The sequence below is a fragment of the Neolamprologus multifasciatus genome, chromosome 1 (genome assembly GCF_963576455.1).
Source record: "Neolamprologus multifasciatus chromosome 1, fNeoMul1.2, whole genome shotgun sequence".
NCBI lineage: Eukaryota > Metazoa > Chordata > Actinopteri > Cichliformes > Cichlidae > Neolamprologus > Neolamprologus multifasciatus.
The window spans coordinates 9822178-9934392 of record NC_140439.1 but is presented as its reverse complement, the minus strand read 5'-3'; the positions used below and the strand labels follow the sequence as shown (position 1 = coordinate 9934392).

Genomic DNA, 112215 nt, shown 5'->3' with positions numbered 1-112215 from the left:
GCTGGAATCAAAACTGTTTGCATCATCAGCCCAATGCAATTTAATTAAAGCTTAGTTATTAAAGCTCAGAGCAGCAGGATCACAGCACTTTGGCTAAACTGTAGATAAACATGTCAAAATGATGCAGTTTAGTGCATGTAATGTTCAATATGGGTATTTGAACTTATTAGTATAATTGTGTTTTATCAGTTCGCACCAACCACAAATAACAGACAACGGGAATGTCTACATCTTTGCAAGTAAATTGCTCATATTAAACCTATCAGCTGCAGAGACTTTAGATTTGTTAATCCAGATGAGCTCCATGAAGAGCAAGAAGTTTAAACTAGTATGCAGAAGTCTTCATGAGTAACTCTAATTATTGACTTTTACATTAATTACTGACATCAGTAACCTCGAGTGATGCAGTGCACCAGGGCCTGAGTTTGGACAACAATCAAGAACAGGAGATAAAGATGTGAAGAGTACTAAAGCAAAGTTTATTAGAATTAACAAAGAAAACATCACAAAGACAAAATATCTATAAATCTATCTTATTTTCTTTGTCATACAGCAAGTTTACTCCAGACTTGACGAATAAACTTGGGAACTGTAAAGCAGTCACATTTAAAAGGTGGGGTGTAGACAATCAGCTAACCTTAAACTGTCACAAACATCCCAGAGAACAGCTTCTGTGTGAGGAAAATCTCTGGATTTTTCCTGTTTATATTCCACACACACACGCACTCGCACACACTCAAACAAACGCACGCACTCAGACCAGTGTTTTCACTTTGGTCTTTCTGTTGTTCAGACAGGATGCTACGCACTTTGCCTGGAGACTCTCGTCTAAATGAAGAGTGCTACAGTCATCGTGTAGCACCTTCAGGGTCTCAACAGGTGACAAATTATTGAAGTCTGGCAGATGACCATGCGCACATTGTTTATTTATAATTATTTACATATCTGCAAAAAACCAAACCGTTCCCTTCGTCAGCGTCTTCACTACGCCTCGGGACCGTCCCCTCGCTCGGCGGGGCTCTCGATGCCGCTGGAAACTAGTGGATCCTTGTCAGCTCCTCTACTATCTTAATCACCTCGTCCACTGTGGCTTCACGCTTCATGCCGCTGCCGTCATCGATCTGAAATTGAATGACACCGAGCTATGAGGCTCCAATACTGAGACAAACCCCCCCAGTGCCACTTTCACATCAGATGAAAAATGAACACACACAGGCTTTTTACTCAGCCTCACTCCTTCACCTGCATTTATTATTTCACTTGAGTGGACATGAAATGATCTTAAAAGCTTCTGAAATAAATTACTCAACGCTTAGTTTCTGCCAATTTTTTTATTTATCTATTATTATTATTTTTTTTTATATGATGGCACTTAATCTCTGTCATTTTTTTCATCACTTTCTGCTGCATGTAGAGGCTCTTGGGTTTTCCTGCTGTGAACCGAAACTTCTTTCCGAAACTTCTTTTCATTTAAATCTACTGGGATTTAAATGATGGGCTTTCAATGAAAGTGCAAGCAAACAACACAAAAGAACTGATTACATTTTTTCTCGGACTATGTTTTTCTTTTGTCTGAATATGACTAAAATGGATAAGGCTGGATTCCAGAGCCTTCTTTGGACAGAGTAAATGTGATGGCATCACTTGAGCTTCATAAAGCTGAGATTTTAATGGGCTTTTTTTTTTTTTAGCGTATTAAGATGCTAGGCTGCTGAAAAACAAAACAAGAAACTGTTAGTTGCAGGCTTAATTTTTTATATCAAATATGCGATTAGTTTTTAGTGCACCTATTTTTAGTTGCACAGAGACACCAGTGAGCAGCTAACATATTTTATTTTTATAGCAGTGATCCAACTTTAGCAGAACCCTGGCTTTAAACAGGCGTCTCCTGGCAAACAAACCATCCAGATACTTTGGACTGTCTTTATTGGCTGCTCTCGGGAGGCAAACAGGGAACAGCCTTTGTTTATCAGCTAAAAGTGTAATGTTTTTTTTAAATGCAGTAAGGCTAAGAAGACACACAAAGCAGTATATTGTTATTTGTTTACCTGCCAAAATTTATTTTTCCACCTGTTCTGCTATGAATGTTATTTCCAGTTCCCAGTCAGCTAATAAAAACTGTCCAAAGAGTCATTCAAAGTTCAGCGTCGCTTTAAGCCAAAAAACACAAATACAAACTGCATCCTTCTTCACCAGCTGCTCCGGTTGGACCTGTTGGCTTCTGTGAACCTCAGTTATTACACCAGCTTTCATATTTGTTTGTTCACTTTAAATTTAATAATAACAATATGCAACTATACTACAGGGAACAACACTGAATTTACTTCAGTGATATAGATGCAAGTCCATCTCTGCACTCGAGCTGAGTACACATGTCATAGAGAAGAGAACTGACTCACAAACCTAACACAAAGTATTTCTTTACACCAAAATGGCACTGCCTGCAAGATTTCCAAAGCAATTCAAGTTCCTGCTTTAAAAGTTATGATACAGCCGCACACCCGGGAACAAAGTGTAAAATTTCCAGAAGGAGCCTCAGACTTTCAAAACAACTGTGGAGAAAGAGCCTCCATATTACTGGCAGGTATGTGCTGGAGAAAGTGATGGAGGCAGGAACAGACAGGCTGTAAGCTAAACACTAAACAAGCACGGACCTCTTGCCTCGCTGCTCTTGTGAACATAATACAACTTAAATATGAAAAGAGACGTGAAGACAGAGGTTTGGGAGACAATTTAAGATTGGACTAGAGCTGCTATAAGACTGACGAGGCCAATCTGACAAGCTGCAAGCGCTGGCAATGTTTGTCGTGAGGAACTGATGCTCTCTTGGTAATCACTGAATGTTCCAGGAAGACGGGGATCCTGAGCATACTGACTATCTCAGTTAGCAGACTTGAATCCAAGCGAAAAGATTTGGTGGGATAAAAACAATGAGCTTTTACAAATGAGGCAGATGGAAAACAAAGGCAATCTGACTAAAGTCATAAGGTTCAGAAAGTTTAATGTCTTTCTTAAATATTCTGGCTGATCATTTGCAGAGACTAGGGATGCACCAATACCGATACCGGTATCGGGTATCGGTCTCGATACCACATTTTCTAAAGTACTCGTACTCGTTAAAAGTACCCCGATACAGAGGTCTGAGACCTGTCTATGTTTGAGCGGCATGTAAGGGGTTAATCACAGGCCCCGAGTGCCCGCCCCCAGGCCCCGAGTGCCCGCCCCCAGGCCCCGGCTGCAGCTCAGAGCGGGAAGAAGGCGAGGCGAGACATATCAGCCGCGTGGAACTATTTCAAATCGAACGAAGACGCAAAAACAAAGGCGGACTGCAAATTGTGCTCAGCGAAATTGTCCAGAGGAGGCTCAAAAGGTAGCGCATTTAACACAAGTAATTTAATCAAGCACCAAATCCCAACACAACAACGAGTACAAAGAGTTTACCCACGCTTATTAGCACAGAGGAGCATAGCTGATGCTATAGCAGTGGGACGGAAAATAGTTGGGCCTTAGCCTACTCCCGCCTCGAGGACATTCAGGGACAGCTCAACCAGCCAATAAAGAGACTGCAGCAGGACGTACAGACGCGCTGGAACAGCACGTATTACATGCTCCAGTCCCTCATTGAGCAAAAGCGAGTGTTGGGCGTGTCCGAGCATGAACTCCCTGACTATCTCACCGCTCACCAATGGGCTCTTATGGAGACGACTGTTGCCATCCTCGTCCCCTTTGAGGAACTAACTAAAAAAGTGAGCAGCTACGACGCACTAGCCTCTGATGTCATCCCAGCTGTGACTGTGCTAGTGAGACTTCTAAACAGAGAAACAGACGAACAAATTTAAAATTAAATTTTTTTATAATTATTTATTCTGTAATATGTTGCATACAACATGCTTTTCATTTTAAATAAATGTTCTTAATTCCAAACTAGTCCCTTGTTTGTTTGTTTTTTGTTAAATTATAGGACTAAAGCTGTTACCTGCAAATTTAAATCATGTTTTTATTAAGTACTCGGTATCGGTAAGTACTGAAATGCAAGTACTCCTACTCGTACTCGTTTCCAGCCCACACTTTATGTGTAATCAGTGATGACAGTACCGAGGGATGTACAACTTTTTCTTGTACTCAACTAGAGGTCATAAAGGGAAAAGTGATCAACAAACTGTTGGCTTGGGATGAATAACGACTTCTATTTTGTTTTCCAACACGTTATCACTAAACTAAAAACACCAAGCAGACTCTAAAAAGACCTCTGTTGGTATGTTATTGTAACAATGTTTACTCATCACTTGACAACCATCCTGGTTAAATGTAGATCCGAACGGACATGAGCTCCTACCTGCAGAGTGCTGACAACCTCCTGCATCTTTGCCCGGCCGAGATCCAGGAAGCTTTCAATGAGGTCCCCGTCAATGAATCCCGTGGCCTGCTCCGTCTTTCGCTCCGTGTGGAAGGACCTCCAGGTGCAGCGCAGTCAAGGAAAATCAATAAAAGGCAGCTGCTACGCCTGAGGACAGCACCTTCGGTACAATAACGCACATTTTACCTCAGGCCGAGTCAACAGATATTCACTATAGTGAGAAAGCAGTCTAATAAAAGCAGCACTGCTCAGAAGACCAGAGTGAAAAGGTTGGTTGAGTCACCATGTTACTGCTCAATCCATAACAACTGTGCAATGCTTAATAATACTTTGGGGAATGTATTATCTAGACTAACATGCCTGGACAAATCAATGAAATCTAAAAAACAGAAAAATGCCCTTCACAATTTTCTAAAAGCAGAGGTGATTTTCTTAAGCTTAGTTTTGTCTGACCAGCGCTCTAAAACCTAAAAACAAGCCGTCGCAGTACGTCAGTAGAAGATCAATGCAACCAGTAAAACTTCACATTAGAGAAATCAGAAGTGGCTCAAGTTTTGCTTAAAAATGATTAAAAATAAGTCACAAATGACTTCTTTTGCCAACTGCTAAATTGCTTTAGTTTACGCTGTACATACAAATCAAATGATGAAACCAAAAGCCTGTGGAGCTGAATACAAATTTTTGCACACTTGAAATATCTATCAAACAAATCAAAGCTAATTCAAAGAAAACAGTATTACTCCTCTCACTTCTCAAACCACAGCTGCCAGTGCAGTTCACCTCCATCTCTCTGACAGATGGCAAGCGTACTATAAAAGTAAAAAGGATATAAGCTGTGCTCGATTTTTCCCACGCTCTTGATGACTTTGTTGAGGCGGTTCTGCAGGTCCAACAGGAGGCTGTACCAGCCCTCGGACAGGGATGTCACCAGACCTAAACACACAAGCACACACACGTTAGTCAAAAACACAATGGAGGCGTTACAGATTTTCACCTCGGCCGTCTTCTGCAGCAGATGGGAAATACTTCTGGGTTCACATCAGCGAGAAGAATTTTAAGGACTAGATTCATAATAAACTCATAACAGCTGTATAATTAATAAATCAAAAGATCATTAGTGTGACTGCAATCTCCCTAATACAAATTTCATGCTTGTATACTGGGACTATGTTTGGTGTAAAGAAGCATGATTTCAATAGTTCAATAATTTAAAAGATTTCCAAACGGTCTCATTTTGAGACCGACTGTGCTGGAAATATTGTAGTCGCACGGTTTTGGGGGAGTGGTGCGCTCTTCTCTGTGCTACAAATTAAAGTTCTGGCACACAGAGTGGGCTACTCTAACGCTCTGGGGAAGTAATGTGCACTCACACTGACTGCCACAAAAAACAAAACAAAACAAAAGCAACTTGTGAACAAAGAGTTGCACTGATGTGCAATGCAGAACTTATTTCTGTGTCTGTAAAGTCATGAAAGTGCTTTGGGACATGAGCCTGCAGGATAGCAGGGCAACAACTAACTACTATAATCATCTATTAATCTGATTAGCTTTGACTGAGAAATGTCAGAAATAAAAATGTAAAACAAAACTTGGTGCAACAACTTAACTCTTTTATGTTTAATAAAAAATGCTAAAGTGAAACGCTGTATGGCAATGTGATGGAAGCCTGTGCCGTATGTGTCAATAAACAGTAAATTCTATTTAATATGCTTTGTGTTGCTGTGACTCATGTGGAGCAACAGAGAGACTATAAAAGTGTTCCAAATAAAAGCTGCAGAAAAGAAATGCGGGATTATTTTTGTTCATCAGAGGGTTAATGAAAGGTCTTTGATCATCAGTCTACCCTCTCCTTCTCCCTTTTCCACTGGAGGATTAGTCCCAGCAACTCAGTGCACCCAAATACCACATTCTGCATCAACAGTTCTGGATGAAAAAACAAATGAATATGCATTTTCTCCTGCTGATCTTCTAGGAACTTGTACGTAAATTTGACTCATGGCTCATCATTTGCATGTTGTCTTGTTTTGTTTAACAAACAGTTAGAAACTTTTAGATAGAATACATATATGAAGTTGGGGAAAAATTAAATCGAGTGGAATAAATAGATAAAAACTACAATTTATTCATTTCGGCCTCATGCTAGAACAAAACATATTTTGGAGGTTTAGCTAAAAGTTAATCAAAAAAACTAAAATTAACAAACATTTAAAACTTCATCACACTGATTAAGCTCCGCAATTCCTTAGAAAATACTAACATCCAGTATTCTCTATTTGACTAATAACACAAGTAAAAGATTTAGAATTTACATTTAGCATTGAAAGACTGTTCCTAAAGCTCTGCCTTTCCCAAATAATGGACTCTCCCGCGCTACTTCAATTGATCACAATAATCTTCCCATCTAAGATGACCTACTATCCATTTTCAACAAGTTTATTGCAAGTTTATCCGCTTGTTTGTTGCTATCTGGCTGGAATAATCTTGTGGCCTTGCAGCTTCTTTCCAGTAATGTCTAATAAATCAAAACATCTCAGAGCAATAACCCTGGCAGAGGTATTTATCTTCATTACACACTGAAGCTCATTTTAGTTTACTGTGGAAACCTTTAACTGGAGCGTACAATGGAAATTCTCGTATCCTGTTAAACTTTCTTCTGACACTTTTTCAGGAGTCACAGAGAGAGTGCTGAGGGGAAATTATGTGTTGGTGCTCTGGGAGACCAAGAGGTGAAATACTGCTGTGTCTGAATGTTGTGTGCTCCACGTTTTTCATCACTGCCTTCATTACTGCCAGGATGAAAGTTACTAGTTTTAATCTGAGTAATGAGGTGTAAACTGTGATTTCTTTTCCTTTCCTATTCCTTTCTCAAATGGAAACATTAGTTTTAAAGAAATGGCTTTGGAGACGTTTGTGCACTGTCTAATTAGCCTGAGGAATATGAAAACACTGACAGTGACTATAGCAGGGGTGGCCAACCCGCGGCTCTCGAGCCGCATGCGGCTCTTTGCCTGGTTTCATGCGGCTCTTACGTTCATATCAAAGTTTGTGTTTGTGTTTTGGTTTTTTTTTTATGTTGTTGTTTTAAAATGTGCGCGTTCGCTTCGCTTGAGTTCAATACGGTATTTTCATCAAATGCGCATGTGTGTGAGATGAAAATACCGCAAAGTTTCACAGTAGGAGCAAGTTCGCCCTTAAAATGGCAGGAAAAAAATGCACAGCAAAAAGAAAATATGAAGATGAACACAGGACGTTTTTAACAGAGTGGGAGAGTTTATATTTTTTTGTTGAACGCAATGGCAAGCCATTCTGCCTTATATGTCAGACGTCATTAGCGCATTTCAAAGCTTCAAATCTTCAGCGCCACTTCAGCTCACTCCATGCTAACATCGACCAGGAATTTCCAAAAGGGACTGAACTTCGCAAGCACGAGTTGGCCACTTTGAAAAGTCAGGCAGAAAAGGAGATACAGTTTTTCCAAAAATTTACGAAGCGGTCAGAGACCATAACGCTCGCATCCTATCAGCTGGCTTGGAACATTGCACGGGCTAAAAGGCCATACAATGAAGGGGAGTTTGTTAAAAAATGCCTCAGTGACGTTGTTGAAATCTTGTCTCCTGAAAACGACAAATTAAAACGCATGGTATCAGACGTCCAACTGTCCCGCCACACTGTTGAACACAGAATATCGGACATTAACACGGCTATTGAATCACAGTTGCACTCTGACCTTCAAGCATGTGAGTATTTTAGTGTCGCATTGGATGAGAGTTGTGATATACAAGACAAGCCTCAGTTGGCAATATTTGCACGGTCTGTGTCAAACGATTGTGTGATCTGTTCTGACTGACACTCATGTGAAAGAATTGCTCCGAGTAGCAACAACGGAATACAAGCCGGATTTGAAGAGGATTGTTCAAGGCAAGGAATGCCAGAAGTCCCACTAAACAACATGCATTGTAAAAGTAAATGCTATTGTAGATTATTATATTTTTGTTTGTGGACTTGGTTGAACTGAGAGTTTGTGTGTGTGAGACAGTGCACACAATGTTCATTGTTGAAAATGACTGGCCTGTGGTTTTAGTACTGTAGGAGTCCATTTCTGTCATTATCGTGTTGGTGTGTGACATTTACAATAAATCTGGCTGAGCAGAGATGTGTGTGTGTGTGTGTGTGTGTGAGAGAGAGAGAGAGAGAGGAAAGGATGGGTGATGTCCATGTGTACCTATGCGTATGATGTGGCTCTTTACGGTAACACAGTAAAAAAAAGTGGCTCTTGGTCTCTGACTGGTTGGCCACCCCTGGACTATAGCATTGCAGAGCAGTCATTTGCTAAAGGACTGTGATTGTGAGATTTTTCTTTTTAAATTTCCTACCAAAATCTGTTAGAAAACTGTTCACAGAGATACCTGTGGTTTATCCCGAGCAATGGAGGCAGCGTTTCGAAGCTTTTGATTAACAAAAAATATGCAGCTCTGTAAAATATAAAAACCACCTGGCTGTAATAATCTGCTATTGTCTTAAACATCACATTTCAAAACATTAGAAAGAGGTAAGAAAGAGAAACCAGATTTTTTAAATTAAAACTCTAAATACTTGTATAATTCTTCTCATTATTCATCTACATATGCTGATCAGCGAAAACACAGAAAATACAGAGGTGAAAAGATCAACATTGAGAATCTCACTAGAACTGGTTAAAAACAAAAAGAGAGAAAAAAAAATGCTGCCTCTTAGACCGTGTCCTTTCCTGGCATATTTCATGATGCACGTCTTACTGCTTGAAAAGAAAAGAGCCCGGGTGCTATAAACTGGCCTGTCCAGACCAGTCACCTGAGCCAGTAAGAGAGAAGATTTCTCTCTTGAACCTACAGCAACTCCTCAGTTCATCAATAAAGAGCGTAGCAAGAAGAAGAAGAGAGAGATTCAATAAAGTGCTCAACATCTAACCTTTGACAGCATTAAATTTAAAATGAACTGTATTTCCAAAAACAGTTTCATTTTATTATCTTTTAAAATTAAACGCAGGGTTAAAATTAGCTTGTTCTATTTACATCTTACACCACAGAATAACTCCTGCTATCAATCCTCTATTGAATAACGATGGAAACTCTCAGCAGTGGCTACCACAAATAAATCCATGTTAATCTATAAAACTGGACATTACTAATGAGTGGGAAAATGTTCATATTTTCCCATTTAGGTGAAGTAATGATAAAAGAGAAATTTCAGAAGTTAAAAATCAGATTTAGCCAACAGTTAGATGACTGGAGCCCCTAACTTCTCAGTGCATCTTTGCACAAAGGCTGAAAAACAAGGAGGGCGGGGATAAATCTTGCCTGGCTCTGAAAACTATCTACCTCCCATCACTTCCACTAATTAACAAATTATCTCTCATTTGTCTGACCAGGACAAAAGCCAAGGTGAAAGTAAAGTTTTGGAGTGCTACATGCTGAAAAGTTACTTGGCTGGGAGCCTCCACTCAGTTCAAGGAAACCAGTGGACAGCAGGAAGTTCCTACTGCCAGCCAAGAAACAGTGCACCGTTTGTCTTTGTGTAGGCTGAGAGGCAGTGGGAACTAAATATTGTTACGTTTGTCACTTGGCATGTAGTTTCCACCTCTTCTCAGTCTTGGGAAGCTAAGCTAACTAATACTGGCTGTAGGCTTACAGCAATTTGTCATTTGTCATCTGTGCACTTACCAATCATGCCATTAACCGTGCCAAAGAGCACTGAGCCCTGGGTGGGTGTGGAGCTCTCGCCGAGGTTCTGCAGCACCAGCGAACCATGGCAGAAGACATTTACAAACTCCCCAAGGTGAAACAGCCCCACTTCCTGCAGGTGCTGACGCTCCTCGTCTGTGGTGGCCGCACTGACCAGAGAAAGGACGGTGGGAGAGAAATGCAAAAGGTGGAGAGTGAGGGATTATAAACAATAAAGAATAAAACATGTGAGAAAAAGAGTTGATGTATGAGCAAACAGGAGAGAAAAAATAAAGTGCAAAAACAAAGAGAAAATTATGTCAAGGGAAAAATGTAAAAAAAAAAAAAAAGGAATTATTGGGGGACAGACTTGATCGATTAAACAAAACAAAAAACAAGGGGGGCAGAGATATTAGAAGCGTTAGAAAAGGTCAGAGAATGATAGAGAAGTAATGGATAAAAGGGTGAGAAACGGGGGAGAGCAACAGGAAGAGAGATGTGACACAAAAATAAAGGTCAAAAGCATTGAGAGGTCCAGCTTGATGTAGAAGGCGGATAATAAGCTGGGGCATAAATGTAGCACACTCACTTCCAGACCACATCTTTCTTACTTTTCCTTAAAGTCAACACCTGTTTTATAGCAGAATTACTAAAGAGAGAAAGGCAGCAGAGTGACTAAAAGCTCACCGCTGAGATGCAAGGACAATTGCTGCTGCATCACATTCACTCCAGTGATGGTGCTCTACAAAGTACCGTGCAACTCACGGTAAAAAACACCCTCCTAATAAGATGATACTGCTTTCAGTGAATAAATGTTGGAGTTGACACAAACTTTTTAATGGTTGACTTCAATGGAAAATGTAATGGGGCCGTAATGCTTACAGGAATCATTCACGTTAATGTGCAAAACTACTCACGGCACCGTTTATACTGCTCCTCCTCACCTGTCCTTTTGGCAGACAAACAGATTGAAGGCGTTCTCCGCCCCCAGGAAGTTGTCGTCATCCAGAATTTCCACTGCACTCATCCAGTTAGGATTGAAGTCACGGGCAATCTAAAGCAAATAAAAAAAAAAAAACCCAAACAAACATAAGATAGAGAAAACAGTAAACACCAGAGAGGTCCTGGGCAAAACAAAGGTGGTACTTGTCTCCAAGCAGATACTGCATTATCTATGAGCTAAGAAGTGCTGACTCCAAACATACCGCTTTTATGTTTCAAGCCCTGAGCAACATGAAATGTCCTTGAATACAAAGGCATGAAAAATGCTTTTCAAATCTGTTCTATTCATGCTGATTATGCGCATAGAGCTCACTATAAGGATCCTGAACTGGGTCTGTGATGGACACTATATATGACTCAAAAGTATTTGCACTGTGAGCTCACTGGCTTATTTTAAATGAAGGATGCTAGATCATCTACAACTCCAGCAATAAGCCAAACATGCCCTAAACAATGCCCTGCTTTATCATCTATTTTACTGTTAATAGGAGTCTAATTGGCAAAGCAGATCACTGTGCTGTATTAAAGATGACTGAAAATTAGTGTTTGAGATGATAAACACATTAAGATGACCCCTATTGATCATTACAAAGAATACAGGTTCACACGACTACAGATGAATATAAGTAGGGCTGGGTATCGTCACTGATTTCTAGAATCGATTCAATTCCGATTCACAAGGTCCAGAATCGATTCGATCCACGATTCGATTTAATTCGATTCGATTCGATTCACTTCGATTTGAATATGGGAAATTTTGACAGTCAGAAATATTATAATTCAGATTAGTACATTTACATATTTTTGTATCTATAAAAAGGAAGCTGACACACGCAAGACTTTATCAAAGGTGTGAGCGTCACAGCAGATGCCTTTGTGTCAAAGTAGCTGAAGATAAAACACAGAAACACATGAAGGTGATTTTTCCTGGCCTGGGATTTTATAAAAATATTCTGCAGTACATCAAAAACGAAAGAAAACCATTAATCAACATATGAACATTACCTCTGAAGTTACAGCGGTTTTATTAGAGACAAGGCTTAGCGTTTTGCATTTTGCATAATTTTAAAAAGTTTAAATTTGTTCAGCATTGAACGGCAGAAATTAGGTTTTCTTTTCGGAAGTATATAAAACGGAAAGAAAAAAAAAGTCGGCCGACAGCGCTGTAAACAAAGGTAGACTTGTGCGTAACAAGCAAGCGAATAATGCAGAAAACCATACAGACAGAGAGAGAGAGAGAGAGAGAGAGAGAGAGAGAGAGAGAGAGAGAGAGCTGTGCCTCATGGTAGAAGCAAAACAGTAAAAGTAAGAGTGAATACATGACTATGTTTATGTGAAGCGTAGTTTGGATCTTCTTTTGCTGCTGGTTCGGTCAATATTGTTTGGAGAGACATCAAACTAACGGCTTTACAATCAGCGCATAAAGGGCGTGAACACAAAGCGCGGACCCGCCGACAGATCAGAATCAGCGGGCTGTCGGCTTTCAGCCCCGACTGTGAGAAATTCGACATCTAACTGATTCTGATCCGCGGGCTGCGCTGTGTGTTTAAGTCTTTGTGCAGAATCCATGTTCCTGCTCTCATTTACTGTTTTAGCTGTTTGGTGGTTGTTGAAATTTTGTGAGATTTCACCAGAGATTCTGGCATTTCGGGCAAAATAAATTTGTATTAAAAAATCGATTCAGGATTTTAATGAATCGATTTTACGTAATCCAAGCCAGAATCGATTTTAATCGATAAATCGATTATAAAAACCCACCCCTAAATATAAGGCCAATATTTACTTTTAATCTTGTTTATCTTCTAAGGTAAATATCTAGCTGTTTATCTGTTGAATGTGTCATTACATTCAAAAGCTAGTTGCAAACTATCTCTGCTTTCTGTTTGGTGTTGAGCAGTAGGGGTTATACTGTAATTAGGGATGCACCGATACCGATACTGGTATCGGGCCGATACTGTAAAATGTGTGTGTACTCATACTCGTAAAAGTTAACCGATACCATGAACCGATACTAACTTATTTCATTAATCAGAGGGTGGATTGTCATTTTGTTGTAGTTTTTTAGATTGGCCACTAGGGGGACATCCCGTGCTAAACAGGCACAGGGTTAGGCGAGTGAGACTGGCGGCTCCAGATAAAAAAAGAGAAACTGGAGGCTGCTGTAGCTAGGCTAAACAAAATGTCAGCAGTGTGGACCGGAACAGCCAACTTTAACTCAGGTTTTGGAAAAGCGATGAAAAATGTCAAGAGAAAATCCACGGGCAGTTAAAATAACAGAGGCTCTGACTCATTTTATCGCTCTGGATGACCAGCCAATGCCGGTCGTGGAAAACATAGGATAGCACCGTCTTCTCAGCATACTCGAGCTGCGATATGAAATTCCCAACCACCCATACATCAGGGAGATAATGGTGCCAAAACTGTCTGAAGAGGTAAAGACAAGCAGTGTGTCAGTCCTTGGTTTAACGGCACAGTGGACTGATGAGGAGTTTGTTCGTCAATGCCAAATACTTTCGTTATTTTGTTTGTTTGTTTACAATATGGACACTCTGCAATAATTTAAAAGTTTATTTTATTCTCAAACTAATTTGTATTTTAGGTTTGAGAATAATTTGTATTTTATTCCAAACAGAAGTGTTTATTTATTATTCTGAAAGCTCAAGACAGTGTCAATAGTTCAATAATATTTTGTAAAATTACAATGTGGAGACTCTGCAATAATTTAACAGAAGTGCTTATTTTTCACTTGGAATTTTTTGTGGTCATTTTTATTAAGATTTTATTTTTTATTGGCAGGGAATATAATAAAATCTGTCTTCCAATTAATTGTATTTGTGTGTGTGGTAGAAGTATCGGTTTTTGTACTCTGTATCGGCAAGTACTCAGATCCAAGTATCGGTATCGTATTGGTTTGAAAAAATTGGTATCGTTGCATCCCTAACTGTAATATCTATCTTGAAATATTTCAAGATAGGTGTGATAATGATATTTCTGGCAATGTAGAAAAAAAAAAATACTGAACTGAAGCAGCACTTATGCATTTTCCAGCCTCTTCTAATGAGCTACTGTCCCTGATGACACACTTTCTAATTTGAAGTGTGAATCTAATGAAACAAGGTGCTAGCAGCAGGAACAATATAGTGCAACAGTAGTGACACAACATAAATCAGGTGTAGCATAAAAGTAGTTTGAGTAGCTAGTTTTCCCAGGAAATCTTTGAAAATAAAGTAAATGCTTAACACTAAGTAATTTAACATGGTAGCAGATAGGGCTGTTCGATATGACGATATAAAAACGTCTATCGTTTCATTTTACGCTATCGTTTGTTTCGTGGTGTAGCAAAATAAACTGTTTATAATATTTATAATAATATTTTTTCATCATTCTGATGGTCACTGTAGTGGCTATATTAATTTCTCTCTTAAGTTCTCTTATATGTAATACAACCACACTACTGACGGAAGAGCGCCTGTTTTTATGCGTTGTCGTTAGCAACAGCGATGGTAACACCTTCGCGTGTCCGCTTGTTTATGTTCCACATAAACCTTTCACAATAAAGCTCAAGATCCTGTTGAGACTTTTCAAAATAAATGGAATCACGTGAAAAAGTATGCAGATTATTTACGGATGAGAAGTAAAAAAGAGCCGTCAGGTGCTAAAAAATAAACCTTAGACTCAAACGTTAAAACAGGCTTTTCCCCGCAGCACGCTGTGTAATAAATACAAAGAAAACGGCAGCCGTTACAACTTATGTCTAAAAATGTATAGTTTCATTAAAACACTCGACTCCGGGTAAAGGACGCGCAGCTGGAAACACTTCCCGCAAGTCAAGCTGCCCGAGATTCACAGAATTTACAGAAAATGTTAAATTTTTGTGATTTATATCATTATCAGGACGATAGAATTCTTATAATGGGATATGAGATTTTGGTCATATCGCACAGCCTTAGTAGCAGATGGTGTTGGGCAGCTCCTGATAAGTTACAATGTTAAATTGCTTAACTTATCAGGAGCGGCCCAACACCATCACATAAAAACATCCCACATCACCAACTGCGAGCATCTCCTTCTTTGTAGCCAGCTTTGACCTAAAGTGTTGAAACACATTTGTTGTTTCCTCGTTTTGCATGAATGGTTTTCTTGCATGTTGTTGCGCTGGGTTGTATAAGTAGCTCCTGTTTTACGTACTAAATCATCATTGTAGGCTGACATGTGTCGCTGTTGCTCTCACACACGCCTTGGCTTGTCTCGTTAGTCCATGCACTAGAGTATAAATGCATGCCACTGCTATAGCAATAATATCACAATACGACATTTTAATATCACATATCAAATTGATTGTGTTATTGTGAATGATGTTAGAGTCCTGATGGCCAGATAGAGAAATATACAGCACTGTACACTAAAACAAACAGCCTGTTGCACCGAACCAAAGCTGCTGGCAGAGAAAATTAAAGATTTTCTATCTCCCAACAGCAAACTACAGAGTTGAGTACTTTTTTTTTTTTTTTTTTTTTTTTTTAGGTGCAACACTTTATCTATTGTTGATGCAAAATATTGATTATACTTGCTTTGGTATGTAAGTAGATAATATTTTCCATCTAAAATTTTGAGGCACTTGAAGGTATATTTTGTTTCTAAATAAATTCAAGCCCTTTTGGTCTCCAGGACTTATTACACTGAGCACAACAACACAACACGCACACAATAGGATGCGTGACTCATCATCAAATCTCTGTATCTTTCTTCCACAAATCAATTTGAACACTTTGCTCATCAGAAGGCTGGGAGGTATGAGGCTATGCGTGGTAGACATTAAAAAACAACAACAACAACAACAACATTTATACCCTGAAGAGAAGAGTTACAACATGCAAATGTGGGTAAACAGACACTAAACCAAAGTCTTTAAAAATAAAATCAAATTCTTTCAAAACCAGCAGCCTTGAATGAAACTCAAGGTTAATTTGTGTTTTCACAGCTGTTTTCAGTACAGACAAACCAACTTGTTTGATATATTAAACCTTCTCTTTTTACCTCTTCAAAGTTGCCCTCCATGGATTTGTATGCCAGCAGCAGGACGGACCTCATCAAGTCTCCCACCAGAATGAAATCTCCTTTGGTCTTCAGGTAAAGGGCCATGATATTGTTGTAGTGGTTACACTCGGTCCTCAGCTCCTTCTCGGCCGTCCACTCGTACAGACGGACCTTAAACAAACAAGAAGCGTGTATAATTGTTGGTTGTCAAGCTGCCAAAGATAAAAGCAGCAGTGATTAGCTTTAGCCATGTTTGATGAAGTGTATGACATTTTACTTCCACAATGCTATCACTCCAGATTGTGTGTGTGAGCATGAAGGCGAGGTGCTGATTGAGTACGTGAATTATAAGCTGCAACATTAATGAACATTAAACGGCTAATTACACTCAGTTTCATGCTGTCTGCACCAGCTAACAACTTTTTTTTTTTTTATTAATTTGAGTCAAGCAATTGACAAAACAAAAAAATCAAGGTAGATTTCTGTAACCTAATTTCTACTCATGACGGTAAACTCAATAGAACAAAGACTAGCCGGTTTTATTTGGAATGATTATTATTATCATTATAGTCATCATCTATTGTTATTATTATTTCAAAGAATGTAACTACATGTAAAACGTTTACATTACAACAACAACAAAGAAAACCAACAAAAACAAAACAACTTCATCCTTTATTCATTTAATGACGTTTTTTTTGTTTTACCTTTGGATCTATTTTTTCTTTGTTTTTTTATAGTTGAGTATAATTTAAAAATGTAATAAACATTTTAAAACTTTATTTACTCAGCTGTACTAGAGTTACTAAGAGGGAGAAAACAAACAAACAAACAAAAGAAAAAAGACGGGAAAAAAAAGAACCAAAAAAAGATGGTTGCCCAGTGATTACATTAAATTTTTGTTGTTGTTGGAGACATTTTCAAGTAGCTGCAATCACCATGCAATATCGTCAACCTCTGGGTCACCAATTTTGATTACAAGGTGATTGCACAGGTCACTCGTCTCTAAACAATCACGGTCTCACGTCGATCTATTTTGTATTCCTACGTTGCAATCAATCTGAATCAGTAATGACTCTTGACTGTTTGTCTTTGCAGTAGGGGACTCCACTCAGCTTGTAGTCCAATATAAGAACAAGATTTCTACTTCAGTCAGGAATTTCTTAAATTTCCAGAAAAAATTTTAATTATTTGTTTGTCCATATCAAGTTTGAGCATAAATAAAGAGTGTAGTGCTTAAAAGACACTAAGGTGCAGAAAGAAAGATCCAAGTGTAAAAATCTGTAGTTTAAAAACAAAACAAACAAACAAAAAAGATAAGAAAAAATAAGAAAAACTGTCCAGTAAAAAATCCCAAACATTGTGTATAATGCTCTACTGAGGTTGTCACCATAAAGAAAAATTAATACTGCTTCCAGGATTGATTACCCTTTAATCACTGTTTATCTTTGGGAGCTAGAAGGTAAGTTTGATGTGGAAAGTTAGCTGCAGTGAGTGATGAGTTTCAGATATCTGAAACCCATCACTAAATCTTTGGATAAACATGACTTTCTAGCTTTTAATCTCTTTAATCTATCTATATCTTAGTGTGAATGAGTGTGGTATTACAAAAGAGTGGGGGGTGAGGCTGTTTCTTTCCCACTGTATGTCAAGCAATCCTCATATTCATCCATGTGGGATCAAATGATTTAGATATTGAAGAAAAACTGCTAAGGAGGTAGTTTTTGTCACTTCCTGTCACAATCAAAGAAAGTCAAAACATGCACATCACTTGAAGGTGGACTAAATGAAGCACACTGAGCAGTCTGACTGAAAAAGTATTTGTTTTGTATATTTGTCACACTTAAATTTTTCAAATCATCAAACAAATTAAATATAAGAAAAAGATAATAAAAACAAAATGCCATTTCTTAATGAAGGTCTTTATTAAGGGCCAAAAAATTCACACCTACACGGCCCTGTGCAAAAAAGTTAACCCCCCTGTTTTAACATAAATCAACTCCAGCCACACCCAGGCCTGATTACTGCCACACCAGTTCTCAATCAAGAAATCACTTAAATTAGGACCTGCCTGACACAGTGGAGTAAAACAAAATTCTCAAAAGTGTGACAAATATTAAAAAGGAACTCAGGAAGGGGGCGAACACTTTTTCACACCACTGTATAACCTCTGCAAATTTAAAATGTTCACCACTAGGGGACAGCATTATATCCGTGGTTGTGTTGTGCTGGTTTTGTTTTAATTGTTTATTTTTAGGTCTATTCTCATTTCCTCATTCCAACGTCGGACATGAGAATGTGTTATTTTGTTCGCCTGCATAAATGTTATATTAATTCAATGCTCCATCTTGTGCTACAAATTGATATTATATGAAAGTACAGCCTGGTCCCAGGTCACCTTCAGTTGATGTCTCTCCAGCACAATATAAAGAAGTTTTACAAAAGTACGCTTAACCCTTTAAAGCCGGTCGGAGCTGCACGCTCCGTTTTGAGTAACTATTTTTTAAATCCAGGTAGCACTGCAACCACATAAGCTAGTGCAATAATTTTTTTTGCATATGAAACCGGAGGAGTTGTACTTACATCTTATGTCATCAGCTTGCCCCTAGGTCCCGGTTTCCTTCCACATATAGCTTTGCAAAAACTGCATAAAAAGCACTTGCAGCAACAAAAACACAATATTCCAGAAACACGCTTTGCCGGACCGATCAGCTGTTCGTAAGACTTACTACGTCCATCAGCACGAACTTTCGCATTTCTGCCATTACCTGCCCGAAACCGTAAGTGACGTCATTTTGCGGAAATGTAGTTTTTTTTTACCATCAGAGTCTTATGAGCCTATACTGGTGTTTTTAAAAGTTATGTTTGACTTTATGACTTTCTGTGTCGTTTCTGGGATGCTTAGGACTCATATTGCACTGCTGGAAATATATTTATTTTGATGCACATGCTGTTTTTTTTGCAAATTTGCATTATATTATTTATTTTCATTTTTCCTGCTGTATATAAAAATTGATGTATTTCAAAAATAAAAATATGAAGACACTAAAAATTTATTTCCTGTGGTGGGAAACTATTTTGTGCAACTTTTTTGTATTTACAGTTTTGAGGGATAAGCCTCTTAAATTTCTCTAATTAGAAATATATGTTAAAAAAACAAAAACGATTTTCAACTTTTTGGTAGTTTATTGCACTTTTTTGCAATTTATGTAATTACTATGCACTTAATGCAGACATATTATTAAAATTTGGGCTATAATGGTTGTATTGATGTATATCAACTTGAAATGCTCCCAAAAATGGCACTACAGCATGTAAAAATATAATATAAGCTCTGGCGGACTTGGTTCTATGGTAGGTCTTAAAGGGTTAAGGAATAAACAGTTTAGAGTGTAAATGTTATATAGTCACATACTATTTGGAAGAGAATATGCAGCCATTCTTCACGTTAAGGTGAAATGAAGGATCTAAGTGAAAGTTTCTGTAGTTGGAAGCTGAAATTGAGCATCTGCAGAGCCAGGTCAGTTATACAAGTAAACACAGTTTTTTCATAACTCGACACATGGTGAGAAAACTGAAGCAAAATAGAGAGGTGCTGCTTTTAATCTCTGGACCACATGGTAAATTGTGACGTGGGCAGTGAAAAGCAATTGTGATGGAGGTGCACTTGACTCAGGCACCTTCCCAAGGGCCGAAAGTAAAGATTTAATTGTGCAAACAAGTTTTTTCAGTAAAAGAAAAAAATAGAATCTGACAAATTAAAACAATTTAACCTTCAAGCTGCACTTTTCTTAAGGTCTTCAAGCATGACTATAAGAAAAAGTCAAGATTTTTCAAAGACCAGCTAAAAATACTAATGACCACTTACTGTGCTATTTATGCTGGCCAGCAATTTGCCATTGAACTCTACCATAGAGTAGACAGCTCCTTTCACCTCCTTTTCAGCAACGGTTTGGAGCTTACCTGGAGGAAAAAGCAGAGTGTCTCCCAGTCAGTCTTGTGTTAACTTTCAAAGCATTAGACATGAAAGGTTGAGTTAAACTAGCTCCTACAAAAAAAGTGACTACTGCTCAATTACTGAGAGATGTGGGAAAAAGTGAAGAAAGGAAGACGGATGCATTCAGAATGAGGATAGGCAAAATGAAGAGTTGCAGAAGGATAAACGAAAGGCACGCAATGCACCTTGAGAGGGGCGCAGTGTGAAAGGAAATGAGAAGAATCAGTAGTGTCGAGAGGAGGAACGTCTGATAAGAAGTGATAAGAAAATGATTAAGTGAGGAGGGAAACAGGAGCGTGGCAGGACAAAGTGTTCGTGCGTGAAATACAGGACAGAGGGTGGAGAGGAGAAAATGAAAACAGGTGAAGGATGAAGAGAGCAAGGCAAAATGAGCCAGGCTGAGAAGGCAAATGGCATAAAGGTTGAAGAACAAGACAGAAAAGTAATTTTAGGTTTATTTGCTGCAAATGGAGAAACCTGAAGAACGTTTGGCTACTGACCGTCGGTGTAGTGGAAGACAATGATGCGTCCTTGCTTGGGCTCAGCCTCCTCTGGGTACACCATGGCGGTGCCGACGATAAAATACACAGACGGGTCTTTTCCCAGGCGACAAGACACCAGGCTGAGGGCATACTCACTGGGGAGGAACTGATGGGCATGCAGAACTGACAAATACACAAAATACGAATGACTTTGTTAGAAATGTAAAACAAGGAGAATGTTACTTGAATTTAAAGTTTTTGTTAATAGTTGAAGAATGAATCTCTTCACAAATGGAAACACTGTAACATTGCAATAAAAATCAGACAAGGCAAGCATGAGTGGCCAAGCAGGTTTTTAACTACACTATAGAGGAAAAACTACTGCAATCGCTGCTATAATGTCATTTCACAACACACAATGTCCACTTGAACAGTTAAGAAATATTATTTAAAAAGTATTTAAGATGGTATTAGTATTGTTAGTATATAAAAACCTACAGACAATATCCATGATGCGAACCTTTTTTCAGTTCACAATCTAATTGAAAAGCAGTGCCGCTGGATACAGAAAATTAACACACACCACACCTGCCCAGATCTCCTCACCATCCTCTCACGTTGCTTCTTTTGAATCAGATTTATCTCGTTGAGGTGAGAGCTCAGGTTTATCTGAATATTGCAATCTCAGCAGCACATTACACCGGACTCAATGTCGTGCAGTAATTGTATAACACTGCACAATACATTCATTAATAGATGTATATATTTTAATCACATGTCCCACACATCCTCTGGTAATTGTTCGCTCAGTTCAGCTCTCCATTCGTTGTTAATGGATGGCTTCATAATTAGCCAGCATGCTTTTGTCTTCTCATCCAAATATCTTATAGCCAAGATGGAGGATCGCCTACAGCTTGTATACAGGTCTGTTTGATTGTTCTTGGCCCATTTGTGTTTGATGCCAATTTCGATGTGGGACGCTGAACAAGATTTTCAGAATAATGTAGCAAACCGGGCTGAACCCCTGCATCTGTATACTATGAAGACAGGCATAATTTCTAATCTCCCTCGCTCTCTTTTTAGTTTTATTGCACCTGTCTAGAGAGGAAATTTTTCAATTTTATTGCTGCTTTTGCTCATTAACCTAGGCAATGTAGGTGGAGGTAATTAATAAAATATAACTGCATACAAATCAGGATCTGCACCCTAATGCATCAAAATGTGTCTCCATATCTGATGGAAAACTCACAACATCTAAATAAGCAGTTATCTGATTGCACATTAATAAAGCAGAATGGGATGTGGACACAGTGTGCTGAACCAGTCCCTTATTTACATATTATTAACATATAACATACACTAATTTATGTGGGGATGGTCATGCCTGGGTATTTAAAAAAAGGCTTGGTGCAGTAAAATCTGCAATGCAAAACAGACTGAAGGAAATCCTGCCTGGGATTCAGCTTGAACACTGTTTGCATGACTCCCAAAAATCATTCAGTTATTTAATAAAGAGCCAGAGGTTTGCTTTAGATACAGAATGCCAAAACATTTATGTTTTATGAACCTTTTTACAATCATAGAACACAAAAAACCCACCATAAAAACACAAATATTTAAGCAGAAAACAAGATTAAATAAAAGAAAACAGCAACTTGTATTAGCAAATGATAACCATGCACCATATTGCCAACAATTTTACATTACTTTACTATTAGGGATGCACCGATACCGTAAAATGTGTGTGTACTCATACTCGTAAAAGTTAACCGATACCATGAACCGATACCAACTTATTTCATTAATCAGAGGGTGGCTTGTCATTTCTGTTGTAGTTTTTTAGATTGGCCACTAGGGGGCCAATTATTATTTTATTTATTATTTATTTTATAATTTTTTATATTTTATTATTTATTTAATAATAATAATTTTGTTTGTTTGTTTGCAATATGGACACTCTGCAGTAATTTAAAAGTTCATTTTATTCGCAAACCTAATTTGTATTTATTTTATTCCAAACAGAAGTGTTTATTTATTATTCTGAAAGCTCGAGACAGTGTCAATAGTTCAGTGATATTTTGTAAAATTACAATGTGGAGACTCTGCAATAATTTAACAGAAGTGCTTATTTTTCACTTGAAATTTTTTTGTGGTCATTTTTATTAAGATTTTATTTTTTATCGGCAGGGAATATAATAAAACCTGTCTTCCAATTAATTGTATTTGTGTGTGTGTGTGTGTGTGTGTGGTAGAAGTATCGTTTTTTGTACTCTGTATCGGCAAGTACTCAGATCCAAGTATCGGTATCGTATCGGTTTGAAAAAATTGGTATCGTTGCATCCCTATTTACTATCATATGCTCCTAGTTCAAATGGAAATATATATTCTGCTGTCTCACCTTCAAAGGTGTGTTGATCCACAACCAGCAGATTGTGAACCTCCACCTCTTCCCCGAAAGAAGTCTCGTGGGGAGAAGTGCTGCTGGGGAAGAGCTTGCTGGAGCTCACACTGCTAGAGAGAGCCTAGAAGGATGCAGATTTATGAGATGGAACAAGCAAGAGAAGGGCAGACAAAACCAAACACAGGTTTATAAAACAATTCAAATCCCCATTTCAACATGAGCTGTGTGAACAGCGCAGTCGGCACCATCTGTGGCAGCAGATGTGCAGCATTTTAAAATCAGGTAAACATCATTCTGGTCATCACATGTGAGAGGCGCTCTGGCAGTAAACGCAAACACAAATAAAAGTATACACCTGTCCCCTTGGAGAAGATAAAGAGCCATGCTGAGCGGGCATAACACATACTGCCAGTGTGGACGTTTCTGATTAGCTCTCCATGTGAGAATCCCTTTGAAAGTCTCATTCTACTATTTTTTTTCTTTCTTGTCAGCTAAAAAGTCGTCATCTGCATTTCGTATCAACAAATTAAACAAAAGCTGACTATGTTCCCTGTTGTTAAAATTTGATGTGAACTCTAAACTCTAACCAGATAAATTGAGCTTGACTGTGAGCAATAGTAAGAGATGACAATGGAATAAAGCAAATGCCCTAATCCTTCCTCATTCATTCACTCTGCTGCTTTCTAAATGGCTTTACAGGACAAATGTTCTAATAATAATTGTAATCCTTCAGGGTTCCTGCACCACTTGGAAATAAAAATTAATGTTTTTATATTAGACTAGAAAATAACCTATTAATCATTATTTAGACATCATACATTTACTCTTATTGCTACTATATTATTTTTGTCACCTTTATTTTTATGACATGCGTAGTTAAATGCATGCCCTAGCGCCTATATGGTCACTGCCACTACATACAGGTAGTTTTATTTTAATGGGGTGAGACAGAATATCAATCAAAAATGAAAAACAAAAAACAAATTTTAAATTGATCTGATTGAATGAAGTGCTGTGGAAAGCTTGCACTCTAAACTAAACACCTGCTGTTTCTTTTTACTCATGTGAACCACCACCTCCGCCAAAACAAATTACTGACAAGTTTATTTCTTGTCAAGGCAAATGTTATGGCATCATACCATTTTACCATCACATTTGAACATAGATACCATGGTTTGCTGTTCTCTAGCCAGTACAACATGCTTTCTCTTCACACTGAAAGCCAGAAACTCCCTGTTGTTATCTAATTTGTATATTTAAAATGCTAAAGTTTTCTATGACAAACCTGACAATGGCTCAGTAGTTGATTACTTCAATTATGTTGTTAGGTTAGTGTTTACTTAACAGCTCCCATTAATGCATTCTAAAATAAATAGATGTGATCAAAACATGAGAAGAAAAAAAACACATTTACTTTCTGACTTCTCTAAACTCAACATTTCGAACCTTTTAAAGCTTGCATGCAGTATTGTTAATCTCTGAACAGGAAACCCTTTACTGTAACAGCTTCAGTTACGCTCAGATTACAATTATCAGGTTGTGATTAAGCAAAGTGTAACACTGAATACCATAGGAGTCAGATTTTAGACTCCTAGCTGAGAAATTTGGGGTACAGTGGTCCTCGCAGGTAACAAACAAGACAAAACATTTGGCATCTTGACAGCTCACAGATTCATTTTATGAACAATATTCTCAGTCAGTGTGCCTGGCTAGATAAGAGTGCAGAACAAACAAGCCCTGTGGTGTTTATCATCCAAACAACAGGGAGGTACGGCACCTGAGTGCTCGCGCTGGGTCGTACAGCAGATGTGGTGCCGCTCACATCCTGAATCTCCACTCTGCTGGACAGAACTCCGAAACACTGGGAAACCTCCTGGTAACAGATCCGTCTGAGTGAGAAAAGACAGTGATAGAAACACGTTAGTGAATATGAAAAGAGCAAATGGGTAAACAGGATGAAAAAAAAAGCACCTAGGGGAGCCTGCTTTGTGTTTTCTGACTTGATAACATAACCTTATCAATAACCTAACCTGATAGCCTTTATCAAATGATATTAAGCCATGGCTATCACTTAAAAGATTGGAGAGAAAAAAAGAATGACAAAAAATGATCCAGCGTATGTAACAAAACCAGTGTGAGAAAGTGGTTAGAACAAATGGGCACTGCAAATATGAAGAACAAACAGCATTATTTGTACAGATGATGGATGTGAAATGCTCATTTCAAATTCAGTTCTAACTCAATATTTGACTGACCTTGGAGATTCATACAGGGGAACAGTGCGAATGTGGAGTTTCTGAATCTCATCAATGGTTCCAATAGTCAGAGTGCTGTTGTTGGCCAGAGCCAAACTGTGATGAAAAACGCAGCATTAGTAAGGGGCGAGAAAAGAGGCAATATACACCCACTATCTGCAAATCAAAAAGTGGGATTGTATGCATCTTTAATCAAAAGAGACTACATCTGAGTCAGCTCTGTCAGCTAGAGGATCAAAACAAAAGACGTTAAGGGCTTACGGCTACCAACTCTTCAGAGCACAGAAAAGAAAACAGATGAATTTCCCATAAAACCACACACTGATAAAATATGAAGGGAAGAAAAGTTCTGCTGCTGACCTGTCGGGGTAGCCCTCAGAGTTGAGTGGGCACATATAATTGACCTCCTTGAGGTTGACATTGGAGAACACCAGCTTGTGGTTGGAGGAATAGATAACAGTGGGTCGGTCAGAGCAGGCAAAGACATTGGAAGTGGACAGGGATCTGAAGGTCCTCAGCACAGTGGGCTGTGTACCAAGAGTGACCTTCTTACGCTCACTTAGGGCACCTAGGAAAAGGAAATGAGATCAAACCACAGACTTGAAACGCTTGAGAAATGGGTCTACATCCGTATTTGGGTCAAAAGAGCCTTTTGCCAAGTTCCTTTAAGCCACCCAGAAAGATGCACTGAGAGCGCATCCTCTGCCAAAGCAAATGCTCTATCAGGGGGTTCACGAAATTCAACTTGGTAGTTTTTGTTGATCTCGCTGGCATTAAGTATTAATGCTTTGCCCTTGTGTTCTCCTTGTGTACGTTGCTTTTAATGCTCACCAAACCATTCAGTGGCCCCATGAGGTCTGAATAAAAGCATCTGCCTTAATTACGTTTCACCACTCCATTCAGTTTTTTCTTTATCTTTTGTACAGCCAGTAGTTATAACAGCAGTATACAGAGAATAACCTGCACAGGCGTTGGCCTTTAATTTGACTGAATTACTGAACCATATTTATATGAACACACATATATTATTTATTTATTTGCGTAAAGATAAAATCTGAAAAATCCTGTCTTAAAGTAAGGCTGAAAAGCTAGTTTACACATTGATTAGCTCCAGACTGTTGTAAATCATTATTATCTGGTCACTCTAAAAGCTTGAAAAGCCATCAGCTGATTCAGAACGTTACAGTGATTGTACTAACTGGGACTAGAGAGAGAGAGAGAGCGTATTTTTCTCCCATTTTAGCTTCTCTGCATTGGCTCCCTGTTAAATTAAGAATATAAAATCTTCCTCAAATGCAAAATCTTGAATAATCGGACCCCATCATATCTTAAAGACCTCATAGTACCTTATTATCCTAACGAAGTACTTCGCTTTCAAACTACTGGCTTATTTGTAGTTCAAATTTCATAAGACTATAATGGAGGGTAGAGCCTTTATCTTTTACACCCCTCCTCTGTGGAAGCAGATCCCAGATTGGATCTGGGAGACAGGCACCCTCTACTTTTAAGATTAGGCTTAAAACTGTCCTTTTTAACAAAGCTTAAAATTAGGCCTGGATCAGGTGACCCAGGGGAATCTTTGTGATGTGTTTGTAAATGAAATATGGCATCTTTGAACTGCTGGTCTGACAAAATGAGCAATTAGAAAATGTATCTTTGCACTTTAATGGACCTCATAATTTCCACAATCAGTAATGAACACGTTAACAAACTTCCTCCCCATTGGACTACATCTCAGCACATGCTTACATTTCACTGTAGAGGCAGAACAGATTAAGTCTTGATTAAGAGGCATTAATGGATTTAAATGTTCTGATTGGTTGTGACTTACATAACATTCATTATTCTAATACAGTAATAAAGAATAAGAATCAAAAACTTACAAAGATCGCTGTAAAACACTGCCAGATGTGTTTGGGTAAATCAGACAGTGATAATGCATGCAGCTATTTAAAATTCAAAAACAGACACCTGAAAATCAGTTTTACTTTCGTCTGGCAGCAGTTCAGGACTATTCAACTACATTTGACATCAAATGACTGCACCGCCTGTGATAACAGTTGTATAATGTCTTCTGGGGCTTTTAAATTTACTTTTTTTTTTTTTTTTACTTCTGAAATGACCTCAACTGGGTATCTTGACTGCATGATATCATTTCAGTGACACCATCCAGTCGTATTCTGGGCTCAGAGATTATGCACTAGAAAGAGCTGAGCATTTAGCAGGCAGGGAATGTTTATTAGAAGGAAATACTAACATGTTGAAAGTGCAGGATGATGAAGTGGTCATGAAGCCTGAGACCTAAAATTCAGAGGTTACCAGCCTAAGCAGCTTTTATTTTAACTAGCAATATCAGAAATACTACATTAATGTTATGCAAGCTACCAGAGGGACCTTTCTCTATAACATGGTCAAATTTGTTTGATCTGATGTGAATGACGCAGCATACTAAATGAAAACCGAGGTAATTAGTGGAAAGTCTTTGCTAGTCCTCAGTGCGTAACATTAGCTAATGCACATATAAACAGTCATTGGACTTTACTGAATTGCACAGCATCTTTTCAGGACCAAAAAGCAGACGGTTAAACACAGAAAAGCATTTATTGTCTCATTCTCAAGTCCTCCTTTTACGATTATGTGTTATAACTAAATTATAACTTTTTAAATAAACAACACCAACTCATATCAACTCAAACTATATAATTTATATAATAATACATTTAAATATATCCATCTCATGTCAGAGGCCCTTTAATATTTCTATTCCTCTGGCCACACTTGGCCTTGATGTAGGCTGCCTTGGTCCTGTCTGTGAAACTGCTGCTTTTTTCTGCCTTTACCACGTTGAAAATCTTTAACAGTTCAATGACAGCCTTTCAATCAAACTTATAACACAGCTTTCTTCAGGCAGTAGAGTTTCTGAACCAACACATCCAAATATAGTGCTGGCAGTTACGCAAGTCGACAAGAAATGATCAACTAAAAATGAAAATGCTCACAGACGGCTGCCTGTGGCCCAGCCTGAAGGTCCTTATCAGTCTGGAGAAGTCTGAGAAGCTCTCGTCTAAAGATTGTAGCGGTAACAGTGAGAAGAACGTACCAGTCTGCAGATCCAGACCAAAGTAAAAGAGTGCTCCATCTCCCAGGGCACACAGCAGGTAGTAGCTCCCCTCAAAGGTGGTCATTAGGATGGAGCGGGGAATGATTTCTGAGGACACACACAAACAAGTGGTTTATTTTTGCTGTACTCTGGAGTCACTGGTTCTATACTAAAGTGATAAATGTCTGTAAAAATACCTCCGTCAGAAAAATCAATCAGGTTTATTCAGACTCTGTGGTAACTTTAAAATAAACAACATTTGAATGCTTCAGGATAAATATAAAGAGTTCAGTTTTGTTCAGTTTCCCAAACACCGGTTTCTTTGACTGCAGGCCAGTTACATCAAAACAACTTTGGCTCTGATTAAGTGCTTATTGGCTGACTCACCAAAAAGGACCACTGTTCAGATAGGAGTGTACAAAATGAAAAGGGGGACATATTTAGATGTTGGCTTCCTTTTGTTCTGTTCTCTGTCAAGACACAGCCATCCTGGGCCCAGCGCTGTATGAATGCGCTGGATGAATAGCTGCAGGGCAGGATGGATGTGTCTGGATCAGCTTACTTCTCACCCCTAACCCACCCCTGTTGCTTGTCATGTGCTTCATGATGTTGTACTGTGGATATTTATGTGCTCTTTGTGCAGAGGAGTTTTTTTTTTTGTTTTCTGTTCTCATGCTGTCCCCCCATAGGCGCCCAGCATGAGTAGAGTTCTCTTTTTATTCCCCCTCCTCGTCTTGCCCATTGTATTTTACATTTCAGTGTTTTTCCATAATACTACCGGTCTCCGACCTGTCTTCCCATGTGATGTCTGTGTTGTGTATGTAAGGTTGGGGGGTCCCATTTCGCTGCAGGGCAACTTGCATGTGACAAATAAAGGCTTTCTTGAGATGATTCCACACTGCTTCAATGAAGTTGTGGTCTGGGCTCTGGGGAGGCCAGTCCATGACTCACACTGTTCCACTGTGTGTTTTTCTTTTTAGACATACTTTTACTTTTCAGAATGGCCCTTTATTGTCATTGTACACATACAATAAAGCACCTTTCTACCATCAGTTCCATTAATATTAATAAAATCTCCAACATCACTGGCTGAAAGGTAGCTCCTAACCATTGCTGCAGATACTGTTGCACCTCTCTCCTGACCTGCTCATATTAATGAAAATGATTTAAACCAACATTTCAAATTGGGATTCGTCACTCCATAAGGCCTTTGTCACAGATTTTCAATTCTTGTGTTCTTGTCAGCATTTTCTCTTTGTTTGCCTTCCATAAGAATAGTTTCTTCACACCAGCCCTGAGACCATTCCTGATGAAGCTGCAGTGAACAGCAGATGGATCAACTGATTGTAGATTTTAGGCCTGGAACAACTTCTTGACTACATTTCCAGAATTTTATGAGGACACGCTGCAAACCATGCTGAGATAAGCAAAGTTTTCAGTTAATAGTTCTTTAGAATCTGATTATCTAACTCTGCTATCGTTGGCATTTTTCATAAGTTCAACTAAAAAAAGAAAAAAAGAAAAGGGAACAAATTAAGAGTCTTTGCAACAGGATGCTAGTAACAAAGTGGCTAAAGATACAATATCTAATTGAATCTAATTCTGTCAAATTGTCCGTTACGTCTAGACACAACACTGGATCTTTAAAGAACACCAATAATGAGGGGTGGCTCAAGACTTTTGCACAGTATTGTATATTAGCTACGAGTTTAAACTCTGCAGTCAGACTGTAGTTTGTATGGCAGTAGGCAAAAAAAGTGTAAAAAGTTTGTTCACTGAGCATCTGTCAATCAAACACAGTTGGAAAATAAAGTGTGACACTGTGGGAAAGACTGTGGAGTTGTTCTTTGTGGAAAGTAAGAGGCCTGCCAGTGCCAGTTCACTGTTATAAATTTTTTTTTTTCCAGTAACTGCTGACTTTTTCAAAAGTTCAACCCAAAAAGTATTCAAGTCCTCTCTTCCATACTTTAAACATTCCAAGTTTAAATTCTTCTCAAGTGTATAAGTGGTGCAGTAAATGCATTTAGATTAGCAGCATATTTAATGGTTAAGTACTCATCAAGTACTTGCTAAAATGAGCTGCTTCATGTGAGATGCCATTTACATCTATTAAACTGGAAACTGGAGATATAATCCATTTCACTGAAGCCATTACTGCACTATTATGGACCCATGCCTTGGAGTGATTTATTAAAATTCTTAAAGCAATAGTTTCACTATTTGTTTTGTTTTGTCCAGTTCTGTCCGGTCACAAATCAACATGTTTCAGCCTGCTTATTTTTGAGCACAAAAACCAACAACTAGCTGTTTCAGACGTCAATTTCTGTAGGAGTATTTCTTAGCTGGGAGCAGTTGAAGGCAACAAGAGAAGAGTTACTGCTCTCATATAAAAAAAAAAACTTAATATAAAAAGTTCATTCCTGAACTTTTAAAAGGTGCTAGTAGGCATATTTTTTTTTACCATTTGACGAAGCCAGGCTATCATTTTCTCCCATGTTAAGCTTAGTATCTAACTCAACTGTTTGTTGGATTTGACTTTTTTCCCCCCAACCATCACAGACCTAAATTGAAGAAATGTAAGATTTTTTTAGAGAGATCCACATCTCTTCAAATAAACCATGCGCATAAAAAATGGAACCAGTTCAGTAGATCAATGTGAACCAAAGTATTTTATATTGTTTGACTTTTCTGTGGCAGGTACATTTGAGAAATTCTGTAAAAACAGCTTCCTCAAATGAAGTTTGTTCCTGTTTCAGTATTCTTAATATTATTTTTGCTATTAAATCTTATTGGGATTAGGCTTTTGCTTAATAATTTTACAACACTCATGTTAGTAAATTACTGTGGTCACAGTGATATTGAGACCTCAAAGTTCACATTATTCATACTTTCTGAGAACGGTTCAGGAATTGCTGCTTCTGTACAATTGTGCGGACCATGTATGCAACACAAATATACTTGAATGACATTATTTCCATCGACATCTCTCTCCACAAGCCACTAACAGCTTTCCACTGCTCCAGTCTAGGTAATCTGCTTCTCATTTCTCTCACCTCCACCGAGCATTTCCTTGTGCAGGGCTGTGAAACAGGGTAGTTTGAGCACACGGGCTGAGATGTCGGTCCAGAGTCCCACAGCACAGAGCGGTGACTCACCGCCACCCTCCCCAAGAGGTGTGATGTCCAAGCAGGCGACCTCATGCTCCATTTCTGTGGTACTGAGAAAGGTGAGGAGGATTTGAGAAAACAGTAGCAAGCTACCCTGCAAATTGTGAAAAGAAGTGTGACCAAATTTGGCATGCACAGACAAACACACACACACACACAAACACCTGCCTAAAACAGCTAATGGGATAATTGTGTTACTTACACGGAGAAGAAGTTCTAATCAATTTTTTCTCAATGTGAGATACAAACTGAGAAATGTTACACTGATAAGTATGAGTCAGTTTAACACCAGCTAAAATTGCCAGACAACCAAACAACCAACCTTATTCAATTCAAAGTAATGGTTGGTGTTGTACAGGAAGAGGCAGTGTACATTTTGACCAGGTCAATCACAGGTCAATCACACTAGTCCAGGGGTCTGCAACCTTTAACACCCAAAGAGCCATTTGGACCCGGTTTCCACGCAAAAGAAAACACTGGGAGCCGCAAATACTTTGCCATCTAAAACGAAGATAACACTGTATATATTGTTTTTTACCTTTATGCTTTGTGTGAACAACTAAGGTGTGTTGCTTATGAAATCCATGAAGTGCTACAGAGAAAATTACATTTTATTTATGTAATTAACACATTGAACTCTTAAAGAAATATAACAAAAGGAAAGACACCCAGCTGAACGAAAATGACCCAGCAAACAAAAACTGCTGTGAGCCGCCACCCTTATATCGCCTTTGGGCTTTTGGAGCCTTGACCTGACTTTTAAAAAAATAATTGGAAAAAAAGCACTATGCTGCTAAAAGATGAAAAATAGATATTTGCAAAATTCTGCCTAAATATGTATTTTACCTGGTTAATGTGTGTGGCGGGGCGTGGTCTGCGGCGCCGCTGCAGGGGAGGCGGAAGCACCTGAGCGGGACCCGCAATCACGCCTCGCTGCCTTTACGTCTGTGCCATCTATGCTGTTGTGTTGGTGTGTGTCAGGCTGTGAGCTGAAAAGCTACAGCCGGCTGTATGCATACAGCAACCGTGTGTGAAAAGTGGTCAATAAAGACATGCTGAAAAGCTTGTTCATGCAAACATCGTCGGGTCTGCCGTGATATGTTTACAATGGGACTTCTGCTCCTGAACCTCTGCGCACAGTGTCTGCAGATCGGGGCTGTACGAAGTCACTTTCATCTTTACACAGGACTGTAAGCTGTCATCTATGAGGCGTGAGCGGTGTTTGTTTTTAACATCGTTCACGGTGGAGAACAGCTGCTGGCATAATGTGGATCCGAAGAGCCATATTTGGCCTACCTGGGGTTGAAAGTCTCGATAAATGCACGGCGTTTCGGCGGGTATACTGGCTTTCGCCAGTGTGACGCTTATTTTGAGCGATGAAAAAAATAATAGAATATAATTTTATTTTTATATTTCAATATCAAAATCATCTTCCAATTTAGAACTACAAGTTAAAAAAGAACTAACATAAATAAAATACACTTCAGCTAAATACTTCTAATTTATTTTCCCAAACCACGCGGAGCCGCACTATAAGGACTAAAGAGCCGCAGGTTGCCGACCCCTGCACTAGTCAATCACAGGGCTAACAGAGAGAGAGAGAGAGAGAAACAACCATTCACTCTCACATTCACACCTATGGCCAATCTAGAATCACAAATTAACCTAACATGCATGCCTTTGGACTGGAGGAGAAAGTTGGAATACCCAACTTTGCAGACATGGGGTGAACTCCAACAACAAAACTTCCTTCTCAAAGATGAGTGTCAGTCATACAGTTTACCTTCCTTGTTTATGCTCTGCTGAAAATATATATCTTTAACGACAAACCCCATTAGTGTGGGTGTATATGCTTGCTGAGGAAAAGCACAACATCAGGACATACAGCATCAATGTGGAAATATAAAATTACAGATGCCACAAGAGGCCTTGTCTTTAAATCATTTTAAAATGTCTAATGCTAAACTTGATAAGCAGATCTAAACATACCAACAATTTTGAAGATGGAAAATATTCTAAGCTTTGAATTATAAAGGACATCAAGTTAAATGCCCTAGTATAAAATCTGTAATTCACTGTCATTAAAATGATTTTAAAAAAACAGCCTTTTAGTATCACACATCAATCTGTACAACGAAGGTCAAACATCTAAATTTGTCATTAATACAAAGAAAGCTTTGAATAAAATGACAAGAAAAGAACCTTTTCACTTTTTAATTAAAATGGCCAATGAACTGCGTTGTAATGGAACAAGGCTACTCAACAATGCAAATATAATGGATAATCACTGTCCAAGGTGAGTACTCGCACTTTAATTATATTAGAGGAGAGCATTAGAGTCCTGTACACACCTTTAAGCCAACAGTGACTTTCTGGTTTACACAGATTTTTGTGACGCACACAGCAAACCAGCTGCTTATTGATGCAGCCCAAACATTATTTCAAAGCCTCTGTTTAAGACTCTTCCCTCTGTCTCCGTTTCATCATTTACGAACACCCACTGCAAACAAACACAGTGTTCCTCAAGCAGCCCTGGTGGCAAGCTTTACAACTGTGCATCCTTCTCTTCTAAACTACTGTGAAATAGTACATACATTACCTAAAGGGCCGAAAGACAGTCATACCAGGAAACCAGAGCAGCAACGTGAAAGAACAACAATAAAAAGTAACTCCACTATCCTCCTGCAACGTATATTAAATAATTAAAAAAAAAAAAACATAACTGTGAGACTAATGAACTACTGGAGATAGAGTTAATTAACCTTTGTTAATAAGCTTCCATACCTCTGTTCTGTTGGGCATTGCATATGCAGTCAAATGTATCATATTGAATATTCAAATAACCTGAAAGTAGTCTAATAGTTATATAGAAATTTCTTTACGAAACATTTGAGCCCAACACCCTGAATTAAGAGTTCACTTTTTATTAATAGGACAAGATTTAAGTCTCTGCACTCAGATAACTGAATAGCATTAACTGCAGTATATAGCTTTATTGCTCAATTGAATCTGTATTGAGGTCCCAGTGAAAATGGTGAGATTGGACATTGGACATGCTTGTGAACTCGCAAGCTGCTCATATTTGCTCACTAAGGCTTTCCATGATAATTATGCAGCTAAGTGAGCAGCCAGTTGGCTTTGTGGAAAGACTGGAAGTGGGTTTTAACAGTAAATAAAAAATGTTAATAAGTCCCCATTTATGTCCTACCTGATCTGTTTGAGCTCTCCAGCTAGGATCTGCAGGTAGTAGAGGGCTCGCCCCACAGCAAGCACCACTTGGGTGTGGTTGCACGCAGCCACACTGATGTTTCTGCCCTGTGGCTCCTTCCATTCACTCACCAACGTCTTGCTGTCCTGAAGCACCAGGCGCACAGAGCCTGATGTGATCTGGAGAAACATTATTTGTTATTTGGTGTTTCCACAGATGACAAAGAAACTGTGAGCTAGAAAGTATTTTAAAGAATATCTTATTGCTTACATTAAGATATTATGTGCACAAAATATCTTAATCTATGAAAAACCAAAGAGGTTTCATCCTTCTTCTAATTTTTTACATAAAATTTCCCATCTAATGAATTCCACTGATTTAGCACCGTTAACATATCAGATGGTAAGACTGCTTTAAAACACTTCCATTCATACTTATAGAGCCGACGCTAGACTTAAAGCTTAAAGATAAAAGCAAGATAAAAACAAATGAAGACAAAGCAAAGGCTTCAGTAACATGCTTATTACAAAATATAACAAAATCATTTTGTAGAAAATAAAGCAGTTTAACTACAATACAAATGTCAAGAAATGTGGTATGATTAAAAGAAACATGAAGGATGAATGGCTGCCATTTGTTTGCTCCCAGAAATCACTTTTGTGAAACAACAAAACCAAATGTCATTGTAACATATAGTAATGATATTACTATTGTTGTAACGGTTCATTTCATTGCATTTGTATTTCACGTCCCACAAAAGACCCTGAGGTTAGGTAGCAAGACAAATGCAATGTTTAAAATATAATGGTGTATTGTAAAAGGGGAGCGCTACTATACAGCAGTGAAAAAGCAAGACAGGACAAAGGAGCTGAAGAAGCCCTAAATATAGACTGCAGCAGGTATATACATTAAGAAGTGAAGGTAGTGCACTGTTTAGACAATGCAAAACCTCATGCTGCAGCACAAATACAGTTTGATAAGAAAAAGAGAAGAAAAAAAAATCATGCACGGCAGTAAAATGCAACACTGTTGTAAATACAACGGCAAATTAATGCTGCAGAAAATAATGTTGGGATTTAGTGCACGGAACAGTATATAAGTTAATTATTTTATGCTCATTTTATGCCAAGTGTGCTCAGTGCTGCTGTATATTACTAATGTGATGGTTGCACATTAGAGAGCTGTGTATTCTGTGTTATAGCAGCTGCACTTCCAAGTGGAACTTTTGGAATTGCAGTAGATTAGCATCAAGTATAACAACATTTAGACTTTGTTTAAAATCACCTAATGAACTAAAAGGACATTCCAGTAAGAGAATAATGCAAAGTTTGCACTGTTGTAACTTCACGGTTGAGCTTCATGTGATGTTAGTAATGTACAGCTCAACAACTTACACAAATAAAATGAAGATCATCTTTACTGACCTTAAAACATGCTGCAAATAATCTACGAAAGCGTGAGACAAAGCTATCCAACCAAATTATGAATTAGGCATAAGTTACAACGGTGGTTCATCCACATATAAAGAGAGCCACTTTTGACTCTCTTTATATGAGACCCACTCTTGCTTTGTAGTGCACCCCTTTGGAAACTACCTATGATATGATGGTTAATCATACAAGTGTTTGCAATGGCAAATAGACAACATAAGCATCCCTCTGAAACTGTGTTTGTTGCCATTTGTAGGTGTTTATGTGGTGTTTTACTGCTTCTGAGAGAAATATCAGCATTGTTTACCAGCTCCTTTTTCAGACTTTTTGCAGTTTTGTGTAAGTATGGTAGTGCATAGTTGGCTTGTCTGAGCTTGTTTACTGGAATCAGCTGCCTAGAGCTTTTATTGTGACATTAATTAGAGCAGCAAAGCACATGGCCTATGTGCAGGATGTTGAACCAAAACTAATGAGCTAAAATAAGGCTAAAAGCTGCAAATAGGTACCAAGTCAGCCATTCATTCTGAGTTTAGTGCTATGAGCATGTTCATGGCACACCGAGTAATTAGGTAAATAATAATCCTATGTTGACAATTTCCTGTTACAGCAATATTTAATGTGAATTTTACAAACTTTCAAATTTGGACACTACCACTAAAAATTAACACAGTCTTTAGTGTTCTCATGTCTCATGTCACCAGTGCCATCTAATATTATGCTGTAGTGTCCTTTCGGGACAACCCCTCTACCACTGGTGGCTTTAATGCAAACTTAAGGAAAACTCAACTTAAGGGCCAAAAAGATGAGTGGCGTAGCAACACTCAGTCAGATAATAACATCAAAATGTATTCAATATAAACACATGAAGTGTACGAGTTAGTAAAAAAAAACCCAGCACTGAAATATGAGCAGAGTTTTCATAACCTAAAGATTAATGGTTGAGGGTGTAACATTTGGCAGAATTCCCAGCAGGATTCATCCACATTTCCAAAAGGGAGGATGAAACTTGAGATTAAATGAAGTAAAATATTTATATTAAGTATAAAATACATGAAGTCTTTTTGAACTCTTCACATTCAGAACTGGCCCTTTTAATCATGCATGATTCAGCTCCGCCAAAGGATATGTTATTAAATGGCACAAGGCCACAGCTGAATAATTAATTTAGAATTTGTGAAACGAATTCTTACTTTCCAAAGCATGAACAGACCCCGTACTTTATATATCACAGATATGTGCATACAAACCTGAATAAGTTGTTGGTGTGCCACATTTCCACAGTAAAATGTCTGCTGGTTGTCAACAAAGCCTGGAAGCTCAGTCTCCTCAACTTCCTCACCACTCAGCATCAACACTCTGGGGGAAAACATACTCTTGAGATAAGATACGCATTTTCAAAATTGACCCTGTCCTTATCTGGCATTCTGCACAAACGCTCACCGTGTCTGACCCACAAAAGACAGCACCAGCATGTCATCTGTCTCTCTGCCTGCCTCAGAGCGGAGAGGCCACAGACCTTGAAGGGAATTTGAGAGTGTTAGACTGAAAAAGTTACTTTCAGCACCAATTTGCAAAGAAATAAAATAAATGCAATATCAAGACAGTGCCCAATGTTAAACTATTCCATTTGTCAAATGTTAACATGTTGGAGGATGTACAGGTTGCAAATCACTCTCGAGGAGCCATTGATTACCTAAGTAAATAATTGCTTCTCATAAAAGAGGCCAGGGGCAAGAGCCAGCAGCTAACTCTTTTAGGGCATAGATGGTCGATAAAGAGCTATAAACTAACAAGTGTGAGCAGACCTTAACTGGCCTGTGTGTCTCATTCAAGCACCGGAGAAGAGTCCTTTGAGAGAAACCTAATTTTCTGGGATTAAGAGGTGTCTGCTGTCGTTAAAACCTGACGAGCTTCCTAAAATTGTCTGCTTACCATAGCAGACACTGCAGAGCACTTTGATTTTCTAAATTAAAACAAATGCCTCCAAACCAAACCTTGGCAATGTTCCTGTTATTTAGAAAGTGCAGAGGGAAGACCTATGACATCGGAGCCATCTGTTCCTGTTCACGTGCCAAACCTGAACGAGCAACAGCTGGCATCTTGGCCAGCAGAGGCAAACAGATGTGTGGGGTGAAGTGGCTCTACTCTGAAGTCAGTAGAATATTAAGGTCCAAATAAAGTCAAGGCTCGAGAGGGAGATGGCTGATGAGACACAGACTTACACAAACAAAACACACAAACCTTTGATTCCTGGCAGGTCAATGCTGGCATGCTCATGAATTCCAATGCCATTGCGGATTATCCGAAGAGAACCCTCTTTAAATGCACCAGAGCATGTCACCAGCTGAAAGCACCAAATAGAGACATTAAGACAAAGATTGAGATATGGAGCTGTCGCTTTCCTCCCCCCTTTTGTCAATTAAACAACACCTTATTTCTGCTTCCAACCAACTATTATGTTTTGCAAAGAATAAATCCTTTCACACAATCTATAACTTTTTATATATTCTAACACATCATTCACACCTGTAACAAAACTGTCCATTACAGTCACTAATCACAAGGGAGTGAGCAAAAACTGCAAAGATCTGAACTCAAGGACATGACTAATGGGACAAGAAACATGAGCAGTCAGTCATACCATTTTACTCCCAAATGAAGTCATTTAAATAATATGGCTATGTTGTAGCGATGTCTTCATGTTTCAAAGACCCCAGCAATTAACTCGCTCACTGCATTGTTGTTATAACTATTCAGTTAATCAGCGATTAATTTTCTCCATTAATTTCCTAACTGTAAAATGTGATAACATTAGGGATGCACAGATATATCAGCCTTAAGTTGGTATTGGCTAATACTGGGTGTGCTGAATGTTATAAGCCAATCAGTAGTCAGTAAAAGATATCCATCTGCTGCCGTGGCAGCTAAAGGTTCAAATTGTAATGAAGACATAAAAGACTCTGAAATAGTTAAATACTTTTGTTCTTTGTGAATAAGGTATTAATGGGCAGAAACACAAAAAATAACAATTTCATAGCTTAAAGATTTTGTACTAAATGAGTGCTTCAGTGCCAAGAGAAAACAGTTTAAAACAAACAAAAAAACACAAACCCAAATGTTAGTATTTTGGTTAAAATTCAGTCAGACACATTATTATCATTAATACTAAAATACCTAGTTTAAGTACTTGTCATAAAAGGTCATAAAAGTGCAGAAATCCTTCTTCTACGGTTTCGACAGTAAAGCAGACATCAATACAACTAAAATGTAGTTTGTAGAAATTGTGAACTGGCTCACAGTAGAGCGTCTCTGAGACTGCCATTATAAACATCACGCTGTTGAGATCCAGCAGCCTGAAGGTAAATAACTGCCTGTACAGTATGACTGGAGAGCACCAGAACGTTATTTATGCATCCAGTCATGGTACACTAACAGGATTAATACCAGAGCCTGCATAATCTCAGCGTCTACCACCTGCCACCCAACAGTTTCCTCCCAATAGCAACAGTCATGATGATCTTGGCAACCCACCTCGCTCCCTTGAGCATGTTTTCGAATGCCCTCACACACTCAGCCACACTCTCATGGGGCCGACTGCATTTTCCTGTTGCACATCCATGAGCACAACCCCTATTATGATTTATCTGAGAGAGGTCGTGTTATATTTTCTCCTGCGCCATGTGCGTCAATCCTCTGCCATCTTAACTGCGTTGCAATGTGTTTGCATTAATTAACCGGGTCAAATGCTTTCCAGATTTGCAGCTAATGGCAAATTAAAACAATTGTGACTGGATTTATTTCTGGCCCTTGAATTAGAGAGAATGGATGAATGCAGGCAGTGGCTGATGCTGCGCTCGTCTGTACCCAGTAGAGTGGCTCAGTGCTCTAGTGGACCGCTGCCTTTGGAACCACATCAAATACCCTGAGGCCTGGTGTCAAACTCTGCCAACAAAACCTTCTGTACTGCATCTCCCTGTGCCCCAGTGATTCAACACAAAGGAGGACAAATGTTCAAATTAGAAATTGTTGTTTTTTGGGGGGGGGTTTTTGTAGTAGATACCTGCAGTTATGTGTTGAAGAACATGCCAAAAGCTGGTGGCATTTTAACATAAGCATTATATTTTGAGAAATAAGACAACATTTTCTGGATTTGTGGCTCCATTTTAAATGTGGCATTACCATGCAGTACAAGCTAGATCACATTGTATCCCGAATACAAATGGTTTGATATCTGCTCAGGGTAAACAGAACTAAGCACACACAAGTGCTGAAGATGATGGATTGTTGGGATACAGGGTCTTCACCGTCAGTTTGAAAGGGTGTAAATATTATTAGAGGAAATTACATTCAAAGCAATCTGGCTTTGTGCAATGGAATAAGAAAACCAATTTAGGTTTGTGTAGCAGAGGTGCATTTTAACATCCAGTGTAACTGCAGACCAGATAACCAACATCTAGACTCGGCTAGGTGAAAAAAGGCACCATACATAAGAAGAACAACCACATTACATACAAAACTCACAGGAATCTCCTGAGTGCACTGTACGCAGATTTTCTGGCTTTTGCAAGTTTGTGCTCTGAGGCATTACAAGCTCAATTCTGCTGAGAAGAACACTGTTAACATGGCCCTCGAAATCGCTGCATTGGTGGTATAAGCCGTGACTCCCTGAAGGCTGTGACAAAGATGATAATAAGGAGGAAAACTCAGAGGGAGACTCAACATAAGGCAAGTGTATCCAGTGTCTGCTTGAAGGGTTTTCAGTAATCACAATGTCACATATAAACTCTCTAGCAAACACACCCACCCAAAAAAATTAATTTGATTTTGTTACTGAATATGTAAATGTGATGTAGCCTTTATTTGCTCTGAAGCTCTGTTTGTTCTAGAAATAAAAGATTAAGCTTGTGGATTTTACCTGGCCTTGGCCTTGCCTCTCAAGGTCAACCACACACATATCCACAATAGGGCCCAGATTGGTGAATGTCTCCATCACAGCCACGTATGAGCCTTGCTCATTGCTGTCCACGTTGAGCTGCAAATAAACAAAATTGTCTGTACAATTTCTCTGAAAATCACATATGTCAAATTACGGTGATCTTGAAGGTTATTAATTCACTATTTACTATACTTGCTTATATTTAAATTTAGTAAACCAAAATGCAAACATAAAAATAATAGAGCAGAATAATGAAGTCCCGAGGGAAAAAAATTAATTTTCAAAATTAATTTCTGAATCAGTTCATTAAGTATTTCCATTGTTTAAAACAAGGTATGAAAAACACTGCAGGATTTATCACACATTTCTACACACATCTACTAAAAGTTTAACTTCTTTTAACTTAGTTTACCTTTTATTTTTTTTAAATTTAATTAAATTTAAATTAAAGTTATTTTCAATAACAAAAAACGAAAAAAACAAACAAAAAACAAGACTCTTTCTGCTTACCTTTACTAACTGGGAGTCGCCTAATCTAGAGCCCACAAACACAACACCGTTGTCCAAGTAGGTCAGACATTCAGCAATAGATGTCTGTCAGTGAAAGGACACACAAACATTTCAGCCTCTTGATCATAGCACAGTGGGGCCTGCAATTTACAATCAGTTACATTTTAATCAATATGGAAATGACTTTGCTGATTAATCCTCTACCAACAATTGTCAGAACTTAGTTTGAAAAAAGAAAAAAGAAAAGTCACAAATATAATGATATTTTTTTCCATCTGAAATTAAAGATTGACCTTTTATACATTAAACCATTAATAAAAAAGAATTTGCCTGATGATAAAAAAAACCCATTTTTTTCAAGTATAATCCTCTAACAGAAGAATCAGAAAGATCACTTAAAGCACCACTGTTCAGCTAGAAAGTTAAAATAACTTTACATTAATAACTTTTGTCTGCCAAAGTGTAAAAAGAAAAGATTTTAAAAATTGAATTATTGTGTTTCATAATTCAATTTCAGTAAATCTAAGTAATGTAAAAACAAACAATGTTTGTTATTAAATTTACCCATCACTGTGAACATGGTTTTAGACATATTGACTTGCAATTAATAAAACATAGAGCTGTTCCTACGTGTTTATTGAACAGACTTGTCCTAATTAGGGATGGGTACCGGTATCCGGTGACATAAACGGTAGTAACCAGACCGAAAAGCAGCGCACATTTCGGTGCTTTATTTCGGTGCTTTTTTTTCCTGAGATGTCATACACTTTGGATTCCAGCCAATCATTTAACCTTTGCAAGCGTAGTAGGCGGGTCCAGGTACGTACATTCTTTTAGAGAAGAGCTACAGATTAAAAATGCCCAAGGGGAGGCGGTCAAAAGTCTGGCTGTACTTCACAGCAAAATATGCAAACTCAGCAGCCTGCAACAAGTGCTTTAAGCTGATGCTGTGACACTGTCAAAGGAGGTAACACCTCAAATCTGATGAAACACCTGGCGACGCATAGCGTTTTTTTAAAAGCAGAGAAATGCATCGTATTTGATAGCTTGCTGCGAGACCTCACACCGGGCACATCTACTGCGGGTGTGGTGCCTGTTATCGGTCCCGGAGTTAGCAACATGAACCCGAAGAGGAGAGTCCTGGCCCCTAGCCCTGCCAGTGTAGCAGAAATGATGACGGATGATGATGGTAGCAGCAGCCGTTCTTCTCTGCGTGAGTAGCTTAATGTTGTTCGTGTGTAATTTACGTTGAGTACGCTAACCACGTTAATAAATTAATGCAGGTGAACTAGCAAACACCGTCATAGTTACATGCGGCTGTCTTCTTGTTTGATGGCAGATACTCCCTTCACCCTGGCCAAAAAGGCTAAAATGACCAAAGAAAAAGTGGGAAACAGCTAAACATGAGAGGTTTTTGGACAAAGTTGGTGTTTTTTTCCCCCATTGTTTAAGCACTGCTTCCAGCCAAGAGTGATACCATAAATCCCCTATAGCTGCAGAAAAGGCTAACATTGTTATCTTTTTACAAAAAAACAGCTGAACATGAGGGGTTTTAGGACAAAGTGTGTGTCTCCATTCTTTAAGCACCAGTTTGAGCACCGTTTAAGCACCGGCACCGTTTCAAAAGTACCGGTTTGGTACTGGTATCGGATAAAACCTAAACGATACCCATCCCTAGTCCTAATAGCAGTAGACTTTATAATAATCTAAAAAGCAAACAGCTCCCAACTCAAAAGCACTACTAGAGTAAAACTAGAAGACTAGCAGGGAAGCCTTTTACATCTCTAAACTCCTCAGAAAGTAATTAAAGAAAAGGTGCTACAAACCAAATGTCGTCTGCCTTGAACATGAGCCTTAGCTTCAAGCACAGTATTGAAATACAATCATTACCTAAATCAACTTTAAAGGGATAAGTGACAGCCTGGCAAGCAAGCAACAAAGAGGTGAGATAATTTGTTCTTATCTTCTGTGCAAGTGTAGACAGATCTATTAGCTCAGGGGCATAAACCACTAAAAAGTCAATTGTAACAAAAGACAGCTCAGAGATGATGAGAACAAAAAGCAGCGGTAAGAAAATCAGAAAGAAACAGAGAGGGTCGTTGAGCCAGGTAGTGGGAAAGTGATGGGAGAAATGCCTGAGGAAAGGCAGGTGGATAAACAGATGGAAGACAGCCAGCAATACCTCGGCCTAAAGAAAAAGAGAAATGAAAGACCTCTCCAAGCAGCTCCACATGCAGGTCTTTGAGCACCACTGTGCCGTCCATTAGCTCCTCCTTCTCCAACAGCAGCATAAAGAGACGTCCCTCCATGTCACCGAGCAGGTACCGTGAGCCATTGGGGTCCACTCGGTTGTGGCAGACAATGGTGCTTTGCTGTAAGCGAGAGAAAGACACAAACACAATATAACCAACAGTGGTCAGCCAACACGTATAAAAGCTTGATTCTAATAGGGTCCACGCTTTAGCAAATAAACCATTAGTCAACTATTTATATTTGTGTGTGCAGGGAAGTAACAGTGCCCCACCACCAAAGCACTTACTAGTATTAAAGAATTCAGTATCATGTGTACACCATTTTAGGTACATTGCAAAAACCTTTCATGTTACTTTAAAAGATCTTTTAAATTGCATGTTGGTGCACAGCAATATATGTGCAGAGAAGGAAGCTGGAAAACTAAGTTGTCAGTGCTCTCTGTTGGACAAACTTTGCAATAGCAACAGTATTTCTAAACACATATTTTATATGCTTGTAGAGAAATATCATGTCACCGATGTATTTTTGATATGCTAATATTCCCCAGGAGTAATCTGAAGCTGACTGATTTATCAGCCATTCGTACAATAATGTAATGCCACACTTATATTGTCTTATCAGTGTTTGCTGTCATAATGTATCATGCTGTTTAAAATATGCTTTCTAAACTTTGAAAATGTATAAGAAAGGACTATCAACTGAGGCTGTTGTAAAATATTTTACAGTACCTTCATTTTGAGGCTCGCTTTCAGCTTTCAGCTTTGAGCTTTTCAAAAATTCTTACTCTAAACAAAACTGAGCAGCACCAAAACATGTTAGGAGATTCAAATAATACTACAGATTAAAGCTGGCATTTAACTCTCGTAGTGTGACCGAGTTTCTGTTACTTTCTTTCAAAAGGAGATATTATTATTGTCAACGACTGCTGTATATGCCGAGTCAATTTCTCACTTGATCAAACCTTTACAAAACTCGTTTTCACAATCACCCAGCCTGTAGCATTACTTAAAACTTTTGTCAAAAACTTATTTTCACAGCTTTGCAAACTTGTGGACTCCTCTTGACTGAATGGCAGCTAATTAGCTTGTTAGCTATGACACGTGAAACCAGTCTACTTTCTCACCAGCTACTGTAATGCCCTAGATGAGCTGAGACATTTTCAGCAGACCTCCGTGTTGGCAGAAGCTTTGGTGTTCCACATTCATTTTTCACTTTGGTGCTCCAGAGTGACAATTTATTAATTAGCTGCCAAAACAGTTCTGTTATACATCAAAGGATAAGCCTCTGTGTTTTCTTGATACTTTTGAAAGGAGTGTGTTTGAACTGAATACAAATAACATATTAGGTGGAAAAAAAAAACAAATTAAAAAAAATGTGGCATCAATGATCACTTAACAACTTTCCTATTACCTGTTCCTATTCAAACACTGGAAAAGCTGGACAATGCTACCGTGCAGTTGTAGTAATGAAGACACGAGAGCTTGAATTAGAGAGGGAAAAAAACCCTGACAGATCAGTAGGTCTGGAGGATGTTTTCAGCTATTGATAAGACATCAGAGGAATCTGTGTTTGAAGCCACCATTGTGTTGCATTTTCATTTGAGGTGTTAACTTTATTTTCATATGGTTCCAAAGTCCTTTTATAGGCAGATTTTGCAACAAGGAATCCATCCTGAAACAAACCCACGGACTTATTTGAGCAGTTATTTTGAAGAATGCATTACATGAACTTTGACTCCTCTATAACATGAAAAACTGATTTAAATGTTTCCTGGCCTGTGTTAAAAATATTGCTTTAAAAAACCCTTTTCTTCTAGATGTTATCATTTTCACCAAAGGATTATATGACTAAAATTTCTCTCTTAAAATGTCTGTGGTGGTACTGATACAGTTACCACTTCTTTTTCCATTTTTGCTTCTATTATAATCCGACATCAACTAAATAATCAAGGGAAAGAAAGCTAAAGGGACAGCATACTTTGAACAATGTTGGTTAGTTATGAATATGATAGTGAAGTGTATCCCAGTGATAGCGCTGCAGCTAATAAGTGCCAAGCAATCCAATTAAAAAAAAGAAAATCTGGTATGCAGCACAGGCATTGGAAAATTTCAGGAAAAGGGGAGAGGTAGAGGACAATACCAGAAATGAGGCTCATGCCATCATGGGTGAGATGACACACCAGGGCCAGGAACACCAAGAAAGTATCCAGAGAAAGCTCCAGGATTTCTGCTGTACAGCGGGACCTTTTCTCAGGGAGAATTGGAAGTACAGTGGTCCCTTGTTCATCGCGGGAGTTACGTTCTAAAAATAACCCGCGATAGGTGAAATCCGCGAAGTAGCCAGCTTTATTTTTTACAATTATTATAGATGTTTTAAGGCTGTAAAACCCCTCACTACACACTTTATACACCTTTCTCAGACAGGCGTGAACATTTTCCCCCAATTTCTCTTGTTTAAGCTCTCTCAAAGTTCAAACCTTCGTAGAAAAATAAGTCCAGAAATAGAATGAAACCAAAGATCAAACCCTGTTTTCAGGTCCAGAACATGGGAATAGAGCAGCTGCCAGAGAATTCAACATTAATGAATCAATGGTACGCAAGGCTCGCAAAATCGCTAGCCCGACGTTCCGGGGCTAGCGCTTTTTCCAGTCGGGCTACCAAAATCTATCTCTGCCCTGCCCGTCGGGCTATCATAGAAAGGAAAAATATATGTCAATGCTTTTGCATTCTTTCGGAAATGTAGCTGGGTAATTATGTCATTGGCATCGGTGAGCCAGAATTTGCGCTTGTTTTTTGCTTTCACTTTGCAATCGCGCGAACTGTGTATAGAGAGCGACAGTACTGATTGGTGAGTGATGATAATTTGCGCATCATCTTATCAATCGTTAGCTTACTATGCAAACATGACAAGTGAAATCTCCTTCACTTAACAACTTATCAAGCTTAAACATGTGAGAGGTTGATCGCGCAGAGAATCGCTGAGCGTTATGTGAGTGCGTGTGTAAAAGCAGCAGGATATATATTTGAGTTCTGCTGAGCCAAATAAGACAGGTCAGCGTGAAGAAGTGACAGCCAAAGAAAAGCTTACCACAAAACGGAAAAGTTATGACAAATCAGACTATAAGGCAAAAATAAAGTGCAGCTTTATGGTTTCATGGACAAAGGAATTTCTGTGGCTGCAATATGACAAGCTAAATAACCAGGGGTGCACGTAAGTTGTCCGCAGGTGCGCATTCGCTGTCAAAATAAAAAGAGCGCACAAGATAAGAAGCTGCAACGCGTGTTTGCGTACATAAGATTTTCTGGAGGAGGACAGACATTTGTTTAGAACTCTTAAAGATGTCGAAGAAGCAAGCTCCTTTAAGCAATTACTTTGGTGTGCGCGTCGCAACTTCTTATCTGGTGCGCGTCTTTTATTTTGACAGCGAATGCGCACATGCGGACCACTTATGTGCACCCGTGTAAATAACATAATGTTCTGCCGGGTGTGTTGTTGGTTTTCCCTCGATTTCTGAGTCGACAAGCACCTTTGTTACTGGGACCAGTAATTTTAAGAAAGGCCCCCATTAGAACCCATGAGAAATGCAAGAAATGCATTATTGCTCAGTCTGCAATATCTTTCCCGGAACAAACACCAATTGCAAATAACATACTAAAAATAAACCTGAAAAATCTGTTTAGAACAGCGTACTATGTTGCAAAGAGTGAACTACCACTTGCACAATTTAGCAGTCTTGGCAAACTTAAAAAAAAAAAGCAAATGGCCTGGATCTTGGTTCCACTTGCCTCTTACCCGTGACTTCAGTGGAAATTTCAAATTCAGGATCTGACACAGACTGATTCATGTCCTACACAGTTCTTACAAGTTCATAGAAATTTCTGTTCAATTAGAACCAAGTATTTGAGTTGATGATTGTAATTTTATACAATGTTGTAATTTGTGTTTCAACAATTTTTTGATTAATGTTTTGTTTCCATTACAATATTATACTTTAATGTATAATATTGTACAGGAAACAAAACATCAATCAAAAAACTGCTCTCTTTTTTATTCGGGCTACTTAAATTTATTTTGGGCTACCAAAAACTGAAGAGTCCCTGCCCGAAGGGCTACCAGGGATTTTGAAATTTTGCAAGCCCTGGTACAGAAGCAGAGGACGCAAAAAGAATGAGTTGAGTAAAGTTGGACTTATCTGACCGTTTTGTTTTACTAATGCGCCTTATAATCTGGTGCGCCTTATGGTCCGAAAAATACAGTAAGTTCTACCTCATCTTCCTCTGCCTTTTGGGTGCTACTGCACGTGCCTTAGATGGTGCAAAACGTTTCGTCGACATTGTTGTGTTTGTTGGGGAGAAAACTTAAGCATACAGTACAGCACTTCAGAGTCACACTGCTAGCGATCGAAGATTTATGTAAATTTGACAAGCTGAACGCATTCTGTACTGTACAGGAGACACAGCACGGAGGAGATTGATTGACAATGGTCCTCAGCCAATCAGGACGCAGAACACAATGCACTGTTAAACCCCCCCGAAAAAAAAATCATGCAAAATTGCACAAAAAAATCCGCAAAACAGCAAACCGCAAAAGGTAAACCGTGTTATAGCGAGGAACCACTGTAGTTTTTTTTTTCCTCCTTCACTTTGATTCTATACCTTTAAAACGTTGTGTTATTATACAAATAGATGTTAACAGACTACAAAATCCAGTAAAAACAGTAAACTTGGTAAAAAAAAAAAGAAAAAAAGAAAAAAAAAGAAAAACATGTTTTGAAATAAAACAAACTTCCAAGCGGAGTGGCAATGCTCAGTTGTAGAAGAAGGGTAGAAACAACCCATCATTATGGAAACAGGCCATAATATCAGTGATCAAAGAAGGGGAAACAGAGTAGGTCATACAGACCCATTTCTAGATCACATATTATAGAATATTTACTTGAATAATTCCAAAAAGACCAGAAAATATTATCCCTGATTTGACAGATTCTGGAAACAAAAAACAAAAACAGGTTTTAATGATAAGAGGAACACGCAAGACAATGTAAGGCGAGCACTGCAACTTATTGATATCATGAGCAATAGTGATTCAAAGTCATTGGCCAGCAGTCATAATCTACAAAGGGCCCATGACTCTGTACAATAGGGAGTTTTTGTACCTGGTGTTAAGATGGTCTGGATTTAAACATGGAGTTAATAATAATAATAATAATGGATTGGAATTATATAGCGCTTTTCAAGGCACCCAAAGCACTTTACAATGCCACTATTCATTCACTCTCACATTCACACACTGGTGGAGGCAGCTACAGTTGTAACCACAGCTGCCCTGGGGCAGACTGACAGAAGCGAGGCTGCCATATCGCGCCATCGGCCCCTCTGGCCAACACCAGTAGGCGATAGGGTAAAGTGTCTTGCCCAAGGACACAACGACCAGGACAGAGAGCCCGGGGATCGAACCGGCGACCTTCCGGTTACAGATACGCTTCCCAACCCCCTGAGCCACGGTCACCCCAGGATAGGGGTGACCGTGGCTATAGGTCATCTTTAGTCATTATACCAGTCACCAAGTGCCCAGGTGAATGTATAGTCACTGTGAAACAAGGATACCACCAAGGATGTCCCTTAAGCCCCACATTATTTGCATTATTTATAGAGCCTGTAGTTCAAGTCTCTAGAGAAAACAGTGAAATTAAAGGAATTTTGGTTAAAGGGATACAACACCAAATATGTGTAAACGCAAATGGCAAACTTAACTCCAACCTGACAATCTCACATCAAGCTTGGAACAATTCGGTTTTTACTTATGATACTAAACCAGATCCAAAGCCTATCTTAATCCAATTAAAATTGTAAATAAAAATACTATTTATAATGGAATACCAATAATATGATGTACCTGGGGGCTAATATCCCAAATAATCTAAAAAACTCTTTAAATTATGGCCACATCAAAAAAAAAGAAATAAAACTAAAATTTGACTTAATAGTGACGTAATTTAATATGATTTAATAAATGTAAAAGTTCTATACCGAAAATGAATATCTAAGTAATTAGATGGGTAAAATGTGATGAAAACTTCAAACTTTCTTGGGGACTTTGTTGGAACATCTCAGTGAAAACTACAATTTAGACATACATGATTTGTTTAGATACTTACAGGTGAAGCAACACTTTGATAGAAATACTAAAACTATTGGGGAATCTGATAAGAGCACTGTTATTATTTGGGGCACTATCCACAAGAAACAAGTATCTACAATTTATACATGAATACAATCTCTCATGAAATATTCCACCTTATACATCAAAATCAAATGGGAGAAGAAGGCAAATGTCACGCCAACAGTTGAGGATCGATTAAATATGTGAATTAAATGCCAGCTAGTGGAGAGAATATTCATGAAAGAATTTTATGTTTTATTGCTACAAAAAGAAAATTCCTACAAACTAGCAGATATGACAAACAGTAACACAACCATATCAGGTTTTGAGATTGACAATAGTTTTGTTATTGTATATTTAAGTAATATACTCCCTGATTATTACATTCAAAACAAATATTTTCCGAAAGTATTACTTATTGACAGTAAAAAGGTAATAATAGGGAAGTGGCTGGATAAGGAGCCACCGACTAAAGGCAAGTTGTTGGAGAGCGTAAAAGAAATGTATGAAATGGAAAAACTTCTTTCCCCTAAGACTGTATTGTTTGGCTGTTATATATAAACAGTGTATGCTAGTTTTATATAGGTAACTATTGTTTTGGACATTGGGCACTATTTGTAATCTATGTTTATGGGTACGGGTCAGATGTTTCCAAAATGGTACTGAGGACTCATCTAGGAACTGGGTGGAATTGATGGACTAGTCTGGAATTTCATTGAGTTTTCTTTGGTGATGGGTGCAGGTGTCTAGGGAGACCTCTGGGACTAATATCTTGCTCCCATCATCCCTTACCAGTCGGGAAAGTTTGCCTGCCCTAAGCCTGGTTCTGCCAGAGGTTTTATCCAGTTAAAAGGGGAGTTTTCCCCTTCCCACTGTCACAAAGTGCTTGCTCATAGGGAGTTGTCTGATTGTTTGTGGGGCTTTCTCTGTTTTATTGTAGGGTCTTTCCCTTACAATATAAAGTCCCTTGGGAAGCCTGTTGTTGTGGTTTGGCGCTATATAAATGAAGTCAAATTGAACTGAGATAATGTTAAAAAATAACCACTGTCATGGTCAACTACTGACTACGTGTGCCTTATTGTATTACTCCTGGTGACCCCTTGTTAGGGTTTTTTTAAAAAAGGGCCCACACATGAGCCCACTGTGAAATTCCTAACCTATAATGAGATAAATATATGTTAAGACTTCGATAGCTGGTACATCTTCCTTATTAATGTATCACAAATTCCCTGACTATCTACAGCAGATATGATCAAGTGATTACCTATATACTTTTAAGACAAATAAGCTTTCCTGTTTCCAAATGGGTGAATTCATCAAAAGTTTGAATCATAAATGAACCCTGAAAAGTCAATAATCAATCATCCTTAAATTGGGGAGATAAGTTAATTATTAGGATAGTCAACAGGTCTAGCAAAGATATTTGTTTTAAAATGAAGATAATAAAAGCAGTGTAATTAGACGATTCCTAATTTGAATGATTTCAAATTTTCGTTTCGTAATTTATGAAAAATGTTCTTCTAAAGAGCAGCGAGGGAGGAAAGAACAACCTCTAATTATAGAAACCAGAAACCGTTGAGGGGCTCTTGGGCCTTGAGCTCTTTTAAATGCCAGTAGAAAGACTACAACTTAATCTTGATAATACTAAAACCCTGGGGTATTGGAAGCTTAGCACTGATAAGAGTCATAACAAAAGAAAGCACATATACACCTTGGGGTTTAAAAAATATAACAAAACAATCATGCTCACAAAGTGTGATTCTGAAGACAGCTTTACAATCACACTCTTGATTTCACACTGTTTTATACACAAGCTTCAGATTTGGGCTCATGTTCCCAGACAAGCTCAATTTAATTAGTTTGCTTCCATCAGCCCAATACTAACAGCTATTTTGATGCATCACTGAATTAGATATAGGATACTTACTTGTGATAGGGCACTACTACCCGCTCTGCAAGTGACTTCACCAACTAACTCTATTTTGACTGCCCCTGGTACAGAAATAGTCTATTTGCTGAGACTTACAGTGCTTAGGCTTCTAACAGCCACAGTCTAACTCAATTCTACATTATTGCAACTTAAATGTTTACCTAGCTTCTTTTGAACAGCTGAACGATCAAAATATCTAAACCAGAAGTGTGCTATCTGTTATGATTACCTTGATAGTGGGTGGTGCAATGGCCAAGTATTTGTCTCCATTGTGGTAGGTGATAGACTCTTGTCCTATGATTATAGCTCCACCAAATGGCTCAGGGACTAAAATACAAGCACACAGGCAAGAGAGTGATTATTCTGGGAAGTTTCTGCTATTTTGGAGATGTTTACAGCACAGAAGCTAATATCCTCTGCATTACCAGTTATCAGTCGTGCTGTGGGTTAAATGTATTCAACAATTGAAATTATTCACGACTTGTAAACTAAACTTACATTATGAACTAGCAATTCATAGCTCACATCCTTGTGTTTTCACACAGTAGTTAAATAGTTGAAGTACCTGGGATCACCATTGAAGCCTCAGCCTCCACATTCTCCTGTTTCCAGGGGCCTTTGTTAAACTCCTTCTCCCTCAGAGAAACCTCATAGGTCTTCACATGGCGTCCCTGAGGGTCCTATCAAACACAACACATGGAATAAAACTGGTCACTAATTGCACTTTGCTACTGTGCATTGCTTAGTTACCATAAGCTTGAAACCATTCTCACGGAATAAATAAATTAAATAGAAATGTCCCGGATATATGAATTTGTCAACATATTCTTTTTTTCCATTTCATTAAAGGCACATTCCCACATTCTGTACTGCTCGTGTACCTGGTAGATGAAACAAACAGTTGGAGCCTGGCAGCCATACAGAAAGTGAACGTCGATGACCTGGAGCTCCTCCAGTCTGATGTTGAAAGCTTTGAGCTCACGGTTGTCCCTGTCCAATGGGATCACCTTAAACAAGCCGTCATACAGCCGCAGGCCAATCATGCGGCATTCTGGGTCTACAATTCCGATGATACCCGTCTCTGACGGACGCCCAATACGATCCTGCAAAACAGCATTGGGTTAGGAACTGTTTAGCACTGGGAGTGTATGAGAAAGCATCACATTATGTAGCACATAGCTAGTTACATTTTCCAGCTTTTATAGTCTAAGAAGTCCAAAATGTCACTGATTAAACCACATAAAAGAATACAAGAATTCTGAAATGTTACCTAACGGTGTTTACCAATTTAAATGGCAAATGGATCATTTAAACAGTCTAAATTAATATGAATGTAGTGGAGAAAAGAGTGAACTGCTACATTCAACCAAGAAGAACAAAATACATACTGGCCTTCATATGAACACACATAGCAAAATAGATTAATGTCCTTACAATTTGGCTCATGTCTATAATAATATTAGTGGTGTTGTCTCACCTGGACATTGCCATGGGCTCGGGTGATGATGTCAATGCTCTCCCCGGTCTGTTTGTATTCTAGGATGCAGGCGTTGTACTTAGATGTAAGAATGAACAGCAGGTCTTTGCTCTCACCCTGAAGAATGAGGAGGAAAAAGGCACCAGAGTTACATGTTATACACCGATTAGAAGACAGTGTCTGCATGTGTCATATCCTATTTGTACTTTGTGCTGACTATCACTATTTTTGAGAGGCAAAATTTGCACTCTCCAACCAATTTTGTAGATGATTGAGAAACACACCACAGCACAAATCATTTATGGTGCAGTTAAATATATATTAAATAACCAGACCACTAACTAGTCGAGCAGGAAAAATAATTCAAAGTGTTACCGACTGCACACAAAACTCCTTACCTTGGGCCTGAAGAGCTCCATAACAGCAATTCTGCCATACATGCCCACTTCTTTGACGGGCCTCAGGCCCTCTGCTGTGACCACATAGATCTCCAAACGTGTGTTTTTAGCTATGAGCAAATTGAGGTCTTCAGCAGAGGTGAAGTGACCTGCAGAAAACCAATGTTTACATTATGTTCAATACACTGGTTTTAATGTGAGAGTAGTGGGCACAGAGAGAAATGAAAAATGTCCACAACTATCAGTAAATTGGGGCATAAATATTCTGGTGCTTCTCAAATACATTTACATATCAGCTTAGCTGCTGATTTTTAATGTCTTCTTTAGTCTTTAGCCAAATTACTAAGTCTATTAGCAGCTTAAAAATAACTTACAAGGAAATTATTCAACTTGCTCAAGTGTTCTAATTTATCACAATGGGGAAAATCGTTAACGATTACTTGTGTTCAAAATGGTCTAAAATAATATATCTTGGCCAAACTGGTTCATTCCATTATCTACTCCAACAAAGGTAACTGTGTCAGAGTCAGTGCTGCAATCAACGTCCTACCATGAAAAATAGTAATTTCGTAAGTTCTTTAAACATCTTTACACTCTGATTGCACTTGGCACTATCAATTATCCGATTGCTTAACAATGAAAGTAACTTGTAAGTAGATTTCACGTCTAGACTATTACACGTGAGCATTCATCTCAATTCGTCACCTCATGTCATCTCGAGGTCTCTACTATCGCCATGAAAAATAAAAAGAGCGTGAACATGAAGAGATGATGCATCCTACGCAGCCATTTCATGAGTGCATGTCAAACTGTAACTTTAATGTGACAGAATTCATATTGGTCTAGCCTGAAATACAAAAAGACAGCAGCATAAACGTCTTTATGAGCTTTAATGCATCACGGTTTTTGTGAGTCAAATGAACGAAAACTTAATCTAGCTTAACTCGTTTTAAGTGGGGCACGAAGTCTGTGTGATATGCTAATGTGTGTGAGCAGAGGAAGCGCATTTTGATCGCTGCAACTGACGTGCAGGACACAGCTAACGTTACATCAAAAAGAAGAAGCAAGAAAAAAAACGTCTGCCGTGTGTATGTTAAAGCAGACGTGACAAGAGATGTGTGTGTGTTGAGACACGCATACAAACGAGCAGAACCTATGTGACAAGTAAACCGTTGACATAGCAAAACAAGAGCTAGCGGCTACTACAGGCCCGTTTGGAGCACTTTAGTTGTAGCGCGGGAGCAAAGCTAACATGCAGGTGGCAAATGTTTCCTTACTGCACAACGGCGAAAAACAGCGCGGATTTACCTGTGATGCAGGCGTTAACCGCCGTAGGTTTCTGGGCTGTTACAACGTAATTGTAGGACATTTTTGACAAAAACAAAAGACAAACACCAGAATAGTGTTTAATCTCTCTCAAGTGACAAAATCATTGATAATAAAGCTTCCGGAAGTAGAAAGCTGAGCTCTGTAGAGGTCTGAGATTGAGCGCCGCGAGCGACGCGGAGGACTACCAGCAAGGCAATGATTTTATTTATTTATGCGTTACATAAAACGGGAAAAGCATTAGTCAATCGCTAAAAGAAAATATATTTATATGAAATGTACAAATAAATAAATAAAATGAAAGTACAACTCTGACCACTTAGGTGACCAGTAATTTAGCTTATATAAAGAGCTCTAACGCTGCAACAAAATGGTGTTAATATTTTTTTAATGTTGCAAAAACTATATAAAACGGTCTCTTTAGATACAACCTGCTCGAGATATTAAATTTTTGCAGTTTTATGGGAAGAACACAGAAAAAGCGAATTGAACTCCCAATCCCAATATAAAATATGTTCTCGCCCTCAGAAAATGGCTAAGAGTCCTTGAAGGCAGTCAAGGTATTTCACACACAACAGCTTAAAAACGAGTGCGCCACCAGGATGTTTCCCCTGTAGTGAGCAGTGACCCCTGCTGTCTCACCAGTACTATTACAGAACAAAATGTTTCCTAAAATGTTTCCTCAATAAAAGCGAGTACAAAATCGATTCTCTCACATATGTAATGCACCGAGGGTGAAAAGCAGTATTTGCCTGTAATACGAAAGATATTTCTTTAATATTTGTTGTTTTTGAATATGTCTTTGCAGAAGAATAAGATATCTGCGTTGAATAACGCTGCATTCATGTAATGACTCCATAATAGGAAGAAAAAGTAAACGCTTTTCATTCGGCGTTTATGTGTTATTCGCTGGCGGCTGCCACAGTTCCTGTAGGCAATGCAATTGTTGATTTTTTTTTTTTTTTTTTGCCTAACTCTTTCTTTTGTTGTCTAATTTAGGCTATTCGTGTACTATAATTTTATAATATTAGCTGAACCTCTCACAAAAAAGCACTTTGAAGACAGGTACAGTGAAACAGGGCACTACTTTTATGCGTTGATTGAGTACATGTATCCATGTATCATGCTGTGCTTTGTTGTGTGTTGTGGTATATATGAGCACATTAGGACAGATTCCTATCAACCGCGTCGCTGAACTGGTAACAGTAAACTTGAATTTGAAGTTAATTTTGCTCTTATCGTTGTATATTGTTCAGCATTTTCGAGTTCACGTTGAACCCACCATATCAGAGCCGCCGCCTGAGAGCGACGAGAGGTATCGTTGCCATGGAAACGCGTCCCCGTGCGGCAAACTGACCTTTAATGGAGGCTCCAGGAAACACGAAAAGGCACAGCATGAGTATAAAAATACATATAAACCGTGGAAATGACCTGGTAAGTCAATTTGCCGTTACTTAGAAATGATCCCCATAAACCTGTGAAATTTGCTAACACTGCGGCATAACAGTCTAACGGAAGTCTAAGTACGTGGTGTGTATGAAGTTTTTTTTTTTTACCTTAAAATTCACGAAGCAGCAAATTACCTTGATAACCCAACATTACCGTCCAGCAGTTCCGAAAGAAACTTTGACGTGTTCACTTCTAAGCTGTTATTGTTTTACAGTAAAAGATTATAGCTCACCTTAAGAGAGCTGTAATATTCCTTTATTCATAGAACCTGGAGTGCAGTATAGGAATATAGCACGCTATATATGTAGCTATAATTTTGTTGCAGTAGATTTCATTATCCTTATGTTCATGCGATTCAGTACAGTACACATATATGTAGAGATGAAATATATAGAGAATGTAATTTATAGAGAAGAGGAAGTCATCTATAATGGACAACAGTAGAAACCCTCTCCACATTCTGATGGCTGGCAGGTACCCTCTGTCCTTTCACCCCCCCACCCATTTATTAGTTATCAGTCCATTAAAACAGTGAGCAAGTAATCTAGTACTTGGAATGTTGGTAGTTCAATTCCTGGATGTTCCAGTCTGCATGACAAAGTGTTCTTGGGAAAGGCATTGAAGCCAAAGTCCATCATCCATCAGTGTGTGCATGTTAGTTTGAGGAAAAAGTATTTGCTTGTATGAATGAGGCACGTGGCAAGTAGAGATGACATGTGCTATATAAGAACCAGTCCATTTGCAATCTTTTATTGTATTGGATTGTGTATCCCTCTTTTGAACTTTATTTATTTATGACTGGAGGAATGTTTGCTTTTTAAATGGAGCTGCTGGATATCTATATCTGGATATCTGTTTAATTGTTTTAAGACTTCTCAATAAGCTTTTTAGAGCTTCCCAATGAACTTATTATCTTTAATTGGTTCGGTTTTTTATCACTACATGAAATTAGAATTGTGTTTGTTAAAAAAAGAAAATTGCAAATGCTTTAGGTGGCTATTCTTTTTCTTTCTCCTTGTATTGTTACATAGCTTTTACCACCACTTACCACCAAATATATATATAAAAATACTCAAGTATTTTTATATATATGGGCAAATATCAAAGTAAAATATAACACAAGTAGCACTTGGTTCAAGATTATTTCACTCAAGATTGTATGCAGTTATGTAAAGCACTGAAGTTAAAATTCTATTTGCAATAATGTCATAGTAAAATGTCAGTCAGTTTTCATTCTCATCATTGACCTAATTAGAAAACTCAAAGTTAGCTTATGTGTATTTGGGCAGGTCAGCTCTCTCTATATTTTCAGTCCCTCATTTTAAATCTCATAAACAGTTGTTTTCTTATCAGCAAAACTGCTTTTAGCACACAGTCTTCTTTTCTAGTTTTAATTCACATTGACTTATCCAAAGAGAGACATAAAAGCAAACAACTTCCCCACAGAGTTATAGATCTTAGAAGGCTTTGGTAGCATGCGGTACTAATAGCTCACATGGAGACTGGTGGAATATACTTTTGATGTTATGCTAACTACATTTTACTTCTTCAACAAGTATCTAAGTGAATTTAATGTAATTAAAGCTTTATTTTAAAATGTGATATAATCTTAAGTAAATGTTTACCGCTTGCTATGTATTTCTTTTCTTTTCTTTTTAGCAATCAAAAAAAGGAGACAGCTTTCAGAGTTTGGTGCGGGTTGAGTTTGATGGAACATTGCTGGGAGAGTCAGATGAGAAGCAGAGTAACCCCATGCAGGACTGTATTGACTATAAATTTACCTGCATCTTCCGCTGTCCAAACGACGCTCAGGCTCTCAGTGACATTGCCCAAAAACCCATTGTATGTAAGTCGAGATTTGAAATATTCTCCTGTCTCTGATAATATGATGAAACTGAAAATGAAAAATAACCAGCAGCTGAAACATTTCATTTCATTCTATTTTCTTTCAGTTTGATCAACACTTGTTTTTGTTGCTTTTTTTTTTTTTTTTTTTTTACAATTTTGTTGTGCTAAAAATGTCCACTGTTGTGTTTAATGTATATGGTTTTGTGGTGGTCAGTGACAGTGATAGAAGTTCTGGCTGAGGAGAAGAATGATGAACCAAGACAAGTGCCTCTGGGCCAGGCTGTTGTTGACCTCCTACCACTGTTACAAGGTACAGCTATAGCTTTCTGATAAATGTAGCTTATTTATTGCTCATGCAAAAATTTAAATTCATACTATGAAAAGTTTCTGAATTAAAGGCCCTGGAAGGTGGGTTGAAATTTGGTGCATTTTTGAGCCCCTAACTTCATAACTGTTGGAGCTAGCTATATGAAACCTTCAAAGCTGCAAAAACAAATTTAAGCTCTATTATAAACTGAAAACAAATAATTTTATTTTCCCTCACTTAGAGTATAACACTCCAAATGCAAAATCTAGTTTTAATTTGGCAGTTTTTTTTCTCTAACCAACCTTTAGCATCAGTGTACCTACAGTATCTACATTTACTTAATTTCTGATACCGGGCTCATGTTCTAGCACTGATCCCTTTTCAAAATTGGTTTCTAATATAGTCAGCATATCGTCCCAGCTAACAGCTGCTTTGTATGGAGGTCAGAAAAGCAAAAACTAATTTTAGAGAGCTTTTCTTAGCAGAGCAGAACTTTCATTTGTTGGAGTGATTTTCTCTTTGTCTTCAGGTCAGTGCAGTTTCTCATCGACAGTCTCTGTCAATTCGGTGGCCAACCCCCGGGCCAAATCCGCCCAGGACACTGGCCTCAAGGTCAGTTGAGGACTCTGCAGTCATTCTCTTGGAGAGTGAATGACTACACTCTCTGCTATTTTTACATAGCAAAGTAACCCAAATAAATTACAAGTGTTTTCGTGTATTTTTAATATTGACAAAAGATTGAACATCTTTAAATGCACTTAAAAACAGCACTGATCAGACATACTTGCATATAGTTCTGACTGAAAAATTGAATTAACAATTAAACAATTATTTCTTATTATACTGTATTTTGTCTAGATTACCAACACAGACTCTACAATTATTTAGCATCTATTGCCTTTTTTCGATGGTTACAGCTAAAGTACAATTTTAAACCAAAACAAATGCTACAATTTGAGACTATTTATTGTCTGGTCAAAAAGAAGGCTCCCAAGCTCAAGTGGTATCTGGTAAAAAAAAATTAAAAAAAGTTTAGTATTTTTAACCCACTGACAGGTTGGGTTGAGTACATAAAAAGAGATTCCAAATATTAGTTTTGCAGACATTTTAAAATAATGCATTCAACACATTTGGCAAAGCCTAAGAAGCACACAGTGTGTTTTGTTAAATTAATACTAATTCCAGACACGTAGACACTTTAGTTATATATGAAATGTGTAAAATAACAACTAGAAACAATAGAAAGATAGTGGACAGTTGAAAAATAGAATTCACAATTTAACTTTTTTTGTACATTGTTTTAAGAGTGTATCCATAATGCCCACAGTTCCCCAACAAAGATAGGAGTGCAACCAGAATGAAGCAAGGATCCAGCCTTAAATGGAAAATGAAGGTAATCCCATTACTCTACAGGGACAGTTATAGTAAGCATAAATAAAATATCCCTAACATGCAGCCTCAGATGAGCCTTCAGGGGTTCAGGTCTATCTAAAAGTCCCTGCGCCCCCTTAGTTGAATTCTACAGATTTATGAGTAGAAGTCCAAATTAATCATAGAGTTTGGTAAAGAAAAAGTAAAATACCAACATCACAGGTAAGTTGCTGCTCAAAATCAGTTTAATAATTCAACTAACAGTAGCTTCATCCATACAGCAACGAGCATGACATTGGAAGGTATTAACTCTGGTGCCCATGCAAGTTGGACTTTGAGAAATACCCCTCACTTTAAATGTGGTATTGCGGTGTTATAAATTAACCAACAGCTTTTCTAATTAACACATTCATGGTGAGAAAGCCAAAGACCGGCACTTCATTTCATTTATCATGTGAAATGCTATGCTAGAAGGTTCAACTCCTAATACTAAACAACCTTGTTGTTAGATTACAAATAAAATGTGGTATGCATCAAATAAAATACAGATAGAAATACAACAGATAAAAAGTGCAACAGGCCAGAAAAAAACAAACTAAGCTGTATAAACTGTTAGTGAGTCCTCTTATCCTTTTCAGTGGCAATATGTTTTTGTTGGTTTATTTTCAGGCATAGATTGTTACATATACTTGTTATTTAGGAACATGTTCGTTTTAAGGTGTTGTTATAAGTGGTTTTTTGCTGGGTTATGATAAAGAGAAAAAAACAGCCACTTACATGTATTATATGTTAAATATGTGAATTTACATGTGAATTTACATATAATGATAAAATGAGCTTTCATTGCACTCAGGCATTCGTTTAGTGTTGTGTATTATGGTTTGAAAAGCACTTAGAACCTAAGGATTTGTATTCAGTATGGTTAAAGCAGTATATCAATGAAAAATATAAACTGCTCTCCTTTTTTAGCTGCCTACCCTCGATGTGAGTGTCAGTGTGTTGGATCCAATACTGTCCGATGCTGACCTCTCAGCCTCTAATCTACTAAAGGTAACTTTGGAGACAGCCTACTCTGTCCCAGACTCATGGATGCTGCCATCTGGCCCTGCTCCCACTACCTTCACATACACTGCTGCCCTAGAGATCCCTCTTACTGCAGACGTGAGTGTTATACTGTGCTTTTTATGTGGCCTCTTAAGGCATACTGCTCTATTCACACTAGCTTAAAATGTCAATCTTTCCAAGGGTGACGCGTTTTTGACAAATGTAGCTTTACTACTGCTTTGCTCCCAGCAAGACCAAGTGCTAGTGTTCCCTGAAGGGCAGCTGAAGGCAGGGGGGCAGAGAGAAGAAAAGGAACGTCAGAAGAAGAGGCCCCATAGGGACACACTAGCTCCAGAGAACCACTTCCTGCCTGGAGTCTTTTTCAAGCCAGAGGAAATTGATCAGGAGGATGGCGAGCTGACTGCTCGAGAGGTAAATACAAATGCAGCTTGCAAATACTACCAATAATGGTAGCTGGAATGTTGCAAAAAAAGAAAGAAAGTTAAAAACACTCTTAAAGTGACCTTGAGATTTGAAAATCAGTTTTGTTCATCAGTTTCTTACCTGTTGAAGTTCAGGGTGTGCCTGCTGAGCTGGTATCAACATTCACTCAGCTTTAACATCGCCCTGGGTTCTTGGCCAGCTTAGCATTACCATTCTGTCTGTACAGATGCTTGCAAAGCAGCATAATGCTAACACAAGTTCCTGGATGCGGTTTGCACTTTACGATTGTGCTCTCGTCCTTATGTGCAATAAAAATAAATGTAATGTCCATATCCGTACTACAGACCGTGCCATTTATTTCCCTTTTAAAAAGAAGGAAATAAAGTATTAATTTGCACATATGAGACACATGGAATTTTAGATTTGGATTTTATCGTATTTGCTACATCCACTAGATCACACTGATGTAGAATTCTGAAAAACAGACAAATTTTCATCCATCAAATGTGATATACGTGGCATTACAGGGTTAGACAGAGACAAAAACTAACAAAGATGGGTAATAAGGATCAGACGAACTGGATCAGATTCTAACTATCCCTGTCCCTAACAGGGACACCAACCCTTAGCATGTCCTTCTTCACTATATCCATGAACCTCCTCTGAGGTCTTACTCTTTTCCTCCTGCTTGACAGCTCCCTCTTTATATATTTGTCCACTCAACAAATCAAGAACTGAGGAAAATAATAAAACCCAAGAATCAATGTTGATAAACTCAAAGGAAGACAAAAACTCAGAAATCTCAGAAAACCACAGATAATCCAAAAACCACATTTCCATTGAAGATAACAGCATGTGAAAGCTTATTTACAGGCTTGTGGTGTAAATGTCCCCACAGGACCGGGCATTTCGTGATGAGGCAGAGACCACGAAGAACAGAGTGAGCTGGGACACAGAGATGTACTGCTTTCTGGACGCAGGGGGAACTACAAGGTTGGAGGCTGAGCATGCACATCACTCCTTTATTTCTCTGTGTATCGGACCACCATGCTACCTGCTGGCTACAATTTTACGAATTTAATCTAGAAAGGGAAAGTCAGTCACCAGTTTCTTTGTTACAGAACACATGTTATAGCAGAGTCTAAGAGCAGGATTTCCTTATTCAGAACATTTCAGGCATGCAAGGAAATCAGAAAGTAATGAAAAAGGAATTTGATCTTATCACTGATTTTAGGCACACAGTGAGCATGTGATCTGTGCAAGTATAATAAGTAAATAGGCTTAATGCTTAGAGTAAAGGTCAAATCTATGAAAGAAAAAACAATTAGTGCAGTGGTTTTCACAAAGGCCCACGTGAGAAATTGGGACTGTTGTGAAGGACTGCACCAATAAGCTGAACTCAGTTATTATGCTCAATATTAACTGTATCACTATAAAATGCTACTGGTAAGAGTAGATGTTACAGCTAGACAATGTGAAATATCCATAGTAAAAATTGAATTTTTTTTTATCACAGTTTAATCAACATTCTCCAAAATGACACTTTTTTTCCTCAGTGAAAGAAATCTAGTCTGTTTTACCAACCCTTTGCTTGCTTGGCAGTAACACTGAAGTTGAAACTCTCTCAAACAAATACATGAATCCACTCCTTGTTTCTCTAAGTATCGCCAAGACAACAATAGTTCTTAACTGGAAATCAAAGAAATAGTTACATATTAACATCCAGACAAACCTTCTCATTGAAGACACACATTTAGAAACCATCACATTCTTGCAAAAAGACAATAGAGCTGTGTTGATCAACATTTTAAACCCATTTTCTGAATTAATCATGGTGATGATGATGATGATTATTATCATTGTTTAATGGTAAATGGCCTGTATTTGTATAGTGCTTTACTAGTCCCTAAGGACCCCAAAGCGCTTTACAAATCCAGTCATCCACCCATTCACACACTGGTGATGGCAAGCTACATTGTAGCCACAGCCACCCTGGGGTATACTGACAGAGGCGAGGCTGCCGGACACTGGCGCCACCGGGCCCTCTGACCACCACCAGTAGGCAGCGGGTGAAGTGTCTTGCCCAAGGACACAACGACCGAGACTGTTCAAGTCGGGGCTTGAACCGGCAACCTTCTGATTACAAGGCGAACTCCCAACTCTTGAGCCACGATCGCCCCAATTGTTGTTGTTGTTTATTTTGCCAGAACAATTTAACATGTGACCTTGGGACTGGTGGGTTCTGGAGTTGCTCACTAGCTGGGTTTGGGCTGTGGTGGTACCTCGGGGTGGTCCTGGACCTCCATCCACTGTGCCCCATCTCTCATGTTGTCGGCCAACTAATGACATTGTCTTTGCAACACATTAGGAAACAAAAATAAAACAAAGGAATAAAGAAAGGAAAAAAATAATAATATAAAACAGCTGTAATACACATGAAAGGGTAGGTTAAACATGATTAAAGTGGGATTCGTATCTCACAGTGTTTTTTTATTACATCACACAAGATTAGGGTTACCAAAAATATAGCAAGCTTTTAATATAACAAAAAAAGATCAAGGCAGTCATGTCAGTGTAAGCCGATATAGGTTGAATGGGTGCTTCTGGGTTGGGAGGTGTGAATGGGATGTCCCCTGGGCTGCACCCTCCATGCCTTTAGTGAACTGCTCTAGGATGATGGAAAACACAAAGAGAGAATATAAAAATGTGTGTATCAGTACTGATTGTAATTTCAGGCTGAAGCAAAGGATAACTAAGAGCAGATTGTGGCCAGTGGAGATCATGAGGTCATTGGCTCCATTATCAAAGGTTAGTATTCATTTTTATTCTCTCTTCTTTGGTGTTTGGATTTCCAGTATTTAGGATATCATATGCAATAAGCTTAGAAAAAACAACATGTGATTTTAAGTCTAACTGAGATGGAGACCAGACCAGACCTGTGTGTGTTTGTGTGTAGTTAGGTGCTGAGGACTCAGAAATCCCCCACCATGGTTTGGCATTTATAGACTTTGGGCAGCTGCTGTATCCTGGAGTCCAGCGAATCCAAGGAGCATACAGCGTTCAGCCTTTCTCTGAGGAAGATTTGCTGAATAAGGTTCTAGTAACACACACACATCAGTCATTTGCTTTAAATTTGGTTTCCTTGTAAAATATAAATAAAAACAGAATGGAGTACTTAGTTAATCTCACAAACCAATATTTTATTCACAGTAAAAATCAGAAAACAAATCAAATATTAAAACTGAGAATGTATATTTATGCGTAAAATATGGGTTTATGAATTTTGGAAATAATTTTACTCTCTTTATAAATACAATTTACACAGTGTTCCAACTCTGAGGTTGCAGTTGATATTACCTTTATTTAAATAGGGCTGTTAAATTGCTATGTGCACTGTTTAACCTCTCTTGCACTCAAAGGCCAAGCGAAGCATCAGTGTTTTAAAGGAAAAAGCTAAGGAAGATGCCAGCCAGGCCAAAGATATTGTCAGCTCTAACAAAGCAGGAAAGAACATGAATGGAAGCAACAAGGGACCCACAGATTCCAATGAGCAAGGCAAAAAGGTCAGAAAAGTTTTGATGGTCACAAGTCAATAATTCTTTAGAGTTTTTATAAGTTTTCCAGCATAAGCAAAGTCCAGCGGTTCCTTTTCCCCCTCAAACAATTAAACCGGACTTCACTTATAAGAATTATTTTTTAGACCATAACATAAAGTTTTTTAAAATTATATCAGCAACATGCAAATCACAGTGAAGGAGCTGTGCCATTAACTGCAGCTGGCCTGCAGTGATTTATATGAACCTGAGTCACAAGTCAATGCCGAGGGAACCCTAAGCTCCATGTAAACATCAACATAACTCTGCACAGCATTAGCGAAGAAATCAATAAAATTATCAATGTTCCCTCTAAGCTGCGCGTGTGCGCAATTGCGCACTGCTGGCACGGTCTCTACGCATGCAGAACAGCTGATTGTTCTGTAAATAATTTGAAATGTTTATTTAAAAAATGCCCTGGCTGCATTTTTAGGTAAACAGCTGCAAAAAACTTTGTTGTTTGCATAACTCAGTTACTTTTTTGAAGAAGTAACTATATAATTCATTGCCCAACACTGGTATATACTGTATTTTGCAGACAGAGAGTTACAGGACTCTCTCCCAGACCACAGACTCATACTCGTAATACAAGTCAGAGCTTTATAAACAAACAAAAAAGCAAAACAACACAACAACAAAAAAAAGTTGTGTTTTCAAAATTGGGGTTTAAGTTATTTTTACTTCCAATAGTGTTAACAAACTACACAGGACATGAACAAGATTTGTTTTTAATTTTCATTGTAAGTGGGCTAAAGCAGTTAATCAAAAGTAGTCTAACATAAATGTAAATGCTGTAATTTGATTATTTTAATAAACCATGTAACTTGGAATGATTCGATGCCAGCATGACCACAGTGCACATGTTTAATGTTGCTCACAGTGGTCCAAGGGATCGCTCAGGGAGTTTGTGCGTTCGCTCAGAAACATGAAAAATTAGAGCGAACATTGATTAGGATAATTTACTGGAGACTCTGGTACCAGTTGCAATTTAGTACAGCTGAGCAGAGATCAGCAGCAGTAGATGCTCAAACTTACTGCACATCCTTATTACTGCAATATATTATAAAGTCGTATTTAGCTGGTGTGTTTTCTGTTTAAGCAGAAATTTGGAAAACTTTAATTCTTCACTTGTGTTAATGGCAGATGTATGTGGAGGCCAGAACTTATATTATCATTGAGATAGCCTTGGAGAAACCGCTGGTACCAAAACCATCACCAGAAGAGCTAGCCCAAAGGTAATGTGCTAATTAAACCATGTGGTGACTGAGTCTGACCTGCTTCTGTCAAGGTCCTGGGTCCCCTGACCCAGCATGTTTAGTTCTTTGTGCTTTTTGTATTATTGTACTTGTGTGAGTTATTCTATGGTTTCTATTTTCGATCCCTTGTCCTTCATGTTTCTCTGTGTACCCTCTGTTCTGTGTAAGTCTGTGTCTGCATGTTTGAGTTTACCTCTGTGTCTTTCGGTTCTTAGAGTCCTCTACGTTATGGTTTGTCTCTGTGTTTCTTAGTTGCTGTCTCCACCGTGTCAAGTTCGCGTCTCTATGTCATACTTCCTGTTTTACTTTGAAGGTCCGTGTCTTATGTGAATGCGTCCTGCTTTCCTTGTCTCGTCAGTCCTGATTTCTCCCAGCTGTGCCCTCCTGTGTCTCATTCCCCTCGTTACTTCCCAGTGTATTTAAACCCTGTGTTTCTCTGAGTCAGTGTTGCGTCGTCCCTCATGCTGTGTGGATCTCCCTGTGAATTTAGTTTGAGTTTCCAGTTTAGTTTAGTTTGCTTTGTATTACTTCTCCTGCCAGTAAATAAAGCTGAGTTCTTTGTGTTTAAACCTCGTGCCTGAGTGCCTGCATTTTGAGTCCAACTCCTGCCTGCCGCACAGCGATTCATGACAGCTTCTTTTGGCTCCATTATTAGATTGTAGCACCGAGATAGAGTTATACATTTATCAACACTTTCACACACACTTAAGTGTTAAATTTAGTAGTTGCCCCCTCTGTTTCTGACTGACTGTGAAACACAAATGAGTGAGTGTATTGAGATGTTTTTCTGTTTCTTGCAGGGTGGCGGCATTGATCCCTCCCAAACCTAAACGTCCAGCTGGTCCTAGTAGAGCAGAAAGAGTAAAACACACACACACACACACTCAATTGCCCAATCGAGGAGATTTGCATGCTTGATGTATTCTCTCCACTGGTGTGTACTCCTGCAGGCTGTGCTGGACTTCCACAGGCAGGTAGCAAACACGGTGTCCCATGTTTCAGAACAGTGTGAGGAACTATTTGGAACAAGTTGTGAAATTCCCCAAGACGACAGCTTAGAGAAAATGAAGATTCAGTTGATAGGAGCGCTCAATGACTCTGGGAGATACTTTGTCTTCAAGGAACAAATGAAGGTCAGACCAACTGCCCACATCTATGATGGATTAATGAAAGTTACAAGGACACTGAAACTATTTTTAGGGATCAATCTAATGGTTCTGGTCATATTATTCCTCTACATTAGTGTCATTATTTCTCCACAACGGCTTGTGTATATTTCTGGTTTGTAGCATGCGGTCGTGAGGATCGTACGTGACAAGATGAGGCGGACAGAGCCGTTCACGGATGATCAACAGCTGAAGGAATTTGCCAGCAAACTCTATGTCTACCTGGTTGATGAGATGCACGTTGCTATGAGCAAGGTACCAAACACACACTTTCACATACAGTCTGTGAGGACATCTTTTGACTTTTTTGTTTTATCCTTACTTCCTTAATAGATTTATTCTCCAGATGCTGTTGAGGGCTACCCAGATAACATCCAGTTACACTGTTCTCAGCTCTCACATTTTGCCAGAGAGGCACAGCTTACTGGGAATTATGAGCAGGCTGCATATTACTGGAAAGAGGTATAATAACAATGCTCTAAAGCTCATTGCTAAAAAAAATTGAAATAATCAGGAAGATTTGTGTAAAAAAAAAACAGAACAAGGTTGACAGACAACTATGTTATGTTATGTTTGTCTGTTATTCTCAAGAATATTTATAATAATGTTATGTTTGAATGTTTTTCTTTTGTTTCGTCAAGTGGACACAAGTCACATTGCAGCACTGAATAATGATAATGGTTGTTAAAATAGATGAAGTGGTTTCTGATATTTTTTTATTAACCTGCAGCTAGTGGTCAGGCACCCAAATGAGCCCACCTATATGTTTGAGTGGGGAGGCCTGTACATGTTGACCGGAGACTACCTGAAGGCAAAAGAGTGTTATCATGATGCTGTGTCTATCGACCAAGTGCACCAATCCAGGTTAGAAATGCACTCCTTACAATATTGATCTTCACTTTAAGCAAATCATTAATTTAATTAGATTAATTATTGAATAATTATTTTGGCCTGTATATTATATATATATCTAAATATTATAGACTGTATAAGTATAGTCTAGCAATCAGCTCAATTCTAAATCATGATGGTATATTATTTGTATATTATTATTTGACAGAGGAAGAGATATATTTAGAGTTACTTCCTGTCACAGTATTCTTCATCTCCACTGTATTTTCTGATGTCACAAGCAATGAACCTACCTGCTCGTGTTTTATCTTTTATTGGAACATGGTTCAGTGGTTACTTACAATACAACTTTATTTGTATAGCACGTTTAAAAGACCAGCGGTACACCAAAGTGCTTTACGATAAAAACACGAAAATGACATGATTAAATAATAGACTATTAACAAAGTAGGGATTATAAGAACAATGTAACAAAGTTACTAAGAACAGATATAGCTAAAAGATAAAGTACATAAATAAAAAATTGAACCAAATATAAAATAGGGACACTACTAGATGGAAAAGCTATGTTGAATAAGTGAGTTTTTAAATGGGATTTAAAAGATAAAATGGAGTATGATGCACGGATAGCGATAGGAAGGTTGTTCCACAGATTAGGTGCAACCAGGGCAAAAGCACGGTCACCCCTAGATTTAAGTCTAGATCTAGGCTGAGCAAAGAGTAATTGGGCTGAAGACCTGAGGGCTCGCCCAGGGACATATATATTGAGAAGATCGACAAGATAACGAGGGGCTAAATTATTTATAATTTTAAAGGTGAGCAACAATATTTTAAATTCAATGCGATACTTTATGGGTAACCAATGCAAATCAATAAGAACAGGGGTGATAGAGGCATGCTTTCTAATGCCAGTCAGGAGGCGAGCCGCAGCATAAAAAACAGGTCGTCAAACAGTTTTACGAGTTCAAGACCCATGTTTCTTTATCCTCTTCTTGCTCCAGCCTGATGATGTGTGGGGTATTGGCAGTGATGTTTGAGCATTACAGTGAGGCCCAGACTTTCCTTGAGCGAGCCACCAGCCTAGACCGTCTCAGCGTGGTGGCCTGGACGCTGCTGGGTGAGATGAGGATCTGTTTTGCTTCCTGCTGCTATTGTATCAGTGAACAGCAAAATGATACTACCAAACGTCATTTGTCAGTAGCTATTACTGTTTGTTGTCTACCCCCAGTGTAATGGAGGCCCCGCAGGTTACTTAAGACAGTTTGACTGTTGTGTGTGACTTTCATAGATTTAGGTTGGTTTGTAAATCTGTCTTTAAAATATCCATCCATCATCTTCAATTTAGGGTTGGGTGGAGCCCAGTTTGTCATAGGGTGAGAGACAGGGTAGACCCTGGACTGGTCTCTTTAAGAGTTGACACAGACTGAACAGACAAAATGATGAACAAACAAAAAAACATGAATATAAAACAATCTGTAACCTAAACACCCACAACAATAGTGGAAGAGGGATGCATGCTGGGGAACGTGGAGTGACTTTGTTGGGTGTTTGCTGCAGGTTTGTTCCATGTGGGTCAGAACGACTCCATCCAGGCTGAGAGGGCTTTTATGGAGGCCACAAAGCTGTTGAATGCAGAAGAGGCAAAAAAGGAAGAGCAGAGCGAGGAGAAGGGGGAGAAAGACAAGGAGAAGAAACACGAAGAGGAAGAGAACAAGCAGGAGGCAGATGAAAAAACCAACTCTCCCAGAGTTATGCAAGGTGAGGAAAACAAAAAAACAGAAATACAGACAAGACAGTGTCAAGTGCAATAATGCCAGTCTATGCATGAGTTCAACCCATTCTGTTCCCCTGAGCCCCATCTCCCTGTCAAGGAACTACTTTCGTTACTATGCTGGGGCTCTCATGCACTTCAGTCCAAAGGGCACAGGGCAGAAGAAAATAAACCCTTGGAGTAACTGATGTTACCTGACCGTGTAGCTTTATTTTTCTCCTTTACCCAGAACTTGTTGACCAGGATTCAGAGATGCACAAAGAAGAGCCTCCAGCACCGAGTGTCAGCTTGAAATCAGCTCCTGCTACTATTTACACACAGACCATCCAATTCCTGCTGCAGAGCAATGCACTGCAGGTAAAACATACCCAGCGTGTTGGTTTGTACAGCACTGTGTTAACGTGACCATCGGTTTATTCTGTTACCGCACAAAAAGGGGCATATTACATATGGCAATCTGCAATTTCAAAAGACACTTGGTTTTAGAAACATGTGTTAGTGATATGTGTTTTATGAAAGTATGATAGCATCAGTTGCAGTTTATCATTTTGAAAAAATATTTGATTTTTTTATGTATTTATATTTTTGCAAATTTTTTTAAAAAGTCTTATGTAATATTGGGAACAATAAATGTCTAATTTTAAAAGCTCTGAGCAGTAACGTTTGAACAAAGATAAAACAAATGAAAAAAGCAATAGCAGAAATCGTTCAGAGATGACTGTTTTCTGTTGTCAGATGGCAGAAGTCGCTCTATCCGAGGAGCTCCTATGTTCAGATGGCGGTCGCAGTGCTTCCTACTTCATTCATCTGGCCCAGTTGCAGCTGCTCAAAGCAGACTACTGCAGTGCTGCTGCCAACCTCAAAGAGGCACTGTCCAGCATAGATCAGGTACTTCCACACTACCTCTGGCTACAACACGAGTATTGACTGGGTGAGGAATATTACATGAGTGTTCAACTGCATGTAGGGCATTACTTGTCCAGAAAGCATTTGGTGCTCTGTTTGTAAAGTGTGAAACCTGCAATTTATTGTCTAATTTATCATGCTATTCTTTTTTTTTATCTTCACTAAACACCAAACAAATGAATAATAAATAAATATATTTGTTATTTTTATATTTTCAAGGTGCGTATTTATTGTATATGACAAAGTAATCAGTTACAGCCACTGTTACTTTTTGATGCTCACCTTCTATAGATATGCATGACAACATATTCCAGTGTAGGATCAATTACTACACATAATATACATAATTTGTAAGGAGCTGAGTGTTATAAAAATAATTCCCAAAATCTAAGTGAATTGAAATCAGACCTAGTTTTATTCTTGAGATCATTCTCCTTCTGCTGGTCTAACAGCACAGATATACACCGAAGCTAACATCTAGTCTTCTCCAGCATCATTGCTCTAGTTCAGGGGTCGGAAACCTGCGGCTCTTTCGCCCTTATACTGCGGCTCCGCGTGGTTTCGGAAAATAAATTCAATTTATTTAACTGAAGTGTATTTTATTTATGTTAGTTATTTTTTAACTTGTAGTTCTAAATTGGAAGATTATTGTGATCTTGAAATATAAAAATAAAGTTATATTTCATTATTTTTTGTCGCTCAAAATAAGCGCCACACTAGCGGATACTGGTATACCTGCTGAAACGGCGTGCATTTATTGAGACGTTCAACCCCGGGTAGGCCAAGTATGGAGAAATGTAAGAAAAGAAAAATATCTTAAGAAAATAGAACATTTAATGATGCCTGCGCAGATTAATTTGAATTTACTTCTGATGAGAGTGGCCTACCAGTATGCCTAATTTGTGGATTGTTGATCTTCGGATCCACATACATATGTGAGCAGCTATTCTCCACCGTGAACTATGTTAAAAACAAATATCCCTCATACCTCATAGACAACAGCTTACAGTCCTGCGTAAAGATCAAAGTTACTTCATACAGCCCGGATTTGCAGACGCTGTGTGCAGAGGTTCAGGAGCAGAAGTCCTATTGTAAAGATATCACAGCAGAACCAATGATGTTTGCATGAACATGTTTTTCAGCATCTCTTTATTGACAACTTTTCACACATGGTTGCTGTACACACACAGCCGGCTGTAGCTTTCCAGCACATAGCCTGACACATACCAGTACAACAGCTGAGAGAGCACAGACTTTAAAGTTGGAAAAGAGAAAGATCACACAGAAACAATCTCCAGCATTGCTTCGTTGACCCCGGACAAAAGTGACAAAAACACAAGCAGGGATCGGAAAAGGCCATTAACAGCAAATTACACTGCAAGAATTAATTAAGCTGCTCTTATATCACTTTGGCTTTTTTTTTTTGTTTGTTTTAATTTTCACTCCCCCCACCCCAACCAGTCACAGTAGATGGCTGTCCCTTCCTGAGCCTGGTTGTGTCGGAGGGTTCTTCCTCTTTGAAGGGAGATTTCCTCCCCACTGTCGCTAATTGCTTGCTTATAGGGAATCATCTGATTGTTGGGGTGGTCAAAACTCCAGCGGAACTAGCAATTCTTGTGGATTTTTTTTTTAAAAGCCTAAAAAAATAAAAACAACCTATGAATATTGTCTTGAACTTGGCCACAATTTTGCTTAAAATCCCTAAAGTAATCCCTGTGTCAAGTTCTTACCAATATTCAAAGCGGAGCAGCAGACAACTTACCATCACATCAGTCCTTCAATCAGACCCAATTCGATACAAATTGGAAAAAAAATTGGATGTATATTAAATAAACCAGCTTTAAGCATCAGCTAATTTTTGTTTGTAATTCTTTTTAAATATAGTGCTACCCTTTAGCCTCCTAGTAGACATACGTGTTATAAATGTGAAAATCCTCTTAGTTATTTTTTTATTTTTATTTTTTAGAAAAGTTGAGCTCTGACCTTGAAGTCAAGATTCCTGAGATTTAAACCTTAAAGAGATTTTCAGCAGATGCAACCATGGTATTGATTTGAAAATTCTACGTTGCCTCGTACTTGAGTTATTGCATTTACAAACTTGGGTGTCCACTGCGCCCCGCCATATACCAAACTCAAAAGATTAAGTGCTGTTTTTTTTAGTTCTTTCATAAAATTTACAACACACAAATAAGAAAAATAGGAACGCTATTGTCGTTTTTGACAACGCTATTTTCTTTTGTCTTTTGTGTGCACACAGTCTGCGTCAACACACAGGGGAACACTGACACTTCATAAGATTTTCACTGTGTTTGTCTAATTCAGCCGCAACTTTTGGATTTTTCACATAACAAGCAGCATGGATTTTTTCCCTCATCATTTCAGCTGGAAGCACTTTATAAAGTGGTCTTTCACGTGAACATTGATGTTTCTAATCCTGGAACCCTGGGCAGTTTATATAATAAGTTTCATCCAGACTGAGAAATGTGTCTAGAAGAAGCATTCATCAAGCAACTCTGCTGACTATTGACCCAAAGAGTCTTGCCCACTTTCTCACCAGGATCCTGATGCATGGGCTTTGAATGGTCACTGTCACTATCTACGAGGGGAGTTCCATGAGGCTGAGGAGAGCTACGAGTGGAGCTTCAAATTCCAGCAGAAGCCATCAGACTCTCACATTGTCTTGCTCCGCCTGGGATCCAGCTACTTTATGCAGGAGAAGGTCAGATATTGAGACAGGCATCACTGTCTGATCAGTCAGACAGTTACTCATGTGTACTGGGTCTGCTAGCATCTATTCACTGTGTGAGAGTTTACCTCATGCATTTTTCAAGAAAGAAACAAAATGGACCAGCCATGTGTCTTGGAAAATAACAGCAAAACTCAAATGTGACTTAAAACATCTCATGTGAAACCACAAAGTTATACAGTGTAACTCTGTCTTATTTTTTTTTAACTCTCAGTTTCAGGAAGCCAAGGTTGTGTACCTGCAGGCCTGTGAACAGTCTCCATCCTGCCTGACCTGGCTAGGCCTGGGCAGTGCATGTTACCGGGTAAAACTCTTACCTTCAGAATATTGATGGGAATGATCGTATTAAACTCAAAAAAAGCTTCTATGTTGTGGCTTCAGAATTATTTTTGTTATATGGAAAATAAAATAAAATTGTAAAACCTGTAATTTCACTCAGTGTATGGTTCAAGGTTTTAAGTACACTCCTGTTTCTATTGTTAAAAGAAATACTTTCGAAATACTAGCTTAAAAGAATAGTTGGTTTGTTTTGAAAGGAAGTCACCCTTTGTTGTTTCAATGGGCATTTCTGTGTCTGTTTAGTTGGAGGACTTTTGTACAGCTGAGGAAGCTTTGACTGAGGCCAACCATTTGGACAACCAGAATGCAGAGGTCTGGGCTTACCTGTCTCTCATTTGCCTCAAGGTGAGTGATGATAAAACACTAGTAATGTCATTATTAATGTCCTCCGTTGTCTGTATTTCAAGATAATCTCACGCACAGTGGCCTGACACATCCCCTTTTATGAAGACTACAGAACAGCGTGTCTTTGTTAGAAATTAAAAAACAATCTACAGGAGTCAGAAGAGCTGACTGGTTGGGGTTATGGTAAGAATTGAGTCAGTTTAAGCTTTGGAATAAATGACTTCAGGATGAGGGATGGGTTCAGAGTAAAAAGCCCTAACCTCCATAGAATCTAACACCAACATCCATCCTTTTGCTCTTTGGTAAAGCCAATGCTTTAGTCACTGACCACACTTTAATGAGACACCAATTAATTTGGGAAAATGCTTGTGCAAGTAGACGCTGCATGTCGATCAATATGATAAATGGCTAAAATCAATTCAGGAATGCAGACTTTGAAGTAGGACATTTTGATTAGTATCAATTAATATTAGTGACTAACTGTATTTTAATTGAGCTCTCTTTTAACCTTGACACCTTGTCTTCTGCACATGTGAAGTACTCACAACATATTACTGACTCTGTGATACAAAAATCTGTAGAAATTAGTAGTCTGATTGTGACTAATGACATGGAACTGAGTTCTGCTTTCTTCGATTCCCGGTGTTTAAAGATACTGGACAAAGTGGCACCTTCTAAAATTAGAAAAGACAGCATCGTTAAATCATCTCCTTGGATCACTAAATCTATTTGCAGTTTTTTTGGCTTTGCCTTAAGACTGAGTACCTGTGGGAAAACCACAAAATGTCCTATTTACAATAGGAAAAGGGAATGCCAAGGTTCTATTTGACACTGAGAATAACATTGTTTCTCCTCCAACACCAAGTACACCAGGTTTTTCAGAAGAGGACTACAATGAATGTAAAAAACTTTTCCAAGGTAAGATCAGTGGTCAAAGAGAAAATACAACTCCCATAGATCGCCCTTTCGATCATAAACTCTCACACATCCCAAAATTGTAGAATCTTTTCACCCACTTTCTTTAGCTTATGTATGTCAAACACTCCAAATTAAACCCTCAGCAAGCTCAGCCAATGTCTTAAGTTTTTGACTCCATTTGTCCCTCTGTGGTCAGGCTGTGTCCTAGAGTTCTTTAAACAGGTGGTTATCCAACCAGGTTTGAAAAAGCCTTTGAAATGTCAAATCTCCATCAAATCTTAGTCCAACAGTTAAACTACATGGTAGGGATCTCTGGCTCTTTCTTAGAGTGGGTCACTTCATTTCTTGCTTATAGAACACTTTTGTCCTCATTGGGAAATTTTGGGTTTGAAACAGCTGCATTTCCATGTGGCATTCTGCAAGGATCTGGTTTAAGTCCCTTGTTATGGGGCAGCGATAGTTCAGTAGGTAGAGTGTTCGCCCCATGATTGGAGGCGGTCAGGGGTTCAAATCCACCGAATGGCTACCCTGAGGTACCCTTGGGCAAGGTACTGTCTCTACACACTGCTTCCCGGGTGCTGGATTGGTAGCTGCCCACTACTGAAGATGCTCGTTGATGCCTTTATCTCCACCTGCCTAGACTATTGCAATGCTTCGTTTTTGTGTCCGTTTAAAGCATCTATTAATTGCTTCCAATCTGTCCATAATGCTGCTTCAACACTTTTAACTCAAACTCACAAGTTCACTCATTGTTAGATAGTTCAAAATCTTGATTCTTACTTCTGTGACCTTACAAGATGAGGCCCCTAGTTATATCATCAATCTTTTCAATCTTGTCTGCAGATCAAGGTCTCCTTGTGATTCCACATGCCCGTATGAAAACTAAGAAGGATTTTGCTTTCCAGACTTTAGTGCCAAAACTGTGGAACAGCTTATTGCTTTTGCTGCACACCACTGACTCTGTGGCATCCTTTAAAAAAATGCCTAAATGCATCTTATCAGACCAGCAATTTGGTAAAAATTTTTGTTTTGTGTTGTTTTTCTTGATTCAGGTGTGTTCGTTTGACTGTATTTTTAATATTTGTGTAAAGCACTTGTCTTGAAAAGGAGTATACAAACAAACTTTACTTACTTACATAACTAAACACATGGTCTGCAACTCAATTAACACTGATGAACCTTTTGTTTTCAGTCTGGCAAAAAGGAGGAAGCAGAGAAGTTTTATAAATATGCAATACGGGTGAGTTTGGTTGTTTTGTCAGTCACTGTAATTTAACATATCAGTGGGCCGTTAGTGATTTACTATTAATTATCCATGTTTTAAATTCTATATTAAGTAGTGATTGCATTAAGTAGACATGCAACATTAATACTGAATATAAAACAACAAAAACAGCTTCTCTGTGAGTTCTCTGTAGCATTTGATTACTAAGGATATAGATTTCCTGCTGTCCTTGATTTTCTCATAAATTACGTTAGAGCCCTGTAATCCTTTATTTTGTCACAGTGAATCAGTTTTACTAAATATTGCATCCTCTTATCCAAGGTGAATTTTACATTAAGATGCTGGTTTCTTGAAAAAAAAAAAAACATTTTCTGTTTTCTCGGTATCCACAGTTCAACCTACAGATGGAGTCACTCCACAAAGAGTTTAAAAAGTTGAACAATCAGCTCCGCTTCCATCATCTGGAGTCATGCTTTGAAAGAAGCACTGAAGCAAAAGAATAAATCATATGTCCAAGTATGTACACATTATATCTCAATGACCAGTATTTGAAACAACATTTTATTGGGTTTTCAGCATGTGTAGTGTATGAAAATGAAATACAGAGAGTTCAGATGTACATGATGACTTAGATTTCACAGACAGTGAGGATAAGTAACCACTTGAGCCATAAAAGTTAAGCTCTGATCAATATCAACATAACAAACACAGTTAAAGCAACACCATAATCTCAAATCTATATAAAACAATTGCAATATACTGTTTTTTTTTGTTTAAATACAAAAACAAAGAAAAGAAAGGAGGCTATATGGTGACTGGTACCAGCAGGATATAAAACATTTACTATTTCACATTTGATGTCAGGAGAACAAGCCCTCATGACACTTTGTGGTGTTTTTGTTCTAAGACACCTTTCTAAATTTTGGCACAATCCTCTCTGCGTTGAAAGGAAATGTTGTGAAATATTGTTTTGAGCTTGTCAAATAGTTCACGAAGGATGTGTGAGAATGGGCCCTGAATAAATTTCCTTTAAAACCAAATGGATTACAGTGACCAGTACTTTCTTTTGCATGGGTTTTCTTTGTAACATACTGTATTTTGATATTCTTTTAATGCCGTTTTTAAACTCGGCATCTGGGTGTTGGTGTGATCTATTGCAGAGAAATCATTGTCTGACCCGTGAAAACATATCTCTCAGCCACGGTGAATCCTCATAAAGGCGAGGGTCACCCAGATACTCTGAGGTCCTCTTGTAGAAGTAGTAGTACAGCACAGAAGCTGCAAACAGGAAATTATGTTAGGAGCCTTCAACATATACGGATATTTAATTTACAAATGTCTGTAAATTAGAAACATGACTGATGTGAATGTAGATTTTCATATCAGTGACTCTTTTGTAATGAGTTTGCACAGTGATCAAGGTTATTCAAGAGATTTATGTGATTGCAAAATAAACAGGGAGAAAACTTGAAAATTCCCACCAGTGTTTAAAACTGAGTGAGGTAATGGCAGTGCTTACACACCAAGTAACTGTCTGGACAGGTCTTAAGTGGCAGACAAAGCAAAGACAACAAATAGCACATGACTCTTCTCATACGCAGATCACCTACAGAGAGTAATGCCAGCTAGACAATGCAAGCTTTTATCCACTTATGAGCTTATACATGTATAAAAGTGGCACCCACATGGTGATGAGATGTGATGTCACTGCCTGGAAGAGTAACCAGTAACAACAGGTGACAGGTAAAGGAAAAATAAAAAGGTGGGTGAAATGATCATACAGTTTACTAGGGCATTAATGGGTTGTTGATTTTTTTTAGCTTAAATCTGTACTGCTGTTTTGGACTGCTTTCCCTGCTTGTACTGTAAATATTTCTCCCTTGAGGTGAAAATTCTCCGTGTATTTTCTCCTGTCTCATTTGTAAAATCTAAATTTAATTATTCAGTCAAAATGTAAACTTTTTTTAAATGTTAATATGTACAATCAGATTATAGAGTGGAAAATTCCTAACCTTTTGTATTGTATACTCTTCAGTGTTTACATGAAAACATTCTAAATGAAAAGAGGTACATTTGGTTGCATGAACTTGTTATCTTACCAGCTCTTTGGAACACAAAAAGCACCTGAAGACCGTCGGTCCAAATAAATCTGTTTGTATTTAACCAGCGCAGATTCTGAAAGGAATAGAAGGATGACAAAAAGGCCACTTTGTGTTAAATTCGGAGATGTAAAGAGTTTGTACATTATAGATAATTTAACAATTACAACCAGAATGATGAGAAATGCAAATGTTATTTTCTCAGTCTCATATAATGACACATTTTAACCAAGTTTTATCTTCTTCTTTTTTTTTCCCTTTCTTATGATGTTTTTCTCTTGGCAGTTATTAAAATCCAAATGAAAGCATTTTAAATGTCTGTAAGCTTGTTGTACAGTATCTCCCCAAAAAAGTGGCATAAAAATGAGAATTTTCCAATCCGGCATTTTCGCCTTTGTTTTTAACGACGTACCATAAGCCAAGAATGGAGAATGATGCTGAAGGTCAAGTAAAGAGCAGATAGCATTAGCATGGTTCTAAACCGCTCCAGCAATATGGCAACCAGTCCAACCTGGAACACATAGGTGTTGAACAGCATCAACAGAATGATGATCAGGTTAAACAGGGTGGCAATGTCCTGGATTCTGTTGAAGAAAAGGAAACAGTATGAGCAGCAGAAAAAACAATGATGAAAACAGGAAGAGCTTGTCGGCAGGATTATTGTCTTGTCTAAAATACATTTTACTTCAGCATTCCAAAAGATTCAGTGCAGATAACTTGAGAATTATTTCTCCCCCTTGAGCTAGAGGCTGCGTTAGGCTGAAACAGTGAAAACGTTTGACGTACATGAAAAGTACCAGCTGCACAGCTGGCTCAGTCCTCAGCAGCTCACTGAAGGAGTTGACAAACAGGTCAAAGGAGAGCAGGCTGAGCTGGATCAGTAACACCAGAGAGTAGTTGCTGGTATGGAGCGTCTCCGGCCCGAAGGCTGGGCGCCCGGGCGGACTGTGGTTCCACTGCGGATCCAAGGCTGCACTGCACCCTCACACACACACATACAAACATCAATCGAGTTCTTTTTTTTTGTTACAGTTTTGGGGTCTCAGTAAGGCATTCAAATGTCTCCACTCTCGATTCCCCAAATGTAATTAAAACATGACTGATGGCAAATGAAGCATATGTTGTTCAAATCAGTCCTGTTCACTGGGTAAAAATGTATGTCCTTTCAAAAGAGGGAGCAGAGTCCGTATTAGGGGTGAGCTGCCAGGAAGTCGACATGTCAGAAGTGCTGATTTTTATAGCTCCAACACCAGCAGGTGTGGTAGCACGGTACCGTATGTGTTGTGGCTGAAACAGCAAGGACTCTGTTGGGCCTCCATATCAAAACCGATGAGACATCAGCACCGCAGTGAATGCAGCAGAGATCCTGTGGAAGGAGACAGATTAGTATTCTGCGACAACCCTTCAGGGTACACGCACACAAAAAAAGGCCAGTCTCATTTTATAGAAAAGCACCCAAACATTGTGCAAATTGCCATTTAACTGCCTTACACTCCTTCAGCTGCTTTGTACTACAAAACATCTCCTGCCCCAGGTAAGTTACACTTTTATACCCTGAGGGGAACCTTGTTCAGAAGTGACAGTTTTATTGGGAACCCACACTGCTCTAAGGCAGTCCCAGGCTTCTGATGCCAGGAAAATATAGAATAACTGCTAAGTCAATTCACATAAATGGGAAATGTGCTACATTTCTAGTGGTTTCTAGCTAAATTTGAAATGCAGTTTAGACTTCTGCCACCTGCTTGTTGTCATTAGTTTTTATTGAGTGGACAGTGTCCAAAGCGCTAATCAAAGCATGAGAAAAAATAAAACAAAAAACAGATCAGAACTAACTGACTAATTGTTTGTCTTTAAGCAGCTTCTCTCTCAAAAGAGCCCCATTTTCTGATGACAGAAAAACAGATTCTGATTTATTCCTTCCCAGCACATTTTATCCATCACATTAGGAAAAAAAGAAAACAAAAACAAAACGTCTTTACTCGATTGTTATAGAGAAACAGGTCCTTTCACTACTGTTGTCACCCCTCTGTGTATTTCTTAAGTAGGTACTTTAAAATATTTGCCTGTGCCAGGATCACTATCCAGCAGGATCCTTCACACCGACACCAGGTTGATCCTCTTATGATCCCCGTATTTATGGCTTGGCACGGCCCTGACAGGTGTGAGGAAGATTAGGACTATTTCTAAACCCTGAACCATCAACTACGAGGCTACTTCTTCTTGAAAGCTGTCCCACTAAGTTTCTAGGTTAGCAGCCCTACCTACTCCTTGGCAAAAACTGCTTTAGCAGTATGAACTAGAAAATAACAACATGTATTGAATGCAAAAAATTTTTAAGTGCAGTGGACAACAACATATATGGACTGTGAGCAACTTCTACTATTTTGTTAATTGATCAAAACGATCAAAAAAGTATATACGTCTAAGACATAATGTTTTCCCTGTGTAAAGAAACGTGCTGTAAGTTAAAAAAAAAAGTCTCTGTTGTTGCTAGTGTTCTACCAGCTTGTAATTCTTAGTACTGCAACACTTAATCTTCTTAGAAACATCAACAGCTTGTTGCTTTAGACAGAAACAACAGAAACAATGACATTCTTCAAGTTTCACAACATAAGCTACTGAAACTGGATCACAAACCAGCACAAACCTGCAAATGAAGGTGGGTTTCAGGGGCTGAAGAAGCATGCAACTCTCCAAACGACGCATGTGGCCACCATCAACACAGCGTGCAGCAGATTGGCAGCTTTTGTCTGTCCTGGTAACAGGTCTGATCCCTCCAGCTCTCTAAAAGACAGGCGCAAAGGTTTAGTCATGTGCCACCAATCATGTTGAGTTTGTTTACACACAGCTTGTTGAGATTGTAATGATGAATAAAGCTGTGCAAGCACAGTTGGATGCAACGTTAGTGATTACCTGTGATGAGTCTATGATTAATAGAGTGAAAAATGTTCCCAGTGACTGTGCCACATTTTCTTTTAATTTGATTGCAGGTTTTTCAGCCACATGCAAGTGAATGATGACGGGTTACAAATGGATGCTGTGGGAGCTTTTTTCCCCCTAGCTCTTTCAATCACATTTCCATTCAAGATTACTGTAATGCTTCTGGGAAAGATAATTAAAGTCAAGCAACTAGGAAACTGTTGTCATCTAGTGGTAAGTGTGTATTATTGCATACACAGTGGCAGACCACAGAGAATCAGCACAACAAGCTAGATTGAACTCAATTTTTTGATAATGATTTTTTGATAATTTTAATAATTTAATAATTTAATAATTATTAATAATTTAATAATTTAATAATAATTTAATAATTTAATAATTTAATTATAATGATTTAATAATTTTAATTTAATTTAATAATTTAATAATAATGATTTAATAATTTAATTAAATTTTTGATAATTTAATAATTTTTTGATAATTTTTTGATAATTTCTCAATTATTTGATAATGAAATAATAAATTAATGTACTTAATTGTAACATATTTGTTGATCCATCCATCCATCCATTCGCTTCCGCTTATCCTTTTCAGAGTCGCGGGGGGCGCTGGAGCCTATCCCAGCTGTCATAGGGCGAGAGGCGGGGTACACCCCGGACAGGTCGCCAGTCTGTCGCAGGGCCAACACACAGAGGCAGACAACCATTCGCACTCACTTTCATTCGCACATTCACACCTAGTGACAATTTGGATATTTGTTGATTGTTTGGAAAAAAAGAAAAAAAGATGATGATTCAGACCAGGCTTTCTTCAGCTCCCACTTTGGATTTGGGAGACAGATACCCTCTCTACTTTTAAGATTGGACTTAAAACTTTTCTTTTTGATGAAGCATATAGCTAGGTCTGCATTCGGTGGCCCTGAATCCTCCCTTTGGCCCAGGCTACTGAAGGCTTCCCATCAGCTTGTGTTTCTTCTTCACTCACCTTTTTCCATTAACTGTGTGTTTATACACCAGTCTACATTTAATCGCTGGTAAATATTACTTCCACAGCGTGCCTTTTGCTCTGTCTTCCTTCCCTCATCCCAACTGGTTGTGGCAGATTGCTGTTCCACCATGAGCCTGTTTCTGCTGGAGGTTTCTTCCTGTTAAAAGGGAGTTTTTCTTTCCCGATGTAGCCGAGTGCTTGCTCAAAGGGTTGTTGGGGTTTTCTCTCTGTTATTGTAGGGTCTTTACAATATAAAGCACACTGAATTGACTGTTGTTGTGATTTGTGATCAAATAAAATTTAACTGAATTTTGTAAGTAATTATGTAATTTCATAATTACTAAATAATAATCTCAACTAGTAAAATATATATATATATATTTTTTTTAGAAATGAGACACCAGGTGACTGGTGATATTGCCAAATGTGGGGCTACCTTTTAGAAAAAACAATAAGCCCAGATTGCTGTGTTTAATTTTACATTTGTTTCACGTTTTATCATTATATTTGAAAAATAACTAAGTCTTATGTAATTATTCTTCAACTTTCTATCTTAGAGTATATTTCTGCGACTCAAATGTTTAGTCCCGCATTTTTAACAAGCCTTACAAATGCACTTAGATCCTAGATCCCGTCTTTCTCGGCTTCCCTCTTTCCTCCCTGTGACTGTCTGCTCTTACTACACAAAGCTTCGCCCCGGGACGTGAAAAACTCAGTAAACGTGCAAGGTGGCCCGGGGTGGAGTCAGCACTCAGCAGCTTCAGCCTTACTGACTGCGTGAGCTCAGCGTTTTGATTCCCTGCCCTCTAGCTTCACTTCCATCTGAAAAACGTCTTTATCCTTGGAAAAGACGTCCTTTAGGAATACCCACACATTTCTTTCGTCGATAGCAGCTAGAAGAACGGCAGGTAAGTAGAAACAGGAAGTAGTCTGCGTACAAAGGTTAGCGTGTGCTGCGGTGCCGCAGTGGCCCGTTGAGGTGGTATTGGAATATTTGGTGAACTAAAAGGTTTAATTGCTTCTGATGGAAGCTTGGCTTACATGCACGCTTTTATTAAGATGATATAGCGTAAAAAAGTAGGCCGTTTTGAGGGGAAAACATGGCTGTGTAAAACCCCAAAGTTGATTCTGTTCATCTGGACGTGGCGTTTTCAGTGGGAGAATGGCTGTTTTAACATTTACAGCGGCAAAGGACAGTTTTATAAGTGTAGCGTTAGCTTACACCACAGCAGCAAAAGAGATGTGTAACGTAAGTTAAAAACCACAGAAAAAACATACAACATTGCTTTTATTTCATTTGTTTTATTTGTTTTAATAGATATGGTTAGCTAGGGGGACTTTTCCTTGTGGTCAATGCTACCTAACGTGGCTAATATGCTTTAATGGGCTAATCTTGGTATTATCGCGAAGCTTTAGGTTTTCTGTTTGAAGCCGCGCTGATCCCAACGCAACATGACACTATCGCACAGCTATAACAGCTCATTAATGAAGGATTTATGCTTATCGATCCCAGTTTGCACACATGCATTGTTAAACTACTGTAGTAAGCCGAATGTACAGTGCTGTGTATGTGAATATCATCCAAAATGGAGCAGAGTCCCCCTTAAAAAGAGTAAAAAGTACATTTTGAAACATGTTTAGCTTCCCAAAACAGTGGACCTCTGTTTTCATCAGTCACAAGTAGGTTGCACGTAGGTCTTAAAATGTCCGCAAACAGGTTGCTGTGTACATTATATGCTTTTATGGAAATGCTGGACGAGGCTGTAGCATTTTGGATGGAAATTTCTAAAATGTAGTTTTTGCATGTAAAGATAAATTAGAAGTAGCAACATTTTATAGTTATGACACTAGAAAGCGACACTAGAGTGGTTTACAACAACAGCAACAAAAGCAAATGAAGATTACATATGGGAGATCTTACAAGGACAGGCCTCACAAATCTTACAGTTTCCTTTCTCATGACATTTCTCATCATATGTAAAGCTGTCAAATACAGTGATCAAATGTTTAAAACTGGTGGTTGGTGCTTTATATCAAGTACAAAACAAAATGCTTGATCAATCTTCACTAACCTGCAACATATGTAGCACTTTAAAAAATCTGTACACTTATGCGGATGATAAAAAAAATCCTTTCTGGACCCGTTCCAAGTGTTTCACCACTGTAATCTCACACAGCAGACAAGACTGCAGTTAGCTCATGGACACAGTTCACGATGAGTGTGTCAGACAGGTGGTACATGTTGGCTTTATTTACCAAGAGGTAGTCTTGTTTAATTTCCTGATGAGTAAAGACACCTCATCTTGAAACAAACCAAAGATGGCATGACACATAGCTGTGGAACTGTGCCCTCTGAAAGTAAACCCACTTCACAGAAGTGCTGTTTCTCCTGTAGTGCTTAGTAATTAACAGGAGCACACCAAGAGAGAGACCACCATAACAGATGGCCAACCAACGGAGACCAGACATACTCACTCATTCATGCACAGCCCATGTCTAAATTGACGGTAGTCTGCAGTATGTGGGGGTGGGAAAGCAGATGGGAGAGTCGGGAGGGAAAGAAGAGGAGGAGTGCAAGCCTGGGCCTGACTTGCAAGTTTGTAGCGTGAAAAAAAAGTGGATGGGAGATGTGGGAAACAAAGATTTAGAGGGAAGCAGTATGTTGTTTTAGACAATGGGATCTATAAAACTTAACTTCAAACTTTATGAAGTGGAGTTGTAATGAGACTGCTCTCAGATGTTAATACAGTGTTTGTGTTTAAATATAGATGGGATCAAATATAAAGAAAAAAATGTAGCCATTAAGCACTAATGCAGGTTGATTTTCATTTGTAGTATTAGTAATAAGATTTATGAAATCCACTGTTTAAAACATATAATATTAAACAAGTGTTGGATTCTGGTATTAGGCACTAAAGAACTAAGAAGCGGGTGGTTATAATTTGCAGCCTTTGGCTACTGCTCAGCTCCTACTCACTGCTTAGTCATGAATCTCTCTGCATATACATGTAATAACTCAGCTTGCTGATTCTGCCTACACTGCTGATCTGGTGCTCACTCCCCCACATACTACATTAGCTTTGTAACAAGTCATTTGTTAAAAGCCTGTTAAAATATTTCACTCCTTTTCTGTTTTATTTATATTGCACCAAATGACAACACAAGTAATCTCAGGGCACTTAAGATAGTAAGGTCAAGACCCTGCTTCACTTTTTAAGCAATCAACACTTTTGGCTATCAGGAGATTTCCTCCCATTCTACTTTTGGAATGTCTAGGTCCCAAAAGTAAGCCTGCACTCAGAGAGCTAAAGTGCTCTATTGGGATACGAGGTCTTTAAGACATGACGAAGCTTGATCATTAAGAAAGAGAAAATAACATTTGGAGAAATCTGATCTCACTTGCTACTTCCCATCAGTACAGCAGCATTTTGGTTACACTGGAGGCATTTCAGAGTGCTGGAAGGCAACCTTGAGAATCTGAAATGTATCAGCCCTAGCACAAAACCATGTGAAAGCGTATGATTAACTTTGGTATGTTTGTGTTTTGTTACTTTAACAGAAGAAATCTGGTAAAGTGTCTAACCATCAAGCCAAAGAGTGTGTTGCAGTCCCAGCACAGTTTAAAATGTAATCAGTGATGGGAAGTTCCTCTGGTCTTAGCTTCTTAGATTTTGATTGTCATACATGACGACACAGTGAATCAGAATATCAATTTATATGGCAGCCAGAGTTTAAATTGATATTCTGACTTTAATCAAAGTAGTAACTTTGTGTTTTCAGTGTGTGAAGGGTTCACATAATGTCTCAAACCTGTGACCCTTTTGCCCATTTTTAGTGGCTTCCTGTGGTTCTGGTAAAAACTACATTAATATAACTTTAGAAATGAACACGAATGTTAACATTTTTATGTGTCTATACTTTCTTTAGCAGTTCTTTACATTCTGCAGTTGTAAAAATGTGTGCCTTATGATCAAATTAAAAAGAGGTTTTAATATTTTGTTAACTACAATGTTCGTCATAGCTGTAGTCTATCACCTGGCACTTTATCTGTTTACTTGTGGATTCCGAAAACAAAAAAATGAAAGGTTGCCATGGAAAACAACAGTAAGCACATTTATTTGTTCACCACCGTGCGATTAGCTTACTGGTATGCTTCATCTCTTGTTGGTCTTTAACTTTTTTTTCCTTTTCATTGTTCTTCCCTTTTTGGGGGCAGTGACTGCAGAGTAGTCACATGTTAAAAGATTTATTGTTAGGCTCAAATATGTTTTGTCACTCCACATTGATTTCTTTTGGTTAAAAATTACACAAAAATGTCTTTTGATTGTAAAGGTTGCCAACCTGTGGCTTAGACAATAAATTTGCTCTGTTCTTTTAAAGGTGTAAGATAACGGCTTTGTTTAATGGTAGTAAAAATACATTTTTTATTTGTACTATAATCACATTTATAATTATTAGTTGTATGTGTGAAAGCTGAAGATTGTAGTGAGTGCTTGTGTACTGACTGTATAAACAGAACTGAAAATGCTGTTCTGTTATGAAATCATTATAACTGACTGAAAATCTGCTGTCTCTTGTAGCATGGGGGTCTTAGAGGAGAAAAAGGAAACATGTGGGACCATCTGCCTGAAATACCTGCTGTTTGCTTTCAACTTTCTCTTTTGGGTAAGTTTCCATTTTAGCGACCTCGAGCCTGTGCCGAGGAATTAACTGTTGAAATGTTTGCATTGAGTACAGATGCACACATGCTTTGGACAGATTTTTTTTGTTATATCTGATATCACTGTGTTGGTGTTGTTCCTGCATCATCATCATAATGTTGGTCCAGGTATCAACATTGCAACTGACCAGTCACGTTATTGTGATGTCATAGCTTTGTAGTGTGTTTAAGAAAAATAGGGGAAAAAATGCATTTGTTTATATATACTCTCTTTTAGTAAGTATTTCAAGTGTTTTCTTTATTAATTTATGCAATATAAAAATATATTATTAAGTCAGTTTTGCTGTTAGCCAAATTTAGGTTATTAATGTTAGTTTGCTAGTGATAGTTCGTTAATAGCATTAGCTAACTTCTTGCTAATGCTAACTGAATGCTCAGGCAGTGTCATTGGTCAGTTGCAGTGCTGACATCATTACGATGCAACGCAATGTCACAGCAAAGCGTGTAATAGATGCTGGTCCACTGTGTGGCTGTCACGCTTTGCCTCTCACGCTTTGCCTCTCACGCTTTGCCTCTCGTAAGCATGAAATGGACAGGATGTTCAAGTTGCAGTAAGCTGCAGTACCAGCAGAGGGCAATATTTTATTTTAAGCAACCACATATACAGTCACGGGAACCGTTTAAAGAGACATTACTAACACATTTGCGTGTAAATAGATATCAGGCACCTAGCTTAATCATTTTTGGCATACAAGGGACCTAGAATGTACTTTATACCATCGTTGGTCACTACCATCTTCTTTGCTTTAAATATATTATCTCCCCCTGCTGGTACTGCCTCTTAAGCATGTGTGACTTCTACACCCTTCTGGTGGATTCTGGGTGATGAGATGATGTAAGAACAACACCAATTATTTTTTTCTTTTTTAAAGAAACTTGTGTCTTATACTGGAATTGGATATGTTTTACCTGTTGGCTTAGCTGCTAATTTTATTAATTATATCAACATTCCCCCACAAATCAGGTGAGGGGAAAATACTTGAAAACCACCAAGTTTTCACACAAGCTTTAACAAACTAAAGCTGTAAGAGTTTCTCTCCTTTCACACTAATATGCATACACACAGTATACCTTCATATTAACCAGCTCTTTTTGGTAATATGATATAAATAGGAGAAATTGGCTCGAAAACCCTCTCTGAGGACATTAACAAAGCCTTCTTTATTCGGGCAGTAGATAAATGCCTGCTGCTATTCCAGTTCATGTAGTCAAAGCCAAGCTGCATATTTTTTACAGAGGACAAAGGCGATGCGTTCAAAGCCTTATTTCCCTCAGACTTTCCAATGTCAAGAATGTGTTGTTCTGAACTCATCTTCTGAATGCGTGTGTAAAATAAGAGTCAAACATCAGTGTGGCACCCTTACTGTCTGAACCCCACTCATTCTTAGTGTGAAGTCACACTTGCAGCTCTGCCCATATGTGATAATCATCTGTCTGCCAAAGAATCAGATCTTTCTCAAATTGGCAGACAAATAGAGCATCTTCAGTGCCAGAGTTACAGCCGTGTGAATATTTCACACTAAACCAAATCGTTTGAAATTTGCCTTGCAGTCATTTACATGGTCTCTGGTGGTTATTAAATCAGTTTGGAAAAAGGTATATAGCAACAGTCATTGCAGCCAGAAATATCTTGACTGAAGTTCAGACACCAAAATGAACACTTTGCCACACTATAAAGCATTTCGCTAAATGGCAGCCGTCCATTTACCCCAGGAGTAACATATGGTCACAGTGTCTGGGTTTTTATTGAAGTGCGTGGTTTGATCAAATTTCGAAGAGAACTGAACACGCAGATTGAACTCAAATTGAGTGAAGAACAAAAAAGGTAAATATTTTTAAATAAGATTAAGATTTACTCAGGCATTGCAGGTTTTTCATAAAGTAAAAACACATCAGTTTGGGTTCTTTTAAGTGTTTTATTTTGACCTGGACCATTACGTCTTTGGGGTTTTAGTTTTTACAGTTATGACAGTGATGCAGTATTTTCAGGACACTCCCTGATTAAAAATGAGCAAAAAGTTTACATTTCATGCATAAAAGGATTTGCTATTTGTATCATTTTGTGTTGTATATGACCTTTTAAATATCATCAAACATCTGCTTCATATCTACAATATTTTAAATACAAACAAACAGACACTACATTACAGTGCAGTATGTTGCCCTTTAAACAAACTACTCCTTGGAGTAAATATTAAAAAGAAACGTAACATTTGGGGATCAGTGATAACTTAAACTTTGTTAAAGATAAACAGAGGAAGCTTCCTATTTGTTCAGACCCTCTCGACTGTCAGATTCTTCCCCTATTACCGCTTGCTGCCACTGGGGGTCACTAAAGCTTGCATGTCTTTTATACAGCTTTTGAACAGAGAGGTAATAAACTAAAGAAAAACCTGAACCCTATAGCAAAGGGGTCCAGTGGACTTGATGTGCTGTGCGGGGAATTTTGATGGCATGGTTTAGGCCAAACTGCCCAACCCTAAAAACGATGGTTCACTCTGAATCAATACAATCTACTGGTTGATTGCCACTAAAAGTAAACAGTATAAATAGATTACGAGTGAAGAGTGAAGGCTGTTGTGCTACACCTTTGTTTGGTGTTTTACTGCCACTGTTTCTGGGTGTGGTTCTGTCTGACTCACTGTCTAGTTTGTGTGGCCATCATCCTCTCTTTTAAATTAAATCTAAATTAGGCAGGCAGTTAGATTGACTGCTTTGGCATGAAGACAGATTTCTGTTGCACTGCTGCACCATCTGCTGACTCGTCTTGCTAATATTGTATTGATTTAATTCTCCTCATATTCTCTTTAACTGTTAGCTCGGGTAATGCCGAAGATGTGAGACAATGGCGGTAGTTTCGTGCTGGGTTTAATGACTAATTCTCTTTAATTAATCAGGCAGTAAACCATATGGTTGCTTTAAAAATGTTTGAAATTGAAAATTGTTAAAGAAGTGCCACAGCTAATGATGGTTTTATTTGAATAAATCAGGCAATTATTTTTGACATTTAATGCGTAAAATGTTGATAACAGCAAACAAATGTCATTCACAATTCTTCGAGCCTGAGCCTAGCCAAGAACTTCATTACTTTGCTTGTTTGGTCACTGTCCAAAAACAACTATAAATAACAAAGAAGCAGCGGTTCCTTAAATGAAAATCATTAAACAGTTGAAGTGCGTGATTTAGTTTCAAATTCTTTCTGTCAAGAGACGATTGATCTGTCGCTGAGCTTGTATTCTCTTTAAACATGTTACCATAGCGCCACAACCCCAACCTTCAGTTATCTCGCAACAGAAACTGATTCAGGTCTGGATCCTGTGTGGCAACGGTGGGTCGTATTTTTGACAGATATTAATTTTCCTACTTTGTCACTCTGAAGCCGACTTGGGAGATTAATAATTGAAACCTTTTTTATCACTCTCAGCTTCAGTGTTGTTCAGTGTTCTGCACCACAGTCGTGGTTCTCGTTTCCCAGGCTGGCCACTGGCAGAAACTGAACTCATCATGTGCTCTTCTCCCAGTTGGCAGGGGGCGTTGTAATGGCGGTGGGTGTTTGGACCTTGGTCCTGAAGAGCGACTACATCAGCCTTCTCTCCTCCAAGACCTACGCTGCCTCCGCCTACATACTGGTCCTGGCTGGAGTCATCGTCATGGTAACAGGCGTGCTGGGCTGCTGCGCCACCTTCAAGGAGCGGAAAAGGCTACTGAGAGCGGTAAGAGATCACGTCAAGGTAGAGAAACAAAACATACGAGTGTGAAAATATCACAGAGTAGAACAGTAACAGCTAAACTGTGCCGCTTAAACAAAAACTGATAGCTGATGAAAACTCCTACCATCATCTGTAATTAGAGAGTTCAACTTTCTTAGCCAACTGCACTTTACAGTATTAGCTCATAAACAATAAAAAAAAATAACATCATAAACAGTAACTCATTGTTCTGTTGCTTAATGACTGGTCAGTTTATTACATTACAGCAAATATTGTTCTAAAACTGCCTTGGTGTACAGAACAGGAAGGACATTCAGTTAACTTAGAACAAAAGGCATCTTGAAGCATAGATACCAGTTCAAGAACCAGACTGTGTAAATATGTATGCATGTACTATGACTTAGTATGTACAGTATGTAGGGCTGCTCAATTAATCGAATTTTAATCTCGATTACGATCTGGGCTTTCAACGATCATTAAAAATGACTGAGCCGGTTATTAGCCCCTCCCTCGTGCTTTACTCTCGCGCTGCTCCGTGTGGCAAATGGAGCGCACCTCTCTGCATTTCGAACACGTGTCACAACAATTAAGAGCAGCGGTCCCCAACCTTTTTTGCGCCACGGGCCGGTTTATGCCCGACAATATTTTCATAGACCGGCCTTTAAGGTGTCGCGGATAAATACAACAAAATAAAACTAGTACCGGTACCGAAAATTTATTCATAACACACGTGAAAAGACCAAGGAAAACCGAGTAAACGATAAAAACGATAACAAAATAACGCTGAAAACCGATAAAAACCCTGAAAACTATACATTTCACACCTGAGCCTCAACTCTCGCGGCCCGGTACCAAACGACTCACGGACCGGTACCGGTCCGAGGCCCGGGGGTTGGGGACCGCTGATTAAGAGGACCCGAGGGAAGCTCGGAAAGCTAAGCAGAAGTTATTTGGAGAGGAGAGTGACTGCCGTTGGTTGAAAAGAGAGGTAAAAAAAACTTCAGTGGTGTGGAAACATTATGGGTTCGCGGAGTCAGACGTGGATCAAGTAGACATCGTGTGTAAACTTTGCTACAGTGTCGTAGCTGCACCACAGAGCAACACTACAAAGTTCACTAAACATAGATGTTTACATTTTTCATTTATTTTTTATATTGCAAACATTTGCACTGTCATCAGTATTTGCACACTATTTTATATTATTTTTTGACAATCTTTAAAGTCATTATTCAACACATTGTTATTGTTAAATAAATATCGTCAAATAATCGAGATCTCAATTTCAGTGAAAATAATCACGATTATCATTTTTGCCATAATCGAGCAGCCCTAACAGTATGTACTACAATGTAACCACCTCCATTTGGATAGCCACCATCAATACTAAGCAGGAGTAAAAAATTTGCATTCATACAGATTATTTGCATGCTGTGGTGCAAATGTTTTCTGCGTGTTTGTTGAGGTATTTCCCCTCTTTGTTGTGATTAGGAGTCATGAGTCAAAAAAGTCATTATTACACATATTACACTGGACACTTTTCTTAAAAGTAATGCAGTAATGTTCCTTAATTACTCCCAGGAAAAAGTCATTTGTTATACTAGTCGTTACTTTACTTTCATGTTACTAAATCCTTAATGAGGACACACACCTCTAAGATCTTTCTCTTAGTAGAAACAAGGTACATGAACAGGTAGAAAGTGAAGCTGCAGCCTGATGGGTCATCAGTTTGTTACCTGTTGGAGTTAAGGGTCTGACTGCTGGGCTCGGCATTCACTCAGCTTTCATTTTGGGTTCTTGGCTAGCTTAGCTTTAGCATGTTGTCTTGGTAGATGCTTGTAAAGAAACGAGGTTGTGTTAGTAGCATAATGTGGCTGTTTCTGTCCTGGATGCAGTTTTCCACTTTACTATTTATCTCATTCATTTGTGCAATAAAAATAAATGGCCATATTCATGCTCTAGACTGTGTCGGTATTTTCCTCCTCTGACATGCAAACTGAAATCAACAGATTGTAGTGGAAGTGCAAGAACCGATAACTGGGATCAATAAGCAGGCAGTCTAACAATTCCCAGGAATTGGACTATCTGGAACTGGTTTTCTACAAGAACCGGTTCTCGATTCCTCATCGTTAATCATCTTGATAGAGAATCGAACAAAAGGCAGCCAGCGTCTTTGCACTTTTAATGCCCTTAAAAACGCCTGGAGAATTATTCTTGAAGATCACTGTGTTTCCAAAAAAAATGTGGCCATAAGACATGTCTGTTTGCCTTATTCAATGTATATTTGCGCAATGCGACAATACAATGTAAAGGGGTAGTTCAAGACTTGTACACAGTACTATGCAGACAGACATACACACAGACATGATGAGAGCAGTCGAGGTTGAGGTGTCAGCCTCAGTTGCATTCACTTCAGACCAAACAAACACTTGATGGGAGCGTGTGCCCATATTTGATTTGGCACACGTCGTACACAGACTCAGCACAGGGTACTGCCAATAGAGACACCTGCATGGCACTAAACCCAGCTCAAAATAGAAACGCATAGAAACCCACTCTTGCACAAACGCTCACTGTGCTCATCCAAACATTTCCACATGGTAAACTTATGCAAGCGCACCACTGTGGGCAGAGCTTAAATGTTTGTGTTACAAGCTTTGCCAGAACAGCTTTGCTTCATTGGCATAAGTCCACTTACTGTAAGTATTTTCTGTAGTACAAGAATAGCATTTCAAACAAAGTTATGTGTTATTGATGACATTGATTCTTTCCTCACAGGAAGCAGGAAAGGTATTGTTGTCTGCATAGCCTCATATGCCTGTAGGATGCTCATACATTATCTTATTCTTGCATTTTATTAGTGTGCTAGTGATGAGCAGCACTGTTTGTAATGGCTAAAGTTACTGAAAAAGACTCCCTTTAATTTCCTATCTGGAAACAGCCAACCGAAAACATGCAAGTGGAATTACGATCTAGTTAAATGGAAAAACAAGATTAGTTACCTCATCAAGATTGGTATCTTGATGATTAGGAAAGTTTTTTGTTGAGTATAATTGATTTGGAGCTGTCTGTTGCTTTGGTCCTTATTGAATTTTGAAGAACAATACACTCAAATGTGGGTGTTGGCTGTAGTTCTCAGAGCAACGAGTGATGGGAATCTGGGCTTTCGATGTTTCAAAATGTAATTAAATAGCCTATAGATTTGTGTAAAATACATGAAGAAGTACCCACTTTCTCCATTTTATTTGATTCATAACGAGATGCGTGCGCCACCTCTTATCGTTTTTCTGTGCGTGGGAGGGGGGGGTTGAAATGCTTGGCGCAACCCGAAGAGTTGAGATTAGGGCGATGAATCACGGTGAAAGAATGAACTTGTCGACAAGGAGAGATGCTATCGAGATTGTTAAAGAGGGTGAGCATAAGGGCGGGGGGTGGGGGGTGGGGGTGGAGGCGGATTAATTGTTGTTATATTTTGTGTGCGGTGAGTGCCTGGTACCTGCTGAGAGTACACAAGAGCGGCGGTGATTGGCAGCACAGTCCTGTACCGTAAAGGTCACAAGTTCTAACAGCAGAAAAAGCTGATCCAGCCTTGGCGTCATCAGGACATTCTGCAGCTGTATGACTTAAACAAAGTCACTGCAGTTGCCTTTTAATTAAAGCGAAGGTCCTGTCAGACAGTAAGTAAAGATGTTTGCGATGTATGCTCTGTGCAAAGTATGAAAAGTCAGAAGGACAAAGGAGAACAACTGTCCCGTGGGAAGAGTCGGTTGGGATCTGTCTGCAAACACACAACTTCATTGTGTTGTCGGAGAAAAGCAAAAGATCAAAGGAATGACTCGGGGAAAGCAGAGAGAAACTTTTGCTTTCCAAATGACAGAGCCAAATGGAAAGCAGTCCAAACAGAGGCTGGATCCACCTGTGGAGAAACTGACTTCATGCAGTTTGACTGCACATATTACAAGCTCGAGTGTTCCTTGGTCTCTGCCCTTCTCTCCCTTTTCTGTGTTTGCCTTGACTTCTTACTGCATTTACAATATAGGGCATTAGTGTATCAACTGAAAGACCACAACAACTGCTTACAATTTGTTATTAATAATCAAAGTATTGATGTGTTTGATATGAAACATACCAGCACAAATGAAAAACTGGAGCAGTCATTCCACTTTGAGTCGCACCGTCTCTGTTTTACTTCAAATAATTTTTTTCTTATCTGCCTATATTTGGTTTTTTTTCTTTCTTTCATTTGAATTATATTTATCTCAGTCAACAGGCAGACAGTTTTGCATGCAGAAGAAGAGGTTAATGATGGCTACTTTATAGTTCAATTAAGCTTACAGCCTGCCTGTTCTGTTAACTGGTGGTGCTTTTGCAACCTGGTTAAGATCATTGTCAACATTTGACAAGCCACGCAGCTGATTCTGAGATTTCTCATAGGTTTCAAGAAACTAGAAGAAAAATTTAGTGTGAAGCCATTCCTACTCTTGTAAATACATCTAAATGTGGCAGAAATAATGACATACATAATTCTTTGTGTAAAGCTTGGTCTCGGTTTGTGGTCTAAATTGTAGAGTTGGTGCTTAGTTTGACATCTTTGAATAGCCTCTCTGTTTGTGTGCTTGTTTTTTGATGCATGGTGCATTTTGAAGAGTTAGGATTATGGCCATGAATCACAGCGAAGGAATGAACTTGGCAAGAGAGAGGGGGGGCTGCACAGAGATTGCCAAACATGGAGAACATAATGGGAGTTTAGTGTGTGTGTGTACACCATCCTGACTTTATGTTGCGCATCAAAAGAAGCAAATTCATGGCATCTTGTCGCTACATCTTGGAGGCATTTGCATTTTTAATTAGGACATCTTCATCCAGAATCTTTTATTTATGAATTTCAAATCGTCCATAAAAGTGCAGCTGACGTCTCCCTCTTCTATAATAAATTTGACTGATCATCTTATTTATTTATATATTTTTAATATCATTTAGCTACATTTGCTGGCGACATTGCCTGGTGTGGAAAATTGTATGCATTTTTTCCAACTTACCTTTTATGAGCTGGAAAGGTAAGATCATTTTTCAGTCCACATGGAAAAAACAAGAGCCTAAAATATCATGTCATCTCTACCTAATAACCAATATGTGTTTCATATTGTACCAAGTCTTTTAAAAACAAAGTGCATAAAGAGAATTTCAAAATTGCTCTTTGCTAAATTATTATTATATCTATTGAGTGTAGGCACAACAGTGGTTCATCTTTTGACTTAGGTGCCTTTTTATACTTGATTGAATCGTAGGTCAGTGTTAAGTGGCTTGACAAACAACATGTGCAAAGGTTTTTGAAAGACCTTTAGAAAGCCAGAAGATCTATTGCTCAAGATTACTTTAAAGACTTTTGAAAAAGTGGTTCAAGAGGGCTGCTTCAAGACTTTTGCACATTACCTGTTGAGAGAATTCAATAAAAAACTTAAACTACAGGTAATGGGTAAATAGATAAACAAAAAACGAAATAACTAATAACCACTATCAGAAAGTTGTGGACTTCTTATTCAAGTTTCTCCAGTTTGAGGATTTTATATTTTTTAAATAATCAACATTTTTAAGAAATGCAGCTGAACCTTTGCATACACCCGCAAGCACAGTGCATCTAATGAGTAAGGCGATTACACGCCCCGCTAGCAACTAAATTACAAAAGGTGGCTGGTTCAGTACCTTGAAAGGCCAACACTCATCCAACTGTGATCGGTCCGATTAAAAGTCACCTTCAGCATGACTTTGTTGCTCCAGGCTTAGCAACTGTAAAGGCAGCACTACGCTTCCAATAAAACCTGAAATGGAGACACAGTTAAACATTGATGTGCATGCAAATATGGGTTTCTTCTTTGCAGCACTATATTGTTCCTTTATGTGTACTTACTGTGGCGGAGGTACATTCAGATAAAGGAGAGAAAATGTTACAGACACTCTGGAGTAAAACACATGCTGTCATGTAGGACACTAAAAGCCAAAGAAATCTGTTGAAATCTTTTCTAATAACCACAGCAATGTGCGAGTGATTTGACTCTGATATGTTGGCTGTGTGAGAGAAAAAAGAAAACTGTAGTTCAGTCAGAAAGCCTACATGGAAAGGATGCAGTGGAGTCTGAGGCCAACACAGTGCTTTACAAAGCATTTTATTCATATGAACCTGCTGAGAGTCATTTTGGCAGTAATTACCCTGTACCCTTATGTCACCCGGGAGAAGACTGGAAGCGCAGACGTAAAATGAGAGAGACTGTGCCTGAGATCTCGAGGAGGCCCGCAAAGTCGATGCAGTCAGTAATTCGTCTCTATAGCCAACAACAAGTTCTCTGTCACGCCCTGTGTACGTCACTGTCCGTGTGGGATCAGTCTGGAAAAGCTGTGCGTGCGATTGTGTGCAAAGGAGTGAGAACAGGCAGAGCCACACAACACAGTTATGTCACAGTATCTGGGAAGTGGCCTTAATTCTATGCATGTTCAACTGCAACTGTATATACTGTAGGTTGCAGGTGATGTTGTGATTGATGTTTAAAATATATTCATATATAAAATATTAAAATATTTACATATATAATCATAAATTGGAGGAAGGTGGGTTTTTTTTCTATTATTATCTATTATTATTACTAAAACCTCTCCTCACAGATTTATATTTGGGGTATAATATAAGTGAGAAAACTCTAATAATCCTGTTGCCTAATAAGAGTTTCAGATGACATCAGAGACATTTTAAGCAAGTTTTCATCATTGTTTTGACTTTTTTTTTCTTTTTTGCAGCAGAACATTTTACACCTAAAATACATTATCTAACTCAATAGTCTCCGGAAATTAAAGAAGGAGAAATTAGATGTGAAATATCATTGAAAATGTGATAAAAGCGTATCTAATCCTGCAGTGTCTCCTTTATAAGTCATCCCACAGATGTCCTCATACACGCGTATGAGATCACTTTACACGTGGTAAGTATCAAATCCAGATAAATCCAATCATGGGAGGAAAATGATGTAAAAACAACTTCATGCCAGGTGTGCATGGATAAAAAAAAAACAAAAAACTAAACTATATCTGTATTTTCATGTGTTGTCTTTCTCTTCAAACCCTCAACACGGCATCAAAATGCATCTTGAAGTCTGCTCAGCATTCAGGCTCAGAGCTGCTCGGAGATCTAATCAGCAGCAGCTATCAAATCAAAGGCCCAAGTCCTTTTTACCGGGCTGATTTTCTCCCCTGTGGAAGCAGCAGGCCAGAGGAATTTAGGCCAAGGTTTGGGTCAGATAATAATCTCTTCTTGTCTTTAATTCTGAAGAGGAGAAGTTCAACTTTTCACTTGGCTTGAAAGGCAGACGCTCCCCCTAATTTTCCAATGAGCTTGGTCACGAATCGGATGCAGATGATAAACTCTGTGACATGTGACACTCTGCAGTGACTCAAAAGTTTTGCAGTTTCATCCTGGAGTCTTACTCAGAGCAAAAGAGCAGAACAAGAGTGGATGATTAAGCAGAGGAATTATTGTAATGTTGTGATCTGTTTTATGTCCTGGCAGAGTCATTCATCTACTTTACACTGTTACAAGCCTCTTAAGTCCACCTGTATGATATAATACCGTCCTTGGATTGGATTATATCTACATGCATGAAGGTAAAAGAATGCCATAAACACTCAGGCTTGTGAATTTCCCGAATGTGGGAAATTTTTGTCTGTGTAAAGCTCTGCCATATTCTACCCTTAGAGTTTTAGAGTTCTACTTACAATATTTATATCAGCTGTACATTACTACATTAGACATTCTTGTTTTGACAGACAGCATCATAACAGTTTTGAAATAATGTCATTTAAATGTGTAACTTTTTTAAAAATGACAATTTAATGCTGCGTAATGATGCGTGAGCGTAATCAAATACTCTAAGGGAGGTTGTTGCATATAATTCTTTCTTTGGTCATTATAGACAGACAGACAGCTTTTGCTTCACTGAAAAAATTACCCACATCATTCCACCACTTTTATAGTCGCAGGAACATTTCTCCTCCAAAGGTGTGTGACTGTGCAACTTTCTGCACCTGCAAACACACCGAGAAGAAATCCCAGCTGTGTTCAACTACATGCTCCAAATATATGTTTAATGCCAAGTTACAAAAGAGTCATACCATCAGGTTGCTCCAAGAACTCCTCTTTACAGTGTAAATTATAATGATGGCCAGCATTCATTGTTGAAAAATTGTGTCAGTGATGGAAGATATTCTGGCATACTGCAGACATCAACCTACTTAACAATTTTTATTGCAGTTTATCAGTTTTTTCCATGTTTGTCACTATATATTAAAGCTTTTCGTAACACATTTGTGCTTGTATAAGGGTAAATTAAGGACACTATCACTTTGTGCTATCAGCAAAGTCTGAATTGATTTTTGCTCCAAGTTATTCCTTTTTCAAATAGTTTTACAAACCTGCAGAGGACAACATTGTCTAGTTTTTGTATTTCTGATAGACAGCTTCATATAAGTTAGCCAACCCTTTGCCATTGCATTGTTTCTGTTTGGTTCTACCTCTCTAACAGTGCTGTGTGGATGACTTTGCTGCATGAGTGGGTTTGATTGCATTATTCTTGCTCAAGGAAGAATGACACAAGGCCTTGGAAAGGAAACATAGTTCAAGCTGGCTTAAGAGAATCATGTTTCAAGTGGTGTCAAAGGCAGCCCCGCAAGCTGCCACATCACATTTGTAACCAACTGGTCGTGTCGCTTTATCACCATCCACTAACTGTAATTCCTTCTCTGTGTTTCCAGTACTTCATTCTGCTGCTGTGTATCTTCCTGTTGGAGATCCTGGCCGGTGTCCTTGCTTATATCTACTATCAGCAGGTAATTCCCATTGTATCATTAAAAAAGACCCTTCTTGTAATGTATGTATGTGTGAAATTGAAGGAGGAGCAGGTGGCAGATATTGCAAGAGTGGATATTTATTTTAAATGACAAAAAAACGTACGACTCTGGTTAGCATTTTGTAACTTATTATAGCATCTTTACTAAATCTGTGTTACGTCGACTCTAGTCTGTCTGCTGTATTACAGTAAATCATCATCTGATATTGAAAAATGATGTTAAGGTGTGTAGCATATATTGCATTGTGCAAAAATTCAATAGAGCATGCTTGACAAATGTGTTGTGTCTCCTAATCCAAGCACATAGTCAAAAGCATTGTAATAATACACAGACAACTGTTTCATTTCCCACATGGCATGTGCTCTGCTGTAATTTTAACCTCGACAAAAACCAGCGTGAGAAACGAGATTCCAGAAAGGGAGTATAAGACGGCCCATTAAAAATACAAATGTCTGACTGCCCATATTACTTGTGGTACATTGAGTCCAAATGGAATGAAAAATGCCTGCAGCAGGACACATAATAAGCCTGAATGCACTGTGTCAGAATCATTTAAAAGCATTTGCTTTGATTTTGAACTCAAATACACAGAATTTTCAAACTTATTTCATTTCACTCCACTAAAGAATGAAGAACCTTACTGGCAGGTTAATGACTGAAAAAAGTAGAAACACCACAGACTGTGTACTAAATGCACACGGTTTGGTTTTCAAGTGATTATTTTCTCGTGTGTAGTTAATGTATAAGCTAAACTAAAACTGACAGCCTCCCTCGGCACATTTCTGCTGTACCACTGTAGAGTTATACTGACTGCACTGCAAACAAGAGCAAATGACAAGCATTTTTCCTTTAGGAATATTAACATGACATTGCTCTCTACCAACATCGCTCCCACCCCGCTTAGTCTTATAGCCTAGTGGCTTGTAGCTCAGGAACAGGACTTTTCTCAGTCTAGAGGTACACTGTTTTCACTTTAACTGCCTCTTTCATTAATGCACAGTTCATGAGCAGCCACTGAGGTCCATGGCTGTGTGCCGCTTCCTAAAGCTCTGTCTACTTTACTTGCCTCAAAATATTCTCACAAGCATTAAGTTGTGTTAAAGTCTCTAAAGCCTCTTCCCCTGTTATTAATCTTTTCACTCTCTCTGCTAATAAGTTGTGAGAACGATACCAAGATGAACAACTCATGTAACATGCTTGTAATTCACAAACGCGCCCATTTTTAGCTACAGATTCTGCACAAGGGATTTGCTCAGACTTTATTTTGTTTTTGTAATCAGACATGATCATAAACCTCTTTGCGATTGCTTTGTTTGCGAGCTGCGTCCCTAGGTTGCTCATAGTTTGGATGAATTACTTGTCTGCAAACCTTCACCATTTAACTTTCACTATTATTATGAAAATAATTCTCATTTTTCAGGAGCCATTTGAAATTTCTCTCTGTGCCCAAATGGCTGAGATTTAGTGAACGTGGTCAAACCTATGCAGAGCTGGTTATTCTGTCCGTGTTCAGACAGAAGTACCACGACACAACATGATATCCCTGTAAAGCTCGTTTGGTGTTCTTTCCAAAATCATTTGAATTGTGTCTCTAGCAAATATCTAGTAAATTGTAAAATGAGCCCACTGCTGGTCTGATGGTAAAGAAAAAAGGGTTAATAGACTTCAAACAGATGCCATGTATTAAAATACACACGTTATTCATAGACTGTTTTAACAGGTTGTATTTATTCTGGTTTCTGATCTAAAGTTGTGCTTTGTAATATAAGAGTGACAGGGTTGGGCACTAGCAAAGTACTGAGCTTGCCCATAGTTTGATGAATGAAGCTGACTTGTCTGCAAACACTCACCATTTTACTCTCTAAACTGTAGTAAAACTTGAAAAAGTGCAATGCGAAACAGAAAACGTTGTGCCTCACCACAAGACACAACTTTTATGTTGAAGGTAAACAGTCTTTGTTTACAGTGTGTGTCACACTTTTCAGAGTTTCTCTACGACTTGGCGAATAGTTTGCTACTGTTTGCAGACAAGTCTGTATGTGTCATACAAACGATTCGCAACCACAGCGACCTACTAGCAACACATGTAGGTTTATACAGTGCAGCACCGTATACCTACTAGTGACAGCTAGCAACCTTCCGGAACAGCTTATAGCCAGAAATACATTTTTTCCTAGCAAGCAGTGGTTGTCAGGGGGTCACTGACGCTGACAGTTTCCCAGAGATTGCCAGCAACCTTCAGCAGCAAATTGCAATTGGTGGTCCAGCCTTGTATGGCCTATTATTATCATTAACAGAAAACCAGCTAACAAAAGAAAAAGCATATTTCAAGTATATCGAAGACCCATGATGCTGTTCTTGCTTTTAAATGAATATGTATTAAATAAAACAGCGGTACTAAACTGCTCCTGTGTAAAGATGGGAAGATCCATTGTGCCTGGAATTCATGTTTGCTCATACTCGTATGTGGTTAATGCAGTGTCATGGTGTAGTTCACTCCCATACTGACTCTCTCATACTTACGGAGTCCCTTTAAAACGTGAATGACTGTTTTCATTCACCGCTGCAGTGTTTCTGAAACTGTCAACAGGTAAAATGAAAACCTGAACACCACCTCTTCTCCTTTCCTCTTCTTTGTTTTCACCTCGCGTCTCTCATCTTTCTCTGCCCTTCCTTCCTCTCTTCATCATTCATTCCCTTGATATCTCCTTCATGCTTTGATTTACAGTGGTTTCCCAGCTGGCTTGTTGCCATAGAAACTGAGCCCCCCAGACCTTCCACTCCTCCTGCGTTTTCTGCCACTGGTCTAGAGAACAAAAAAATAAAATAAAACCCAAAAAACAGACTTCCTCTGCTTTTACACTAGCTTCGTCTTCATACGCCTCTCTGTTTTTAGAAGTACTATCCGTGATGTGTATTTTAAATCCCGTGTGCTATGATGTGCTGGAGAATCAGTAGTCCAAGCAACAAATTCATCACTTTAGGTCATGCTCTGTCGTGCTGCCTTCCCATTTTTGTTGGACTACATGTACACCTGTGTGCGTGTTTCTGAACAGTTGAATGATGAGCTGAAGCAGAACCTAAAGAAGACCATGACTGACGAGTATGATCAAACAAACTCCGAGCACATCACCAAGGCTGTAGACAAGCTGCAGCAGGAGGTAAGTGTCTGCAATGGATGAAGGAGTCCAGACACAAATGTTGTGCAGCTTTGTGAGATTTCTTTGCACATTTGAATTTCTACATTGGCCAGTGTGGATGGAATTTCGGTTGTTGTGTGCATCCACTTTTTCATATTGCAAATGAACCTGGACTTGCAAGCCAAAGTCACATGGACTCACATGTGGTTTGTTGATTGGACAGCCCTAGTGCTACCCTATCATCTCATCAGATTAGAGATTTTGGAGATGGGAGCGAGTCAAAGTAAATCCAATTCAGTCCACGACTTCATCTAAGCATGATGGACTGGTCTGCACTCTCTGCTGTAATTTACCTTCTCTTCTAGTCAAACGAGCTGACAGCGCGTTAAGGAATGTGTAAATCTGAGGTGCTGTTAAGACTTCTGTTAGTTTTTATACTCATTGCTTAGTTTTTTGAGTATAAAATCTTGTCTTTCACACATCAACATGTAGTCATTCTTCTAAACTTCATTTTGCATAATTTCCAAAAAACATGAATTTGCACTATTAAAGGAATTTGTAAATGTTCTTTTAATGGAGTCATTTTTATTATATATTCAAATAGCATCAGTATGAGAACAGAACTACAGTATACATGCATACATACATTTCCCTCAAAGTAAATATGAGGAAAATGTGAATCTTAAAGTTTAGTTTAAAAATAAAACAATTGGCTTAAACTGAGTTGTAAATCTTGAGCAGGAGCTGCACCTCTGTTGAATATGGAAACAACATTTGGATTTGCAAAACAATTCACATTTCAATCACAACTGTATTTTACTTTACAACGGGCCTTTTTGAGTGCAGTTTTTCTAGTTTTGCCATCAGATTTGATTGTGAATTTGATTTTGATATCAAAACTATTTGATCTTCATGTGAAAAAGAACGTTTTCACAACTAAGTACATCCCACGACTCGGTAGCTTGGAGAACCACCTTTAGCAACAATAACGTAAAGTAACCGTTTGCTGCGTGACCTTGTCAGTCTCTCACATCAGTGTAGAAGAATTCTGGGCCGCTCTTCTTTACAATGTTGCTTCACGTCATTGAGGTTTGTGGGTGTTCGTTCATGCACAGTTTGATACCTTGCTCAACCAGTTGTAGATTTGCTGCTAATGATTGACCTGCTGCTTGACCCAGTTTTAGCAATTATACATATTTGACTCTAGAATATTTGGTGTACAGAGAGAGGAATTCAGGATTGATTTGATTACTGCAAGGTATCATCAGCCTATTTAGGCCAGCTTAAGTTTACTTTAAAGACAGGAATGTGGGAAATGGTTATCCTGACTCTATCCAAGTCAACAAAATCCACTTACTGACTTGGCAGTATAAAAAAACCCTTTGTTTAAACTCTAAAAAAAATAAAAATAAAAATGGCACATTAAGGTTTTACATAAATGTAGTTTCCAGTTTTAACATGAAGCCAAGCAAACTGCCAGCTGATGCCTTATGTTTGCCTTACTGGGGGAATCAATCATCTTATAATGCTCGTAATAATGCTTTGAACCAAGAGAACACGTATGCAGAGTTTTGCTTAAGTGTAATGCAACACTTAATTATTTGTTATCAGTATAAACCAGTTTTTTCATGGATGTTTGTCTGAGTCTTTTATACTTTCCAGCTGTCAGTGAAGTGTTTTCCCTCCGTCTCCTCCATCAGTTCAAGTGCTGTGGGAGCAACAGTTCAGCTGACTGGGCTGAGAGCGTCTATATTCGCTCTGGTGCAAAAGGCAGGAAGGTACCTGACAGCTGCTGTAAGACCATCACCAACATGTGCGGTATAAGAGACCACCCATCCAACATCTACAAGGTGGAGGTGAGTGCGTGAACGGTGCCGGGGGGTGGGGGTGGGGCGGGCTTCATCTGTATTTCTCTCATGTCTCAAGATGTCAGCATAGAGGCGGTGTGGCGTGAGCGTAGCAGGAAAAAGAACAGCCATCACATCCAAACTGTATACATAACATTGTTTGCAGTGAGACTCCAGCAACACTCCCACATCAACTGATGCAACATGAAGACACTCTTTGTTTTTCATTTAGGGTGGTTGCATCACTAAACTGGAGAATTTCATCTTGGACCACCTGAAGATCATCGGAGCCGTCGGTGTTGGGATCGCTTGTGTACAGGTGAGCAAAAAAATAAAGAAAATGCCTTTAACTTTGTGTTTACACACAGAGACTCAATAAATGTATGTAAACCTATGGAGAATACAGCTTTGCTAAATTAAGTTTTTATTTTCATCTGTTTTAATCCCCAGATCATCGGGATGGTGTTTACATGCTGCCTATATCGAAATCTAAAGGCAGAGCCGTACTAAGAGAAGCAAAAGAAGAAAAATGTGTGAGTGAAGGAGGTAACTTCATCACCGCATGCCATACTCAAATAGCCCATAGGTTCTTTTCTTTGTCCTCCGCATAGGGGAGGATTTGTTTGGCAAGGGATCAAATTGCACATCTGAGCATCTCATTTTAGTAAACAAAGGGTAGAGAAAAAAAACCCACTACAAGGTTTCTTGAAGTAATTAGGCTCTCAAATTGCACTCTCAGCTCCATCTTCAAGATCACAGCACTGTGAGAAAAAGCCTCAGAGAGAAACTGATGAGAATTTTAACTGATTGTGTAAATTAGTGTGAGACAGCCTCCCTGGGACTCAAACATTGTAGTTTTCTTCCACTCGGATTCCCTCAATGTACTTTTATATGTGTAGACCAGGTGCTACACCCGAGAGTGGTGTAAAGATCAGTGGAGTAAAACTGGCACTTTGCAGGAAAACGTTAATCCCGGTCACAGCAGCTTCTTTTCTCCATCAGCATAGTTTAACAAGCTCACCTCTGGGGCCCTCTTCAACTGCAGTAGTGTTTAGTTTCCATATTAACAAGACAGTCCTGTGTTTTAGATCTTCTTCTGTAATGACCTTTAAACATTGGAACAAATATATATATCATCTATTTTCTTTTACATATGTACTTTCTTATGAGCTGTTAATACTTTTGCCTTTATTACCTAATCTGTCTCCTTACTGAGACGTGTCTGATCATGCTTTAAGTCTCCTAAGAACACATTTTCTGCCAGAATGAAGGTGAACAGGTTAGTGCCTTGCTCAGCACCATAACTGTGCCATTTGATGTCCTAACACCAGCCTTTAAACACAGTTTGACTAGTTTAGGTGTAAACACTGATCTCATTGAAGGGAGTTTGTGATTATGAGCAGTCCCACTGATATTGTTCAAACGAAAGTGTGTCTTGTTTTTGATTTTATTGCCTATATTTAATATTTTATAATAATAATAAAATATTATATTATAAATTATAAAATTATATTATTATATATAAATATATATATATATATATATATATATATATATATATATATATATATATATATAAAATATATATTATAAAATTATTATTATAATTTTATAATAATAATATTTTATTATACACTGATGCCAAAGTCATCAACTGTAACACTGGACCTACTCTGTCTCCTCCAGCCTTATTCCTATACATACTGATGTCTCTGTTTTTGTAAATGAAGATTTTTTTTTTACTCTGCTATAAACTGCGACTATATTGTTGTATTTAATACACACTGTAGAAAATTATAGTCTCTCACTGTTAGTAATGATCTTTCCTTTGTGCCTCAAAGATAAAACCAAGCTAATCTGCTGTATTTCTGTCCTCCTGGTAATCCAGGATGTATTTTAGTTTAAATAAACATTGATTAAAAATGTGCTTTGCTTCTGCTGTGTTTGCTCTCATAGGAGAACATTAGCATTGTTAGTGGTGTATTTTAAAAAGCAGTATTGCACAAATACTGAGTGATGCCCTTCACAATAAAGGTTCACTCAAGTCATGTCATCACAGAAACTGCCAAAAAAGGCCCTCACATTATTGTATAAAGACAAACCATGTGCCTGTGACCAGTGGCCCTTACGAAATTGGCACCAGCTTACAGGTGCATTAGTGTATTAACCAGAAGTCAATTGTCTGATGTCTCAGCACTGTGATGATGCAGATTTGAGATGTGAGCCATTTTCCAGACAGCTGCTTTTACAATGTATTACCTATACCATGACAGTTAGATGGCCTTGTAATGAGAGCCATCGTGCTGTTGGGCACGAGGCAGGGTAGTTTGAAGCCTAGTAATGTTAAGATTAACAGCGGGACATTTGTCATTTGGGTGAGTGGCAGCAGTTAGTGCATGCAAACACAGGGAGGCAGCACTCACCTGGCTTTCAGCACCACAACATCACACTGATGAAAACAGCTGGTGTGTGAGTGTGTCTGTGTGTAAAACACCTAGAGGCTATTGAGGATCACACACGCACGCACATACACACATCCCACACCCACCCACCGACACTACAACCACCCAAACTTTCCCAGTCATTCCTATTACAGAATGGCATTATAAGCTTTCCCGGCGTGTTCGGGAAGAGGGGGGGGGGCAAAAAGGGCAAATTACGCCTTTCAAACATGCACACGGTGACAAATGTCCCTTGGACAGTGAGCTGTGCCTACTCACAGTTCTGTTTGTACATAATATTAATTATTTCCAAAATATGCTTCTGTGTAACAAGCAGAAAGGAAATCAAGTGGCAACCGGTCAGCTCACAGCTACTAATTGGTTTCCACTGGGACTGCTAACAATGCAAATTAAGCCATTTCTCAGTTAGTGAAGCTGGCAGCGTAAAAACATTTCCCCCTGTGTGTAGCAGGCACACATGGCGAAATGAAACGACACAAATCAGTGTGTATTGTCACACCACCCCTTTAAGGTGCTCTAAACAGTACACCTCACGAAAGCTGAGTCATCCTTGGCAAAATGGGGGGGGGGGGGGATTCGTGTTTTTTTTGTTTGTTTGTTTTTTTACCCCCACACCTTCATAGGGGGGATTTGGCATTTAACGTTTCCATTGGAGTGAAAGTAGTTAAGCACATGGCGATTTTTAACAGGGCACTTTTCCAAAGAGCAGACATCTGCAGAATGCAAGTTGTCCTGTGCTCTTGAGACTTTGGTCTCCACCTGAGTTTGACTTTAAATAGATGACAGAAATTATGACAACCCTCTGAACAACCATTGTGCCTCCAGCAATTGAGTCCTGCTGATGAAAACCATAATAAATTCCCTCCTCCCCACCCCCCGTGCGGGCCTCCCTGCCTGTTGCGCCTGCTCACTGTGACAGCCTTCATACAGCCTAACACAAGGGGTATGCTAACAATGGCAGTGCATGACATTTCCAAAATATCTCCTCCGGTACTCTCTAAGCAGTTGTCAATTTGATGCACGTGTCACCTGCTGCACCTTGGCCAGTTTGGCCCGTCCACCAGAGAGTGCTATTTTCAGTCCAGTGGCAGAAGCTTGTGCGCCCTTCACCTTCCACCTTTGTCCTAGGAGGTGATGCGATTCCTGAGTCTACAGGGTAAAACCGGCAGCAGGGAGCTGTGCTGCAGTTTGTCTGCAGCTGGTGACAGAAGAAGGAATATGCAGCCATTTGTTCCCAGGGTCACCCAAGGGCAAAGGAGTCCAAGGGTACAGAAACCTGTGTCTAATTTTGGCAATGGTTTGTATATTTTCAACTTTAAGCTTTGCTCAGACTGCTGAGGTTAATAACTTGTTCTTTTGGATTTGGTTTCACAGCAATCGCAAGGTTAGGTGAGTAACATACTTGCAGTCTACAGCTGCCTACAGAGAAATGAATGCAAACTGTAGCGATATAAACTCCAGGTTTCCATCTGGTACATCAGGGTGATCCTCAGAGTGGTGATATTAAAGAAAATGGGAAAGAAAAGAGAATTTCCAAAATATGACCAATTCTTTGCTGTTGTTCTGAATAATTTTGTGGACAATTTGAGATGATTTGTCACTGAAAACTCTTTTAAAAAAAGAAGAAGAAGAAATGTGATCTTAAATGGTAAGCAGCTAGATAGACATTGCAGTCTTTTAAGGTTTCACAAACTAAATATGTGAGGAACAACTTGTTTGTGTGTGAAACAGGACTGTGGTATTAGGAAAGCAGTGCATGGCTGAACCATTTTAGCTGTGACTGTGACTTTGAGCCACTTCGAGCAACTAATACTGTGCTGCTGCTACAGGTCAATACAGGAGAGCCTAAACATGGCGCGCCTCTATCCTTTTCCATGTGCACGCTCTGGTTCCTGAATATCTCTGCCGCAGAGATCTCCGCTCAGTTCATTCTCATTCAGGGCTTCAGCTGTTTACCTTGTGTGCGTATGAGGGAGTGGGAGTGGGAGTGGGGATGAGGGGGTGATGTTAGTGGATGGTGCACGCCAGGGGTGGGGGAAGGCGGTAACAAATGTAATCTTGAGTCTGTAGATGGCAGCAACACTCTTGGCCAATCTGTCTCAATAAAATGGAAAAAAGTCTTTTGTTTTGGCTGTCAAGGGCTGCCAACTGAAATTGAAATTCATTTGAAAATCCAGCATAAAGGGAAAAGAAACAAAAAAAAAAAAACTAAACTAAACAATCTCCCCAAAACATCAACGTAATGGTGAAATAAACCCACTCAGAAGAGCCGTTTCACTGCCTCCTGGTGTGTACCTGTGTCCAGACCTGAATGTATGCAGAGTCACGCTCCGCGCGTGTTTTAAATCCAGCCATGTTCCTTTAATAAAACGCCCAACATGCACAAAGGGATAAATACAGTGTGATTAATAAAGAGTAACAGCTCCACTCATATGAGGATCGTGTCTCTGGGTCAGGCTTGAGCCTCTCTATGAAGCAGAAGATGCTACCGGACAAATTAGGCTTGTTCTGCTCACTTGGACAATCTGTAAATTGACTTGCTGAACATCACTGATTATATTTGGCAAATTTAAAAAAAAAAAAAAAATTTACATGGTTATCAACACTTCTACTAAATGCTGACTACACTTTTTTTTAGTGTGTGTGTGTGTGTGTGTGTGTGTGTGTGTGTGTGTGTGTGTGTAGAGGGGGTGCTGATTATGTAAGGCATTTACATTTCCTCCAATTTAAGAGTGACTGGCTCAGTGAAGTGAGAGACTGAGCCACAGTAGCTTTCAAGCTCCCCTCAGACTAATACTGAAGAGCTGCGTGAAATAAAACCTCTCACTGAGCTGCCTCTCAGCTCTGAGGAGATGTCGCTAGTGCATCTGTTAGGGGGGTGGGGGGTGCGTGAATGAACGTATGGGTAAAGCTCCAGTGTGCTCACAAGAAGTTCACACTTATCCCTCTGCATTCAGATACTGTACCATGCACACATCACTCCCTGTCACTCACCTCAGCCCTGATTCGCTCCCTGAAGCATAACACCTCAACATCTGGCTCGCTCTGTCCTCTTCCTTTTCTGGGTCACATCCCATTTCAGGCAGAGGGAAGTCTGAGTCCTGTGTAAGACCTTCTCCAAGGTGGTTTGACCAGCTGGCTTCTGATCTTCCTCTAGGCAGTTGTGTTGTTTCTGTGTTGGAGGGGGTGGGGGTATTAACTTTGGTATGTTCCCTCAGGGATAGCATCAGGGTTGCAGCTGCACATGAGTAGGAGTCTGCAAAACCACGGCCTTGGAAATGAATATACCACGCAAATGAAAAAAACATATGTATGATCTGCCAACCAGCACCTGTGTGACATCGTTTAAAACACACAAACTTAAACCAAACAAGTCATTTGTTAAGTTTGGACCATATTTCCAGTGTAGAGATGGTTTCTACAGTCCAGATTACATGTGTACGTGCATATTTATATCTTCATTTACTTAAAATTCACTTTAAACATTGTCAAACCTTTATACTTTGAACACTTTACAATGTCCAAATGCTATATTTCATAATACAGTACTGTGCAAAAGCCTTGCCCTTCAGTTCTTTATATTCTGCAATGAAAATGGGAAATAGATGCAGTGATTCATCGAAACATGTGCAAACATACGTGGAATTACAGTAAATAAGGCAAAAATAGAGTTTGTACAATTCAACTCAGTTCAAATTGACCACCTTTATTCTTCAGCACAGTCTGAACTCTCTTTTAAACTTTCTTAGTATTATTTCTTTAAGTAGTTCTTTAGGAATAGTTCTCCAGGCTTCTTGAAGAACATTCAAAGCTCTTCTTTGGATGTTTCTGCCTTTTGTTTTGTTTTCTGTCACTGCTTCAATAATGTTGAGGTCCAGGCTCCAGTCCATGACTGATAGGGTTTCATTGTATTTTTTTCTGACAAGGTATGCTTTTACTGCACTCGCAGCGTGTTTGTCATACTAAAAAAATAAAGCCTTTGCCAGTCAAATGCTTTCCAGACAGTACTACATTGTGGATCCAAATCAGACACCAGTCTGAATTCATAATTCCATCAGTTTGACAAGATCCCTACAAACCACCAGCTGAAATGAAGCCACAGTCCATGAAAACACCTTGGTTGTGCTTTACAGATGTTGTACCCTCACTGTTGTGCTGACTGCCTCCTTATATAATGACAGTGTGAACTAAATATTTCAAAATACTCCACTGAGATTATTTCTGAAGGAACTTCTGATTCCCTAAAAACTTTCAGATGCTTTTTATCTGCTGTAGATATTTTTTTAGGTCTACTACTCCAATTGTTCAGTTTCCTCAGATTTTATAAGGACACACTGCAAATCGTGCCAAAACAAATGGTTTTTACAGGAAAGTCTGGCTCCTTGGAAGCAAAATATAAAGAAATACGGGGCGGATCAAGACATATATTAAGAGATATAAGAGATAATATTGTACGTCAGTCAAATGTCAATTAAATATTCCCTTGTTGCTTATCTGGATTTTGGTTGCAGTTTTGTTCCTCTGCCAGTTCCTCTACAATTAGTCTTAACACAAGTAGTACTGTGTAGATATGATTGTTGTCCACATGTTATTCTATTGTTTCATAGATGGGCGATATGCTCAGGGAACGGCGTGAAATGAGCCAAAATGACTTCTTTCAAACAGAGGGGGAAGTCTACATGATGAGTAGTGATCATTCTGAACCATGAGCTAC

At 38.7% G+C, this 112215-nt stretch overlaps 4 protein-coding genes across 8 annotated transcripts; 2 read left to right on the top strand and 2 right to left on the bottom strand.

The window, feature by feature from the left end:
* Positions 1-458: 458 nt before the first annotated feature.
* ddb1 (damage-specific DNA binding protein 1) lies at positions 459-55293 on the bottom strand. The gene is made up of 27 exons (XM_085154175.1): positions 55110-55293; positions 53802-53950; positions 53404-53520; positions 52808-53029; positions 52492-52606; positions 52156-52253; positions 43795-43953; positions 41582-41665; positions 41051-41167; positions 38377-38479; positions 37576-37651; positions 37383-37491; positions 34706-34884; positions 31384-31547; positions 28331-28438; positions 25591-25798; positions 25231-25326; positions 24753-24864; positions 22973-23096; positions 20593-20757; positions 19964-20058; positions 16096-16266; positions 11001-11110; positions 10057-10226; positions 5188-5290; positions 4337-4460; positions 459-1121 (listed from the first exon to the last, which is right to left on the bottom strand). The coding sequence occupies exons 1-27, from the start codon at positions 55168-55170 to the stop codon at positions 1038-1040; spliced, it is 3423 nt and encodes a 1140-aa protein (XP_085010301.1). The 5' UTR covers positions 55171-55293; the 3' UTR covers positions 459-1037.
* A 778-nt stretch (positions 55294-56071) lies between these two features.
* Positions 56072-78445, top strand: cfap70 (cilia and flagella associated protein 70). Of its 4 annotated transcripts, XM_085154194.1 has the most exons (28): positions 56072-56192; positions 56384-56561; positions 58236-58422; positions 58639-58734; positions 59261-59343; positions 60059-60124; positions 61072-61263; positions 61396-61578; positions 62489-62583; positions 64326-64398; positions 64547-64684; positions 65010-65153; positions 66327-66418; positions 67240-67300; positions 67390-67572; positions 67729-67860; positions 67939-68067; positions 68336-68469; positions 69459-69574; positions 70015-70215; positions 70458-70585; positions 70964-71116; positions 73692-73853; positions 74095-74184; positions 74463-74564; positions 76675-76722; positions 77100-77223; positions 78309-78445. In XM_085154194.1, the coding sequence occupies exons 2-27, from the start codon at positions 56490-56492 to the stop codon at positions 77208-77210; spliced, it is 3171 nt and encodes a 1056-aa protein (XP_085010320.1). In that variant the 5' UTR covers positions 56072-56192; positions 56384-56489; the 3' UTR covers positions 77211-77223; positions 78309-78445. The 4 variants fall into 4 exon arrangements, with proteins under 4 accessions (XP_085010320.1, XP_085010309.1, XP_085010326.1 ...); XM_085154183.1 differs by having other exon boundaries at positions 77100-78445; XM_085154200.1 differs by lacking the exons at positions 76675-76722; positions 77100-77223; positions 78309-78445 and adding an exon at positions 76326-76632 and having other exon boundaries at positions 56073-56192.
* LOC146525312 (transmembrane protein 138-like) lies at positions 77250-81875 on the bottom strand. 2 transcript variants are annotated; one of them, XM_085154473.1, is made up of 6 exons: positions 81720-81875; positions 81454-81590; positions 79593-80172; positions 79219-79390; positions 78807-78882; positions 77250-77985 (listed from the first exon to the last, which is right to left on the bottom strand). In XM_085154473.1, exons 4-6 carry the CDS (start codon positions 79342-79344, stop codon positions 77873-77875), a joined length of 315 nt encoding a protein of 104 aa, XP_085010599.1. In that variant the 5' UTR covers positions 79345-79390; positions 79593-80172; positions 81454-81590; positions 81720-81875; the 3' UTR covers positions 77250-77872. The 2 variants fall into 2 exon arrangements, with proteins under 2 accessions (XP_085010599.1, XP_085010607.1); XM_085154481.1 differs by having other exon boundaries at positions 81454-81875.
* Positions 81876-83395: 1520 nt separating this feature from the next.
* On the top strand, positions 83396-105876 carry LOC146525311 (CD151 antigen-like). Its single transcript, XM_085154428.1, has 8 exons — positions 83396-83641; positions 87314-87398; positions 90975-91166; positions 99957-100031; positions 103109-103213; positions 104893-105048; positions 105272-105358; positions 105490-105876. The coding sequence occupies exons 2-8, from the start codon at positions 87315-87317 to the stop codon at positions 105547-105549; spliced, it is 759 nt and encodes a 252-aa protein (XP_085010554.1). The 5' UTR covers positions 83396-83641; position 87314; the 3' UTR covers positions 105550-105876.
* Positions 105877-112215: the final 6339 nt, after the last annotated feature.

Coding starts and splice junctions, on each gene's coding strand:
- ddb1 (XM_085154175.1), bottom strand. CDS start 55,170: ATGTCCTACAATTACGTTGTAACAGCCCAGAAACCTACGGCGGTTAAC. Junction 53,030..53,403: donor GAGCCCATGGCAATGTCCAG/GTGAGACAACAC, acceptor GCTGTTTTGCAG/GATCGTATTGGGCGTCCGTC. Junction 43,954..52,155: donor TTGCACCACCCACTATCAAG/GTAATCATAACA, acceptor TCTCGCTTACAG/CAAAGCACCATTGTCTGCCA.
- cfap70 (XM_085154194.1), top strand. CDS start 56,490: ATGGAGGCTCCAGGAAACACGAAAAGGCACAGCATGAGTATAAAAATA. Junction 58,423..58,638: donor TGCCCAAAAACCCATTGTAT/GTAAGTCGAGAT, acceptor TGTGGTGGTCAG/TGACAGTGATAGAAGTTCTG. Junction 64,399..64,546: donor CATTGGCTCCATTATCAAAG/GTTAGTATTCAT, acceptor GTTTGTGTGTAG/TTAGGTGCTGAGGACTCAGA.
- LOC146525312 (XM_085154481.1), bottom strand. CDS start 79,344: ATGCTGTTCAACACCTATGTGTTCCAGGTTGGACTGGTTGCCATATTG. Junction 78,883..79,218: donor TTCTCCATTCTTGGCTTATG/GTACGTCGTTAA, acceptor TATTCCTTTCAG/AATCTGCGCTGGTTAAATAC. Junction 77,986..78,806: donor TTTTGTGTTCCAAAGAGCTG/GTAAGATAACAA, acceptor TCCTGTTTGCAG/CTTCTGTGCTGTACTACTAC.
- LOC146525311 (XM_085154428.1), top strand. CDS start 87,315: ATGGGGGTCTTAGAGGAGAAAAAGGAAACATGTGGGACCATCTGCCTG. Junction 100,032..103,108: donor CTTATATCTACTATCAGCAG/GTAATTCCCATT, acceptor GTTTCTGAACAG/TTGAATGATGAGCTGAAGCA. Junction 105,049..105,271: donor CCAACATCTACAAGGTGGAG/GTGAGTGCGTGA, acceptor TTTTTCATTTAG/GGTGGTTGCATCACTAAACT.